Here is a 144,179-nt window from a genome sequence, read left to right as displayed (position 1 = left end):
GATTTCAAAATGGTTGCCAAGCTGTGGACAAATCTTTGAGTCTATGTCTACCTCACATGGTAGGAGGCTTTGACCTATGTTTTATCTATGAGTATGATCATCAGCAGACCATATAAACCACTGACAGTGGATTCAAATCTGATGAAGTTTATTGGTTGGCCTGGAGATATGGTCCTATTTTTGGAAGGTCTTTAAGAAAGACAGCATCTATTCTTTGTCAACATGACATGGTGTATATTGACATTACATGAAAATGGGAGAAGAAAAAGGAATTATTGTCACAAGAAGCATTTTTAAATAAGTATGCTAAATAATGAGCCTCCTGGACTAGGCGCTCTCATCTCCATTTGTCCTCTCAGAAGTTCTAGGACCATTCCTGGTCCAAAATTCTGTCCTCCTCATCTAACATGTCTCTTCTTCCCGTCTTCCTGGAATGTCTCTCTCTCGGTAGATATCCTGATACCTTCCCTCCCTCCCCAGCAGAGAAACAGGAAAAAGTACAAGGAAGAAGAAAAAAAAGAATCAAAGCCACACATATTGATTCCAGATGTTTGCTGTGCTTGCTGCACCCCCCTCTTTCCTTGCAATTTAATTAAATTCCCCCAGACAGCCAGGAGGAATTTTTTTTAATGATCAAATTTCCCTGGCTCCACTCCTAAAGTGCCCCCTCTCCCCGCCCTTCTGATAAATGGCCAACTACATTCTTCCTGAAATCACGGCAGCCAAAGACCAGGGAGGGCAGCTTTATCCCAGAATCCTCTTTTGTAACAAAGTTCTGGAGCCTGACAGCATCTTGTTCCCAGCAGACACCAATCCTTGTGCCATTAACTATTTCATTCCCATCTCCAAAAACAGGAGAAAATTTATAACTTCAAGGAACCATTGAAAACCGGTTCCTCTACATGTTTTTGGAGGTCACCATAAGATGACAAAGCCATGGTGTCGCCTTGGACGTCACTTCCTCAGGGTCTACGCTTTGAAGTTGCTTAGAGCTTGTTAAGTGCTCGATAGGCAGGACCTCCACTCACATGGATAAGTCATCAAAAATAACGAACAAGATCATTAGACGTTTGACACGTATAACAGCTACACGTTCCTAAATTGCCTAAGGTTCACTGAGGGGTCAAGAAACCCGGAATTTTCTATGGCAGATCGAAAACACCTGAATGAAAAAGTCTAGAACATGCTCATGGTGATTAACACTTTTGCTACTGAGAGTATGGTTGCCTTGAGGAATGGAGGGAATCCAACAAAATTGAGGTGTATGGGATGACCCATCAAGAAGATGCTTAATCCCAAATAGAAGTCCCTGAGTCATCATCTTCTGTCAAATTATAGCTTTCCAAAGAGGTAGCTGTCACACCTGGGCTTTTGTACCTGAAGGGGCCAAACACCACATAACACATGGTAGGTGGGGGGCCTGTTACAGATATTATATTGAGTTCCAGAAGCTTCAAGTTAAGGCCTTGAACTCTTCCTTACTTATATGTCTCCCCAGGAAGTATGAGTGGCCACCAATATGGCTGCCATCTCTAGCTCCTACAAGTTTTGTCTCACACCCCTGAAGGACAAAGTAAGACAGGAACTGATACTGAATAGGAAATTAAGGAAATAAAAACTACAGCTCCAAGCATCATCTTCCACATGTTTGCCATAAGTTAATTACAGTTCCTGAGCCAGGAGAAGCTTGCCTATCCCTCAGCTTTTGGAGGTCATTAACAATCTTTCCGATATTCACAGTCTCCCCCCTTCCGCACTCCAAATCTGGCGCCTTTACCCTCTCCACTTGTGGGTTTTAGAATTTCATCTTTGGCTTATAGTCTTTCGACAATTAATCATCAAGTTGTTATTTGCTGAGGCATGGGGGGAAGCAGCCTTGGTTCTTAGACCTGGCCGAAGCGTGCGGTGAAAAATGGCAGGATCTTTCAGCTGGGCTTTCTTAAAGAAGGGGGGGGGGGGGGGGATGCACTCGATTGCCCAGAAGTTGGCTTTGTCAGACATTCAGACATGTGACCAGCCCCCTGGGACCTTACACAGAAAAATCATATCACACCTAAAATTTTTAAGCAAAACTCAGACATTCCCTCTCTCTGCCATTTCCGCTGCTGTCTCCTCATTTCCATTTCATGGGATAGCGCTGGCTGCACAAGTCATCTCCGCCTCAGATTATATGAGGTTAAAGAGAATGGCTGGGGGAAAAAAGAAGAGCCCATCAAACTCCCTGTGAAGCTGTGCTGGAATTTTATAGGGAGGAAGAAGTGTGGCAGAATCCACAAAAAAAGAAGAAAAAAGGGGCAAAAACTTTCCAAATCGATTGCATTTTTTATGCAGATAAACCTCCCCAGATCTCTGTAGCTCATATACCAATAGGTGTAGAAAAAAACGGCATTAAACTGCGCTTATACCAGTTATAGCTGGAAAACATATGTTGCAAAAATATCCACACCCCTGGTGGGCACAAGGCATCAATAAACATGGGCCGAAAAAAAGTAGATGGAGGCACCTGCCAGAAAAATGTCAGGGGCTTAAACTGCCAGAAAGTGCTTCAGTAATAGTGCTGTACAGTGCACAGACACATCATACAACCAAAATGTTCATCCATATTAATGTGCAAACTAATTAGAATATCACGAAGACAATACTTAAAGCAGGACGAGCAGTGCGCCCTCCCCTGTATTAAAATCATTAGTGGGAAGTGCGCCCTCCCCCCCATTCCCAGTATTAAAATCATTGGTGGGCAGTGCACCCTCCCCTGTATTAAAATCATTGGTGGGCAGTGCGCCCTCCCCCCCATCATTGGTGGCAGCGGCAGTTCCGATCAGAGTCCCAGCAGTGTAATGTTGGGGCTCCGATCGGTTACCATGGCAGCCAGGACACTACTGAAGTCCTGTCTGCCATGGCCAGTTATTCTGCAGCAATATACTTACATGCTCTGTGGCCGCCCGACGCTCCTTCTTCTTGTAACTCACAGGTCTGTGCGGCGCATTGCTTATGCTTATAGCAATGCGCGAACAGACCTGTGACGAGTTACAAGAAGAAGGAGCGTCGGGCGGCCACAGAGCAGGTAAGTATATTGCTGCAGAATAACTGGCCATGGCAGACAGGACTTCAGTAGTGTCCTGGCTGCCATGGTAACCGATCGGAGCCCCAACATTACACTGCTGGGACTCTGATCGGAACTGCCGCTGCCACCAATGATGGGGGGAGGGGGAGGGCGCACTTCCCACCACTCGCCACAGTTCTGAGAAGGAGACGCGCCGCAGTGATGAGGAGCCTGAGCCAGTAGCGGTCCTCTTCACTGTAGTCTGGGGTGGGAAGCGTGAGGGGCGCGCCTAGTAGACGAGGACTCCTGCATGACACCGCGTCTACTCTAAACTTAAAGTGATACTGCGCCCGGCTGCTGGTGTGCTGGGCCTATTTTCAAGCAGGGGCAAATACCCAGGGATTTGTCGAGCCCTGACTTAAAGTGACTAAGGCAAAATGTGGGGGTTTGGCAGGGGCGGACTGGCCAGAGACCCTAGAGGGATTTTTCCCGATGGGCTGATGCTCATAGCGCCACCCAAGCCCTCCTCACTGCCATTGCCTGGGTACATGCAACAAGCCGGTCCCCAGGGGAGAACACGTGAGGTGCACGGTGGGCCGGAATGTACATACAGTTCATCGGTTACTCAGGTTAGCAGATGCCTCCCCGGGCCAGCAGTGCAGTGAAGGGGAGAACAGCACTGGATTCTCCAGGGCACACTCTATTACAGTGGACACCGGCCAGGTGGTGATCAAGGTGCCCTTGATGGTGATTGGGTTTCTGAGTGCTTGTGCAGCTGAGCCCCTGACTTAGGTTATGTTGTGACGCCAGCACCTTGGTGGTGCAAAATGATGAGAGTGGTTGTAGTATGGAGATAGAAGAATGAGGCAGAGTTTGAATACAACTAAGAACTTTACTGTAACCAGGATCTTGACAGCACTTTACATCCAGTTATAAAACAGTCTCCTATGAACATGCAGGTTGGGTGTGGCAAATCCCAGTAACAGGCTGTATATGTGGTTATGTCTCAGGCTACCGTAGGAAGTTGTGTACTCACTGATATTCAGTCCTGGCTCCAGTCTCAGTAAAGGTAGTTCAAGTTCTTGTCTTCTACACACAAGTGATGTAACAGATGTCCTATCTGTCCTTGAAGTAACGGTGAGGCTGCCGGAAGCCAATAAACCTTCACCTTATTAGAAAGGCGCCTAAAGCCTAGAATAATGGCTATTGTCCTTCCTTTGTCTTTCTACAATAAGCTTAGTAAAATCCACTTGACACTCCGGAAGAGTAGACGGTAGAATACAGACTTGACCTCTGCCTATTTTCCTGGCTTAACACTGAGACCATAAATTGGCTCCTCTGGGCCGTGGAGCCCAAGAGAGAGCTGAGAGGAGGTGGGTCCTCTCCTTCCCCCTTGCTCCTCACTCCATCTCCTCCAAACTCTAACTCCCCACTGCTCACTAGGCCTGAACGGCAGTATATGTGGTGCTACCCCCATCTAGTGGTGGAATGTGTGTAATGCACCTAACAGCCTGGTAACAGGAATTCTACATATAAAAGTACAAAAAAGCATGATACAACATGTATTATTTCAACTTTGCAGTACCCACGTACACGAGTGGGACGCTGCATACATACTACGGGGGGAACTATAGGAGTGGTTATTAGATTAAGTCTAGGCAGAATTCTGAAGGTTGGCTTAGTTCTGTGCCCCACATCTTAATTCCTGAGCCCCCTGATCCATATCTACATAAGAGACAACTGGAGGAAGAGGACAGAACGTGCCAGCTATTGATGGCCGCCACAGATTGACAGCTTGTGGGGAGGTATTTTGTGCTCGACTGTGGTATTTGATTCTGTGGGATGGTATTCTGTGCTGCACTGTGGTATTACTTGTATTGGCCCCATCTACTTGTGTTGCCCTGCATTTTGTCAATTTGGACCCACCTACAACATTGGGGCCACTTTAAGTTCCCAGCCCGCCCGTGGGGTTTGTAGTGCTCAGGCTGATGAGATGCAGGACTACCTGTCAATCAAAGTGCAGAGGATGCGGAAGTTTCAGAGAGAGAACAGAGTCTCTAGGTGTAATGGCAACACCCCCGTTGCTCCTAGAGGCTCATTTGCATATAATAAAACTTCATTTTTCTCAGCAATGCGGACACATATGAACATGGGAGCAACACAGATGCCTTCAGCTGCCAAGTGCACATGCAACAGGTCAGCCAGTGTCATAGGTACAAAACTGCTGACAGATGCCCTTTAAGTTCATATTTTCTCAATAGATTGATACATTGGGAGAATTTTCAATCGCCACGGCTAAAATCCATGCTTTGCTCCAGCCTGTCACCATATAGCGGTGTTATATACATCAGTATTGTGAAGTTTTCACGGTCTGCCACTATTAGGCTAAGTTCACACTTCATAAATTTGCTTATCATGCTTGGATTTCTGCTTCAGATCTGCACGAGGATGAGCCCCATACCATGGTTGTGCATGACAGTGGAGAGAAAGCTGCTGCTAGATACCTCTGAGAACAAAAGGATCAGACATGCTGACCTTTCTCTCCACCGACATCTGCCTTCAAGATGTCCCCATACGCATTAGATGGCTGACCTATCCTGCCAAAATTGGTGTGTTTGACTGACATACTTCTAATGTGTATAGCCAGCTTGTGGCACTGTATTTGAGCACAGTATGGCGCTATTACATTTGCAGCAACAGATTTGTTTGAGTAACAGTTAATGCAGTGATACCTGCTATGCGCGATAGCACAACTGGGCACGAAGCAGGAGGCTGCCATCCATCTTAGGCCTCATGCACACAACTTTATTCGTTTTGCGGTCCGGATACCAGCCGTGTGCAACGGGCGCCTCCCCCCAGGGCCCTGCCTATCGCGTCCCAGGTGTTGGAAATGCAGAGTGGTATAGTGCAGCCTAAAATGTCTCTTTATGTTTCACGGTGCTCCTACCTGGATACAGCTGGACCCCAGGCTTTGGCTCCAAAGCAATAAATAAGGGGAATAATTGAGGGATTTGAAAGAAAGATTGAGTCCAGACCTTGCATGTAGTTGAACAGCAGCTTTACTTTGCATAAACGTTCTCCAAAACGGTTTACAGACTTTGTCTTGGTCCCAGCAGGCTTTAGCATTAAAACTGGCAGGCAAACTCGAGTCTGCTCCATCTGTTTCTCTCTGGCTCTGCTGTACTGACAGGCTGACTGTATGACTTTGCTTCTTCTTGTATGCTGCACTTCTCTTTGTATGGTCTGTCTCTAGATTTAGGCCAGCGAACTTTCCTCCTGGCTCCTGAGGCTCTAAGCTTTGGCCTCCATGGCCAGCAGAGCTGAGGGTGCTCTGGCTAGCTTGGGCACGTCCAGCAGAGAACGTGCCATGCACACCTTCCCCAAACAGGGGATAAGCTGGAACTAACTAGAAACTGGGACCCCACCCTTCCTGCAGGAAGTGGGGAGTTAGAATGCAATGGGAAGCTCCATTCTACCTAAGTACAGCTCTGCCGTGTTTGCTGCCACCTCTTGGTGAACCAGGCATATTACATGTGAACATAACAGTTGCAAACATTAGAAATGCACAGTGTATGGGACCTGAACAAAATACATAAGATGACGTTTTGTTAGCCCAATAAAGACAGTAGCAGGGTGCAGAAGTGGTAATGCCACTCTGAGGCGTTACATGTGTGTGCCCCGCACTGCGCCATTATAGAAATGCCTATTCTTGTCTGCAATACATATGGAGCTGCGGAACGGACTTATATAAATATACATTCATAGGCTTCTTGATGCCCTATGTGTTATGTACCTTTATCTGGTGATACTATGTTATATTGCCATGAAATATAATCCTGTGCAAAATTGCTGCATATATTTTTCTTGTGTCTATTAAGTCTTGTTATTTGTACATGACCCTAACCGCGCTGCCGTACCGCGCCGCCGTAATGCACATCCACTTGCAAAGTAAAGCAGACGGGACAGTGAACTTTTGACTAGAGCAGTTACACGTCTGTAAATGTTTTCCTGAGTTCAGTAATTAGCCATACACCTAATTTCCGTCCCTCTGCTTCCTCGCGCTGCCCTGCTAATCATAATTTAGAGAGTGTTGTTAACACCTTACTGGTGTTGCTAGTAATGACCTATACAGCTTCACACAATCCCAGTGTATCAACACTTGCTCCAGGCGTCTACGTAATAGATCAGCGCAGCAAGTCTACCTTATTGATTACAGTTCCAGGACCGCAGGGGACTCATTGATCCCTGCTGCATACACAGATTATGAGCGTAGCCCTTCACTTTGATAAGGTGTCAATTTATTTCGGGCCCGCCTAAACAAAAGCTCAATTTTTTTTTCTTCTTAAAGGAGAAGTGAGAGGGAAGAATTAGGGTTTATTCACACGACGGCCATTTTCTGAACAAATGAAAGCCTGTGGGGCTGTGAGAAGCGGCTGTCCTAAAATAAGAAAAGCCCTATTTTGTGGGTTTTTTTTGGGGGGGGGGGGGTTTCATGGCCAAGACAGAACCCATTGAAATCAATGTGCTGGTGCTCTTTAATAGCTGTTTAGGCAGGACTGCACTCGTCTAATGGCCATTAAAAATGGGTACATTATGTAATTAAAGGGTCTTTCAGGGGTTAAAATAAAAAACTCACCTGATCCATTGTAAGTGAGGGAAAACTTGCTTTACACCTGGAGGCGCCAGGACCTGACACTCCCAGCGTCGTGATGTCACACGACGCCATAAATTCTAGGGGCACTATGCGAGGGCCATCATATATACTGGGGAACCATAGGGGGCCATTATATATACTGGGGAACCATAGGGGGCCATTGGATGTCCAGGGGGCACTCTGAGAGCACTGTAGGGGTTGGGTTAAAAACCTCCCCACAATTAACGACATCTGGTTTTAATGGCCATTTTTAACAGCCGTTAAAACAAATGCAAAATGGATGCAAAACGGCCATTAAAAGCAGATAGATGGCAAAAAAGTGGATGTACACACGGATGCAAAATGCCCATGACAAACTGACAGTGTATCCATTTTTAATGTTAAGTTATCGCTAGGATATGCCCCCGTTGTCTTATAGGTGCTGGTCCCACCGTTGGGACCTGCACATATATTGAGAAAGGAGCCCCAAAAGTGGTGGAGGGAGCACTGCGCATGCGCAGCCGCCCTATATTCCTTTTCTATGGGGCCACTGCAAATAGCCGAGTGCTGGCTCGGCTATTTCCATCAGGCCCATAGAAGTGAGTGGTGGCCAGTCATGCACAATGCGCTACCATTCACTTCTATGGGGAGAGTGCTTAGTGGTGGCCAGACCGGAGTCCTCCAACCACCATTTTGAGGTGCTCCGTTCCCGATACAGGTCCCAGTGGTCGGACCCACACCTATAAGACAATGGAGGCATATCCTAGAGATATACCCCCTTGTCTGAGATGAGACAACCCTTTTAAGATTGTCTTACGAAAACTAACATTTTGATGCCCCACTTTCACACTGCTGGAAAGCTACCTGAAGACCCACCGGCCCCAGTAACTATAATGGGGATGGGCGGAAAACCAGCCACAACCCTGAAAATATGCGCAGCAGCTTTTGTCCAGTCGATTCTCGGCGTACGGGTTGCAGCCAGATCTCCGTGGTCCTCATTATACTTAATGGGGACGGACAGCAACGCTGTAGCTTCCGGCAATGCCGGCACAGCCTTCCGGCGATGTCAGTCACTAGTCATACTGGTCTGTGACTGCTATTTGTACTGGTGGCACAACTAACAGACCAAAATGAGATTTACCATATTCTGGTAATCAGGAGCCAAAACATCAACCCTAAAATTAGTACATGGATAACCAATAAGGTCTCAGCTTCAGGCAGTGTCCAAAGTTCTACAATGCTCTTATGAGACATTAAACTTTTCTTCATTGCTCTTGTGGAACATGGACCTTCTTATCATTGCTCTGCTGGGACATTGCTCTTGTCTTCTTTTTTTCTTGTGGAACATTGTTCTTGTCTTGATTGCTCTTGTATGATGTTGGTCTTATCTTCATTGCTCTTATGGGACATTGTTCTTGTCCTTATTTCTCTTGTGGGACATTGTTCTTGTCTTGATTGCTCTTGCATTGTTACACCAGCCCTGGCTGCTCTTCTCACCTCTTCCGGCTGCCCAGACCCCCTCCCGCTGTCTCCTTCTTCCCGGCAGCCCTCCACGTGGGCTGGGGGCTACTTGCTAGCAAGGCCTCTCCTGCCTTGCTCATAAGGCGCATGTGCAGTCCCTATGGCTCTTCAAAGGCCATCATGCACACTCTAATCTTCACCAGCCAATGGCTGGCAACCCTGAAATACTTAAGGCAACTGTGGGAAAGTGTTTGAGCAATAGGTTCCCAGTTTGCTAGCTCATGCAAAGGTGTGACATATTTGTTTGTCTGCCCATGTACTGACTTCTGCTTGTCTCCTGGATATTGACCCTCCACTGCCTGATATGACCTGTGCCTGACCTCTGTATTGACCCTTCACTGCCTGCCCTGACTTCGGACTGTTTATTGGATTGCCTGTACTCTGTCTGCGCTAACCTTGGCCTGTCCCTGCCTATGATTTTGCCTGGCCGGTGTCTCTGCCCCTGTGGGTCTGCTGTCCATCACACAGAGACTACTCTAGGAAGTAGAAGCCTGGTGGTTCTTATGCAGCAATGTCCAAAAACCTGTATAAGAGTTTACGGGTGAAAACCAAGGGAATGCCCAGATAATGCCCTTGGGAGTAGCCCAACACCAAATCTGTTGGTTGACACAATGGTGCCACACCCACTGCAGTAACATGTATGATGTTGGTCTTATTTTCATTGCTGTTATGGGATGTGGCCTTGTCTTCATTGCTCTTGTGGGACATTGCCTTGTCTTTATTGCTCTTCAGGGACATTATTTTTGTCTTTGTTGCTCTTTTGCACAGACCCGAGGATGGGGACAATTATTGGGAATGAATGTTTGTACAAATTCTTATTCCCACGAATTGGCCAATGTAAATGTGCCTCCAATTGCCCAATAGAATTGACAGTGATCGAGAATGTCTAATCCTGATCATTGTTTGGTCTCATCTTCTTTGCTCTTGTGTGCCATTGGTCTTGTCTTCATTGCTTTTGTGGGAGAATATCTTGTCCATTGCTCTTGTGGGACATTGCCCTTTGTCTAAATTGCTCTTGTGGGGCATTAGCCTTGTCTCCACTGCTCTACAGGTACATTAGTCTCAGCTTTAATACTCTTGTAGGACATTATTCTTGTCTTTGCTCTTGTGAGACGTTGGACTTATCATTATTGTTCTTGTGGCCATTGGTCTTGTCTTTATTGCTGCTGTGAGATATTGGTCTTGTCTTCATTGCTGTTGTAGGACATTTGTGGTTATGCTACCTACATTTCAATCTGTCACAAATGAAATTTTTTGGAAAGTCACAGCTTTTTTATTTAGTGTGACTTATATAGAACTAAATAGGAAAAGAGGCAACAGTTATAGCGTATTGATATCAGTCGGCATATCATTTCATTATTTTGTTTTTTAGTGCCATTAATTGATTTTCACTATTGGCATCCATATTAGCAGTATTTCTTCAACCTGTCTTGACTTGTTTGTTTCTTCAGGCTTCTCATTGTCATGTTCATGGTTTCTTTGTTTGTCTTAACTGATCTTGGTCTATGTCATTATCATCTTCTTTAACTCTTCCATAGTTGTCTTCTCCAATGAGATGGATGTTCTAATAACATGTTCAAAATATACATCCTTCTACTCATTTGTCACCATGTAGAAGGTTTGGATTCATTTGATCAAAGATCCTTTTAATTTTTTCAAAGCCAAAGTATCCAAGGATAAAGCTGCAAATTAGGGACATTTGTAGACTTTATGGCCCCCATCCTGAAGGTTCAGGGTAAGGTCACTCCTCCTTTTGCCCTGAAGTTCCTTGTAGACACAGGATAACGTGATTATTAACAAACCTGATTTTCCTTCCTGTCCAATCAAGATGCAGTCAGATACAATCAAGCTTTCACCAGGTGACTGTTTTCAGGGCATATGTACCATCGTCTCAGGTCTAGAGGTTATGACAACCCGGCAAGCCACCTAAAATATGGATGTTTTTGTATAGAATATATAGCATTTGAGGTCTATGTAGCCTAAAATGCCCAAAAACAACTGGGAACGGGGGACAATAAGCTAGGTTAGTTGTAGCAAAGAGCTATAAGAAGGGTCAGGACAGGGGGTATAATGGTGGTACGGTGGGAAGAGGATACAAATGGTGACCACAAGTTGCACAAGACCACAAGAGAAACTGTGTTGGGTGAATTGGCAAGAAAATTAGATCCAGGGAAGGCAGTAGTGGGCAGATGGGGTTTATTAGGAAGGACATCTTGGACAGGTCATTACTTATGGCTTTGAAGAATGAGTTCCCAACCCAGCAACTTCTATGTGACATTTGTATGGGGTTCCTTTGGGTCCTCCACTTCCTTATTACACTTCATGAACACAGTGAGTTATCTTCCTAAGGAATTGACTCTTGCAATTGTACATTTGCTTGAAGTAGACTTTGAACCCTACTGGAGGAGAGAGTCTACACAGGGGTGTGTGCAAAACTGTGGAGTACGTCAGCCATACCTAAATAATGGCTAATAAAATTTTATTTTTGTTTCTTTTTCTTCTATAAACAGCTCCACCCTAGTTCATAGGCAGACTTTGGTATTGCAGATGAGCTCCAGTCAAGTAAATGAGCTGCGATACCAGACACAACCTAAGGACAAGAGTGGTGCCGTTTCGGGGGGGGGGGGGGGGGGCCCAATATTTTTCTTATACACCCCCTTTAAGTTGGCGGGAAAATGGGAACTTTGGTTGTAGAGTCAAATCCCAAGCACTAGAGCATATACTGTAAATACTGTCCATATAATGACCCTATGTTGTACGGATGTCCGCGTCCATTTGGATCTGTTAGCGCTGATCTAAAAACAGGTCTGGAAAGAGATGACCTTTGTACAAAAGGGGCTCAAGCCTGATAAGGGGCTGGCAGGGCAGATAAACAAATCACTGTTCTCAGAGAGATCACATTTCTGTACAGTCCATGATCGCCCCCTCAAGAGGATGCAGATGTCCGGGCTCTGTACCTTGCCATCACTCTCAATCTGACATGTCGCTGGATCAGATACAGAGAGCGTCCGATGTGTCTGAGATACGAGCGATCCTCAGGCGGATGGGTCTCTACAGCTCAATGGACCCAACAGGACGGAGAAACGACTGCAACTACTGGGCAAATGCACAAAATCTCGGAGCCTGCAAGATACATTTGGCTTCTCATCCGGCTGACAGGCTCCCCATGACTTTCCTGTTTTTGCGACCCCCGTCTATTCTGTTTTCTTTTGAAAACCCAGCGCCCCTCCACTTCCCCGCCTTCATTTTCTGGCTCAGCACCATTCGAGGGGTGGCGAGAACCGTCACATGCAGCAAGCGGAGAGATCTGGATCTGCCTGAGCTGCGTGCTCAGCATATGTCACAGGAAGAGAACTATTTTCGTCGTAAGTTCTTGAAAGAGAAGTGGAGCCTCTCTCCCTAGGGGAGGTGATAAGAATGCAGGAGGCCTAAGACACAAGCCTCCACTTCAAATGGTGGGGAAACTTCGCTGCGAAAGCACGTCTCATATGGGCCGCCTGATGGCAGACGGTGAATTATTGCTCATTAAAATGAAAGGGAGGCAGATTTCTTGCCGTTCAAGTGTTCTATGCCATGGAGACACGTTGCTCGGCAGATGGCCGCGCTAAACACGACCCAAGGGTATACATATATACTGCAGGGCGTTCATGGTAGGAATGTTATCTTACAACACAGACATACTGCAAGAGAATGTTACGTAAACTGCAATGGCTGCGTCTGGACTCCAGAAATGCGTTTCAAAAAAAAAAAAAAATGTAGTATCCATCACGTACAGTGCACATGGGCGCCTGCCACAACTCTCTGATGGTAGAGCTTTATGTTGGAAAAGAGGGGTGAGACTATAAGCGTTGCAGGGGATGCAGTAGCATCAAGGTCCTGAGGGGCCCCAAATGAGTAGAACAGCGCAATGAAAGATGCGGGAGGTGGGAAGCCCTGGTAAGGATTTTGTATTGAGTCCAGGAGCTTCAAGTTACGCGATTGTTGAAGAAGTCGAGATCTGCTGCACATCTTGGGCTTGACCACTGACCTTCAGAAAGGTTTCACCCTTCCTTGAAGGGGATATGCCATCATTGATGTAAAAAATTAAAATCAGACATATAGGGGATCATTTACTATCAGAAATATGCCTATATTAGGTGCATTTCTGGCACAGATTGTGGCACAAAGGTTATTTTCCCCATTCACACCAGGTCTAAAAAAGTGGGCATGACATGGGCGGGCAAGGCGGCGGCAGGACCCTCTCATTTGTCATTATCTACGCCTGTTTTAGGCATAGAAAATGGTCTAAATTTAAGTCAGCAAGGAAGCAGGCTTACATTTAGACTGGCGGTGGATACGCCGAAGTTATACATATCTTTGGCGAATCTACTGCCAACCCAGGGGCTTATTAACTCAATAGTGACCACGCACATTTTTTTTAAATCGCATTCCAAGAGCTATAACTTTTTTGTTTTTTCGTCAATGTACTTGTATGAGGTCTTTTTTTTTTTTTGCAGGACAAATTCTAGTTTTTATTGCACCATTTTAGGTACATAATGATTGATTAAAGCCAGCTGTTTAGCTAAACCCCCATGATTACGTCAGTAAAAAGGCGTATTAGTGGTCACTAACGGGTTAAGACCAGCGTCTAAATTGACGGTCTTAATGAATGACCCCCATAGTACATCACAATACCTTTCTAATAAATATACAACCAGCCCTGTACTTCACATGGATCCAGAGATCTCCACATTCATTGCTCCAATTGTTAGATGTATTTCATGTTGGCAGCTTAGGGAGCATATCCTTTCTCAGGGAACATGTCCTTTCTGCTGTAGCTTTTTCCCTGTAACTGCCACAGCTTCTAACAGAAGCTATGGCTGGTGACAATGGAAGATTTAGCCTACATTCACACAAAAAACGTAAGCCATCGCCAAATTGTAGTCCGCAATGCACGGGCATCAGCCGCGTGAATCCTGTATTGAGGCACGAACCCATTGACTTGAATTGAGTCCGCGATCCGCAATATATGGCAAAATATAGGACATTTCCTATCTTTTGCAGTGCGGAAGCATGGATCCAAAAGCCCATGGAAGTGTTTCGTAGTGCTTCCATGGGGTTCTGATCCGTGCCTCTGCTCCGCTCCGTATCATGCGGATTGCAGACCCATTCAAGTCAAAGAGTCCGCGATCCGCAATATACCGCAAAATATAGGACATGTCCTATCTTTTGCAGTGCGGAGGCACGGACCCAAAAGCCCATGGAAGTGTTTCGTAGGGCTTCCATGGGCTTCTGCTCCTCTCTGCTCCATATCATGCGGATTGCGGACCCATTCAAGTCAATAGGTCGGGCCACAATACGGGCACGGAGGGCTTGCATTCATGTGAATATAGCCTTAAACTGAGTGTGTGCGACCACCTCAGTGAGGTGGACGGAGAAATAAAGAAAAGAACGTCAGGCGGCGCTATATAGAAACATTTTATTGAATGATTATACTAAATGTTTAATTACATGAAATTACAAAAATATTCAGATCCAGGTGTTGGTTTGAAAAATGTAGAATATTTTTCATGGGACAACCCCTTTAAAAGGGGTTTTCCAGTACTTAGATACTGATGCCCAATCCTCAGGATAGGTCATCAATAAATATCAGATAAGTTAGGGTCACCCCCGTCACCCCCACCACTCAGCTATTTTGGGCAGCCGCAGTTTGCCCCTTTCTAAGACTATGGCCCTGATTTACGAAGACCAGCGTCTGCTACACCGGCCTTGACCGACCTTGCACTGCCGGCTTGTAGCCGGCGAAGATTTCAGTCCTCTTTTACGCCTATTTCTGGGGTAAATGATGATAAATGTGCCGGGGCCCATGCACTGCCCTCACCACACCTTTTCAGAAATGGGCAAGGGCAGCATAGAAACTTAATGCAGCTGCAATTAACACCCGTGAAACCTCTAAGTAACTTAAACATCTTTCTTAGAAAAAAAAAGTTCTTGGTGTGACCATAGACATTAGGTCATAGGTAGATTCCGCTAAAAATGGTTGAACCTGTCCACAGAGAATTTGTGCTTCAGTGAATACCATCTTAATATGGCATGCCACCGAAGTAGTGAGAAAAAAGCTCCATATACAGTATATCCAGAAATCAGGCCCAGAACAGGAAACTGCCATACCAGTGACAAGCTATCGGCTTTCATTTTGCAGAACCGAACAACATAAAGTCATAATATAACCATGTGCATGAGCCCATGGGCATAGCTACCAGGCTAGCATGTAAAGCAGCTGCTCTGGGTCCTGGCATCTAAGGGGGCACATTTATATTGGGATGTATGGTCTAGGTTGTGATGATGGTAGTGGGTGTGTAAAATTGAGTGTGGCCCCAACATAAGGGCCCATTTATATGGACTGATACACAAAACAATGACCATGAAGAAACCATTTGTTCCCAATTATGGCTTGCACGTTCAGCTGAATTTTTCATAAAGCAATCATCCCCATCATGGCGTGCATTATCCGTTTCCTCTGACATCACAGTGCGCATAATCCCTTTACTATGACATTGATAAATAATTCCTATTCCATAACGTCACTGAGTTGATTATCTATGTATTGTGACATCACTCCTTTCCTATGACATTATTGTGAACATTATCCCTTGACCATGACATCCCTGTACTGTGACATCACTGTGTTTTTTATCTCTGTACTGTGACATCACTGTGTTTTTTATCTCTGTACTGTGACATCACTGTGTTTATTATCCCTGTACTGTGACATCACTGTGTTTATTATCCCTGTACTGTGACATCACTGTGTGTATTATTTCTGTACTGTGACATCACTGTGTGTATTATCCCTGTACTGTGACATTACCGTGTTTATTATCCCTGTACTGTGACATCACTGTGTTTATTATCCCTGTACTGTGACATCACTGTGTGTATTATCCCTGTACTGTGACATCACTGTGTTTATTATCCCTGTACTGTGACATCACTGTGTGTATTATCCCTGTACTGTGACATCACTGTGTTTATTATCCCTGTACTGTGACATCACTGTGTCTATTATCCCTGTACTGTGACATCACTGTGTTTATTATCCCTGTACTGTGACATCACCGTGTGTATTATCTCTGTACTGTGACATCACTGTGTGTATTATCCCTGTACTGTGACATCACTGTGTTTATTATCCCTGTACTGTGACATCACTGTGTGTATTATCCCTGTACTGTGACATCACTGTGTTTATTATCCCTGTACTGTGACATCACTGTGTGTATTATCCCTGTACTGTGACATCACTGTGTTTATTATCCATGTACTGTGACATCACTGTGTGTATTATCCCTGTACTGTGACATCACTGTGTGTATTATCCCTGTACTGTGACATCACTGTGTTTATTATCCCTGTACTGTGACATCACTGTGTTTATTATCCCTGTACTGTGACATCACTGTGTTTATTATCCCTGTACTGTGACATCACTGTGTGTATTATCCCTGTACTGTGACATCACTGTATGTATTATCCCTGTACTGTGACATCACTGTGTTTATTATCCCTGTACTGTGACATCACTGTGTGTATTATCCCTGTACTGTGACATCACTGTGTGTATTATCCCTGTACTGTGACATCACTGTGTTTATTATCCCTGTACTGTGACATCACTGTGTGTATTATCCCTGTACTGTGACATCACTGTGTTTATTATCCCTGTACTGTGACATCACTGTGTGTATTATCCCTGTACTGTGACATCACTGTGTGTATTATCTCTGTACTGTGACATCACTGTGTTTATTATCCCTGTACTGTGACATCACTGTGTTTATTATCCCTGTACTGTGACATCACTGTGTGTATTATCCCTGTACTGTGACATCACTGTGTGTATTATCCCTGTACTGTGACATCACTGTGTTTATTATCACTGTACTGTGACATCACTATGTGTATTATCCCTGTACTGTGACATCACTGTGTGTATTATCCCTGTACTGTGACATCACTGTGTGTATTATCCCTGTACTGTGACATCGCTGTGTGTATTATCCCTGTACTATGACATCACTGCATGAGACATTGACCAACATTTGTAAAGCTTTTCTGTCGGGAACTCCATACTTAGGGATAGTTGTGTGACTGGGGCGACTCCCTGGAAGTCAGTGGCTGCCATATAGGTGCTCGACCCCCAACTTACACTAGGGTTTTTGTAAGAAGCCAATTTCCCTATTTTTGAAGCGTGGGAAGAAATCCACGCAAACTCAGGGGGAACATACAAACTCCCTGCAGCTGTTGTCCCTGGTTGGATTTGAACCCAGGACCCGCTGTAAGGCACCAGCGCCAACCACTGAATCACCAGCTAAGCGGTTCGCTGAGACCAAGGCTCATGACGAGACAGTAATGAGGCCACTCTGAGAGTGACAGGAAAAATAACCAAAATAAAACATGGGCAATCAATCCACAAATACATAGTAAATGGGGGTTATGAGAGACCGCCAATAGGTGGAGGACCCCCAACCCCGGCCCGGTGCTGTCTGCTTTCGCTGCGGTAGTAAATGAACAAGCAGAATTATCACCATAAAAGCAAGTTATTAGCATAGTAGATGCAACCACTAACACAGGAGGAATTATACTAAAAGACAAACACACGGCTTCCAAAATAACTTTCACTTGACTCCCAGGAGCCCCTCTTGGCATGTCCCATAGCAATGCTGCATTTAATTACCATAAATTGTAATCATGTGACTTTTTCCTTAAAATATATCGTTAATGCAGTGTAACCGCCGCAGGAAAAAAAAAATATGATTATTGGTAACATTATCGTGCGGCCGACCACAACAGCTGAGCGCTGACGCCCCCTACAGGTGATAGGATGGCATTAGTCTGCCCAAGGTGCCTTAGTACTAAGTGCGTCAAGTATGGCTTAAATGAAGCCTTTTATTAAAAGCAGCTTGGGTCTAAATGGAAGAGCATGCTCATAAAATGAAGAAGTAATGGCCTGGGAATCGGAGACGGCAGAGACCCCTGTTGTCTTATCTCTCATCTGCTTCAATTAAGCAATCAGGTAATGGGCCACTAGGACGAAAATATAGGCTCGCTCCTATAAAAGCCCTGCACTAAGTAATCACATGGAGGTAGGTGCCTGGTGAGCCCCGTGGCACCTCATGAGGGAACAGATCCGGAACATTTTTGCAAATAGATAGATAATGAGGTGGACAGAGATGAGATAGATAGAAGATAGATAGATAGATAGATAGATAGATAGACAGATATGAGATAGATAGATATGAGATAGATATAAGATAGATATGAGATAGATAGATATGAGATAGATAGATAGATAGATAGATAGATATGAGATAGATAGATATTTAGATTTCAGATAGATAATGAGGTAGATAAATGTGAAATAGATAGATGGATAGATATGAGATAGATACTGTACACATCTTTATGAGACATTCATACATACACTGCACTGCAGAGAAAAATAAAATATACAAATTTTCGACTCCTTTTTGAAAAGGAAAATTAAAGAGATTTAATTTCTGTATCTATCTAATCCATCCATGCGGCCTTTTTTTTATTTTTTATACAAAAATTCCAGCTGCTGCTGCCAATAGTTCTCAGATTAATGGGCCCATTCACACATCGGTGTGTGTTCTGCAGATCCACAAAACACGGACACCAGCAATGTGTGTTCCGCATTTTGCGGACAAGAATAGGGCATGTTCTATTTTTTTTCTCTCAGAAACGGAAATGCGGACCTGGAAGTGCAGGTCCGCATTTCCGGATCGGGGGCCGCGCATAGAAATGAATGGGTCCGCAATTCCGTTCCGCAAAATGTGGAACGGAATTGCGGATGTGTGAATGGAGCTGGACCTGTGATGTACACTACATTTTTGGAAGAAGCAAACTATTCTCTGGCTGTTATTCTATATAATTGTAGGGTACACCCAGCATGGACAACGCACGCCATGTCCTATATCCCACTTTTTTTCACCACCATACACTTGCCAGACTCCACAGCACTGTGACTCCCCCCCCCCCATCAGATATACATTTGTGAAGTAAACATATCTTATTCCATAAACACATTTTTGTCCAGGCGCTGGAGGCGTGTGCTGTATATATGTCAAATTTTATTTATTTTTATTATTTTTTTTGTATTTTTAACACTGTGGCTCCTTGCATTTTTTGGGTGACTGCTTTTAATTTTGTTTGCAAGCTATTATTACACGCTTTAACCTATAAATATTTTTTTAATAAATTCCCCATGTTTATTCACCCCCCCTCCTCCCGTCTCCCCTTATAATTCGGCACAGACTTATTCTACAGTTGTCAACCTGAACTTCACAGCATAAGAAATAAAACATCTGAGGGCTTGATCTTCACCCTTTTTGGCCAGCGCTAATCCAGCGTTGTCGCAGCGCGCACATCCTGCAGCGCACAACTAAATGAGCTATTATTTAATCATTTTAGTTAAACTTGTCATCTTGTCCTTTAAAAGGTTAATACAAAACACAAGGTGACGTAGGGTCACGCTTAGTTATGTGACCTATTTTGCTACACATACATTTTGCCCCCTGGGCAATAGCGTAAGCATGCCCACTCTGTGAAACGGGTTGATGTCTGTAATCTATTACCCGACGTGCAGCAGGCTGACTCCAAAGGAAATCTCTAGGCTGAGGACATGTAAACTTTTGAAACTTGAGGGGGGAAACGTCCACAAATTTAAAAATGTAGAAAATTTGACTGGATGCGACACGAATTGCTATAAATCCATCGTGATAGAGATTGGCTGAATCCGCATCAAAATGCTCAAAAGAGGCCACAACGCAACCTAAAATTATTCTTTAAAAATACCATTCAATTGAAAAAAATGAAATTTTTTATTTTAAGAAATAAAATATATAATAAGATTTTTAGCTCTTTAGCATTTTTAGGATTTATATACACATTATGTAAAAGTTATAATTTTTACATTAAAAAAACTTTTTTTTAAAAAGCTATAAATCTTAGATGTTATTATGCATTTAATTAAAAATTGCCTAATAATCAGATTTTTCAAAATTTCTTATCACAAGAATTTTCAATATATTACTTTTAGAATTAGTGACTTTTAAAAATACCTTTATTTGTGATAGTGCGGGTATAGGTATGTATATACCAACGAGTGTACTACAATTCAAAAGGATTATATATAAATTTCTTTTGATAGGGGAGTAGTGACCCCTAGACTGGACATTCACTGGTGACACAATACTGTCTATAGACTTGGCGGTTCGAGAAAGACGCCAAAAAAGGACAGAATCTGAGAAAGGGCAGACGCACGCTTACCCTATCAGCCCTACTATCTGCTCAGCCCAGGGTCACCCCCTGATGGTGGGGGTTCCCTGTCCCCGAACCTAAGACTATTAAATCCCTAGATTGACCCTAACCAGGGAAGAATATTAGATACAAAGAAACGGTTAAAAAGGACAATATACCGAAAGTGGAAGATGGTCCAAATATATGATATCGCCACCTGCTCTCTCAGAAAACCAATCACGAATATTGCAAATACAAAGAGAGTGGAGTAGGTGGTCCAGATTATGGGATAATCACCAATCCTCTCTAATAAACAATACGCACGTTTTTAATATGCACATCTTAATACACAGACCTCGACGCCTTTCACCTGAAACAAGGCAGGCTCATCAGGAGGTAGGTAGACATTTGGACATAGTCCGACCATGATACAGATGTGAACAATGATACCAAGGCGATAAAATAAATGGAGCAAAGTTATTATGCATTTAATTAAATCGATTTTCTATTGTTACCATTGGACAGGGCAGGGTGAAATTGGAATAATTTTATTTATTTTTTTACATTTTGCAGTTAATTATGGTCCTTTAGTTTGTGGCATAAAGGGACAAAACATGAAAAATATCCTGAAGTTTGAATAGGTGCAATAATAATAATAATAATAATAATTAGGGATGAGCGAATCGACTTCAGATGAAACATCCAAAGTTGATTCGCATAAAACTTTGTTCCAATACTGTACGGAGCAGGAGCTCCGTACAGTATTAGAATGTATTGGCTCCGATGAGCCGAAGTTATTGCTTTGCGAAGTCTCGCGAGACTTCGGGTAATAACTTAATAAATTAATTTGTACTGTAAAAAAATATTTCCCGAACTCGGGTTCGGTTCCAAGTGTTTTTTGCAGTGCAGCGCTTTACAATCAGGGGGTTGTTTTTTGCAGCGCTTTACAATCAGGGGGTTCATGTACAAAAAAAAATTTGACATTACATAGCAACAAACAAGTCAACAATTAAAACAAGAGCTTACGATCTTTTATTTGAAAAAATTGTAATAAGGGTCAGCTGCCATTCTGCCATCAATGTGGTCACATATACGCACCAGCCGTCCAAACGTTTTATGTTTAATTAATTATTCCACGTTTCCAACTTTAGGTTCTCAAGCTGGAATTTAGACAAAAAATACAAAGTTTATAAAAACAAACAAACAAGTAAAATATGTTTTATTTTAAGATCTTGCCTTTTAAATGGACATTCACCCCAAAATATCAGAAGATATCATGCAGCATTGGCATAAATCAATCCGACATTAGCTTGTATCATAGCAGACCAAATAATCTCTTTACTTTATTCTTTTGTTGTTTTTGTTAATATTATTATTTTCTAATTTTCTGCTTTTATTTTAATTCCTGTTCTAATCGGTTTAATGACAAATTAAGGAGATGGGTTTCTCAATGTACTTCTTATCAGAGATGCTTTATCTCCACCTTGTGACTGAAAAGATTACTGAACCTTTCAATAAATAAATACACAAAATATTATTTTTTTAAATTAATCTTTTGCTCTAGAATAGAGCAAAAGACTACAAAAAAATATTCTGATGGAATGGGCATGAATGAAAACCAAATGAGCGCATTTACCCTTGGAAGACATCATTCTTTAAGAAATAATTGATGTAATTCCGTCCGTATATCAGTTATTACGGGGTAAAGCGCGTTATTATGGCTGGGACGTGTCATCATCAATTCCTCCCAGAGCTGAGTTTTCTATGTAGATTTCAGATAAGTTACAACTATTATGTGGAGGTAACGTGTCAGCAGACCTCATGTATGTCTGGGAACCTTCATTTGGGCAGGTTAGGATTACCTGAAGGGTTCAGATTTCCAAGCAATCCCATTGTATACACCAGGAATAATTGGATATGAAGGATGCGTCACACGGCGGCGGAAACATCTCAAATGCAAAACCATGAAATAATGTACATATAGGAGCTGAAATGTCACATCTGTAACTGGACTCCACTTTTTGGGTGCTGCATTTTTTCTTCTTATAATAGACAGATAGATAGGTAGATAGATATAAGGTAGATAGATATGTATATAAGATAGATAGATAGATGTGAGATAGATAGATAGATATCCAAGAGGCAAAAAAGGAGCAGGAGGCAGCACAACTTTTTTGCTTCTTGGATAAGTACAGCCAATGGTCTTCAAAGGATTGCACCCACCTCTCTTTTTGACAGTGATGGTTTTGTTTTCTAGATAGATAGAGATAGATAGATAGATATGAGATAGATAGATAGATAGGAGATAGAGAGATAGATATGAGATAGAAAGATATGAGATAGATAGATAGATATGAGATAGATATGAGATAGATAGATATGAGATAGATATTAGATAGATAGATAAGAGATAGATAGATAGATATTAGATAGATAGATAGATAGATAGATAAGAGAAAGATAGATAGATTTTAGATAGATATGAGATAGATACAAAGATAGATAAATAATAGATAAGATAGATAGTAGATACATAGATAGATATGAGATAGATAGATAATAGATATATAGATAGATAGATAATAGATATATAGATAGATAGATAGATAATAGATAGTAGATAGATAGATAATAGATAGATAGATAATAGATAGATAGTAGATAGATAGATAGATAATAGATAGTAGATAGATAGATACATACATAGATAGATTTAGTTTGTGGCTGAGGTTCTCGGCAGACACTAGACAGCACAGAGGATTTGCCAGAGTTGATATAGTAGACATCTCTCAGTGAAGTTTTCCTGTGTCTGATCGGCCGGCAGCATGGTATACAGCAGGAGATGCTGAACAGACTGATATAACATGTTATGGGAAAAATGTAATGTAACTTGTATTTTGCTAATTTAAGTCACCCCTCATCTCTGCATAAGTGTGTATACAGAGGTAAGTGTCAATCACTGATTAGGACCGCCCACTGGACTCCTAACCCTAGAAATAGCAGTGATTTAAATAAAAAAACACAGGATCTTTCCCCACAAAACTAGATATCAATCTGCTCAGCTGCCCTTGCTCTATGACGGTTGCACTGCAGGTTCATGGTGACAGGTTCCCTTTAAGTTTGGTCGGAGTCATAACTGATGCATATATTATATGTCAGCTATGCTATAACGTCTCTTCCATAAAACACATACACGAAGTGTGTGACTAATGGAAAATGGACATTTCTGGATAGGGTGGGAATGCTTTATTTTGCATTATTCCCCCGTTTGGTTACCCTGACATTTTCTGCATATTCCTTGCAGATTGCGATCAGGAGGCGCTGACATGAAATGCGTTTGTGTTCCAGTCAATGTGTCTTCACATTCGTGGCCGGTTCCTCTCTGCAGGAGTATGAGATTTCCCCAGATTACTCACCCTCCATGACTCCAGTTATGTCACAATAAATAACCAGCTAGAAAACCTGACAGCTCCACACGACAAAGGAGTCCGAATGTTTAAAGTCACACTCCGGCCAAGACGGAACATCCACCCAACTCCATGAGCGCTTTACTTTAAGGCTGGAAACGCACACGCTGTTTTTGATGCAGTTTCTTCATACAAATCCAGATGTAGATGTAAACCCCGCCCACAAGTACAGACCACACCCCCATAATGAGCCAATGAGCCTCCATTGTAGAAATCCCTTTAACTGTGCCCCAATAAACATTACTGTCTCCAAATGCCGATATGACATCTCAGTGTTACCTGGCGTATGCTGGCGCCTCTTCTCTGTCTGGTTCAGTTCCTTCTCCAGTGAGTCGGGTGGTTGCGTCACCGCTGCGTGCAGTAATGGCGTCACCCCGCTGGGCTGTCTGAGCCGCCTGATTCATGGGTTGTGCCTGCATCACATTCTCTGGCTGCCTACTCTGCATCAACTCTGCTATTCAACACTGCTACTGTAATGACCCAGAGTGCCATTACCACTCCTTTTGGCACCTTGCTACAATTTCCTATGTGCTAATACCTGTCATCTAAAGTATTTTATATCACCTCCGAATAATGTGCATATTTATTCCATGTAACTGTTATGTTTCGTGTAATGTGCCTGGTTGACACAAGGTGGAGGCAACACTTGGCGGTGCTAGTTGCAGGGAATGGACTGGATTGTCCATTCTCTCTCTCACTCTAGAGGGATGAGAGGAGGAGTTTAGTTAGTGTTAGTTAGTTCTAGGGAGAGGTTGTGCTGCCCAGCAGAGCACTGTCTGCTCCGCTGGGCCTGCAGGCACTGCCTGCAAAAAGGCTTTACATGGCTGCATGTCCCCTCCTGAGCTTGCATTGCCTTAATCCAGGCATGTCCAAACTGCGGCCCTCCAGCTGTTACAAAACTACAACTCCCAGCATGCCCTAATAGCTGTAAGCTATCCAGGCATGCTGGGAGTTGTAGTTCTGCAACAGCTGCAGGGCCGCAGTTTGGACATGCCAATCAAAGCTAAAGCTCGAGGTACTCAGAACCAGGACAAGAAGCTCCTATTGCTAACATAGCTGAGCTGAGAGAGCTACACTAAGAATACAGCAGAGAAGAGTTTATTGCAGAGAAAGTATTTGCCTGCTGAAACCTATTGGAAACCAAGATAAAGTCTGGAAACTGTATGGATTACTGTTTATGCCAAGTAAAAGCAACTGTTCAAACGTTTACCAAGGCTCGACTCAACTTTGTTCGACACCATCTAAGTTCTTCATCCCCTTTTTGCACTGCTTTGGGCGACCACGTCTGGGATCCACTCGTATTCAGGTAGGAGCACGGTGACAAAGTGCTACACAACATCTCCAGGGATATTGTGGCCTATTTACCACCACTCTGGCCTTCCTACACTGGGTACCAACACTACCATCTAGAAAGGGGACTCCATGTTCCCGTTGCTTAACTGGCGTTACGTTGACTTGCTCTATAAGAGGGACATATTTTGTAGAAACCTCCTAAGGGGCAAGGGATCCCCCAGATTTCAGCTGTTGCACTACCTCACTCAGCTATTCCGCTCTCCAGTATGCTGTACTAAATTTGCTATACCATTCAGCTGTTCCATGCAATAATGGCTTCACATCCCAATTCTCTGGCTGCCTGCTCTGCATCAACTCTGTTGTTCAACACTACCACCTTACTCATCTATTCCAGTGTCCAGTAAACTGTACCACTCCACTACCTCACTCAGCTATTCTGGTCTCCATTACACTGTACTAAATTTGCCAAGCCACTCAGCCATTTCATTATTCAGTATACTGTATCAATTTCGTTATACCACTCAGCTATTCCAGTCTCCATTACACTGTACCACTCCGCTACTTCAATACGCTATACCAAGTTTGCTGCATCAGTCAGCTATTCTGATCTTCAGTATGATAAAGCAACTCTGCTACATCACTCAGCTATTCGAGTCTCCAGTACACTGTACCCAGCTCAGCTACACCAGCTCTGCTAGTCCTGTTCTGCTACACCAGCGCCACCTGAAGGCGTGGCTCAACATCTGGTCTTCCAAACGAGCTGCCCGGTACACCCACCTCACCAGGTGAGAATATAACACCTTGACAAAGGGGTCCCTTGGACCGAAACGTTTTGCTCTTAACGACACGGTTGCTGTTTCAGTTAACTGATCATTTCTTTGAAGAAGCGCACCTTGTGGATGTTCATTTTCTGAATCTAATTCTGAATTATTGGGGTTCAGCAACCCTTATCCCAAATAATCATGGCCAAGATAGACTAAAATGTGTCTATGTGCCCGCTGCTGCCACCACTAGGGGGAGCTAACTGCATACAGATGTATACAGCTGCACTGAAGACAGTGGAAGCAATATAGACACATATGGCGCTAGCTCCTCAGATGCAGCTGCAAGCATCCTTTGTAGAAGACGTGCCTGTTCCGCCAGGCGCCTGGAAAATCGGGTTTGCCATATTTTGAGAATGTCCCTCACAATCCAGGAGTGACAGCAACTAATATTTTAAAGGGAGTCTGCCAGCAGATTTGACCATGCTAAACTGCTGACAGCACTAGCCAGGGAGAGTAATACAATCATCCTTTTTGGAGTGCTTATTATCAGGAGTAGTGTGAATATCCACTTTTATTCTGCCAGATTCTGCTCATGCAAGTGCTCAGGGCGGGGCTCCGCTGTGAAGTGTTCTTAGCATTCAATTGTTTCATAGCCCCTCCCCTGTGAGTGACAGCTGTAGCATCCAACCAGGAGACCGCTATAGCGGTCACTCACAGGGGAGGGGCTATGAAGCAGCTCAGTGCAAAGAGTATGACTCAGTGATGCTCCACCTCCTGGGCACTTGCAGGAGCAGAATCTGGCTCAATTAAACTTCATACTCTCACTACCCCTGATGAGAAAAGCTCCACAGAGGTATGTTTGTCCTGCACTCCCCTAGCTAGTGCTATCAGCAGTTTACCATGGTCAAAACTGCTGACAGGTTTCCATTAAGCTATTATATTGAGAAAACTGCATAACTAACAATTCCCTAATATACTCTCACTATCCTGCTGTGGGCTATTTATAAATGAGGGCTTTGGGAGATGATGAAACCTGTAATAACGCCTGTCCCCCAGCTTTCCCAGGAATGGAAATATCTATTGGACAGAAAAAGGTTTAGTGGATTTTCAGGGTGATGGTCTCGTAACAGTCGGCTGCACCTCCTCACTCCCGTGACCAGATAGCAATCACAGCACGGTATCTTTATTGTGCAATTTGTAGGACAGATAACGGGCCGGGCGTCCATGTTGCTTTCATTAGCACCATCCTCCTCCCGGCATCTGCTGCCCAGAGGCTGGTCCTGCCAGATGGGAGTTATTACACTAAATACTGCATTAAACGCGGCCCTGTTGGTGGTGCCGTTTATTGGCGTCACCGGGGCGGGATTGGATTCCGGCCAATAGACAATTTTATTTTATTTTCGCTTCCATAAAGTTTCATAGGAGCAGAATATTTTTATTTGGAATAAGCAGCGCTATTAATATGTTTCTGTTTTCCTGTTCCCCGACCCCTTAACATTATAAGCAGGGTCCTTGTTTGGCCCGGTAGGCAGCGCCCCTCACCCGCACGCCGGCGGTGGTCGCTTTATGACGGGTATATTTATGAAAATGTAATTTAAAGTAAAGTTTCACCTCCAGAGCCACATAAACCTGCGTGTTAAAGGGGGGTGCCGAAAATATGGGAACCATACTGGTCTATTTTTAGGAATAGATGCCACCCTGAAACGGTGCCAGCGGATTGACCCCCGTACACAGTACTGGGATTCAGATTGCTGCCTTAGTCTTTTATCGAAATACCCTTACTAGGGTCTTATCCAGCCCCCCTGACACCTAGTACTTAGAGCAGACCCCTAACGTCACCAGAAGAATCTACCTCAAACTCCAGTGCCAGAAGGGTATCCCCATAAACACGGCCAGCAGATAACCCCCCGTAACCCATACTGAGGGAAGAGTATCATATAAATAATGGCAGCAATAAATAATACTGCCAACAGAACGCCAGATGATATAAAGGCAAAATACTGTCAGCCACTAGGGGGAGCTCACCGCATACATTTATATAGTCTCCATTAAAGAGGTTTTCCAGGAATCAGCAGGTCCACAAACCCACATTAAAGGGGTTGTGTCCCCTCACACATTGGTGAATGTGACATCCTGACCACGGTCCAGGCCAGAAACCTGGTAAAGGATATGGCGTCAGTGGAAGCAGGATTTTTGGAAAAGGAGCGTCATGTAAGGGCCGATCCACGTGGTGTGCTGTCCGCATCTTTTGCAGCCCCATTGAAATGAATGGGTCCACATACAAAATTGCAGAGCGGATGCAGACCCATTCATACGGACGTGAATGGACCCTAATAGAGAACGCACTGCGTATGCACGGCTGTAACGCCCTAGAGGTGCATTACCACTTCTGCAACCTGTTACTGTCTCCTATGGTTAACCACGTGTCATCCTATGTATTCATTTTCACATCCTGCAAAATGTGTATTTGCATTTCTGATTATGTAACTGTTTAAGTGTAATATGCCTGGTCCACCAGCAGGTGGCAGCATAAATGGCAGAGCTATTTTACCTAGAATGTAACCCTTCTTTCCATTCTAGCTCTTAGAGAGGGAGGGACTAGTTAGTGAGGAGTTTGTTGAGAGTACCCCCTGCTAGGGGAAGGAAGCAGGAGCCCATCCCTGCAGGACGAGCTCTGCCTGGGCCAGCTTGAGCACCTTTAGCTCAGCTGGATCTGGAGGCAGAAGCCTGCAGCCTCTGAAACCAGGAGTAAAGTGTTCCCTGGACAAAGCTAGAGGCAGACCAGATTACAAAGAGAAGCTGCAGCCTACAGAGTAGGCTGAGTTCTATAGCCAGCCTGTTAGCACAGCAGATCCAGAGAGAAACAGACGTAGCAGAGAGGAGTTTGCCTGCCACAGTTAATGCCAACACCTGCTGGAAACCAAGACGGAGTCTGTAAACTGTTTGGAGAAACGTTTATGCAAAGTAAAGCTGCTGTTCAACTTCATGACAAGGTCTGGTCTTTATTTCATCATCTCCTTCATCAACTATCCTTTTTCTGCATTGGAGCCAACGCCTGGGGTTCCAGCGTATCCAGGTAGGAGCACCGTGACACGTGCAACACCATTAAGGGACATTTAGACCACCCTACACCACTCTGGCATTCCTACACCTGGGTACCATCCACTACATCACTAAAAGGGACCCTGTGCCCTGATTGCTTCACTGCAACTGGCGTCACGACAAAACAAGCAATTCTCTTTCCCTCTTGAAGGGACCCCTGGCAATGACGTAACGCTGCACGGCCACCTCTCCATATACTTCTATGGGACTGCCGGGAATAGCTGAGCTAGGGCTTGGCTATTTTTGGAATTCCTATAGAAATGAATGGTGGACGTCTGCATATGCGCAGTGCGCTCTTCTACTCTTTGGGAGCTTTATTCTAGAGATAGGTGCAGGTCCTAGAGTTGGGACCTGCACCTATCTGACATAAGGGGCATATCCTAGCGATATGCCATCAATGTCTGAGGTGACACTGACCCTTTAATTACACACTAGGAGAAGTATATAATGACACGGTGGACGGGCTAGAATGATTCTGTCCCTGGCGCATGCGCAGACGAGGTGGATTCAGGAGTTTGCACATGTGCCAGTTCTGGTCCCATCCACAGTGGAAGTAACGTTCCTTCCATAGCCCAGGCTGGAGACCTGGTAAAGTATATGACGTCGGCGGAAGCTGGATTTTCAGAAGAGGAGGCCGCTCCACACAACTTCGAAATGGTAAGTATATTCCATATTTCCCCTACAGGGTGTATTAGGTGCAATTAAGGTGGCTTTGAGGGGCCGCTGGGACCCAGAAAACCCCTTTAAATTCAATGGGAGAAATATAAATACATATGTGGCTGTATCCCTGTAGGTGGCGCTCTGCTGGAACCTTTTGAAGGAGACTCTTCTGCACAGGAGTCTGGACCCTGGGAAAGTATGGAGTGACCCAGGGTGGGACTGGCCCACCAGAGGATCCTCCAGTGGGCCCAAGCTCTGGCAATAAGGGACCCCTCATAAAACAGGGCCCTTAAGGTCCTATATACTGTGGGGTTTGGCTCTGGTAGATAGGGTTTATTCACAATTGCACAAAACAGCAGTAACTTTACAGTCTTGGTGTTAATTCACACACAATGGAAAGTTCATATAACACAAGTCACCCTGCTGGCAGTTCTGCCTCCAGTAGTCCACAGCAGGCTTTAGTGGGCCTGTTTCCCCAGCGTGCGGCTCTCACCCCTTCAGCATGGCACAAAGCCTCAGATCCCCCCAAAAAAGAGACTCCTCTGCTGAGTCCAGCTGCCTATTTAAGGACAGCCAGGTGTTGCCAAAACCCTGACCGGCACTTAAACTCCGGTCCGGTATTTGACCTCACCTGGCTGGAAATCAGCCCAGCCGCACATGCTGGGAGGAAAATACCTGCCTTGCCAGACACAACCCCTCACTGTGTCACAATACTCAGAGGGTGGGCCCTCAGAATCATCAACTCTGGTGGGCCCAAGGGACTTCAGTCCGACCCTGGAGCGAACGACCTCATATATAATGAACATTAAAGGGGTTTCCAGTTTTTTTTTTTTTTATCTGGAAGAGAGCAGGGACTGTAAAATTAATGTACAGCACTACTCACCTTTTAAATGTCCCTCCTGAAACACCAAAAAGTCACCATTGCTCACTGATCCAGTGCCGTTCATGCACATGTTACCTCTGAGGTCAGTGATTGGCTGCAGTGCTCCTTGGTCACATGTGCATGAATGGCAGTGGATTGGCGAGTAATGATTCTTTTTTTTTTTTAACCCATTCTTCCCCATATATAATAAAAATGTAATCCCCCTGGACAACCCCTTTAAAAAGGACCTTTCACCGCTCCTGACATGTTTGTTTTAATAGCTTCATGCATTTCCCATGTAATAACAATTCTGGAGCATCTATTCTTATGTCTGCATGTTGTCCCATTCCTCTATTATTTCTACTAGAAGTTATGAATAAGTGCTAGCAGTCTGCAGTAAGGGTCCAGAGGGGCGGTAACCACGTGGGGGTGTGTCCCTGCACAGTCTGAAAATGGCAGCACTGATTGGATAGAGTGAGTCTGTGCAGGGACACGCCCCCAACTGGTTACCTCCCCTCTGTACCCTTACTGCAGGCTAATAGCAATTCATTCATAACGTCTAGTAGAAATAATAATAGAATGGCACAACATACAGACAGAAGAATAGCTGCTCCAGAATTGTTATTACATGGGGAATGCATGAAACTATTAAAACAAACGTCAGGAGCGGCGAAAGGTCCTCTTTAAGTACGTTTCGCTCTGAAGAGCGGGCACGGATTGGATTGGCTCCTGAGTCAGAACCGTAGGTCGGAGTCCTTTTTCGGAGTTTTCCTCTTGAGGCAATGAATTCAGCATGTTATGTAGTATGCTGAGCGCTGAACCTTTTTTTTTTAACTTGGTGCCAGTGGCGTACCTCTAATATAGGCAGACCACGCAGCTGCTATGGGGCCCGCGGGAGGAGGGGGCCCCTGATTATACTACCACAACAACAGCTGCTGCTTGAGTCCCTACCTGGGGCTCCAATGGGCCCTGCTTCCCCTGTGCTCAGGGCCCCTGTCTCCCTTACAAACTTTCAAAATCCGGCAGCCGGGGCAGGAATATACACAGACAGTCCCCACTGGAAGCTGAAGGCAGAGTTCTCTCTGAGCGCTGAACTAGCCAATCAGTATTAAAGGGGTATTCCCATCTTAGACAATGGGGGCATATGCGCCCATTGTCTGATAGATGCGGGTCTCACCGCTGGGACCCGCACCTATATCGAGAACGGAGCGGGGAGCGCTGTGGCTGGAGGACCCCAGATTTCCCTGGGGTCCGTCCACCACCAAGCGCTAATCCCCGCCTCTCCCATAGAAGTGAATAGGAGCGTGCCGCGCATGCGCGGCCCATGCCTCCCATTTATTTCTATGGGGCAGACGGCAATAGAAAAGAATGGATGCGCAGTGCGCTCTCCTTCACTTTCGGGGCTCCGTTCTCGATAATACATATAGCGCCAATACAGAGGGGCGCATTATATGTACTAAAGAGGGGGCCATTGTATATACTGTACAGGGGGCACTGCAGCGGGGCTTTATAAAATACGGGGGCCACTATAGGAGGCACTATAACTTACTAGCACTAGGGGCTTTAAAGGGGGGCACTGTATAGGGGGCTTTATTTCTACTAGGGGCCCTATGGGGCAATTATTAATATGAGGGGTATTATTATTAAGCACAATATGGGGGGCATTACTAATAACGGGGTTGCTTTTGGGGGTACTATTAATATTCGGGGCAGTATAAGAGCACTATGATTATGGGGGGACTATCTTTATGGCAGTATAATTTGTGCAGTATTTGGGGGCCTTGGGGAGCACAGGGGCCACAGTATTGGGGGTGGCAGCAGGAGGACAATGTTGGGGCACAAGAAGGGGAAGGATGATAGAAAATCGAGGAACCTGATATGTCGGTGTGCCGAATTCTGTAGACACAGCAAGAACCTGTATATATATATCTTACATAAATTGTACTTTATATTTGTGCGGGGAGGGAGGGGCCCAATACTGAGTTTTGCTATGGGGCCCCATGATTTCAATGTATGCCCCTGCTTGGTGCCTTATTTAGGGAACCAAGCTATTATCTATGGGTACAACCTTCTCAACAAAGCACAGATATTTCTTGGGTTCCTACTGTCTGATCTCCAGCCCCAAACCTCCCCGTTGCGCCCCTGTAATGCGCCTGTAGCTCCGCACTGCCCTCTGCTGGACGAGAAGGTGGTTTACAGCGATCCTCCAATACGTCCTTAGCTCCACACTGCCCTCTGCTGCAGGGGAGAGGGTGTTACAGCGCTCCTGTAATGCGTCTGTAGCTCCGCACTGCCCTCTGCTGGATGAGAGAGGGTTTTACAGCGATCCTGTAATGCGTCTGTAACTCCGCACTGCCCTCTGCTGGATGAGAGAGGGTTTTACAGCGCTCCTGTAAGGCATCCATAGCTCCGCACTGCCCCCTGCTGGACGAGAAGGCGGTTTTACAGCGATCATCCAATACGTCCTTAGCTCCACACTGCCCTCTGCTGCAGGGGAGAGGGTGTTACAGCGCTCCTGTAATGCGTCTGTAGCTCCGCACTGCCCCTGCTGGAAGAGAGAGGGTTTTACAGCGCTCCTGTAATGCGTCTGTAGCTCCGCACTGCCCTCTGCTGGATGAGAGAGGGTTTTACAGCGCTCCTGTAAGGCGTCCATAGCTCCGCACTGCCCCCTGCTGGACGGGAAGGCGGTTTTACAGCGATCATCCAATACGTCCTCAGCTCCACACTGCCCTCTGCTGCAGGGGAGAGGGTGTTACAGCGCTCCTGTAATGCGTCTGTAGCTCCGCACTGCCCTCTGCTGGATGAGAGAGGGTTTTACTGCGATCCTGTAATGCGTCTGTAGCTCCGCACTGCCCTCTGCTGGATGAAAGAGGGTTTTACAGCGCTCCTGTAATGCGTCTGTAGCTCCGCACTGCCCTCTGCTGGATGAGAGAGGGTTTTACAGCGCTCCTGTAATGCGTCTGTAACTCCGCACTGCCCTCTGCTGGATGAGAGAGGGTTTTTACAGCGCTCCTGTAAGGCATCCATAGCTCCGCACTGCCCCCTGCTGGACGAGAAGGCGGTTTTACAGCGATCATCCAATACGTCCTTAGCTACACACTGCCCTCTGCTGCAGGGGAGAGGGTTTTACAGCGATCCTGTAATGCGCCTGTAGCTCCGCACTGCCCTCTGCTGGACGAGAAGGCGGTTTTACAGCGATCATCCAATACGTCCTTAGCTCCACACTGCCCTCTGCTGCAGGGGAGAGGGTGTTACAGCGCTCCTGTAATGCGTCTGTAGCTCCGCACTGCCCCTGCTGGAAGGGAGAGGGTTTTACAGCGCTCCTGTAATGCGTCTGTAGCTCCGCACTGCCCTCTGCTGGATGAGAGAGGGTTTTACAGCGCTCCTGTAATGCGTTTGTAGCTCCGCACTGCCCTCTGCTGGATGAGAGAGGGTTTTACAGCGCTCCTGTAATGCGTCTGTAGCTCCGCACTGCCCTCTGCTGGATGAAAGAGGGTTTTACAGCGCTCCTGTAATGCGTCTGTAGCTCCGCACTGCCCCCTGCTGCAGGAGAGAGGGTTTTACAGATGCTCCTGTAATGCGTCAGTAGGTTCTGCACTGCCCCCTGCTGGAAGAGAGAGCGTTTTGCAACGCTCTAATCTGACGCGTATGTAGCGCTGCCCTCTGCTGGAGGACACGGTGTTTTACAGAACGGGTTGGTCTCTCCACTGCCATCTGGTGGGCACAGCTGATCATTGCAGCAGTCGAGCTGCTCCGCTCGTATAGAAGGCTCGACTACGCCCTCCATTCCGGGGACAGGTTTTGTCGTAACATCCGCTTCCGTTTTAGGATTCCAGGCGCAGAAGAGTGCTGCTGGTGAGAGTTGTAGTACTGTCTGGTTTGTTTGCTGCGTGTGTATATTCTGTATCTGCCTAGGCATCCTGTGTGCTTGAGAATGTATGGCTTTAGATGTAGCAGAGCTGAGTTGGTCTTTTTTTCCGCTGGGCACAGTCATTTTATTAAACACAGCAGCTCTGCTACATCTGTACTGTGTTATATTGTATGCTCTCATGCACTAGAGAATGGCTATAGATGTAGCAGAGCTGAGTTGGTCTTTTTTTCTGCTGGGCACAGTAATTTTATTAACCACGTCAGCTCTGCTACATCTGTACTGTTATATTGTGTGCTCTCATGCACTAGAGAATCGCTATAGATATAGGAGGGCTGAGTTGGTCTTTGCTTCTGCTGGGTCCGGAGAGTCAGTTTATTAACCACGTCAGCTCTGCTACATCTGTACTGTGTCCTTTTAATGTGTATTATTGCAGCGTGTGACTTTCGAGCCCTTGGTGGACTATAAGTCACAGCATTGCTTTGTCACTAGCTGTGAAAGCGTACTATTCTTCTGTTATGTATGGGGCGTTCTTTGCCTCCGTCTTGAGACGTTGATAAGAATGTTGCGCTGTATTGGTCCATTAAAACGTCGTCTTGGGTGTCAGCAGCAATGTCTGGTCGGTTGTCAGGAGCCTCTTCTGTGCGGCACTGACGCTGCTGGGTCCACGTGGCAGCCTGGGGTGGCTCAGTGGTCCCCCAGCCGCAGTAGTGTCTGTTGCCGGGCAACTGCTTGCCTAGAATTCCCATAAAATTTTAGTTACAGGGTCTAGTAGCTGCACTGACATGCTGGGAGTTGTAGTCTCACAGATCGTGGCAGAGCACATGGGGGGGCTCATACGGTAATGAATGTGTCGCCATACTATGGGGTGTATGCCGAAATACTTGGACCTGGGTCACCTTGTATCTTGTCCCGTCAGGTGGCGGCCGTTGATCTCCCAGCATGCCTTTCCTCCACGGCTTCCGGAGGATAATCTTTGAATACCAACCTCTGGTAGATGAGATCCTGGGAGCGGTGGGCATCCATGACCCGGAGCAGACGGAGGTGCCGCCGAGCACCGGCAGGTGAGAGGGTTTGGCTTTATGGTTTCAAGATCTCTGCTTGCTGAAACCCTCTGCAGCCTACGTCTTCGTTCACACCCACGTAGGAGAATCCTTGGCAGATTCTGTTAAAAATTCCGGACAAAATAGCGTCGGACCCTGGCGTCCGTCACGTGATGGATCCGGTCTTCCATATCACAGCTGAGGGTTTGTCACAGTTGTGTGCAGCCTGTGACAAGATTGGATCTGCAATGATACATTGTAACACATTATCAGGACACTTGAATACATTGTATCATGTAAACAAGAATGATCCTGTTCACTGACAGCAAGCAGAGATCTGGGGATACGTGTGACATGGGGTGGAGGGGACACGTATTTGCGGTGCACTTCACGCTTCCTGTTCTGTTTGCCCGCAGCTACCTGGCCGCTGACGGTGACAAGTTTCTTGCTTTGAATGAACTTCTGGAGAGACATTCGCAGTCGGCGTTCTACCGCGAGGGGATCAGTTACTCCCTCCTGAAGGTGGCAGAGCTGGGGCTGGTCGCGGCTGCCGAGATCCTCCTCCAGTACGGCGCCGACCTCAGCTTCGAGGGTAAATACTTTAACCCAGGCCTTTCTTCGATCTGTCTCTGGGAAAGCTGGGTGACGTGTAAGGAGGCTGCCACGGGGCACGGCACCCAGCTTTCCCAGGAGATCTATCGCCATTGTAACTACCTGAGTGATAGCCGGTGGGGGTCATCAATATGTGATCGGTGGGGGTAACTGCCGATCAGCTGTTTGAAGAGGCCACAGCGCTCCCTCCGTTTTCTTCCTAGACCAGTGATGTCACGTTCATCAGTCACATGATCAGATCAGTCCTATTCAAGTGAATGGTCCTGCGCTGCAATACCAAGCACAGCCACTATACCATGTATGGCGCTGTGCTTGGTATCCTGCGAGTAGGCTGCGGCACTCGGGGGTGTCGCCCCTCCCCTGTCCTGAGGATTATATTCCTGGAAAACCCCTTTAAGAGATGGCAGAAATTGTACATGGATCTTGGCTCTTATTTCTGCATTATTCCACTTTGCTGGATTCCATGGTTGATTATTTATATATATTTTTTTTGCCCAAATCTGCTGTGCGAGCGTACTCTTAAAGAGCACCCGTCGCCTCTCCTGACGTGTGTCTGTTTTACTGACTACTTGCATTCCCCCGTGTAATAAAAATTCTGGACCATCTATTCTTATGACTCTAGGATGTGACGTTCCTTTATTATTCCTGCTAGAAGTTAGGAATTATGCAGAGATACCCCCCCCCCCCCCCCCCCCCCAACTGGTAACACCCATCCGAGCCTTCAATGCAAACTGCTAGTAATTCCTTTGTAATTTCTAGCAGGAATAATAGAGGAACAGCACATCGTAGTCCTAAGAGTAGATGCTGCAGCATTGTTATTACAGGGGGGATGCAAGTAGTTACTAAGGCAGGGTTTATTCTAAAATGGAAAAAAAAAAAAAAACACCTTTCAAATGTCCATGTTGCTCTGATCCCTCCCTAGTGTTTTAAGTTCGGCATCTAAAGTTTGGGTTATCGAAGAATCGCGTTATGAATTCCGCTACCACGGACCATAACGGAATTTGGAATCCATAACGCGATTCTTCGATACGCCGAACTTAAAACACAAGTTCGCTCAACACTACTCCCTAGTTTTAAAAAGTATTGGAGAACCCCTTTAAGAACCCAGAAAACCTCCTTAAAGGGTTTGAACCATCCCTGTGTGTTGGGAGGCTCCGCCATCCTGATCGCAGGGCGTCCTAATACTTGGACCTTCAGCGATCGTCTCTAATCTGAGGCCAGTGCTCGGTTCTCCTGCAGCTCCCCCACAGGATAAATGAAGCATTACAGCCACGGATAGTGGGGTCCTCCACAGCGTCTTGTTGATGCACTCCACTCTAGATAATAAATGAGGGTCCCGAATGGTCGACCCACTTTCTATTAACTCAGATTTCTTAAAGTGACAGTACAGATTTTGACTCCAGTGAACCGGATGTTATGTCTTCCCAGATCCTGTGACGTACTACACGCCCCTTCACATCGCAGTCCTCCGGAACCAGCCCGACATGGTGGAGCTACTGGTTCAGAGTGGAGCGGATATTAACAAGAGGGACAGGGTGAGCTGCATCATCCCCTGTGCCATGTGCCCATTGGTATACTTGCCCGATATTAAAGGGGCACCCCCCCCCCCCCCCATGCTATACATCTATGACATAGCCACCGGATTCCAGGGCATTAATAATCCAGTGTAGATGTAATATCTCTGCTTGCTGTCTGTACCTCACTGTGAATGCTTTCTCTCAGATTCATGAGAGCAGTCCCCTGGACCTGGCCAGCGAGGAGCCTGAGCGGCTGCCGTGTTTGCAGCGACTTCTCGACCTCGGAGCGGATGTGAACGCAGCGGATAAAAACGGTCAGTGATGGGTAGAGGCGACGAGGCGCTCAGCTGGCAGAAGGGTCGGGTCTTCTCTTCATCAACGAACCTCGGCGTTTAGAATTTTAGGCGATTTTTCCTATTTGTGGACAATTCCTTTAAATCTGTCCATGTGTTTAATACTAGCACCTCCTTCTTGGCAGGTAAGACGGCTCTGCTACACGCACTGGCCAGCAGCGACGGAGTCCAGATCCACAACACTGAAAATATCCGGTTGCTTCTGGAAGGAGGTAAGTGACCCCCCCCCCAAAAAAAATTGCAAGGGTCAAGAGGGCGAATGCAACCAATTCACGGAACGAAGGCTGTGTCCTAGAATGACCGCTTTTGACACTTTTTGGGGGGGGATTTTTATAGCCATACATACGTTTCCATCTGCTTCACTTGCTGTCAGTGAATGGAAACCTTTATAGCTGCATCCAGAGGCTAAAAACCCCGACCTGATCATGTGCTGCTCACCGGGGAGCAGAGCTTGTTACATACATCAGGATCAGGGCAGGTCTTAAAGGGGTTGTCCGAGATTTTGATGTCCAAGTCCGCTTCCTTGCTTCGAGTCAAGGTAAGCACGCCCCCCCCCCCAACCTTCCCCTCTTTTGTTAGATTGACAGCCTGCAGTGTGGCCGGGATTGCATAAGTCTCGCGCGTGCGCGGTGAGCCCCTTGGTAAGGCGCGATCCTGTCTCCGGCTGCCGCTGTTAGCTGGGTTTCTTCAGCGGCGCATGCGCGAGACTTGTGCCATCCCGGCCGCGGTGCAGGCTAAAAGAGGGGACGGTTAGGGGGCGTACTTACCTAGACTCGAAGCAAGCAAGCCTCATTTGCATACCGCCTGCAGCGCGGCCGAGGTGGCACAAGTCTAGTACATGCGCCGCTGAAACCCAGCTAACAGCGGCAGCCAGAGACAGGATCGCGCCTTACCAAGGGGCTCACCGCGCATGCGCGAGACTTATGCAATCCCGGCCACACTGCGCCTCGGACATCTTACACAAGAACATCATCATTAGCGGCCGGATGTTAACGGCTTTAAGGTACTGCTGGCGGTTTATGATTTATGATTAGTGATGAGCGAACTTCTGTTTTAAGTTCGGCGTCTAAAGTTCGGCTTCCGGTTAGCGGAGAATCCCGATATGGTTCCCGATATGGATTCCGACTTCCGTTGTGGTCCGTGGTAGCGGAATCAATAATCGGCCATTATTGATTCCGCTACCACGGACCACAACGGAAGTCGGGATCCATATCGGGATTCTCCGCTAAACGGAAGCCGAACTTTAGACGCCGAACTTAAAACAGAAGTTCGCTCATCACTATTTATGATGACCGGTTCCCTTTAAAGCAGGGATGCCCAACCTACAGGCCCTCCAGCTGTTGCAAAACTACAACTCCCAGCATGCTTGGACAGCCTACAGCTATTAGAGCATGCTGGGAGTTGTGGTTTTGGAACAGCTGGAGGGCCGCAGCTTGGGCATCCCTGCTTTAAAGGCTAAAATGAGCCCCGTTTTATTTAGAGTTAGATGAGCTTTACTAAAACCGTATTTCCCTGCAATCTGTCAGGGCGGCCATTGACTTTCTTTCAGAAGTCTCCCTGCACCGTACTGTACGACTATTCTGAATGAAGAGGGGGGTCCTGCGTTCAGGACCCTTATCAACAAGTGTCTTTTGTGCTGGAGGACCCAACCAGTGTATGGAGCTCACTAGGAACTGTGCAATACTTCATTTCTCCAGCGGTGGCACTGCAGGGAAATTGAACACTTGCTGCCACCGCTGATCGCTACTGATCACTGGAAGTCAAAATGTGGTGCGGGGGTTGTGATCACAGTGCTGGTCCTGAGCTACAACTTACCTCCACTTTTCTCTCCTAGGTGCCGACGTAAAGGCCATGACCAAAGACTGCGACACCGTATTTTCAAGCATCATCTTCCTACTGGGAGAGATTGTTGGATCCGATAAAGAGGAGGCAAAGCTGATTAACCATTTCTGCTTCCGGGTCAGCCAGCTGCTGATGGCCCACGGCGCAGACCCCAGCGAGTGCCCGTCCCACGAGTCCCTCACTCACACGTGCCTCAAAAGCTTCAAGCTCCACTTTCCTCTCCTGCGTTTCCTTCTGGAATCGGGCGCCTCGTACAACTGCTCCCAGCACGGCCCCTCCTGCTGGTCCGGCTTTCACATAGTCTTTGACAGGCTGTGCACTTACCTGGGCAACTGCGAGGACTGCGACTCTGTGGACCTTCTGAACAAAGCCGAGGGCGTCCTGGAACTGATGGTCGCCCAGTCTCCGAGGGTCACCCTGCCCAGGAACTTTGACCTGAACACGTCGAGCTGCAGGGTCCACGCTGACCAAGTCAACGCCCTACACCAGTCCCTAAAACAGCTGGAGCAGTCGCCCCCTACCCTGAAGCATCTGTGCAGGGTCTACATCCGCCGGAGGCTCAGGCCTTGGCCCGTGGATGTCAAAGTGAAATCCTTGCCCCTTCCAGACCGCCTGAAACTCTACCTTCTTATCCACCCCGCTGCCTCCTATGAAGAGGACCCCTAGTGGTGGACCCCCGGGGAGGAGACTTTGTCCCGTGTCCTTTTGTTTCCACCTAAGAAATCGGGTGTCTGCAGAGCAGAGGTGCCCGCCGCCCTCCCATAGATGTATTCTCGTGCTTGTGATCTTGAAGGGTGTAGTAGTCAATGGCCGATCCATTTCATCAGGGTATGGAACCCCTTTAATTGGACCTGAATTTCTGCATGATCCTCTCCTCCGGACCTGACGAGGAGAACGCGGTAGTCTAATAAACGGAGATGTGGTTGTGTGGGACGACGAGGGGTGAATTTTCCAGTTTGTCCTCAGCAGCTCTACTGGTTCCCATGGGGAAACTTTAAAGAGGTTCTCTGCTCTACAGCGATCAATGACCGGTCATCCATATCGGATTGGTGGGAGTCACCGATCGGCTGTATGGATGGAAGCAGGAGGCTGTGTACACTGTGTAGTACCTGGCGCCAACCTACGGAAGCCTAGTTCCTATTCACTTGAAGGGGAGCTGAGCCGCAGTACCCCGACCGGGCCACTACGCGTTGTATGGCGCTGTCAACCTCCAGCTCCGGACGCTGTATAGCTTCTGATGCCGCAACAAACTGAAGCTGCTGATTGGTGGGGTCTGACGCCTGGCACCCCCACCAATCTGATATGGATGACCTATCCAGCTGTCATGACACTACAACTCCCAGCCTGCACTATTGGAGACCACGGCTCTCTGGGATTCATATGCAAAATGGTAACTAAAAAAAGAAACGGGTCTCTACGGCGCCACCTAGAGGCAGCCAAGCTATAAATCATAAGTTCTGCTGTCTTAAAGAATTTGGGGTTGGGTTACCAGCCGACTCTAATGCCTCATTCACACGTCAGTGTTCGGTCAGTGATTTTTCTCTAAACACAGAACAGGTGCAGATCTTTCCCTAATGTCTGTGGAGGCTCCAGTCCTGGATTTGGCTCACAATGACTGATGGAAATCACTGACCAAACACTGACGTGTGACTGAGGCTTAAGGCCTCATGCACACCTCTGTATGTATTTTGCAGTCTGAAAAATACGGATACCGCCCGTGAGCGTCCTGCAGGCCCCATTGTCAAAATGCCCTATTCTTTTCCGTTTTGCGGACAAGTCTAGGACACATATGAAATTGATATAGCACACAGTATGCTGTCTACGTTTTTTTTGACCCCATTGAAATGAATGTCTGCATTCAAGTTAGAGAACACCTGAGCATGTTGGGAGTTGTAGTTTCACAGCAGCTGGCGTGCTGAAGGTTGCTGATCCCTGCCCCAGATCATGGTAGCCCATGTTTAAAAGGGTTGTCTCGCCTCCAACACTTGTGGCCTATCTCTAGAACGGAGCGCATGCGCAGGCACCGTCCATTCATTTCTGTGGGAGCGCTGAAAATAGCTGAGCGGTGCACTCGTCTATTTTCGGAAGTCTCATAGAAATGAATGAAGCGCGCACTGTGCAAGAGCCGCCACCGCTCCGTTCACTTCTTTGGAACTGACCTGTAAAGGGAAGATGACGTGCCTGCTTCCTGGCGCCGGTTCTCCGCTCTTTCTCCTCTAGGCCCGGGCTGATCTCCGGGACGACATCGCTGCAGCAGAAACCGGATCCCTTTGTGTCATGTGACCATTTGTCATGACACAAGGAGCGTTGGTCTCCGTTGCGGCAATGTTGACCCGGATTTTTACAGCAAGGGAAGTAAGCTTCCTTTACACGCCCGGCCCCAATTCTTGCACAACCCCTTTATTGATTGATCAGACATTGACTTACAGGGTAGTGACCTATAGGGGGCACTGGAGAGTTTTCTGGATGGCGGCCACTTTGCATCGTCTCCATGGAAAAGATGTTGGGGAGAGTTCACATCTCCGCTTCATTTTCCGTTCTAATCCGTCAGAAAAATAGAAGAAAAAAAATAAATTCGGTTGTGCACTTGGCATCCATTATTTATTTATTTATTTTTAGAAAAAGTCCTGCATGCAGTACTTTATTTATTTTTTTGTTTTCTGTCTAAAAAACTGATGCCAAATGTGCAACAGGATGTTTTTTTTCCCCTGTTCTTCTGACGAATCAGAACGGAAAATGAAATGTGAACGCCGCCTAAGGCCTCCTGCACGCAAATGGTTTTTTTTGTTTTGTTCTGTTTACGTTCAGTTTTTGTGTTCCATATACGGAACCATTCATTTCAATGGATCCGCAAAAAAAAAAAAGGTACTTCGTATGCCTTCCGTTTCTGTTCAGACAATGTCCTGTTATTGCCCGCAAATCACGTTCTGTGGCTCCATTCAAGTCAATAGTTCCGCATCCGTTTTTGTGGAACTATTTATTGAAAATTTTATGCCAAACCCCAATTTTTTATTTACTTACTGTTTAAGGGTCCATTCAGACGTCCGTAGTGTTTTGCGGCCTGCAAAACACTGACGCTGCAAATCGCCGACACTTAGAGGATTCCTATTCTTGTCCACAGCTGTGGACAAGTATAGGACATGCTCTATTTTTTTTTTTTTTGCGGGGCCGCGGACCGGAAATGCGGATAGCACACTGTGTGCTGTCTGTATCTTTTCCGGCCCCCTTGAAAATGAATTGGTTCCGCATAATTGTAGAACGGATCCGGACCCATTCTACGGATGTCTAAATGGACCCTTAACATTATTGCATGCTTCTGTTTCCAGTCTGCAAAAAAACAGATCACAAACAAAAACCAAATGGAATGAAAGGGAAAAACGGATCAGTTTTAGGCTACTTTCACACTAGCGTTCGTCGGTCTGCTCGTGAGCTCCGTTTGAAGGAGCTCACGAGCGGACCCGAACGCCTCCGTCCAGCCCTGATGCAGTCTGAATGGAGCGGATCCGCTCAGACTGCATCAGTCTGGCGGCGTTCAGCCTCCGCTCCGCTTGCCTCCGCACGGCCAGGCGGACAGCTGAACGCTGCTTGCAGCGTTCGGGTGTCCGCCTGGCCGTGCGGATCCGTTCAGACTTACAATGTAAGTCAATGGGAACGGATCCGCTTGAAGATGTCACCATATGGCTCAATCTTCAAGCGGATCCGTCCCCCATTGACTTTACATTGAAAGTCTGAACAGATCCGCTCAAGCATCTTGCGCACTTAGAAATTTTTCTAAGTTATTAATGCAGACGGATCCGTACTGAACGGAGCCTCCGTCTGCATCAATATGATCGGATCCGTTCAGAACGGATCCGATCGAACGCTAGTGTGAAAGTAGCCTAAAACGGACCGCAAAACCATACGGTCGTGTGCAGGAGGCCTAAGGCGGCTGTCGGACAAACCTATGATCTGAACTCTGTGCCGCCGCTCACCTGATAAGACTTGTGATCCGGCTGGGATGTTGGGAGTTGTACCCCGATTATGTTTTTGTACACATTTATATGTCTGATTAGTCATTGAGAGGGTCTTGGTGGGAGCATAGATGCAGTTGCACCCCCTCCCCCATGGTGGATAGGTCACTCTCCTATATAACACATTGATCCAGGACTACAAAATGGATGGCCTGTCCACAGAAGGGTTGGTGTCTGGCTCTCGGCACCCTTGATTCTTGCACAGCGCCATACTTTTAGTAGTGGTTGTGCCTGGTATTACAGCTCAACCCCATTCAAGTGAACTGCACTACCCAGGACAGCCACTATACAATAGATGGCGCTGTTAAGGGGACAATCCCTTCAATCATCAAATCCGTGGGGATGCCAAGAGCTATACCCCCTACAAATCTGATATAGAGGGACTATTCACTTGTTGTTCTGGAGAACCCCTTTAAACATGTCTTTGTACGGTCTCTTGATAATAGACTTCAGGGTCATCTCTGTATGAAGGGGCCATGTATTCCCAAAATATGAGCAGATCCCCTCTGAGGAACACATGGTAGCCATAGCGCTGACAGGATGTAACCATGATGCCACCTAGTGGTGTATACTTAGAACTGCGCTCCTCTCCAGTGGAGGTAGGCTGGAGCGCTAGAAAAGTTAATTCGATTATGCAAAATCTCATGTTGTGTGCGTGGCTGCATCCTTACCATGAAGTGACCGCCTGCGTCGTTAGCTGATTGCGCGGGGGGCTTCACTTTGAGAAGGGACTATTGAGTCGGGACACCCCTTTATCAGCGCCCACAGGGACCGTCTCCCGACTTTCCAAGACTCCTGAACTGTAGATCTCAAAGTTATCCAGGTAAATAGGAGGGAAGGATAAAATGTTGCAGCGGAGCTGGGAAAGTTGAGGGACAACCAGTGTAAGGTAAGAACCCGAAGAAATAAATATGTAAAAAAAAAAAAAAACTTCTAAAAAGAAAATAATTTATTCAAACTATGTCTCCATCACTGGGACCAGATCCTCGGATAATCTAAGTATCTGAAGGCAATGTACAACCGCCACCTGAAGTACCACACGACGGCTCACCGCCTTTGGACATCTGCCGGTCCGTGTGACTTGGGGTCCAGTGATTGAAGATGGCAGCCTTTGTCACCACTTCCTATATTAAAGGGGGTGGTAGGTGAAAGCAGAGCTGGCTTCTTCTAGAATTGGCGCCACCGCTGTCCGTAGGCTGTGGCTGGTATTGCAGCTCAGCTGCATTTACTAGAACGCCACGGACGGGCTGGAAGAAAGCAGCCGTGTTTTTCTGATCCTGTCCCAACCCCCTTTTATTGGGTTGGCTGCCCCAACTTTTGTAATCACACAAAAACACGCATCTTCTTTTGGCAAACGCTAACGAGCCACCCCAAACACAAGCGTTCCTGCGAGAGAAATTCACAGATTAGTTTGCATGCTGCCAAGTGCAGTCGTTGTGCAATGGGACTACCGCAAAGGGTTAAAGAGCACTTCCCTCCCCCTCTATGTGGCCGCATTTATAGCTCCCATAGGGGTTGTCCTCCAGCTTTCCAAGACCCCCCCCCCCCCCCCCCCTCGACAGACAGTTGGCTGTGCTATAGGGCATCTGTCAGCAGTTTTGTACCTATGACACGTGCCCCCTTTACTTTGATGGACAGTGAAAACGTCATCAAGTCTGATCCTGTTAAAGTGCAGAGGACGTGGCCGTTGCAGAGAGAGCAGAGCCTCTAGGTGCAGCGGCAACGCCCCCGTTGCTCCTAGAAGCTCATTTGCATATATTAAAACTTCATTTTTCTCAGCAATGCGGGCACATATGAACATGGGACCAACACAGATGTCTTCAGCCGCCAAGGGCACGTGTAACAGGTCAGCCAGTGTCATAGGTACAAAACTGCTGACAGATGCCCTTTAAGCATCTATTTGGGAGAGCAGGACGTGGCACAGTCTAACAAGGCGGGAGTCTTGGAAAGCTGGGCGACATAAAGGAGGACATACTGGTTGTCACCCAGCTCTGTGGAAATAATCTAACATAGCACGCGGTATGTTCCTGCTAACGGCAAGTCTTGGCCCGTCCCGCTGCCCACCGTGCCGTAGTGTGAAAATTGTCATTTTATTTCATTTCAGTCTTGGCGAAATTTCTTGAGAGTTGGCAATGGCGGCCTCCGCTGCTGATGGGGCGAAGGCTGCTTTACTCCCAGCGCCCGTTACGCCCTCTGGGCGTACTGACAGAGCAGCATGCTAACCGGATCTGAGTTTTTGGCACAGCAGAACAGTGGACAGGTCGGCGGAGGGAGTTATCTCATGGCGACGGAGTAGACGTGGTAGATTTCCTCGGGAAAGTTCTCCTGCCTCTCCTGGGCCAGCACAGCGAGGCCGGCTTGTCTGATGAGGCGACATACCAGGTCCAAGTCCCTGCAGACGCTGCTGTCCACGTCGTCCATGACGACCCCTTCCTGGGCCATGTTGTCTTTGATGACGATTATGCCGCTGGGTCTCAGGCCGGCTTTACATCTCTTGAGGAAATCCACTAAGTGGCTGTCGGTCAAGTGTCCTGCCGCAGGAGAAAGTGACACGTTGAAATAAGTGACCGGTTGCTAGGGATGTGCTGTTTGACAAGACCATTGAAGGTAGTCTGGTTACTAGGGAGTTTATTCCTAGCAACCAGACTGTCAAAAAAAAAAAAACACCTCTGTTCAGTTCTGGTTAATTCCCCCTGGCAAAAAATAAATAAAAAATTGGGTAAGTGAATGACCTCACCTATAACCCACTGGATCCAGATGACATCATAGCGATTGGGCTCAGGGACAAAGTCTTGTAAGCCGCAGCAGTAGTATTCGCCGATCCTCTTCCCATCCTCCCCCAGGTAAGTCTTTGCTTTGCTTAAAAACTCGTCTGTGACGTCCACCATGTCTACGGTTTTGAAGAGCGGCAGCAGGAGGCGTTTGGTGATCCGCCCGATACCAGCTCCGCAGTCCAAAGCGCACGTGGTGGCAATGGCGGTATTATGGGGGCCGTCCTGTAAAACAGAAGAAAGGGAATCCTGAGATTAGATTTGCCTTTAGGGGGGAGAATGCTCTGCATGGGGCTGTAAGTGTAGGGTGGGTGGTCAGGAGTGCTGCTGCGCAGGGAAAAACTGAAAGCGCCACAGCAGTTAAAGGGGTTGTCCATTAATCAACCATATCCACAAGACAGTGTCTGATCTCTGCGGGTCCATCTTTTGGGACGCCCACCGATCCCAAAACCAGGGTTCCTGTGTGCCTTGTTTGAAAGGAGTGGTGGTTGTGCATGCGCAATGTCTCTCCCTTCTATGGGACTGTGCATGAGGGGAGGCAAGACCCCTGTTCTAGAGATGAGTGGCGGTCCCAGAGGTTGGACCCCCCAACGATCGATGAGACATCTCCTTTAAATGGTGTGGAAAATAGCACTTGGAGCACTGAGGCTGGGAGTCGGAATCCGACATAGAGGGACATTCGCCTGGTGATGACGCACTGACACCCTCTCGACTGTGTACAGCGCTGTAGTATAGGTCACCGCTATATACCAAGACTGTGTACAGCACTGTAGTATAGGTCACCGCTATATACCAAGACTGTGTACATGCATCACTAACAGGATCGCACATTCCTTTCCATCCCCCACTCGCTGCTAACATGAGACCCCACGAGTCCTCTTGTCCGTCCTCTCTGCCAGCGCTCGTCACATCTCATCCGGATTTCCCGGCTCCGCACACAGCGGAATTAACGCCTCTAATTATAGCACGGGCTGACAGGATTCATCAGGATCTCTAGGGATACTCACTCGCAGGAATCTCTGCAGGAACTTTTTGGAGCCATTGATATCGATACTAGATATATGACCGTACCCTCCCAGCATCCCATCCACCGTGGGGGGGATGTTCTTCCAGTATTTCTTCGCTTTACAGTAAAACTGGGATTCGTCTTCTACCAGGCCGGTCGACATGATGGAAATATCTAAAAAGATGGCAAATAATGACAGTTATTGATCATTTCTACCACAAAAATATAATAATAAAAGACATGAAAAACAGACAGACCAAATAAAATAGGAAAATAAACAAATAACAAAAAAAAAACTAAGTTCGGTTAAAAAAATGAATTTAAACATTCTACAAAAACATTAAAAAATGTAAATCAAAAAAAGAAAATAACAAACGTAAAACAAAAAATTTCTACAAAAGCGAAAAAAACACCTAAAAAAATTTAAATTAAAAAAGGAACTTAAAAAAAAAAAGGCATAAATAAAAACACAAAAATGAAATAAAAGAAATTACAATTCTAAAAAAATATATATTAAAATGTAAAAAAGGAACAAAACTGAAAAAACATACAAAATGATTAAAACAAAAATAAAATCAATGTGTAGAAAATCAATAAAAATTTTTATATTTTTTATACAAAAATTAAAGACGATATAAATTTACATCTTATTTAATTTAACTGTGTGAAATCAACAATTTTCCAGCGCCCTCTTCGAAGTCCTCAGCATATGGTTGTCCATCCCTCCCGCTGCCCTAGGTGACCCGCAGGCTCATATAGATAACTTTATCAGGACGTAGATTTCACTGCGCAGAGACGACAGCTCGTTATGGACGGGGTCGGCTTTGCCAGGGAACAGCACCTCTATTTTTAAAATTTGCCAGTTTAACCCTTTTGCTTCGGGCAGGTGGCAAAATCCCCGTCCTATAGAAAGTGGTCATCCCAAAAAAAAAATAAAAAAATCAACGCCCAAACACTGGAGTCTGGATCAACCATGACCGCATTGGGGGAGGGGGCGACTCTGAGGCCCCATCTGTTCCAAAGCCTAGTGGTCCTGAAAGCTCTCTAAAAATAGTGATCCCCTCGCAACGCAGCACGCGCACATACCGACCGTGCTACAGGTCCAAGAATAACAGCGGACATTTGCCAAAAACATAAAGCACACAAGGAAAGGATCTCTGGATACAAAAAAAGGCTCAACCTACAGAAAATTTTTTTTAAAAAAAAGATTGAGGAAATTGCTTAGATAACAATTCCACGATATTGAAATGAATGCTTCCTGGTGGCGCCAGGGTTATATTCGGCCCCTTCTACTTCCGCCATTTACAGTGACAGTGGGGAGAACAGGAATGAGATGTTTTTTCTGCGAGGATTTGGCCGCTGGAGGTGACGGTGCGGAGGAATGTCTGGCCGCTCCTCTTGGAGCCCTGCACAGGACGTGTCTACCACATCGCTATGAGGGTCCATGACGTTCCTCCGAGTCAGAACAAAGAAGGGTCAGGGACACGCGCCAAAGTTTAGATCGCCATCTTGTGTCCCCGCAAGCGTCTCCCAGTATTCTGGCGCTCCAGTAGTGGAGGCCAAGGGTTTTCAGATTTCTGCCGTGGTTCTGCTTAAGGAGCCCATTCAACGGGGCCAGTCTGCCGGCTTTCTGTGAGAATAAGGGGGTGTGGGACTGTACTGGTGCAGAAATAGTCGGGGGGTGACTGTACTGGTGCAGAAATAGTGTGTGAGGGGGGGGTGACTGTACTGGTGCAGAAATAGTGTGTGAGGGGGGGTGACTGTACTGGTGCAGAAATAGTGTGTGAGGGGGGGGGTGACTGTACTGGTGCAGAAATAGTCGGGGGGGGTGGGGGTGAGACTGTACTGGTGCAGAAATAGTCGGAGGGGGTGAGACTGTACTGGTGCAGAAATAGTCGGAGGGGGTGAGACTGTACTGGTGCAGAAATAGTCGGAGGGGGTGAGACTGTACTGGTGCAGAAATAGTCGGGGGGTGACTGTACTGGTGCAGAAATAGTGTGTGGGGGGGTGACTGTACTGGTGCAGAAATAGTCGGGGGGTGACTGTACTGGTGCAGAAATAGTGTGTGAGGGGGGGGGGGTGACTGTACTGGTGCAGAAATAGTGTGTGAGGGGGGGGTGACTGTACTGGTGCAGAAATAGTCGGGGGGGGGGGGGGGGGGGGGGTGAGACTGTACTGGTGCAGGTGCAGAAATAGTCGGGGGGGGTGAGACTGTACTGGTGCAGAAATAGTCGGGGGGGGGGGGACTGTACTGGTGCAGAAATAGTCGGGGGTGGACTGTACTGGTGCAGAAATAGTCGGGGGTGTGAGATTGTACTGGTGCAGAAATAGTCGGGGGGGGGGGGGGGTGTGACTGTACTGGTGCAGAAATAGTCGGGGGAGGGGACTGTACTGGTGCAGAAATAGTCGGGGGAGGGGACTGTACTGGTGCAGAAATAGTCGGGGTGTGTGACTGTACTGGTGCAGAAATAGTCGGGGGGGGGGGGTGTGACTGTACTGGTGCAGAAATAGTCGGGGGGGTGTGTGACTGTACTGGTGCAGAAATAGTCTGGGGTGTGTGTGACTGTACTGGTGCAGAAATAGTCGGGGGGGGTGTGTGACTGTACTGGTGCAGAAATAGTCGGGGGGGGGGGGGTGTGTGTGTGTGTGACTGTACTGGTGCAGAAATAGTCGGGGGGGGGTGTGACTGTACTGGTGCAGAAATAGTCGGGGAGAGGGTGTGACTGTACTGGTGCAGAAATAGTCGGGGGGGTGTGTGACTGTACTGGTGCAGAAATAGTCGGGGGGGAGGGTGTGACTGTACTGGTGCAGAAATAGTCGGGGGGGGGTGACTACTGGTGCAGAAATAGTCAGGGGGGTTGACTGTACTGGTTTATAAATAGTCGTGGGGGGTTGACTGTACTGGTTTATAAATAGTCGGGGGGGTTGACTGTACTGGTTTATAAATAGTCGGGGGGGTTGACTGTACTGGTTTATAAATAGTCGGGGGGGTTGACTGTACTGGTGCAGAAATAGTCAGGAAAATGTGACTGTACTGGTGCAGAAATAGTCGGGGGGGGGGGGGTTTGACTGTACTGTTCAGAAAGAGTCGGGGGGGGGGGGGGGTACTGTACTGGTGCAGAAATAGGGGGGTTGACTGTACTGGTTCAGAAATAGTGTACTGGTGCAGAAATAGTCAGGGGGGGGTTGACTGTACTGGTTTATAGTGGGGGGGGGTTTGACTGTACAGGTTCATAAATAGTCGGGGGGGTTGACTGTACTGGTTTATAAATAGTCGGGGGGGGGGTTGACTGTACAGGTTTATAAATAGTCAGGGAAATGTGACTGTACTGGTGCAGAAATAGTCAGGGGGGTTGACTGTACTGGTTTATAAATAGTCGGGGGGGTTGACTGTACTGGTGCAGAAATAGTCAGGGAAATGTGACTGTACTGGTGCAGAAATAGTCGGGGGGGGGGGGTTGACTGTACTGGTTTATAGTGGGGGGGGGGGTTTTGACTGTACAGGTTTATAAATAGTCGGGGGGGGCTGACTGTACTGGTGCAGAAATAGTCAGGGAAATGTGACTGTACTGGTGCAGAAATAGTCGGGGGGGGGGGGGGGGGTTTGACTGTACTGGTTCAGAAAGAGTTGGGGGGGGGTACTGTACTGGTGCAGAAATAGGGGGGTTGACTGTACTGGTTCAGAAATAGTGTACTGGTGCAGAAATAGTCAGGGGGGGGGGTTGACTGTACTGGTTTATAGTGGGGGGGGGGGTTTGACTGTACAGGTTCATAAATAGTCGGGGGGGTTGACTGTACTGGTTTATAAATAGTCAGGGAAATGTGACTGTACTGGTGCAGAAATAGTCAGGGGTTTTGACTGTACAGGTTTATAAATAGTCGGGGGGGTTGACTGTACTGGTGCAGAAAGAGTCAGGGAAATGTGACTCTACTGGTGCAGAAATAGTCAGGGGTGGGGTGGGGGGGGCTGACTGTACTGGTTCAGAAATAGTCGGGGGGGGGGGGGGGGGTGACTGAGGGGGGCAGATATACCAGTACCGGGGCAGGTACAATCAGGGGGCAGATATACCAGTACTGGGGCAGTGGAGCAGATGGCCAGCAGGGGGCAGATGTAGACACATCTGCCCCGATGCTGGTGTATCTGCCCCAGTGTTGGTATCTGAACCCCTGAATATACCTGCCCCGGTACTGGTATCTTTACTTATTTACCCTATGAGCGCCTCTCTCACCCTGTGGCCGTAACCTTACTATACCAGTACCGAGGCAGATACAATCAGGGGGCAGATACACCAGTACCGAGGCAGATACAATCAGGGGGCAGATACACCAGTACCGAGGCAGATACAATCAGGGGGCAGATACACCAGTACTGGGACAGGTATAATCAGGGGGCAGATACACCAGTACTGGAGCAGGTGTAATCAGAGGGCAGATACACCAGTACTGGAGCAGATATAATCAGGGGGCAGATACACCAGTACTGGAGCAGATACACCAGTACTGGAGCAGATACACCAGTACTGGAGCAGATACAATCAGGGGGCAGATACACCAGTACTGGAGCAGATACAATCAGGGGGCAGATACACCAGTACTGGAGCAGATACAATCAGGGGGCAGATACACCAGTACTGGAGCAGATACAATCAGGGGGCAGATACACCAGTACTGGAGCAGATACAATCAGGGGGCAGATACACCAGTACTGGAGCAGATACAATCAGGGGGCAGATACACCAGTACTGGAGCAGATACAATCAGGGGGCAGATACACCAGTACTGGAGCAGATACAATCAGGGGGCAGATACACCAGTACTGGAGCAGATACAATCAGGGGGCAGATACACCAGTACTGGAGCAGATACAATCAGGGGGCAGATACACCAGTACTGGAGCAGATACAATCAGGGGGCAGATACAATCAGAGGGCAGATACACCAGTACCGGGGCAGATACAATCAGGGGGCAGATACACCAGTAACGGGGCAGATATAATCAGGGGGCAGATACACCAGTACCGGAGCAGATACAATCAGAGGGCAGATACACCAGTACCGGAGCAGATACAATCAGAGGGCAGATACACCAGTACCGGGGCAGCTATAATCAGGGGGCAGATACACCAGTACCGGGGCAGCTATAATCAGGGGGCAGATACACCAGTACTGGGGCAGATGGCCAGCAGGGGGCAGATACACCAGTACTGGAGCAGGTATAATCAGGGGGCAGATACACCAGTACTGGAGCAGGTATAATCAGGGGGCAGATACACCAGTACTGGAGCAGATATAATCAGGGGGCAGATACACCAGTACTGGAGCAGGTATAATCAGGGGGCAGATACACCAGTACTGGAGCAGGTATAATCAGGGGGCAGATACACCAGTACTGGAGCAGATATAATCAGGGGGCAGATACACCAGTACTGGGGCAGATACACCAGTACTGGGGCAGATACACCAGTACTGGGGCAGATACACCAGTACTGGGGCAGATACAATCAGGGGGCAGATACACCAGTACTGGGGCAGATATAATCAGGGGGCAGATACACCAGTACCGGGGCAGATGGCCAGCAGGGGGCAGATGTGGACACATATCGGCTGTGGATCTTTATGACTGTGGTTCTGTGAGGACCTGGAAATGACGCTGCGCTGACTGTACAGACACAGATGCGGCTTCCTTCTGCCGCTACTTCCCCGTTCACATTACAGCCTGCCGGCAGCGGCTCCTCCCCGGCTCACCCGGCACACAAGCCCCGATACTCACGGACTCCCCCCGGGACACCTCCAGCCGGCGCTCAGGACCAGAGGGCGCATGTGGAGAACAGGGTCGTGTCCAGAACGGAGTTGCTCCTGGCAGGCGTGACGTCACGGGAAGGGGCGGGGCCTGCCAGGATCAGGAAGCGGCGGCAGTGCACGTGCCTCCCCCTCAGAAAGTCGCATGTGCCCCAGAATGGTGCCAATAAAAACAGAAGCCACCCTGCAAAATAAGCAAGACTTCATCAAGTAGAATGGAGTTGCCGGTGTCAGGAGCTTTTCACTTCTATACAGTTTAAAGGGGTATTCCAACATCTCCAGGGCTCCTACAGCCTAACCAACCGGTGGCGAGCAAAGTGTCGCCAACCAATCAGTATAAGAGTATCCCTAAACTGACCGACCAATCATCGGCGCGCTTTTGCTTGATTGACATCTCTGCCAACAAAATGGCGCATAAATCACGTACAGCTGATGTGTCACAGACCTGGGGGGTCCTCGGCGGTGTCCTGATACGTTATAGTGGTATTACAGGGCAGTAGTCACCCAGTTATGGATGTTTAGGACCCCCATCGGCCCTAATCCCATGATTGCGTCCGGTCGTTCTTGGTACCGGCCATTTCCTCATCGCGATATAAAGTTGTACCGGCCTGAGCAAAAGCGTGATGAGCGAGCTAAAGATGGCGGCAAGGAGCCACGAGGGAGCACCTAAACCCTCATCAAATTCTTAACCATGGGGGGGGGGGGGGGCAAACGTGTTTATAAAAGGTGAAGTGACTGCCACCCATTGAGTTGTCGTGACGGCGGCGCTACTCATGCATGGCGCGCGTATTTGCACCCACAGGTTTATGGTAGGAATACTCCACCATGGAGGGGGCAGGCTGTTAACAGGACCCAGGCAGTCACAAAGTCTGGACCCCTGGCAGCGGAGGGGGCGCTGGGCACCACTGTTTCCTTTGTGATCACCTGCAGAAAGTGGGTAGAGCCGCCATGTCTGATTGTCTCGTGTGGGGACAGTACACAGACAAAACTCATTGATTCACTTGCTGTATTGAGGAATTGCCTTCTGAGCAATTACCTAATATCATGGTAGAATCAGAATCGCTCGCTGGGTAAGAGAACTGGGCAAACTCCTTGCTTCTGAGCCGCAAGCACTGACGGCAGAATCTGCCCAGCACAGGCGCAGGAATTGTCATTTAGGCGATTGCCCTCTAGTATATGTGCACTGATCACCATCCCACAGTTTAGCCCCAGGTCCTATAGGCTCAGATGTGCAGGGTACCTTCCCCATACCAGGCCATTGTCCAAGAGCTGCAACCATGACAGCAGTGTAAAACAATCACACCCCATAACTGACTGAATCACACCCACGGGCAGGGAGTGCACCTGAGCTGATGAGGTAAAGCTGGACAGTAACAAACAGGACACGGACAGAGTAATAGGTGGACGCAGAAAATGCAAACCCCCACGATGATCTATTTGCTGCTGCCGTCACTTAAAGGGGACACCTTATCCCGGTATGTATGCAAGCGGCCGCCTTATTTAATAGCATTGTCTGCAGTGCAAAGACAAAATGTGGAATCAGCCCATATCATTGCTATATGACCGCTGACCATGCATGTCTACACCACCAGGATGGCGCTCTCGAGCCCGCTGGCATGGTTTACATACTGTAGCCACAAACATCACAGATGGTATAGATGTGCATGAATGGCTGAACTGTTCAAAAGGGACTGTCCCACCATTTAATATCCTATCTATATACATAGGGAGAAGGGACTAAATAGTCAGCTGTCAGAGGGGGAAGGAGACTGATTCTGTCCAACAGCACCAAAATTGTTTCCTAATTCAGAGGCTTATCCAAATGAGGACAGCAGCATTGTGGTGGCACAACGGCATGTTAATACTACAGATACGTGAACCCTTCATTTTTATACCATCTGTAGATCCTACATATCATTGGCTGCTAGGTATGAAGCTTATTCTGGCATGTGCACTTGGGTGTTCCCAAGAGTTTCAAGCTACGCCTGTGCATTTTACTATTATTATTATTATTATTACATTTGTATTGTAAGACTGTTGAAAGGGGTTGTCCCACCATTTAATATCCTATCTATATACATAGGGAGAAGGGACTAGATAGTCAGCTGCCAGAGGGAGCAGGAGACTGATTCTGTCCAACAGCACCAAAATTGTTTGCTAATTCAAGGTCCAAAATCAACGTCATGAGCTGCCCTGCTTCAATGGTATGTACTGAGGAGTTATGTATGAATGTATTTATGAAGACTACCACCCCCGGTCCATAAAAACTACAGTTCAGTTGAGGACTTATTGTTGGCCGCTCTTGGCAATTACGCATAGCTGTGAGGTCTCTCCACAATTCATATTCTTTGTAGATGCCCCATTTTAAAGTGACAGGTGCACTTTAATGGCCAGGAATCTTGTTCTGCATGGTTCTAAATTGGTATCTCACAAGGATGCAGTAGCTCATTAAAAGGTTGGCACTAGGAGAACAGTGTTTAGGAAAGCCTCACAGGAGCGGATGTACTAGTCAATAATTGTTGCCTGTAGGTAGAAAGACAATCATACAAATAAGACTTTTCCTTTCTCCCGAAGGTAAAGTGTTGTGGTACCATGCAGCGAGAAGATTGTGAACTAGGTTAGGAAGAAGCATCGAGAAAGAGATGTTGATGGATGTTACTAGCAATACCAACAAACCGTTAGATGGGTTTTATAATGAGCTCCGTCGAAAATATCCAGACGCCTTTACCCATGCTATTGACCTTGGCAGAAGGAATAAATCACTACAGAAATTACCACGTCTGGAGAAGACACCATCTCCGGTCCTTGGAATTCCACCAAACTCTCCAAATGTGGCCTCATGGTCACCAGATAGTTTCCTTTCCAAGGTGAAATATCAGAAAACAACACATAACGAGCAAAGGAAAGAGGTAGAAAAACCTCAACAAAGTGGCAATGCTGTTATAATCAAGAATCAAGCCATACCTATGCCAACCTGGACCCGGAAAGATTACCTTGAAGCTCAAAATGGGGCTTCATTCCAGCTTCCAACTCTGCGCACTCAAATTGAGCAAAACAAAGTTGAGCTAAAAAACAGGCTTAATCCACCCAAAAAGACGACGACCAACCAAAGGTCAACACTCCAGCCAAGCAACAGTGTTCAAGCTAATCCTTCCAGTGATTACACCACCACAAAGACCTCAAGAGATTATACCACTAATGAGTACACCAATGATTACACCACCACCCAGACCACCAGAGATTACACTACCACAAAGACCTCCAGAGACTCCAGCACCAATGAGTACACCAATGATTACACCACCACTCAGACCACCAGAGATTACACTACCACAAAGACCTCAAGAGATTATACCACCAGTGATTACACCACCACTCAGGCCACCAGAGATTACACTACCACAAAGACCTCCAGAGACTCCAGCACCAATGAGTACACTAATGATTATGCCTCCAAAAAGAGCTCCAGTGATGACACAACTAATAAGTACACCAATGATTATACTGCCCCAAAGCCTACCAATAATTACACAACCACAAAGCCCATCAAGGATTACATCACCACACAGACCACCAGAGATTACACCAAAACAAACACCTCCACAGATTATATTACCACAAAATCCACCAGTGATTATACCACCAAACAGACTACCAATGATTATACCACCAAACAGACCACCAGAGATTACAACACCACAAAGACCACCATGGATTACCCGACCACACAGACCATCAGAAATTACAACACAAAGACCACCAAGGATTACCCAACCACACAGGCCATCAAAGATTACAACACCACAAATGATTACATTGTTAAAAAGACCACCAATGATTATACCACCATAATGTCCACCAAGGATTACACCATAACTAGAGACAGCTTTCCAGCTTCTGGAGTAAAATCAGATCCTTTAGGAACCATCATGAAAGAACTATTGCCCAACAAGCCAAGTCGAATAATGAAAGACATGCCTAAATCCAGCAATAGGTTGTCCAATAATGGTAACTGCTTATATCATTTTATCGATGTCCATTTGTATGATCTGATCTAACTGGTTAAGTTATGTCAGCTTTGTGATTTTTGAATCTTTTTACCTCTTGAATCACTAAACCATAAGTAAATGGTCAGGCATTGAGTTAAAGGATAGCCAAGGAGCCACTTAGGATCACCTTATTACTTGGCAAAATAAGGGTAGAGAGGCAGTTTTCTTCCTTGTGTAGGAGAGCTATTTTGCATACTATTCCCAGTACTAAGGAGAATTATATTAAAGCATGGACCTCACAAGTGTCACAGACCTCATGTTCTCCTCCTTTTTCCAGGTGGCTGTGTTTCAGACAGTGACTCTGGAGTCTCTGTGTGCTCGCCCATGAAAGTATTCAGGTAAATTATAATATGAAATATTACAATATCTGTAGACATATGTGCAAACTAGAGCTCAAGAAAAGGGTAGAAGATGGTCATCACTCATAATACCATATGAAGTGTGAGTTATCATATTGTAGAGTAGGTTGCAAAGAAGACCTTGTGAAAGTGGGTTGGTCCACAACATTGAATTTTCTTATTCTATTCATGAATGTTATATTTTCCACCTTGTTTGCCCTACAAATATGACAAGGTCTATTCTAGATTTCTGAATAAGCTTTGGATCCTGGGCATGCTTCTGCTAGACAGACAAGCCAACACATATATGGTCAATCACTGGCGGACCATCCACTAGTTTGCAAAACTGCTAGAAGCTCACCTAGAGGTGGAAGATCATTGCTGGATTCATTATTCAATGCCGTAAACGTGAAGATCATTAAAAGCACACGGCTATATAGGTGGTTGCCTTCCAACCACAGATATGGATTATATAGGATCTGTCTGATCATTTCCAGTTATTGAGCTTGATGCTCATATTGTGAGGTCTGTATTGTATTGTGGCCAAATGCAACCAAGATTTAGATATACATTACAGCTTTGACCAATAGCAAAGTCTTGAAGCTGTTGGAGCCCAGAATAAGGTCTTTGAAGGCCACATCCAGCCAATAGGTCATAATTGTTTGTAGTTCTCAGAGGAAGAAGTCTTCCTTTCTTAAGAATTTACACCCAACCAGCAGACAAGTTTGTAAAATCTCTTCCAGATGGCATGGGGTTCCTCCATTGTTCTATAAAATGTGTCCCTTATTGTTCTCTCTCTGCTTAGCAATGCAATTTCCCCTGCGGAGGAATTTTCCACATATGGTGGACATGCTTTTTTATACTGTAGTAATATACTGGAGTGAAATGGAACATTGGAGAAATAAAATAGGCGCCATTGGTTTTCCCTGACTCAAATACTAATAAAAGCAGATACTATCTGTGGCCAAAAACAATCATCCCTGGATCAACACGGTTGATTCATGCTGCCAGTCAGAAGACTTGTCACAATAAGGTCTCTGTTTCCATAACTGAACCATGCAGATGAAGGAGCCACATTCAGAGCATCTCAACAATACTCTTGCATGCTGGGCCCTCATTGGCACACTGTACTGTTATATGAATTGGCCTGTTAAATAAATTGGGGTCCTCTGAGTGCATCGAAGGAGAAGATATCACCTATGTATGTGTTCTGTGGTACAAGTGGTAGACAGAGATATGTTCTACCAACACATATGTTCTACCAACATGTATGGCAGTGCCAACACGACAGAGGTTATTCCAACTTTGGATTTGTTAGGTAGATGGACATAGTTGATGATTGTTGGCTTGGTTGGTGCTTGTAGCCATTTTGCTGCCTTTGGCTAAAAGTGAAATGTGGAGAGGTCCACGTTATAGCAAAAGTCATGAGGCTGGCATCTCATAGAAGCATTGAGCAGAGAAGTGTATTGTAGAGTTTAGTGAGTGGTAGATAGATAAAAGGAACGCGGCACTCACCGGGATCTGATGAAATATCAAAACTTTATTGCTTCTTCATAGCAAAAGGTATGCAGGCTGGGGGAGCGGAATGGCCCTGTGGTGTGGATCGGGGGTAGTGACTCCCGATGGAGTAAGGGGGACAGGTGATTCATCGTCTTGCAGTGCCGCTGATTCCTTTACTTCCCTCTCCTCACCGTCTATTGTAGAGTTTAGTTGTCTACCTGAAGGCTTTAATGGTGTGTATCCAGTCTTACGTGTCTTCACTTCTCTTACCTTTATCTAACCTTCTGCCTCGCACTTCAGGGGACCATTTAATGGGAGCCTGCCCAGCTGACACGTTCTCTTTGTAGAGCTTGTCTAGTTATGCAAGTTTCTACTTTGTGTTTCAAATTCCCACCATGTTAGAGATCTCTGTTTGCTGCCAATGACTACACAACAGCACAAATCTGTCCTCTATTCCAGACCAGAGTAGTAGCTATGGTTTCCTTCATCCAGGCCCTAGCCCTGTATCTAAATACCCTAGCCATGGTAAAGCAGCTTGTTGCCCCCCCCCCCAACTCACTTATATGCCCCCAGCTACACAACATCCTTCCTACACTCATACATTGTAACAAACCTATTGTGTGGACACGACTAGATCAGTCTTATTCAACGACAGCAAGCAGATATCTTGAAAAAGTATATTACAAACCTTCCAGCATTCATTGATTAAAGGGCTAGTCCCACTTTGAGTTGACCCCGCCCCCCTCCCCAGTAATCAGCTACTATTACAGAGGGTCTCTGAAGTCTAATGGGTGGCTATATAATAAATGATGGTGCCATGTGTGCCAGAACGAGAACCATCCTGTCCAGCCTTGACCAATAGATGGAGGTCTAAATGTCCCTTTTGACTTATTGTGCGTTAAAAGAGAAGTTTTATCACAGACATTGCTATCGGTGGTGGAACAGATGTAACCCACCTTAGAGTTTCCAGGTGGCCGAATGGTCACCCCTTATATTCACTTAAAAAATGCTGAGAAAAGCCGCCAGGAGATGATGTGGCCTGGCTCTTTTTGCAGTAGTCCTATTATCTACTTAGACATCGCCTTTAATATAGGGCCACATTTGTAGATTCTGTGAGTAGACTGTGGGTCTCTTCTTCCTACGCCATGGCTGTACGTCACCTCCAGAGCTCCATCACAAGTCAAAGTCTTTACGTTCCCCCTTGTCTACATTTCGTGCACATCCTGCAAATCTGCATAATACTTGAGAACCAGAGCAAGACGAATAGTACGATGTGGAAGGAGGGTTGGCTCTAATGTACGGCCGTATTCAGGAAATGCTCGACGTGCATTAAAAATGTGCTGACTGGCGGGATGTCTCTACCGCTCACAAATGACACTAAATGTCTCGTTCGGTGCCATAATATTTGCGCCACGTTATTAAATTTTTTTTAATTTAGACGCCATCGATGCAATTATCTCATGATGAATGTCTACACTGGAGTGGAAATGTAGGAGGACGTTTCATATGTGAGAGTGGTGATTATTCATGGCCTGAAAATATGGAAGAAACTACAGCCTATGAGCTTTGCATTAGAGAAAGTTGTAGCACGTTATAATATGGGGGGGTGGCGGTTTAACTGCTTTTTGGGAGCCACCGTATTGGCTTGCTCCAGATTGGACCCTCTTCTTCTTCCACACTCTCTTTAGATGAGGTTAGATGGGCCAAAATAATCTGGTGGACCATGGTCCTAACCCAATAATGGAGTCCCCATGGGGCAATCCCATCAATTGCTTCAGGGGTTATCACATTTTTGGATCTTCATTGACAGTATGGAAATAATGGCAAATAATAAAAACACCATGGAGGTGATTGATCATGAGGTGCATTTTTAAAATGACGGTTTCACTTGAGTCTTCATTTCTGTAATTTTTGCCAAATTTATTAAATATCGCATATTGGTAGATATGTATCAAAACGAGTGTTAAGCAAAACTGGTTTAGTTGCAATCCAAATTTCATTTTTCAGAGCTCCTTTGAAAAATGAAAGGTGGAAAGGTGTTATGGGCAACTAAGCCAGTTTTCCTTTACACCAATTTTGATAAATGTCCCCCAGTGTTTGATAAATTTGATGATACTTCAGTTTTTATGCCACATTCAGAGCTGCGAACAGGATCGGATTGACAGGCCAGGTGGTCAGGGCCTACTTTCAGCCTGAAATAGTGGAGTCTAGTGGTAGACCCGCCTCCAAGTGACATCACTGCTCCAGGTGCAGTGACATCGTTAGCATATCATTCTTCTCTTGTAACCCTACGAGTGCATAATAGACCCTATGATATACATAAAGAAAATGTAAGGCCAAATCTCTGGGAAAAAGGGGAGACTTCCTGGACTTCCAGAAGAGTTGGCAGGTGCTGGCAAAGCCTACAGGCATCTCCCAGAGAACATCCCTAGTTGTGTGTGATGCTGGGACTGACGTCATCAGATGCAAACAAACACTGAGGGGTGAAGCTGGGGCAGTAAAGGGGTGGGACACACAAGGAAATGATGTGTGACTGATGGGTTGTCTCAGTAAAGGGAGTCGGGGTACTCCCTAAAAAGGGGGTGGCATTGTGAAAGGGGGATGTGGCTTATATCCAGGTGAAAATTCCTTTGTGTGACCATACCTTAAAGAAAATATTACAGTTTTACACTGGTGCATTAGTGAAGGTGCAATGTCATGACTTGGTGCCATGAGTAACATATTTCTTTATCTCATTTTTGAAAGGCCAAAAATTAGGAGTCCACAAGCACCTCCAGCTTCACGTGACATTATAAAGAAATTCTCTGCTAAACCCAAAAGAACGTCTGAGCCACTGAAGGCCGACCACTCCTTAGTGCAAGAGGATATGTAAGTTCCTCTAGGAAAAGTAATTGACTACAATTTCTTGATATACTTTCTAGATCAATTCTTCATGGTCTTCATAGTCCCGACTTTACCTAATTTTCTGAGATAGTGTTAAAAAATGTAGGCTGTCCTGGGCAAAAATGGGTGGGGCTCCTGCCTGTAAGTGGTCATTTCAGACAAATTTGGGGTGGTTCCTTGGAGTTGGGGCTTAGATGCACCAATTTTTCTAGCAAGAATTATAGTAAGTATGTTCTCTTGCCTGTCTAGTGATTGAACGTGGCCCCAGAGTCTTGTTAGTCTACCCCGGTATAACACATGCTTCCTGTCATCATATTAACAATGTTAAACATAGCTTATTTGACAGAACACAGATTGTCCAGCTAGAAGACATCCCAGTGACAAGAAACTTAAAGAGCTCGATCAACTTCAATGACAAGATACCACAAGGGGCACCAAGGACTCGAGTGCGCTTTGAGGATGAATCAGAAGAAGATGCAGAGTTTCGATACCGGGAAATACGTCTTCTAGACAGAACACCGACAACTAAAATGGTCACAAATATCTCACCCGGTCCTCAGATAAAGTATATGGAAAAAAATGCTAAGCCTGAAACTACTGAGAGATCTGCTTCACCATCCAAGGAAGGGGAAAAGGCAAAAAGCCCAGATCAGCAGACCACAACCCTTCCACATCGACGTCAACCATTTCCACCAAATATAGCCAAGAAGGTCTTAATTGATATCCCAAGGGGTGGTCTTCCCAGCAGGCGCGTGCCTCAAATACGGGTGTCCACTGTCATGAAGGACATTGCTAACCAACAGTCTTCTCCTCGAAATGTGACTTCTCTTGAAGGAATCACAATGAGCTTCAAGAACACCAATGAATGGGGGGCGCAAAGTCAAAGTGTTAGAGCAAACAAAGAGCATGAAAGTGGCCACCATAGTCTGTCATCTCTGGAAACCCTAGAGAGTGGCACCACAGAAGGTAATCTACAGGGGCAGCCTTTGTTAGTATTATTTAAGCTCTGTATGGTGGTCCTACCATTTGAAAGTATTATTTGTCCAATGTATGTTATTTGGTCACTGATTGGTATAGTTGTTGGGTATTGTATGGAGGCACTTCATATGATGGGTACCAGAAGAAGGCACGTTTTGTTTGCTTGGGGTACGTGTGCGGTGCTGCAGCTCGGGAGGAGTGGACCAGAGGATGGGAGTGCTAGTGGCTCTGGCTGCAACAGTTACACTGACAAGCAAATGGGTAGCAATGTTTAGAACTTTTGACTTTCAGGCTCCATATTTCACCATCCACTACAGCTTCGAACGTGAGACTCCCATCATTTTATAGACAATCATCTTGTCTATCTCATACACAAATTGGACTTGCAACTATTTAGCATATGATTAGTTATGCAGATTCATGTCATGTAACTGCATTGTTACTGTTTTACTCCTGGTGGTGGAACAATCTTTTTTTTCTTGTATACTACAAATACAACCTGTTCTCACATTCCCTAATAGCTCAGTGTGTTATTAGGTTGATTCCCAAGCGAAAGGTCACTGGTTCTAATCCAGGAGCAGCCATGAAGAAGATTTCCAAAGAAAAGAGAAACAGCATCATCTATAGCGGTATCTTGGCCAGAAAAGTTGCCAAATTTTACAGTTGGAAGAATATGAAATTAAGTCCATCCATCCATTCCAAAGCCAAGAGGTGGACGTCCAGGCAAAATAACTGAGTCAATATGTCGGCTTATCAGAAGGTCTATCAGTTCTAGTGCGACAAACACGGCAGTGGAGGCGGCTCATGTGCTTTGTAATAGTGAGATCACAGGCGTCTATACAAGCACAGTGCGGTGCACATTACAAAAGGTGGAAAGGTGGACCAAAAAAAGGTGAAGAATAAGAAGCGTCTGCTTGAGTTTGCAAAAAAGTACAAACAGTGGACAATGAAAGATTGGAAATGGGTTATTTGGAGCGATGAGACAAAAGTCAATAGACTGGGCTCTGATAAGTGCAAATGAGTCTGGAAGAAACAAGGGAAATGGGGACTTACGTATTGAGAAATGAAGGTGGAGGAAGCCTGATGATATGGGGTTGTTTCACAGCGTTGGATACTTGACCAGGATCGATGGTAGTATCAATGCTGAGCTATATGTGAGTATCCTACAAGATGAGTTACTTGGTACACTTAGAGGGGTATAAAAAGGACGACATAGTGTTCCAGTAGGACAACGACCCTGAAGCATTGGTGAAGATTGATGAAGAAATGGTTCAATGACAATGAAGTAGATTGGCCCCACAGTCCCCAGACCTCAATCCAATCAAACACTTGTGGGTAGAGTTGAAGAAAAAGCTGTATTTGTACTCAAGTGAGTCCACCAGTATGCACCAACATTGGGAACGTGTAGAAGAGACCTGGGAACAGATTTCGGTCAAGACATGCTTGAATCTGATCGAGAGAATGCTCAGAAGAAGTTAGACAATGTTGAAAGCCAATGGTGGATTTACAAAATATAAAAAAAATTGAAATTTTAGGAGCAAAACATTAACAATGCAGTTACATTAAAAGAATCTGCATAACTAATCATATGCTAAATAGTTGCAAGTCCAATTTTTGTATGAGATAGCCAAGATGATTGTCTATAAAATGATGGTAGTCTCACGTTAGAAGCTATAGTGGATGGTGAGATATGGAGCCTGCAAGTCAAAGGTTAAAAACATTGTTACCCTTTTGCTTGTCAGTGTATTCAAAAAAATCACAGTGGTAGCCCTCACACCGATGCTGCCAGGGCAGTGATAGGAGGGTGCACCCTTTCTTCTCTTAGGGCACACCCTTATGTTGAGGCTCCTGCCTGATGGTAGTTCTGGTGGCCTTTGATGGTATGGGTTTGGTAAGAGTGCAAGGCAGGAGATGCAGGTGCTGTGGCCGGCAAATGGTACTGTAGTCAGTAACCAAGCCAGTTGTAGAATTTAAACAAGTCTCTCTTAACTAAGGTGCAGAATGGGAGTTGTAGTACATCCAACAGTATCAAAACACAGTTCCAAACAATTCACAGTGCAAATCTTCCCTGATAGCAATGTATAAATATGAGCAATAATGTACTCCATCCCTCTGTCCTTCTCTCTCTGCACAATCTAAGGCTTGCAATAATGTTCTTGCCCGTAATTCCCAGGCTGAGGGGTACAGGAGTAAGATAGTGATGGCCAGGACCGTGTCCAAATGTGAAGGGTGTTTAGCAATGTCCCTCTCACTGCAGTAGTCTATCAGCCTTAGGGCTCGTTCACACGACCGTGCCGTTTTTTTGGGGATCCACAAAAAACGGACGCCGCCCATGTGCCTTCCGCAATTTGCGGAACAGACCAGGAGGCCCATTATAGAGATGCGAAGAATAGGACATGACTCATAATTTTTGCGGGGCCTCGGAACGGAGCAACGGATGCGAACAGCACACAGAGAGCCGTCCGCATCTTTTGCGGACCCATTGAAATGAATGGTTCCGTATATGGACCGTATGTAGAACGCATAAAACGGCCTGTATACAGAACGCAAAATACGTTTGTGCGAACAAGCCCTTAAACAGGGAATACCTTACTGACTGACTCCAATGCTTGGCCATGCAGATACGGGACCTTCTAGTTCTTCCTTTTCTCTCCCTGGAGTACTCTAAAGAGATGGCTTTCTTGGTGCAAATATCTCAGAGATAGTGATTCTCTGGGACTCAGGCCTAGTTTCTCCAATGAGTGAACACATGTAGCGCCTCTTACTTTCTCAGCTAACACTAGACTCAAAGCAACTGAACTATGGATTGGCTTACGTCCATCACCTAGCCTCCTACAAGGGCAGAGTCAGGATTGTTAACCCTGACTTATCCATATAAAACTATATGGCACAATACAATACATTAGAATATTACATAGAAACAAAAAAAATAATTATGCAAGTACCCTATTCTGCATTAGTGCGCATGTTATATACCTCATGTCTTATGTTGCCTTTATTGGTGTTACCTAGTCCATTCCCCAGTAGTGGTCATCTTGCATTCTTGCCGACCTCATGAAAGATATATGTAGACTTTACAACAGGTAGACTACTTGGTCTACGTGGAATAACGGAAACAACATTTCCACCTTTTTTCGCATAGCGTCTTCTGAATTTACAATAATGAAAATGGAATGGGGAGCATCAGATTCCTCTCTCGGCAGTGGAACTCAGTCAAGATCATCATCTCAGAACCGTGACCTCAATGTGGACCGTCCGTCACAGAATAAAGGTAAGCAATGATGGAGATGGTGTCAACCAACATACACTGCCTGTGCAAAAACAAAGTCGCCACCTGGATTTAACTAAGCAAATAGTTATGAGCCTCCTATTGGATAATTACTGCATGGGCGATTATCTTTCAGCAACAAGTTATCTAACCCCAACAGGTGCAATGAGTTGCTTCTCATTTCTTAAACAACAATGTCGAAAGACACATCTCGTGGTCGTGGAAAAGATGTTCGTCTGTTTGAGAAGGGTCAAATCATTGGCATGCATCAAGCAGAGAAAACATCTAAGGAGATTGCAGAAACTACTAAAATTGGGTTAAGAACTGTCCAACGCATTATTGAAAACTGGAAGGATAGTGGGACCCATCGTATTCGAGGAAGAAATGTGGCGGGAAAAAATCCTGAATGATGGTGATCAGCGATCACTTAAACGTTTGGTGAAATCAAATTGAAGAAAACCCACAGTAGAACTCAGGGCTATGTTCAATAGTGAAAGTAAGAGCATTTCCACACACACAATGCGAAGGGAACTCAAGGGATTGGGACTGAACAGCTGTGTAGCCGTAAGAAAACCACTAATCAGTGAGGAAAACCAGAAAAAAAAGGCTTCAATTTGCTCGGGAGCATAAAGATTGGACTCTGGAGCAATGGAAGAAGGTCATGTGGTCTGATGAGTCAAGATTTACCCTGTTCCAGAGTGATGGGCGCATCAGGGTAAGAAGAGAGGCAGATGAAGTGATGCCCCCATCATGCCTAGTGCCTACTGTACCAGCCTGTGGGGGCAGTGCTATGATCTGGGGTTGCTGCAGTTGGTCAGGTCTAGGTTCAGCAACAGTATGTGTTCCAAGAATGAGGTCAGCCTACTACCTGAACATACTGAGTGACCAGGTTATTCCATCAATGGATTTTTTTCTTCCCTGATGCCATGGGCATATTCCAAGATGAAAGAGTGGTTCAGGGAGCACGAGACATCATTGTCACACATGGATTGGCCACCACAGAGTCCAGACATTAACCCCATTGAGGATCTTTGGGATGTGCTGGAGAAGGCTTTGCGCAGCGGTCAGACTCTACCATCATCAATGCAAGATCTTGGTGAACAATGAATGCAACACTGGATGGAAATAAATCTTGTGACATTGCAGAAGCTTCTCGAAACAATGCCACAGCGAATGCGTGCCGTAATCAAAGCTAAAGGCGGTCCAACTAAATATTAGAGTGTGTGACCTTTTTTTTTTTGGTGGCGACTTTTTTTTTGGACAGGCAATGTATTTTGTAAGGAATGCTGTTGAGTTTTCTTATTTTACATGTCACTATCCATATTCTTTCTTCAACCGCCTTATGAATACGACTGCGCTTGTGTTTCTTAAGGTCCAGAGATGTCCTTCTACAGTAAAGTTAGAAGAAGTCTTCGGTTGAAGAAGAAGCTACATTCTGAAGCCACAAGTGGCAGCTGCCATTCAGATAACATCCTAAAGAGTTGCAAGGATCTAGAAGCAGACCAGAGCTCTTCTACATCTCTACAGCTTGATGGGTGAGACCATTCATCGTAGGCCTAGAACATTGGCCAGCAGGACCAACCTTATTAAACCAGGCATACTGCTTGGTAAGGTTGATCGTGCTGCTGTTTTATATAATTTGGTTGTGTTGTTCCGGTAAAAAATTAACATGATGATAATATATTAATATTAAAGGCCCAACGTTTTATAAATTAAAATACATTCATTTACCTTATATATACTCATTTGGGGCAAAAAAATGTAACATTTTTCAGTTGGTCTTTTAAAAAAATATTCAGCCATTTTTAAGAAACGGGTTAAAAATCAGTTTGTTGCAGACTATCGCTTCTCAATCGTTTCAGCTGCCGGCTCATGTGAAGCCTTATCTCTGATCTCCTGACCTCATTGAAGTCTATACTTATCAGTTTGGTAAGAGGTTACCTATAATGAGTGTTCAGGAGATCAGAGGCTTCACATGAGAGTGAGAAGTGATACTCTGCAAACAGACTCTCATAAACACTCATTATAGGTAACCTCTTATCAAACTGATAAGTATAGGCTTAAATGAGGTCAGGAGATCAGAGATAAGGCTTCACATGAGCCGGCAGCTGAAACAATTGAGAAGCGATACTCTGCAAACAGACTGATTTTTAACCCCTTTTTCTCAAAAGCAGTTGAACATTTTTAATGAAGACCAATTTAAAAAAAAAAATGGTTTTTAGCCCCATCTGAGTAATTTAAATTATAAAAAAAAATTCCCAAAGGAATCCATAGCCTTTAAAGGGATTTTATTATACAGGTTCCCAGCACCTGATGCAAAATCTGCAACCAGACCCCCAATGATTCCTCTCATGTGGCATTGGATCCAGAGCATGGATATGACTGCATGGTCTGCACGCCCTAATTTTTCTCCTACAAGCTCCTAGCACACACCATGAAGATGAAGGACGTTCTCTGCAGAGATCTGCAGTGTGTATTCCATGACCTCACAGAGGAGACATATTTGAGGCTTTAAGAGACTTTAGAAATGAGATTATCTGAAGTTAACTAAATTCTTCTTTAGCGCCAGAGAGGGCTAATAAGCTCAGTATGAAGGGTTTAATCAGCTCCCGCAGAAAACACGTACATTGTGTCGGTGGCATTCTGTGTCATTTTCCGCAGTGGAATATATCCCCATAATATGATTCATGATACTGAGGGATTTGGCTGATCCTCGTACTGTTTCCACACATAAATTCAGCATCACAGATTAATCTCGTGTCTCCTGTTTCCTGTGCAGAGGTGGCCATGGAAAATCGAGTCCTCACAGTGCCGCAGTTTGCAGACTACCCAACCAGGCTGCAGCAGATGACGGTATTCCCATCCGTGTAGGCATGAATAGGACGAAGAAGGACGTTATGGGGGACCTAGAGACCCAGGGCCCAGTGAGAATCCATCCAGTAAAGGTGACATTGTGTAGTGAATGTTGAATGTAGGCAACGAATTACTAAAACTACCCACATGTTTCATGTCCGGAGGGATCTGGAACGGATTACTAAAACACCCACGCGTTTCATGCCCAGTGGGATCTGCCAATCACTGCAACAGGCTATACGAGTCTTACTGTGGCTATACACGTTAGAATAACCTCAGGCAAACCTGACAATTTCGGTGAAACTGAGCGACCACCTGATTGTGACTCTTCCCCATTGGCAGAGAAGGATCAGGCAGTCGGACTTTAATATGCCCGATCTTTTACTTCTCAAGGAAGGTGTTTGGCAGCTAATGTGACCATACAGCTTCCATAGCTCCATAGCTGTGGTGTTCTCAGCTCGACCAAGAATGCATGTGTTCTCAGTAGGGAGAGGAGAATAAGCTGCTACCAGACACATCTGGTGGTGGCTTATGTTCTGTAAGAGCAAAAGAAGAATTGGGCGCATTGAAATTCAACCTGCCCAATCCTTCTTTTTCACAGAGGTAGAATATACCCAATCCTTCTTTTTCCCAACGGTCCAACATGCCTAATCCTTCTTTTTCACAACGGTCCAGCATGCCCAATCCTTCTTTTTCACAACGGTCCAGCATGCCTAATCCTTCTTTTTCACAACGGTCCAGCATGCCCAATCCTTCTTTTTCACAACGGTCCAGCATGCCCAATCCTTCTTTTTCACAACGGTCCAACCTGCCCAATCCTTCTTTTTCCCAACGGTCCAACCTGCCCAATCCTTCTTTTTCCCAACGGTCCAACATGCCCAATCCTTCTTTTTCACAATGGTCCCAATATGCTGAATGCTTCTTTTTCACAATGGTCCAATATGCCCAATCCTTCTTTTTCAACAAGGTCCACATGCCCAATGCTTCTTTTTCAACAAGGTCCACATGCCCAATGCTTCTTTTTCACAACGGTCCAACATGCCCAATCCTTCTTTTTCACAACGGTCCAGCATGCCCAATCCTTCTTTTTCCCAACCATTAGGAGAGAGTTGGGAAACTATCCATACACATTAGACAGTTGGCAGCCAACTATCATTTAATGTGCCTATTGAGAACACATGCATGCCTGGCCAAGCTTGCATGTCTATGAGGGGTCAGGAGGAATATCCAAAGGGTGGTTCTGAAGTTTATAGCCAGCTTAACCATCTCGATTAGCAGAAAGAGCTTGGTAGCAATTATCAGAATGGAGCCCCCTGCAGAACGGTCTAGTACTTGTTACCCACCCCAACCCTTGTAGGAGAGAATGGTGGCATCCTTCCCTGGTCAGTTGCCCATAACTTGTTTGATAAGCGCTACAGTACGAAGGGGGGCAGATTCATAAACTTGGACTGGGTACGACTATAGGGTTTTCCCTGGGGATGCTGCAGGCCTGATCTGGACCGCCCTATTGTACATGCTTGCTCTCCTCTTCCTAACACGCGCATTGCGGAGATATTGGTGTCCAGAGGATCAGAGGAGAACAGCTTGCTTACAGTGATGCTGGTGGTACCGAATGGTAGACGTCCATAAAAATGGTGATGACACAGATGCAGATATGGTTGTTTCAACCTTGGAACAAGGTCTTCTTCAGGAACAGGCTATATCGGTATCGGAGGCACCACCATTTTTATGGACATCTACCCTTGGGTGCCACCAACATCACTGTAAGAAAGCTGTTCTCGTCTGATCCTCGGATCATCCATATTCCTGATCGGGCCTGATCGGTGAAGCTAGGAGAACCCCAACGACCTACAGCACAGCTGCCAGTAGGTGTACCCATACACGGCCTCCAATCCTCCAGCCAAGCAGTCATTGATGTTGTTTCCCTCTTCCTCTGTATTTCATCTCCTTTTTGCATAAAATGCACATTGGAAATTATCTATAATTCTGCTATCTGCCATTAGGGTGGTTTTAGCTGCGGCCATATTTTTATTGGTAGTTTTACCTGATCATGAACATGTCAGCTCTCCTGAAATGTCTGTTTTAGCAAATACATGTTCTCCATAAAGTAAGAATTTTTGAGCATATTAAAATATATGAATAAATTGATCACGGGGAGGGGGGGGTGACTTTACCCCTCCCATTTTTAATATGGTGTATCCTTCCTTTACTCTGATCATTACTGACAATGTCAGGCCTTGAGGAGTCACAACCCATAGACCAGGGAAAAGGAAGCACCCAGTTGTAAATTTATGCATACATTTCCAAGAGGAATAACAGAGGAACATCAATTAATCTTTAAAAAAAGGTATGAAAAACCTGAACTTAAGTGTGGTTGAATTTTTGCAATTCAGGTGCCATATTCGCCCATGAGAATGGTGCAGTCATTACTGAAGAAGGGACGGGCCAAGGATTATGTGGTCCGTGTGCCCTCTCCACCACCGCAGGAAGCCAGGTAATTGACTTCACCTAATAATAATTGAATGAGGTGCCGAATTATGTGAAATTATCGCCCACTTGCCCAGCCCCCAGTGCTTTCAACTGCTTTGTGGACCCATGTGCTGAGGATCATTGCTGAGGAGAAGATATAGCAATGCAAGGGATTAAAAACATGGCTGCGTTCTTCCAGAAACAGCGCCACCCTTGTCCATAGACTGTGTCTGGTATTGCAGCTCAATCACATTCACCAAACTGGGACTGACCTGCAATACTAGACACAGCCTATGGACAAAAGCGGCACTGTTACTGGATAAAACATATTTTAGTGCTCTTGTAAATGCAACACTTCATTATCTTCAGGCCTCCAACTTCCAATGTGCGCTCCAGTGGATACAGAAGAGAGCAGATCCCCGGCCTAGCATCCGGAAGAGTGCTGGCCACACAATCTGACTCCAGCCGCCTGGTGGAACTTGAACGTCCAAAAACGGGGTTCAGTGGGTTGTATTTGACTAAGAAGAACCAAAATGGTTACTCAGGTGAGTGGACACTCACGTCTTTTTCCTCATCCCCGGTCACGCAGCCATATCTAGGCCATATCAATAGAGACCCCTGAAGTGAAGCTCATTAGTGGGCTGATAATTAATGTACAATCAGCACAAGGCATAAAATGACCGCCAGTGTCCTGCCCCATGTTCACCACTGTGACTGGAACATTGTGAGGATCTATATCACCATCCACATCACTGTCTACATCCTATCTGGTTTGAGTAGTGGTAGATATGTATTGACATTGATGTGTATTTCCATCCATACAACATCCCTGTGGTAACACTGCTCGAATTCTATCGTCTTAGAGATCTTTGTTCCCCATGGCCTTAACAACCAAAAACCAGACCAACCAAGCAGCTTCAACCAAGCTCCAAACCATCCAAACTCAGAACCTCTTGCTGTCCCTACTCTGAAAGTGGGAGCCTTTGGAAAACTGTCTCTATAGTGCCACCCATCGACCTATCCTGAGGATTAAACACTCTGACAACCTCCTTGCAAGATGATCAAGGATAACCCCAAACCAGGTGTCTCCACATGAGTGCTATTTTCCTTATTGTTTGACTTGTATTTTCAGTCACTCAAGGCCTGTTAAGGGCCACAGGTTGACTTATAGGGTAGCTACTCCCACTAGGTGGCAATTGTTCCTTCTTGCCTGGAGAAGAGCTACTTTGCATACATTTTTTCCCAGACAGCATTGCCTATGAGACTTCCTCCAACAACTTGGTGGTCTCCATAAGGAGAAACATCTCCCCAGAATCAGAGGGATCTCCTGACCTGGTTCCATACAGTCATTTACAACATTCCGGCTGCAAAGTTGCCCCAGGCCTACAAATTTTTGAGGAAACATCTGTTCTTACCCAAGAGGAGCTTAATGTAGGGGGCAATCAATGCAATCCATTATTCTTGGCCTGTACTAGTGACTGCACATACCTTCAACACCACAAGGGTTACCCAATGTTACCCCACTTTCGACATATTTGCAGATAGAATTTCTGTACAAGACACAAATGTTGGCTCTCCTTGTGGCTATAGTGACTGGATTTGTCAGATGTTACCTGCATGAATCGTTCAGTCCAGTCATCATCATTGACATGAAAGCAGTGTGTACATTGGAATATACCATTATGGGGAATAAAAGAGATTCATTTTAATACAATGGGAACAGCCATACCCATTGCAACGAAATGTCCAAATTGCCCAAATTCATTTCCTTTTTTACCACATTTTTTATTGTTGCTCATTCTCGTGTATGCATCAGGTGCAAATGGATGTGATTGAAAGGGGTGTGTACAGATGTCTAACATATGGCGATGTCTGCCGGCGCCATATTCTTTTGCATTGCGCCCAACTTTGACCCATGACACACACATCAGGTGGGACAGGACAGCCAATTGAGACGTTTCAGCACATGGACACCCCCCCCCCCCAACCCTATAACAGAACCCGATTTGGCAGCCATTTTACATTCTGTGTTTTGTCAGTGTAGGGAGAGGTTGCTTTGTGGAGCAGGGACAGACTGTTAAGGACACCAAACGCTAGCTAATAGGGTCACAAAAGTCCTTTTAAGGACTGGTATAGGTGTGCTATCGATAGGTGTGATATACTGAGGGGTGTGATATACTTATAATATACTTTCTATTATGGAAAGTATAATATAGTGCATTTGTATTGTGCAGCAGTTCTGCTGCGATACCGCAGCTATATGGCGGGACATACGCTATTGGAGTAACTAATTGCAACTGGTGTGATATACCTGTTGTCCCCAAAAAACTAATAGAGGCAGGGGTGTGATATACCAATAATATACTTTCTAACATAGAAAGTATATAGTGCATTTGTATTGTGCAGCAGTTGTGTGCAGTTCTGCTGCGATACCGCAGGTATATAGAGGGACAAGCGCTATTGGAACAACTATTTGCAACGGGTGTGATATACCTGTTGCCCCCCCCAAAAAACTGATTGAGTGGTGCAATATGCCTGCTTCAACAAAATAATGATTAAGGGGTTTGATATACCTGCTTCCACAAAATACTGATTAAAGGGGTGTGATATACCTGCTTCCACAAAATACTGATTGAGGGGTGCGATATACCTGCTTCCACAAAATACTGATTGAGGGGTGCGATATACCTGCTTCCACCAAATATTGATTATGGGGTTCTATATACCAGCTTCCACAAAATACAGATTGAGGGTTGCGATATACCTGCTTCTACAAAATACTGATTAAGGTTTTCTTATATACCTGCTTTCACAAAATACTGATTAAGGGGATTAATATACATGCTTCCACCAAATATTGATTGAGGCCTGCGATACACCTGCTTCCACAAAATACTGATTAAGGGGTTTGATATACCTGCTTCCACAAAATACTGATTGAGGGGTATGATATACCTGCTTCCACTAAATATTGATTAAGGGATTCCATATACCTGCTTTCACTAAATACAGATTGAACGGTGCGATATACTTGCTTCCGCAAAATACTGATTAAGGGGATTGATATACCTGCTTCCACAAAATACTGATTAAGTGGATTGATATACCTGCTTCCACAAAATACAGATTAAGGGGTGCGATATGCCTGCTTCCACCAAATATTGATTAGGGAGTTCTATATACCTGCTTCCTCAAAATACTGATTGAGGGGTGCAATATACCTGCTTCGACCAAATACTGATTAAGGGGTTTGATATACCTGCATTCACCAAATACTGATTGAGGGGTGCGATATACCTGCTTCCACAAAACACTGATTAAGGGGTTCTATATACCTGCTTCCACCAAATACTGATTGAGGCCTGCGAGATACCTGCTTCCACAAAATACTGATTAAGGGGATTGATATACCTGCTTCCACCAAATACTGATTGAGGCCTGCGATACACCTGCTTCCACAAAATACTGATTAAGGGGTTCTATATGCCTGCTTCTACCAAATACTTATTGAGGCCTGCGAGATACTTGCTTCCACAAAATACTGCTTAAGGGGATTATTATACCTGCTTCCACAAAATACTGTTTGAGGGGTGTGATATACCTGCTTTCACCAAATATTGATTAAGGGGTTCTATATACCTGCTTCCACAAAATACAGATTGAGAGGTGTGATATACCTGTTTCCACCAAATATTGATTGAGGCCTGCAATATACCTGCTTCCACAAATACTGCTCTTCTCTAGGGACTTTGGCACAGGGTCATTTTGAAAATGACAGGCAGAGGAAGAATCAGGCCGTTCTGCAGGGGTGGTAGGGGTCGGGCAGGTGCACCAGGCTGGAGCCTAAGTGAGAAGTTAGAGAAGGTGCATGCGATTACGTCAAAGGACGCACCAGAGTTGGTTGAGAGGCTCACTCAGCCTGCTTCTGCACCCTCCTCATCCTCTGTATCTGCACCCTCGTCACTCTCTGCTGTGTGCACCCCCAAAGACACCACCACCATAGACCCGCCACTCGAGTCAGAGGAATTATTTTTATCATCCATTCCCAGACCTTACAGATGCGCAGCCATTCTTGGCATCGGATGAGGAAGAGGAGGTAGCAACGGCCGCCACCCAGCGGTCTGACGACAGTACCTGAGATCAGCCCAAAGAGGGTGGTCCCCGCTGTTGCTGCCTACTCCGAGATCTCTAATGTCAGTGGTGGTGAAGGTGACGATGATGATGTGTAGATGGACGTCACATGGGTGCCCACAAGAGAGGAAGAGGAGGGGAGTTCAGAGGGAGAGACGGAGTAGCAGATAGGGAGGAGAAGCAGGCAGAACTCGCAGTGCACATGAGGCAAAAAGCAGACTGCAAATGTATCTGGAGCGAGCCATCCTACCATGCACAGTCACATCTTGCGCTCCCAGGACGCCGGCACATGACTCCGCAGTGTGGGCTTTTTTTAACGTGTCAGCTGCTGACAATAGTGTTGCCATCTGCAGCCTGTGCTGTCAACGCATAAGTCGCGGTAAGCTCAACACTCACCTAGGGACGACCGCCTTAAGAAGGCACCTGGCCTCCCATCACCTGAGCCCAGTGGGAGCAACACCGTCAGAACCCACAAAGCCACACTCCCGGCGCTCCACGTCCTGCCTCTTCTCCTCTCTCCTTCCATTTGTCCTCCACTCCACCTTCCACTGTGCCGTCGTCTGTTTATCTGTCAGAAGGCAGGCTTCCGTGGCCCAAATGTTTGAGCGTAAAAAGTTGATGACGCCGGATAACCCTCTTGCCCAACGGCTGACCGCTGGCTTGTTGGAACTGCTAGCCTGCCAACTACTGCCATATAAATTGGTGGACTCAGAGGCCTTTAGAAAATTTGTGGCCATTGGCACACCGCAATGGAAGGTCCCCAGAAGGAAATATTTCTCCCAGAAGGGCATCCCAGAGCTATATGACCACATTCAGAGGCAAGTGAATGTATCTCTGGCACACAGTGTCGGTGCCAAGATACATCTGACCACAGACACGTGGTCTAGCAAACACGCCAGGGAAGGTACATAAGTTTTACTGCCCACTGGGTGAACCTTCTGAGGAAGGCAAGCATGTAACCAGTGGCACCTGTGTGGATTTGGTGTTACCGCCACGGATTGCATGCAGGCCTGCCTCTTCTTCTCCTCCTCCTACTCCATCTCCTCCTCGGCTGACTCCTCCTTTTCCACTGCTACTGCCTGTTCCGCTGCACCCCCCAAGCTCCCCAGAACCTATTCGATGTGCCAGGTGAGACATTGCCATGCATGTGCTGCGGCTGTTGTGCCTGGAAGCCAAGAGCCACACCGGTCCTGCACTGCTTTCAGCTCTGCAGGTCACAGGCCGATCAGTGGCTAACCCCGCTAAATTTGACAGTTGGTAAAGTGGTGTGCGACAACGGTGCTAATCTGCTGAGCGCGCTGAAACAGGGCAAAATGACACACGTTCCGTGCATGGCACACGTCCTGAACTTAGTCGTGCAGCGATTCGTTGTCAAATACCCGGGTCCAGGACGTCTTGCAGGCAGGCCAGGAGAATCTCTGGCAATTTTAGAAGATCTTAGACGCCATGGCTTGCCTTGCTGACGTTCAGCGGCGACACCACCTGCCCGTCAGATGTCTGATTTGTGACAGCCCGACGCGCTGGAACTCCACCTTGTAGATGCTTGATAGGCTGCTCCAGCAGCAACGTGCCATTAACAACTACCTGTATGAACTCTGCGGCAGGACAGGTTCTGGGGAGCTTGGTTGCTTTTCACCGCGCCAGTGGCTGCTCATGCGCGACGCATGCAGACTTCTGCGGCCATTTGATGAGATCACCAAACTGGTCAGTCGCAGCCAAGGCACCATCAGTGACATCGTACCTTACACCTTCTTTCTGGAGCGTGCATTGCGTTGTGTCATTGATCAAGCCGTTGAGGAGCAGAAAGATGAGGAAGTCGCAATGCTGGACGAATTCCCAGGGGGGGCTACTCCAAGACAAGTAAGCAGGAGTCTGAAGAGGAGGAGGAGGAGAATGGTGGCTGGAGGGAGGAGGAGGAGCAAGAAGAGCAGGGGGGACTTTAAACTTTTCGGGGATCCCTGGTGTCCGTGGCTAAGGGGGAGGAGACCGAGGACGACATTCTCCTGGGCGATGACCATGAGCAAGAGCGCTCCACCGCGTCCAGTTTAGTGCAAATGGGAAATTCATGCTCCAGTGTTGGAAGAGGGACCCCCGTATAAAAAGCAAAAAGGTCAAGGACCAGTACTGGGTGGCAACGTACTTAAACCCCAGGTACAAACACAAAATGGCGGACATGTTACCAGAATCACAGAGGGCTGGCAGAATGCAGCATTTCCAGGCCTTGCTGCGAGAGATGCTGCATTCTGCTGTTGCGGGCGCTGGCAGAGGAATTTCCACCCACAGCGAAACAGGTGCGGGTAACAATCCTACCGCACCTGCAAGAAGAGGGCGGTTTGAAGATGTGTTGTTCATTTCGGATATGAGATCATTCTTGCAGCCAACCCATTGACAGCCGCCCTCCGGATCCAGCCTCAGGGAACACCTAGACCGACAGGTGTCCGACTACATCGGGTTAACGGCCGATGTGGACGCTCTGAGAAGGAGGAGCCCCTGGACTACCTGGTGGGCAGGCTTGACCTGTGGCCAGAGCTGGCACAATTTGCCATGGAACTCTTGGCTTGCCCCTTGTCGAATGTCCTCTCCGAAAGGACGTTCAGCGCAGCAGGGGGGAATCGTGACCGATAAGCGCACTCGCCTAGCTCACGACAGTGTGGACTACCTCACATTTCTAAAAATGAATGAGGCATGGATCTTGGAGGAATTCAACACCTGTCACGACCACGTGTAATTGAATTTCCTCATGCCAGCCCACACATATCCGCCACCACCCAGAACAAAGTATGGTACTTGTCTTATGTATGTACAGCAGCATAAAAGGCCTTTTCTGTCAGGTGAATGCCTAATTTTTGGGGCCTTTACTCCAGTGGCCTAAAATAAAAAAATTCTAGGCTCCAGCAGGGCACATTTTTGAGAGTTTCCTTTTAAGACGCATAAAAAAGGCCCCCTGATTAAAATGCATAATTTTTGTGGGAATTTTTGCCATTGATCCCCCTCAGGTATGTCACTGTCCATGTTGTGGGACTATTTGTGCACTTCTAGTAAGTATTTGGTGGCTGCAAATATGACCTGAAGGTTTTTCAGGTTCGCCTGCCATTAAAGTCAATGGTGTCCGCCACGAACGCGCGGTACGCAAATATTTGATCGCGAACACGCGTTTGCGAATAGTCCCGGCTGATCGTCCATCACTAATTGGCATGGTTAGGGCATAAACGTCGATTTTGGGACAACTCCTTCAAAGGGTTCCCTTGGTGATAAGATGATCACATTGTGTCTGATTTGTCAGGGAATCCAGCAGCAAGTGCTCCATTGCCCTGCAGCACCACAACAGGGTGAATTTAGTATTACATGGTGGCCATTGAAATCTGTGTATAGTAGGGACAGATGTGCTTTGTAACTACTCCCTCCTCAAGGTAACATAGGGGGATCCTAAATTAAGTGTATTCTCTTTATTAACTCTGAATTTCCTACCCCAGATAATCCCTTTAATGGTATCTCACTATGGGCTGTCCTGATTCATTGCTTGACCAACTGGCTGAATTTGGGGCAACTGGTTATTGTTAAATGGTAGTCTATTATTACGGGCCATACCAGAGCCCCCCACTATTGCTTCATTGGAGTGTAGTGGTCATTTATAAGTTTGATAGTAACTGGGGTGGGCATTTAATGTGCAAGAACCCTAAAAACTGGGCAATTCTATAGAGTTTTTAAGGCTGTTGTGGTTCTTCAAAGCTCCAGAACCTGTTGGTCTCCATTGAGTTCATCTGTTGACTAGGCCACATTGACTTTCTTCCATCGTGACATGAACTCACATTCCCTCGCCATCTGATGGTGTTTGTGTTGGTGTAGTGCTGATCTGGGGCAAAATCCACGGCAGATTTTCTGCACCAAAATACATCAGGTTTGGTTGTAACTTGAAGGGGTTGTCCAAGTTTCAGTTTTTTAATTTTCTCCCCACCCAGTGATACCTGTGGAGAATTCCATAGTCACCTGCTCCCTGCCGCTCCCTAGGCTCTCCTGGTCTACTGGTCCTTATCTGTCAACTTCTGCACGGGTAGGGCCACGTGTGCCAATAACTGGCCTCAACGTTGACGTGCCACCAAGTGGCACTAAACCCAGCTGTGATGTTGGGTCATCAGCTGCAGCCATGCTCGTGGAGGTTGACAGAGGGGGATCGGAAGACTAATCAAGGGAGCCAGGGATCAATAAAGGAGCAGCAGGGAGCAGGTAAGTATGGTTTTCACCACTGTCACCACTGGCTCAGGGGCAAAATATTTTTTTTAAAAAGAGGATGGACAACCCCTTTAATATTTTCATGTTATAGGCCATCTGAACAAATTCCTGGCTTTTCAAGGAAATTCAGGAAAGAGTTCAAAAGGGGCCTGGATGTATTTCTGGAGTGTAATAATTGTGACGAAACCAACCTCGCCACAGTGTTTTGGAGGGGGCTGTTTGCCAGCCTCCTGCCCCAGGATTACGGCCCTTTAAGATACTTTTACTAACTTTAAAGGAGAAGACAGACCGGCCGCACAGCTTAAATCTGTCTTTGGAATTGTATTTTATGTTATTATGCGTTCGGTTAAATTGTATGTTATGTGAGGGTACCCAGATAGCTAATATTATTGTATTCGTGTATTCTGAGTGCCATTCACCTAATGATATGCACTCAGACTTGAGCTATCTGGGGATATGTTAAATGTCTGTGTTTGCTGTAGGGGTGTGACATTGTGTGTTTGGGTGGTGATTCCTGTCCTGTTGTCTCCACATGTGTATTGGCGATTTCCCTTTGTCCTGAGAGATAATTGGATCTCCTAGCACCCCGACCGGGTACCTCCGTCGATAGATGCTCCTAGTGCTTTCCGAGGACTCTAAGCACTCCACTTGACACCGTACGCACTGCAGACCCCACGAACCGCCGAAGCTTGGTTGAGGTCTCACCGTCTCCTACCCACCCTGGACCTACGACAAGGCTCCAGGCTCCAGTGGGTGAACCTCTCCTAAATCCCGAGAGCAGGGACAGCTCTTACAAGAGCTAGTAGTTATGCCAGGGGAGTATAGCAAATCTTCAGCGTATAGCAATCCCCCACTTTTGATCAGTTATCCAAACACCAGTCTCAACATGATGAAGGATAAAACAGGAACTCTTTATTGAGGGCTACCCGCCCGTATTTATGCAGGTCCCCATCTGGTGGACACGCCCCCTAGGGGACCAGAAGGAAGACTGTGACACAGGACAGATATGCAGCAATTCAGGATACACAGACACAACACATCCCCACAATGCATCATGGTTTCCTCCTCTCTGCCCTGGCGACACCCGAGGAGCAATCTAATTATCTCTCAGGACAAAGGGAAATCGCCAATACACATGTGGAGACAACAGGACAGGAATCACCACCCAAACACACAATGTCACACCCCCACAGCAAACACAGACATTTAACATATCCCCAGATAGCTCAAGTCTGAGTGCATATCATTAGGTCAATGGCACTCAGAATACACTAATACAATAATATTAGCTATCTGGGTGCCCTCACATAACATACAATTTAACCGAACGCATAATAACATAAAATACAATTCCAAAGACAGATTTAAGCTGTGCGGCCGGTCTGTCTTCTCCTTTAAAGTTAGTAAAAGTATCTTAAAGGGCCGTAATCCTGGGGCAGGAGGCTGGCAAACAGCCCCCTCCAAAACACTGTGGCGAGGTTGGTTTTCGTCACAATAATATTACAGGCTATAGCTACTAGAGAGGGGTCGGTGATCCAGGGAGTTATTCTGATGCCTGATTAGAGTCGGGAAGGAGTTTTTTATTCCCCTAAAGTGGGGAAAATTGGCTTCTACCTCACAGTTTTTTTTGGCCTGAACTGGATGGGCAAATGTCTTTTTTCAGCCTTATAAAACTATGTTACTATGTTACAATTTCAAAATCAGTGGAAAAACCCAAAAGTCCTTTAGAAAATGTTTTCTTTTTCTTTTTCATCTGTGACACCTCCCATGCCCTTTTTTTTTATAAAATATAGGTTTTATGACAGTGAACTCAATACCGGAGAGGGCGGTGTGCTTACATATCAGACCGATGAGGTGGGGTTCTTTACGTAAAACAGTGAGGCCCTGTACTAATTTCCTGGGGGACCGTAATGGGTGTCAACGCAGCATGCTAATTATCAGCACTACTATTACTACACATAGCAAAGGTCACATTTCACTAGGACTAAAGAACTTGGAGCAATGAGAACAGCAAGAACCCTGATATACAAGAGTATACATATAAAAAATCTTCTCCGAGAGCCCACATGGGGTGGGTGTGGGGTCCGTTATTGTACCTCAGTGCATTACCACTTTGTGCTATTATCCACCACTGTCTTTTTACATTGATTTATTCAATTGATAAAATGAACAAAGAAGCATCTGTAGACCTCTTCTAATCGGAATACTCAACGGTTATAAGTTATCTTTGCCCTCTGTACTGGTACTAGCCCCGTCCTGCCATTGATCCTATTACTCCCAGTTTGCATCACTTGTTATTTCAGTTTTTTCTTTTTTTCTTAAGATGCATCGGCTTTTAAAGCAATGGATGCAAACAACACACATCCACTACCAACGGAGGCCACTTGGTGGCGCTGTTGTATTTCCTATTTTCCTGTGCAAGTCTTTTGGCCAGAACAACTCTTTCTCGCTTCCCTATGAGCGCAGTACTTCACGTCTTGCTGGACCTATAGAACAGTCATTAAATCATTGGACCTTTATATTAATGCAGTAAATTACACCGGTTCTATATTATCCGATGTTAAGGAAGACTTCAGATCGTCTTAATGAGATGATAATATTCATATCTTGCACAGGGCTACGAATAGTCATTTCTATAGGGTATGTTTCGTCTAAATGGGCAGTCGTGGCCCATTCGTTGCGTACAAAGTCCTGTTTGGGCCTAGAGATCCGCATGGCCATGGGCCAGCCATAGATGACGTATACAATGGCTGTGTCACTAGCAGCAAGTGCCACGGAGGGGTATCAGCACCAGTCCTAAAAGTCTGCATACTGGGGATATAGTGGCTTCTGCTTTAAAGGGGCATTCAGGTTTCTGATTAATGCGGTGTAGTTTCTTAGTGTACTTGCCTTTATATGAGCCCATTGGGCATTCACAGATATTATAGGGTTAATAGGGAACGGTAAATTGGCTTAGCCCCACATCCGGGTGTAGAGGCGGGGAACTGATACCTTTTACATGAACACTTGATCCTATGGGATATTTATCCCTGCAGCATACTGTATGTTAAGTATTGTACGGCAGTACGATTATGCCACTGTATGGTAGTATTATATGCAGGACTGTACAGCAGTATTATTATGGCATTGTATAGTAACATTATTTTAAGTATCGCATGACAGTATTATTATGGCACTGTATGGCAGTATTATTTTAAGTATTGTACAGCAGTATTATTATGACACTATATGGCAGCATTAAGTATTATATGTCACTATGATTATGGCACTGTATCACAGTATTATTTTAGGTATTACATTGCGGTATTATTTTATTTATTTTACGGCAGTATTATTATAGCAGTATTACTTTAAGTATTGTACAACAGTATTATTATGGCACTGTATGGGAGTATTATTTTAAGTATTGTACAGCAGTATTATTATGACACTATATGGCAGCATTAAGTATTACATGTCACTATGATAATGACACTGTATGGCAGCATTAAGTATTATATGTCACTATGATAATGACACTGTATGGCAGCATTATGTATTATATGTCACTATGATTATGGCACTGTATCACAGTATTATTTTAGGTATTACATTGCGGTATTATTTTATTTATTTTACGGCAGTATTATTATAGCAGTATTACTTTAAGTATTGTACAACAGTATTATTATGGCACTGTATGGGAGTATTATTTTAAGTATTGTACAGCAGTATTATTATGACACTATGGCAGCATTAAGTATTATATGTCACTATGATTATGACACTGTATGGCAGCATTATGTATTATATGTCACTATGATTATGGCACTGTATCACAGTATTATTTTAGGTATTACATTGCGGTATTATTTTACGGCAGTATTACTTTAAGTATTGTACAACAGTATTATTTTGGCACTGTATGGGAGTATTATTTTAAATATCGTACAGCATTGTTATAATGGCACTGTATGGTAATATTTATTTTAATTACTTGTACAGCGCCAACATAATTAACAGCACTTTACAGACATTATCATTGATTTCTGTGCCCAAATCTAAGTATGCCCTTTGGCGTGAGTGATTATACTGGAGTACGGGGATAAGACCCAGCAAACACGAGGAGAACATATTTTGAGTATTCTACAGAAGTGTTGGACGTACTATTATTATGGCATTGTACGGCAGTATAATTTTAGGTATTGCATGGCAGTGTTAATTATGGTACTGTATGGCAGTATTATTTTAAATATTGTACAGCAGTATTTTTGTGGCTATTTTAAGTGCTGTATGGCAGTATTATTATGGCATTGTATTATTTGGAAACCTTACAGCATTATTGTAAGGTTACACCATTATTACGGTATTATTTGCATTGCATTGTTATGCGGGCAATGCATGGTGGTATTATTTAGGTGCGACACTAATATGTGGGACTGAATAGTACTGTTCCATTGGCACTAGGAGAAGCAGTATCTATGGACACTATGGGCGGCATCATTATATAAGGGCAATGGCAGGAATTATCATATTGGCACTATAAATCTAAAAAACATAAAGATATAGCCAGACAGACAGGGAAGCCTCAATGGTCTCTTCTTCTTTGCCCGAGCACAACTTTGAAGATTCACTTCACCAGCATTTGGTCGGCGTCGTGTTTCCTTAGAATAAGACAATGGAGGTTTAGCGGTTCAATTGTTCTACAGATATCTGGTTCAGACTCCATTGTCTTATATATGGGTCCGTAATAGCAAAGAGCGGAGATGGGAATAAAAGGTAACAGTTATTCTTTTCAGTGCAAATACATAATAAATGTCTCTATTAATCTCTGCATAGAAAAATGGTTGGAAAAAAAAAAAAGTGTGGCGTCGTTTTTGCTTTTGTCTTCTTATGGATCAACATAGCCGACGGTCGGGTATATTGTGGTGTGTGATGAGATAATAGTGAACTGAAGAATATCTGTCATATGAGGATAAACTCCTGTGGGCTCTTAAAACAAGGGGGTTTAGTATACCGCACTAGCGTCCAGCTGAAAATGACTTTTGGGTAGGGCACCGCACTAGCGTCCAGCTATTAAAAGGATATTTGCGTGGATCACTGGGGTCTATCTCAAAAATGACATTTGGGTGGAGGATTGCACTTGGGTCCAGCTAAAATAAGACATTTGGGTGGAGCATTCACTGGGGTCCTGCTAAAAAGGACATTTGGGTGGAGTATGGCAATGGGTTCCAGCTGAAAGGGACATTTGAATTGAACACTACACTGGGTTCCAGCCGAAAAGGACGTTTAGATGGAGCATTGCACTGGGGTCCAGGTGAAAGGATATTTGGATGGAGCATTGCACTGGGATCCAGCTGAACAGCGTATATTTGGAGTGGAGCATTGCACTGGGGTCCAGCTGAAAAGGACCTTTAAATGGAGCATTGCACTGAGGTCCAGCTGAAAAGGACCTTTAAATGGAGCATTGCACTGGAGTCCGGCTGAAAAGGACCTTTAAATGGAGCATTGCACTGAGGTCCAGCTGAAAAGGACCTTTAAATGGAGCATTGCACTGGAGTCCGGCTGAAAAGGACCTTTAAATGGAGCATTGCACTAGAATACAGCTGAAAAAGACATTTGGGTGGAGAATTGCACTGGGATCCACCTGAAAAGAAAATTTGGGTGGACATTGCATGGCAATCCAGCTGAAAAAGGCATTTGAGTGGAGAATTGCAATGGGTCCAGCTGAGAAGGACATTCATGTAGAGTATTGCACTGGGGTCCAGCTAAAAAAGGACATTTGGGTGGAGCATAATGATTATAAAGTCCAGCACCACAGCAAATCATAAAATTGCAGTCTCTATTGATTGAGGAGCACACGGCAGTAAAAAACGCGCCGCTTTTCTGGCTACCCTAGCCCTTTTTCATAGCATACTAGTGTAGCCGAAATGCGTAACTTGTTTTTAATGCTGTGTGCTCTTCTTCAGTCAATAAAGATTCTGCTTTTATATAATTTACTGCGTTGCTGGACTTTATAATGGTTTGCTGTAGAGTTTAAACTCCCTGGGACACGCATGCTCGAAGGTGAGCTGGTGGAGGGTGAAGACCAGTTTGTGTACTGGTGCAGTTCCAGGGGGTGTGCACTGTACGTTGGACAATTTTAAAGTATCTAACTATATCACACAACCCAGAAAAATCTAAGTAAAGTTTCATTCCATGTCTACTTCATGAGACACTAGTTACACCAGGGGACCATTACTGGTGAGGCTACTCTGTGGTCCAAAAACTGAGATTGCTTCCAAAAATACCCTGGAATGTTAATATATTCCAAATGCCGAGCGTTGGAGCCTCAACTCCGAACCAGCAGGGAGGAAGATTATGTTAAGACGCCCGGCCAAGTTTCACTAGAGAATGGTGTCTATGGAGGAACATACAAGGTTGGGAGCCTCACGATAGAGTGAAAACCCAAGTCAAGTCTGGTGAAATCATTAGGATCAGGCCTCATGCACACGGCCATTGTTTTGGTCCACATCCGAGCCGCAGTTTTGGCGGCTCGGGTGCGGACCCATTCACTTCAATGGGGCCGCAAAAGATGCAGACAGCACTCCGTGGGCTGTCCGCATCCGTTGCTCCATTCCGTGGTGCGCAAAAAAAAATATAACCTGTCCTATTCTTGTCCGCGTTTTGCAGACAAGAATAGGCAGTTATATTAATGGCTGTCCGTGCCGTTCTGCAAATTGCGGAACGCACACGGACGCCATCCGTGTTTTGCATGAGGCCTCACAGGAATGTTTTTTGCATTCCGTATACGGGCTGTTTTTTGCGTCCCGTATTCGGAACCATTAATTTCAATGGTACTTGTACTCCGTATGCATTACGTTTCCGTATTTCTGTTTTTCCATTCCGTTGAAAGATAGAACATGTCCTATTACTGCCCGCAAATCACGTTCCGTGGCTCCATTCAAGTCAATGGGTCCGCAAAAAAAAACTGAACACATACGGAATGTACTCCGTATGTCTTCCGTATTCGTTCTGTTTTTGCAGAACCAAAATGTTATGCCCAGCCCAATTTTTTCTATGTAATTACTGTATATGCCATACGGAAAAACGGAATGGAAAAACGGAACGGAATCGGAAACAATGCTGAAAAAATAAACTGGAAAAACGGATCCAGGAAAAACGGCTCGCAAAACACTAAAAAAGACATATGGTCGTGTGAGGCTACATGCACATGACCGTATGTGTTTTGCAGTCCGCAAATTGCGGATTCGCCCAAAAAAATGGATGACATCCGTTTGCGGATCCATTGTAACAATGCCTAAAACGGACAAGAATAAGACATGTTCTATTTTATTTTTTTGCAGGGCTATGGAACGGACATACTGATGCGGACAGCACATGGTGTGCTGTCAGCATTTTTTTCGGACCCATTGAAATGAATAGGTACGCATCCTATCCGCAAAAAAACCCGGAACTGACACGGAAACAAACAACGTTTGTGTGCATGTAGCCTAATGCAGAGATCAGCGGTTCTGCTGCCGCTTTTCTCCCACCAAGGCAACTCCACTACAAAGTCTACTAAAGCAGATCTTCCAAAAAGTGTTATATACGTTATGTATAGACCATACGGGATAGATTCTTAAAGGGGTTGCTCACTTTAGACCCTTTTTGTTAGAATGGTCCTCCAGTTTATCTCGGGAGGTCCCAGCTGTGGAACCGCCAAGTCTGATCACAAAGTTTTTCACTTCTGGGAGCTCCAGAGATAAACTGTGACCTGTAGAGGAACATAGCAGAGAGCGTTCAATGTCTCTGCAGCGCCATCACAAGGAAAAGTGATGCATTACACGGCTTCCAAGTGAAAGTAATGGGCTGTCCATGTAATGTTCATATGCTGGGTCCTCCAGAGAAATAGAGACCCTCTTTGTTTCTACTTCTCACTATAGATAAGGGCCCCAAACCCCATAATAGGATGTGAAAATTAGTTTTGTAAACCAGAAGACCCCTTAATGTTAATTTGGGAAAAACTACAAGCCATGATATATTGGTTGTGTAATGGATCCTTCATCCATGTAGGCTGCTGTGGACATGGGATATCCATGCAAAGCTGAACATAACTGTATGGCCAACAGCTATCTCTCCCGATCCCTCCATTCACAGGCTCGGCTATGTATGCGTGTGTATGTCTACAAATATATCACCAGGGACGTTGAGACTCTGTTTTCTGGGGCAGTTTACTGAACACAAATTGATACAGTTTCCATAGAACTTATTGATATTTCTGTCTTTAGTTAGCTCCCTCTAGTGGTGGCTGCAGGCAGCTAGAACTATTTAATTTCACGCTATGTCTTTGAAGAAGGGGATTTGGAACCCTGGATTAAAGAAATTAATCTAAGGTCTCTTTCATACGGGCGAGATTTCCACGTGGGTGCAATGCGTGAGGTGAACGCGTTGCACCCGCACTGAATCCGGACCCATTCATTTCTATGGGGCTGTGCACACGAGCGGTGATTTTCACGCATCACTTATGCGTTGCGTGAAAATTGCAGCATGCTCTATATTGTGCGTTTTTCACGCAAAGCAGGCCCCATAGAAGTGAATGGGGCTGCGTGAAAATCGCAAGCATCCGCAAGCAAGTGCGGATACGGTGCGATTTTCACGCATGGTTGCTAGGAGACGATCGCGATGGAGACCCGATTATTATTATTATTTTCCCTTATAACATGGTTATAAGGGAAAATAATAGCATTCTTAATACAGAATGCTTAGTAAAATAGTGATGGAGGGGTTAAAAAAATAAAATATAAATTAAACTCACCTTAATCCACTGGTTCGCGCAGCCCGGCTTCTCTTCTGCCTTCATCTGTGAGGAAAAGGACCTGTGGTGACGTCACTACGCTTATCACATGATCCATCACCATGGTGATGGATCATGTGACGGACCATGTGATGAGCGCAGTGACGTCACCACAGGTCCTTTTCCTCAAAGAAGAAGAAAGAAGAGAAGCCGGGCTGCGCGAACAAATGGATTAAGGTGAGTTAAATTATTATTTATTTATTTTTTAACCCCTCCAGCGCTATTGTACTATGGATTCTGTATTCAGAATGCTATTATTTTCCCTTATGACCATGTTATAAGGAAAAATAATACAATCTACACAACACCGATCCCAAACCTGAACTTCTGTGAAGAAGTCCGGGTTCGGGTCTGGGTACCAAAGATGCAGATTTTTCTCACGCTTTGCACTCGCGGGAAAAAATTTCACATTTTCCCGCAACACACCCGCATCTGTTCCCGCATGTCACCCGCAACGCCCGTGTGAACCCAGCCTAAGGCTACGTTATGAGAATTAAGAGCACAGAATTTTGAGCCATGGGCTATCACTTTAAGGTTCTCTGGAAATCATAATCCCCCTGGTGTCTTCTCGCGGAGACGGAACTTATCCTAGTGACGTCAGCTGAGAGCCATTGTCTGTGAGTCATGAAGTGACTCATGGGAACATTTATCACCAGTGACTGCGCCGTAAAGGAACCTTTAACTGCTCTTCATATTAGGGTTTGGAAAGACATACAGATCTGTGAAGCTCCTGCAAATAGCAAAGGTTACATCAGGATTGTGTCACACCGTCCATTGTGCATTGAAAGGGACACCTCACCTAATACAATCTGTTGTTGGATGAAATCTATTGCTCCCTGTTGTCAGCCGGATGGCAGGAAGTTAAAGGGGTTTTCCCATCTGGGACATTTATGGCATATCGCTAAGATATGGCATACATTTCAGATACTGTAGGTGCATGTCCCACCTCTGGGACCCACTCCTGTCTCTAGAACGGGGCCCTGAAGTGAAGGGAGAGCAAGCCGTGCATGCTCGACCATTCTCCATCCAACACTATGGGACTTCCGAAAATAGCCAAAATGATGGAAACCTTTTTGTGATGGATCTGCGTCATTTCTACCATTGTAAATGAATGCCATGACGCTAGAGTGTCAATAGCTTCCTCAAATGGCTCACAACTCAGCACTGTGCTGACATAGGCATCTCTATTCCCCATGAATGGGGAAATGTCTGGTTTGGAAGACCCATTTTTAATGACTCTGTTCCGCAAATATCTTGGCAAAAGACAACTTTTCCCATTTTTTTATACAAAGTTGGCATTTGACCAAGATAATTTTCTCACCCAGCATGGGTATATGTAAAATGACACCCCAAAACACATTCCCCAACTTCTCCTGAGTATGGCGATACCAGATGTGTCACACTTTTTTGCAGCCAAGGTGGGCAAAGGGGCACATATTCCAAAGTGCACCTTTCGGATTTCGCCGGCCATTTTTTACACATTTTGATTGCAAAGTTCTTCTCACACATTTGGGCCCCTTAATTGCCAGGGCAGTATAACTACGCCACAAGTGACCCCATTTTGGAAAGAAGACACCCCAAGGTATTCCGTGAGGGGCATGGCGAGTTCCTAGAATTTTTTATTTTTTGTCGCAAGTTAGTGGAATATGAGACTTTGTAAGGAAAAAAGAAAAAAAAAGAAAAATCATCATTTTCCGCTAACTTGTGACAAAAAAAGAAAAAATTCTAGGAACTCGCCGTGCCCCTCACGGAATACCTTGGGGTGTCTTCTTTCCAAAATGGGGTCACTTGTGGCGTAGTTATACTGCCCTGGCAATTTAGGGGCCCAAATGTGTAAGAAGTACTTTGCAATCAAAATGTGTAAAAAATGGCCTGTGAAATCCGAAAGGTGCTCTTTGGAATGTGTGCCCCTTTGCCCACCTTGGCTGCAAAAAAGTGTCACACATCTGGTATCGCCGTACTCAGGAGAAGTTGGGGAATGTGTTTTGGGGTGTCATTTTTCATATAACCATGCTGAGTGAGAGAAATATCTTGGCAAAAGATAACTTTTCCCATTTTTTTATACAAAGTTGGCATTTGACCAAGATATTTTTCTCACCCAGCATGGGTATATGTAAAATGACACCCCAAAACACATTCCCCAACTTCTCCTGAGTACGGCGATACCAGATGTGTGACACTTTTTTGCAACCTAGATGCGCAAAGGGGCCCAAATTCCTTTTAGGAGGGCATTTTTAGACATTTGGATCCCAGACTTCTTCTCACACTTTCGGGCCCCTAAAAAGCCAGGGCAGTATAAATACCCCACAAGTGACCCCACTTTGGAAAGAAGACACCCAAGGTATTCAATGAGGGGCATGGTGAGTTCATAGAAATTTTATTTTTTTTGCATAAGTTAGCGGAAATTTTTTTATTTTTATTTTTTCTCACAAAGTCTCACTTTCCGCTAACTTAGGACAAAAATTTCAATCTTTCATGGACTCAATATGCCCCTCATCGAATACCTTGGGGTGTCTTCTTTCCGAAATGGGGTCACATGTGGGGTATTTATACTGCCCTGGCTTTTTAGGGGCCCTAAAGCGTGAGAAGAAGTCTGGAATATAAATGTCTAAAAATGTTTACGCATTTGGATTCCGTGAGGGGTATGGTGCGTCCATGCGAGATTTTATTTTTTGACACAAGTTAGTGGAATATGAGACTTTGTAAGAAAAAACAAACAAAAACAAACAAAAAATTTCCGCTAACTTGGGCCAAAAAAATGTCTGAATGGAGCCTTACAGGGGGGGGGGGGGTGATCAATGACAGGGGGGTGATCAATGACAGGGGGGTGATCACCAATATAGACTCCCGGATCACCCCCCTGTCATTGATCACCCCCCTGGTAAGGCTCCATTCAGACGTCCGTATGATTTTTACGGATCCATGGATCACCCCCCTGTCACTGATCACCCCCCCTGTAAGGCTCCATTCAGACGTCCGTATGATTTTTACGGATCCATGGATACATGGATCGGATCCGCAAAACACATGCGGACGTCTGAATGGAGCCTTACAGGGGGGTGATCAATGACAGGGGGGTGATCAATGACAGGGGGTGATCAGGGAGTGTATATGCGTGATCACCCGCCTGTCATTGATCACCCCCCTGTAAGGCTCCATTCAGACGTCCGCATGTGTTTTGCGGATCCGATCCATGTATCCGTGGATCCGTAAAAATCATACGGACGTCTGAACGGAGCCTGACAGGGGGGTGATCAATGACAGGGCGGTGATCAATGACAGGGGGGTGATCAGGGAGTTTATATGGGGTGATCATGGGTGATCAGGGGTTCATAAAGGGTTAATAAGTGACGGGGGGGGGGGGGTGTAGTGTAGTGTAGTGTTTGGTGCGACTTTACTGACCTACCTGTGTCCTCTGGTGGTCGATCCTAACAAAAGGGACCACCAGAGGACCAGGTAGCAGGTATATTAGACGCTGTTATCAAAACAGCGTCTAATATACCTGTTAGGGGTTAAAAAAATCAGATCTCCATTCAGACGTCCGTATGATTTTTACGGATCCATGGATACATGGATCGGATCCGCAAAACACATGCGGACGTCTGAATGGAGCCTTACAGGGGGGTGATCAATGACAGGGGGGTGATCAATGACAGGGGGTGATCAGGGAGTGTATATGCGTGATCACCCGCCTGTCATTGATCACCCCCCTGTAAGGCTCCATTCAGACGTCCGCATGTGTTTTGCGGATCCGATCCATGTATCCGTGGATCCGTAAAAATCATACGGACGTCTGAACGGAGCCTGACAGGGGGGTGATCAATGACAGGGCGGTGATCAATGACAGGGGGGTGATCAGGGAGTTTATATGGGGTGATCATGGGTGATCAGGGGTTCATAAAGGGTTAATAAGTGACGGGGGGGGGGGGGGGTGTAGTGTAGTGTAGTGTTTGGTGCGACTTTACTGACCTACCTGTGTCCTCTGGTGGTCGATCCTAACAAAAGGGACCACCAGAGGACCAGGTAGCAGGTATATTAGACGCTGTTATCAAAACAGCGTCTAATATACCTGTTAGGGGTTAAAAAAATCAGATCTCCAGCCTGCCAGCGAGCGATCGCCGCTGGCAGGCTGGAGATCCACTCGCTTACCTTCCGTTCCTGTGAGCGCGCCTGTGTGCGCGCGTTCACAGGAAATCTCGGCAAATTCACAGGAAATTCCGGCAAATGTTCAGGATTTTTGGCCGGAGAGAAAACTGCAGCATGCTGTGGTATTTTCTCCGGCCAAAAAAACGTAAGAGGGACTGAACTGATGCATCCTGAACGGATTACTCTCCATTCAGAATGCATTAGGATAAAACTGATCAGTTTTTTCCGGTATTGAGCTCCTGTGACGGCTGAACTCTATGCCGGAAAAGAAAAACACTAGTTAGAAAGTGCCCTTAGTTCTGCATTCAGAGCTGGTTATAATGGCGAGCGAGACAAAATGCAGAGCCACTTTCCGGGAACCGTGCATTTCCATATCTAATGGCTGGACAGCTGCCAGCAGGCTTTTAGAAGGCTTCATGGGAAAAGGATCCTGTACATCTCTTCCATGCGCTATGATCACTGCCGTAGTCGGCTGAGCTGGTCTAGAATTGGAATGCAGATGAGCAGAGACTTCGGAAATTAAGCCTCACCTCTGTCAGGAGACCAAATCACAGCTTGGCTCAAATACCTTCATCGTCCAGGATCCGCACCGAGAAACGCATCACATCAAGGACATGTAGAATACATTAGACCGTCTCCTGTTCCATAATAATGTCCACCTAAAGAGATCTTAAAATTCTGACCTCAATGACAGGTGTGCCTGGTTCCCCGTTCCTGGCAGTTGCTTATGACACAAGTGGCTATTCCACCACCAAATTCGTATCATCAGTGGGAGTCCCATTGGTTGAAAATATGTTTATAGTGGAAAGTCCATTCAAATAAATTTTTAATGACCCCAGAGCTTGGGTTTTGCACCCTTTCCCCATGTGGGGAAAAGAAAGATCTCCCGTCTGGACACCACAAAATGACCCATAGAAAGGTATAAAATAACACCCGGTATTCTCATAAGTATTATAACATTATAATGCAAATGATATATACCAGGGATGGCCAACCTGAGGCTCTCCAGCTGTTGCAAAACTACAGCTCCCATCATGCCCGGACAGTCTACAGCTATCAGCCTACAGCAGGGCATGGTGGGAGTTGTAGTTTTACAACAGCTGGAGAGCCGCAGGTTGGCCATGCCTGATATATACAGTAAAATTCTCTTACAGGGGTTGTGACAAAATTTTAACTTGTCCCCTAGAGACAGAGTAAGGAATAAGCAACTGATCCTTGGGGGACTGGCCACCGAGAGTGCTGCACTTGGCTTTTCTCAGGTTGCACTATAGAGATACACAGTTGAGTCACATTGTTATGACCAGCAGCATATCCAGAGTAACCACCGTGTGCAGCTAGACGGGCTGGAAGTGACTCAATAAGGTCCTAGAAGGCTTCATCTGTAGAGTGAACACAATGATTGAAGTGGTCTCACAGATGATCAATTGGGTTCAAGTCTAGGGAATTAGGGGGCCAGGCTAGTACTTGGAAGTCTTGGTTATGCTCTTCCAACCAATGTGGGACATTTCTAGCCGTGTGACATGTTGCTGGACAATCCAATGTGCCCCATGGAAGACAGTCAGCGTGTATGGGTGTACATGATCTGCAAGAATGGATTCATACCCAAATCGGTTGGGAGCAATGGTTGCAGGGTATTTGTTCCCTGATGTTTCTCGCTTGATACCCCAACGTCCATTCGTCTGAAGAGCGTGACTCATCAGAGAAAACAACCCTCTGCCAGCAGAGGTCCAATTCCGATACTGCTGCAAAAACTGAAGACTTTTCTGCCTTTGCAACTTGGTTACCAGAGGTGCAGAGACCATCCGTTTGCTCCGGACCCCTATATGCAGTAGGATTCGCTGAACTGTTATTTTAAACACACGTCTGGTGGTCCCCTTGTTCATTTTGGAAGTGAGCTGCTCCCCTGTAGTATGGTCCACCATCGCATACCTTCATAGCCGACGTTCACCTCTCACATCAATGGCACGTGGTGCTCAGCAGTTTCCATGTCACTTATTGACAATGGTGCCGTTTGTCCACTCACCATACACTTTCTGATGATCGTGTTCCAGGTTTATAGGAATGCCAAGTGGTGTGGTGCCTCTGTGTGTGTCACTGGTGCTCCTACCTGGATACCAGTGCCTGGCTCTGAAGCAATAAAAAGGATGAGTAATGGTGGAGATGGAGAATAAGTCGAGTCCAGACTTTTATAAAGTTTAACAGCTTTACTTGCATCAACTTGTATCCAGACAATATTCAGACTTTCTCTTGGTTCCAGCAGGCTTTGGAATAAACTGGCAGGCATACTTGAGTACTCTGCTTTCTCTCTCTCTCTGCTGTGCTAAACTTGGCTCTATTCTGGCAGCTGGACTTCAGGACTGTTCTCTGTCTCTGATTGGGGTGTCTTTGGCTGTTGACCCCCTCGTGGCACTCTGTAGGTAAATCTGCAAGGAGTCATGGTGCTCTAGGAGCTGCTTTCCTCTGGAGAGACTCCTACTGCCTCCCCTAGCTGCTACATCATGGCATATCTTTTCAGCTCCACTGTCTAGACTAGACTGGAATAAACTAGAACTGCAACCCTTCCCTGTGGTATGAAACAGGACTGGCCCACTTCTGCCCAAAAGGGGGAGAATGGAATGGTAAGTTCCATTCTATCCAAGGATCTCTCTCTGTCTACACACCGCCATCTGCTGGGCAACCAGGAACATTACATGAACATAACAGTTTCAGAGCAATATTAGTAATGCACAATGTAATAGGACCTGCAATAAATGCAAGGATGACATTATTGTTAGCAATAGCAGGGTGAAGAAATGGTAATACCACTCTGGGGTATTACATTTCACCACAACAGCGCGAGAACAGTTCACACTGCGCAGGTTCAGAAATACTGCCCGAAAGCCAAAAATCACCTTTTTTGCAGCTCTGATCAAACGCCCCTTATACCCATGACAGCAACCAGGGATATATGTGCAGACAGCCTATCACACCCCTTATGTACTCACCGAGCCAGCTCACAGCATCTTATATACCCACGAGCCAGCTCACCGCACCTTATATACCCACCGAGCCAGCTCACCGCACCTTATATACCCACCGAGCCAGCTCACCACACCTTATATACCCACCAAGCCAGCTCACCACACCTTATATACCCACCAAGCCAGCTCACCACACCTTATATACCCACCGAGCCAGCTCACCACACCTTATATACCCACCAAGCCAGCTCACCACACCTTATATACCCACCAAGCCAGCTCACCACACCTTATATACCCACCGAGCCAGCTCACCACACCTTATATACCCACCGAGCCAGCTCACCACACCTTATATACCCACCGAGCCAGCTCACCACAAGTGATGTCCTTCATGAGCTACATGCTGCCGGCGTCAAAAGTAGGAGGTGGTCAGAACAACGTGACTCGACTGTGTATATGGAGCAACAGTGCGCATGCTTGACATCTGCTACATATGTACGACAGTGGTTGCTTTTTCTGACATTTTTACTCGCCTCCACTTGCTTTCAGCCCAGTAAATACTCCCCACACTCACCAAGCGACTTCAAAAAAGATGTCCGCTGGCAATCAGGGGGTGATTCATCAGTCCTTGTAAGAGGGACCCCGAGCACCTGCCCTTGTGGCACTTGCCTCCGAATTTTTCTAGTTTTTCACCACTGTGTCCAACAAAGCGCTGGGAGAGGTTTAGTTGGGGTAAATAATCATCTGATAATAAATCAAAATAGAATGAATAATAACAAAAATGTGGGATAATCTAGTAAGAGACCATTCTTAATCAGTGCATCAATAGGGGGATGCAGAGAACGCTGGCAGTGATACATCAGAAAAGGTTACAGTAATAACAGAGAGATGAGGATTTTACTGTGACCTTTTCCTCCTAATTAATCTTTGGATGTAAGTGTAATTAATGACGTTGATGAATGGTTTACTTTTTACATTTTTTTTCACTGAAATAATCACAACTGGTTGAAAGCGGCAAGTTGGGCCTGTAGGGAATTGCAACATGATCATAGTAATAAAGACCTTTTATTCATATATTTTCAAGAGGAATAACAGAGGTTCAACAGAACACAGTGCTCCAGAATGGCTATTTTATAGTGGTGCATCAATACTAAAACAGACTTGTTAGGAGAGGGGAAATACAGAATGGCCTATAATGCTGATAGATACATATAGAACTGAAAAACACTTGGGAAAATTATCATCAGACCTGACGTTGGAGTACCCTAAAGGAAAAAAGAGATTATTGCTGGCCTACTTACAATAAAACGCGGCTTGATACCAGAAACTCCAAGAATATGAACATTTTTTCATGCTTCCCAAGATACCAAAAACCTGGAAATCTAGGTAGATCGATAATCTCTTATGTGTGCATGCCCACCAAGAAGATTTCCGGATGGGTGGAAGGTGTCCTTAAACTCCTGGTGAGAGATACGGCCGCATGTCTTCAGGATACGACTTAATAAACTGTCTGCAATAGGTCCCCTACCAGAGGGAACCATCCTGGCCACCATGGACGTGGAATCTTTATAGTCCAATATTCTACACCAAGATGGATTTAACAGTCAGGCAGTTTTTATGAAAAATAAAGAAATTGGCACCAAATCTGTGATGTCCTACTTGGGGGTGTCCGTGTCGGTGAAACTGGTCAAAAGTAGTGTTGAGCGATGTGAGCCTCAGATCACAGATCCGAAGTCGCTTCGGTCAAAACTTTGTTTGAATGCTGTACGGAGATCTGTCTCCGTACAACATTCAAATGTATGGGCTCTGACGAGGTGAAATTCCTCATCTCCGATATCTCGTGAATTCGGTGAATAACTTCAGACTTCTATTTAAAAACTTTAAAACTTGATTCCGAAGTCGACTTCGGTACCGAGGTACCAGCCAGTACCAAAGCCGAATTCGGATTCAAGTTTTTAAATGGTTTTCAAGTAGTAGAAACGATGGCCCAAGTTATTTAACGAAGTCTCACGCGACTTCTGAGATAACGGATTTCACCTCGTCAGAGGCCATACATTTGAATGCTGTATGGAGACGGATCTCCATACAGCATTCAAACAAAGTTTTGACCGAAGCCACTTCCGTTCTATGATCCGAAGCTCGTATCGCTCAACACTAGTCAAAAACTTAGAAGAAGAATGAACTCTTATCACCACAAAATAGTGCAGGAGCCCAAGAGGAGCTGGAGTGTAGGATGGGAGTGATAGTAGCTCTAGCTGTAGCAGTCAATCACATTGACTTTCCTCACTCCATTGCTCACTAGGGCCATGCAGTGAAAGGAGGGCACACCCTTTCTTCCCTCGGAGCACACCCTGGTTTCTGGGGCTCCTGACTGATGGTAGTTTGGGGTACCCGTGATGTTGTGTTTGGGTGGGTGCAAGGCAGGCCGTGTGGAGTGCAAAGGCCAGTGTATGGTGCAGGAGTGAGTAACCAGGCCAGAGGTAGCAGAATAAACATCTCTCTTTACTGAAGTGCAAAATTGGAGTTGTAGTACATCCAACAATAACAAATCACAGGTCCGACTGTACAAAGAGCAATTCTTCCCAGAGAACGGTGTATGGATTGAGGCAAGAATGGAGGTTATGGTCCTCTTCCCTCTCTATCTTTCTCAAGTCTCTTCCAGTAGAATCTATGGCAGGCAATAATACTCTTTCTATGATAGCTTTAATGTCCTCTGAGGGATACAGGGTTTTAGAGATATGACTGGCGTGAAGGGTGTCTTAACAGTGTCCCTCACTGCAGTAAAGTCTTAACAGCTTTTGGTAGCAGGTTATCTTACTGACTCCAATGCTCAGCCATGCCGATTGCAAGTTCTCTCCTTTGTCTTTATCCTTCTCTCCTTCTGTAAATCATGCAGAGATTTGTGAGTCTCTGCAGCTTTCTGGGTCTAAGAAGAGGCAGTACAAGGCACGGCTTTCTCTCTCTCTCTATCTGAACTCCAGTCTAGGTTAGGGGTGTGCCCAAATATGTCTATTTTTTTTTTTCTATTTTTAAAATTTAAAAAAAAAAACGGATTTGGGGGGAATTTTTTTTTTTATGTGAAACTTTTTTTTAAAAAAACACTTTTTTTTTATTTTTTTATTTTTTATTTTACACTTTGTGTCACCCATAAGTTCATACAAGACCTCTGGGGGACATTTAACTTCATTTTTTATTTATTTTTTAACTATTGATTTCTACTGTAACTGGGGCTGACATAGTAGCCCCAGTTACAGGGGAATTACACCCCCTAGAGAGGCTGTACAACAGTATACAGCAGTATACAACGCTGTACAGCCTCAGTGCTGGGCTGATCGCGGAAAACCCGTCAGCTCCTGCATTTCCCCGGCCATGGCGGTCACATGATCACCGGGCCGGGACAGGACAGGAAGCAGCATAGCGCTTCCTGATCTGTATACACAGCGCTCGTTGAAGCGATCTAGAAGGCAGGGACATACAGGAACGGTCCCTGCCTTCTCTCTGGGGTGTCCTGCTGTCACTGACAGTGGGCCCCCCACTCGGCAGCTGGATGATTAGCGCGCAGATTCCAATATCTGAAAGGACGTTCCAGAACATCCATTCAGTAATAAACCGACCGCCCAAGGAAGCCCAATGGGCGGTCAGGAAGTGGTTAAAGAGACCAGTCCTGTGTGGAGACTTACTGGAAGTACTCCATGGTATGGAGACTTATTGACAATGCTCCATGGGAAAAGAATATGCAAAGAGGTATCTTCAAAGAAAGAGAACCATAGGTGGCTCGGGCAAGATGGTCCTCTTTCCTGGGAGATACCTCTTTGCATATACTGTTGTGTATAAATATGTGAATCTTCAGATACTGTGTTATAACATGCCTGATGAAGAAACCAGAGTAGTCTCGAAAGCTAGCAATGTTTTTTGTCATCTTTTTAGCCATTATCCACTAAGTAATCTCATTTTTGTTTCCTCTATAGACCCATAGTTTTACAGATCGATACAGTGTGGGCCTTAGATACATACAGTGTGGATCTATAGACTTACAGATACATATGGTGTGGACCCACAGTATAGACTTAGATACATTCAGTATTTATCTATAGACTTACAGATACATATGGTGTGGACCCACAGTATAGACTTAGATACATTCAGTATTTATCTATAGACTTACAGATAGACATACTGTAGTATGGACCCATAGACTGACAAGCATATACAGAATGGACCTACAGACTTAGAAATAATAGGGAACCATACTTGCAAATAGATACAGTATGGACATATAGACTTACATATAGATAGAGTGTGGGCCCATAGACGTAGATACATACAGTATAGACCTATAGACATATACACAGTTTGGACCCATAGACTGACAAAGCCTATATAGAATTGACCTATAGACTTAGAAACAATATGGACCCATGCTTACAAATAAATACAGTAAGGGCATATGGACTTACTGATAGATACAATATGGACATATAGATTTACATATAGAGAGTCCATAGACTTAGGCCTCATGCACACGACCGTTTGTTTCCGCCTCCGTTCCGCCGATTTTAGCGTTTCTGATGCGGACCCATTCATTTCTATGGAGCCGTTGAAAATGCGGATAGTCCACCGTTTGTTAGCCGCGTCCGTGGTTCCAGTCCGTCAAAAAAATATAACCTGTCCTATTCTTGTCCGCGAAAAACATATACCGGTACATACAGTATTGGTCCATAGGCTTACATATAGATACAGTATGGACCTATAGACTTAATGATAGCTACATTGTGGGTCTATAGATGTAGATAGATACAGTATGGGCCTATACTTACATTTAGATAAATCACGGGTCCATAGGCTTACATATATAGTCGGTACAGTATAGGCCCATAGACTTGCATATAAATATAATATGGACCTGTGGACTTACTAATAGATACAGTATGGGCCCCTAGACTTACAGTTAGATATAGGATGGGCCTATAGACTTGAAACCAATATGGACCCATAGTTACATTTAGATACAGTACAGGTCCACCATATAGACTTACATATAGATACAGTATGGACTTACTGATAGATACAGTATGGGTCTCTAGAAGTAGATAGATACAGTATGGGCCTATAGACCTAGAAATAATATGGACCAATTCTTACATTTAGATACAGTATTGGTCCATATGCTTACATATACAGTAGGTACAGTATGTGCCTATAGCCTTAAAAACCATATGTATCCATAGTTAGATTTAGATACAATATGGTTCCATAGGTTTACAGACACAGTAGGTACAGTATGGGCCTATAGACTTAAACATAGATTAGCAAGGGACCATATACTTACAAGTAGATACAGTTTAGGTCTACAGACATGCAGACAGATACAGTAAGGGTCCATATACTTACTGATCAGTACAATACCGTATACACTTACAAAAATATATAGATTAGGCCTATATAACAAAAATATGAAGTGTAGGCCCATAAACTTACAGTACAGTGGATTACAGTAATAAAGTTCTATCCTTCAAAAATGAAGCATCATGGGAAGTGTAGTTCTGTCGGATTTGTGGCTTCCTTGCTTCAGGACACAGTCGCCCCGTTGTGTTAACAACGGTTCATTCTTTGACCCGTCATAGCACTTTTACAAAATGTCTTTCTTTTCCCTTGAACAATGCCTTAGCTGTGCCCGTGACTCCTCCATATGCACTTAAAGCATAAAATGGGTTATAAGCTAAAGCTTAAGAAGCAGGTAATGCTTAGACAAGTTAGGACAGCTCTTTCATGTGTGGTGGCCAGTGATCCCTGGCTTTCTGAGGCATTGCTTCAGTTCATCAAGGCCCCTGGGAATGCTTTGCAAGTCAAAGAGTTCCAGGATGAAAGGAGATTTGCAGGAACTTGCAGCTTTTCTTCAGCCCAACACAGCTCCTTTCAACAGCCAGGTTTCAGTTTTGATGTCAGGTATAGAACCCGCTCTGTCTACTCCGTCAGATTTGATGTGACAAACATGAAAAGACAAGGAAGCTTTTTAGAGGGAGCCATAAACAAAATAAGCACGCCATTCGGTAACGGAGGAACAGGAGGCTTACATTAAAAGCATCATTTATGTCTTAGAATAGGAGAGTAGATGTTCTCCTACATCCCTGGATGCAAGGATAAGGTCAAGAGAGAAGGAAGAGGAGCAACTTGATGGATCATTTACATATGGAATAATCAAGGCGTGAAGAACATCGAGGCTTCACACAAAGCAGTTTATGGAAACTTGTAAAAGATAATTTCTGACATGGGAACACATTGATGGAGCCTTGAGCTGGTATCTTCAGTTTTCAGAACAAAAGGTGACCAAGGCCCTTCAGCTCTGGTCACACCTATGAAATTAACTGGGGATGGGCACAATGTTAAGGATTTGGTTATGGTAGTCCAAGAGTGTGTTGGGTTTGAAATTACACTAAGGTTGGGAACATAAATGGAATTCCCCTTTAAATGATCGCGTTCATGGACAAAGATGACTTTTTGCCTTATCAGTTGCCCACTCTTCTACCTTTAGAGGCATCAATAGATACTAGATGTTCTACTTGGGCTCTTGAACATCATCTCTTGACCACCTCTTTCTCACATAGCCTGATCTGCATGGTTCTCCCACTCACACAGCCTGCCCCCAATGGTCCTCCCTCTCACACAGCCTGATCTCCATGGTCCTCCCTCTCACACAGCCTGCTCCCCATGGTCCTCCCTCTCACACAGCCTGCTCCCCATGGTCCTCCCTCTCACACAGCCTGCTCCCCATGGTCCTCCCTCTCACACAGCCTGATCTCCATGGTACTCCCTCTCACACAGCCTGATCTCCATGGTCCTCCCTCTCACACAGCCTGCTCCTCATGGTTCCTCCCTCTCACACAGCCTGCTCCCCATGGTCCTCCCTCTCACACAGCCTGATCTCCATGGTCCTCCCTCTCGCACAGCCTGATCTCCATGGTCCTCCCTCTCACACAACCTGATCTCCCATGGTCCTCCCTCTCACACAGCCTGATCTCCCATGGTCCTCCCTCTCACACAGCCTGCTCCCCATAGGTCCTCCCTCTCACACAGCCTGCTCCCCATGGTCTTCCCTCTCACACAGCCTGATCTCCATGGTCCTCCCTCTCACACAGCCTGATCCTCCATGGTCCTCCCTCTCACACAGCCTGATCTCCCATGGTCCTCCCTCTCACACAGCCTGATCTCCATGGTCCTCCCTCTCACACAGCCTGATCTCCATGGTCCTCCCTCTCACACAACCTGATCTCCATGGTCCTCCCTCTCACACAGCCTGATCTCCATGGTCCCCCCTGTCACACAGCCTGCTCCCATGGTTCTCCCTCTCACGCAGCCTGCTTCCCATGACTCCCTCTTTTACATAGATTGTTCCCCATGCCCCTTTCTCAGACTGCTCCCCATGAACTACTTTTCCACACAGTCTGCTTTCCATGCCGTTTCTCTCATACAGACTTCTCCCCATTCCTACTGTCTTACAAAGACTGCTCTCCTATGCTCCCCATGCCTCCTCCCACAGACTGCATCCTATGGTCTCCCCTTTTTAATACTGCTACCTATGGTTTATCCCCATACTCATCTCATGGCGACCACCTCAGTTACAACAAATGCTCACTCTCATTCTAATGACCTCCTCCAGCTTCTTTAAAATCTACTGTCCTCCTTCTTGGTCCATTACAGTTTCACTTTTGCTATGAATTGCACAAAACTGCAGCAAAACGCCACAATTTTGCTGCAATACACATAGAAAAGCATTATTTGTACAAAATTATTGCAAAACCATTGATAATTGACTGCAATCTAAATGGTTCTATGTAAAATGGATCAAAATCATGGCTTTTTAGCAGAGGCGGCCTAGAAGATGGTGTGACTAGCCCATTGGGAATCTCTCCAGTAGGGCAGTCAGTCTGGGCCAGTTAGAAGGAGAAAAAAATACCATGCACTTCGGTCCTTGGTGGCAATGCCAAACACCTTAATAGGGGGGTCCCATTTAATCTTTGCTATTTGCCCCCTCTTTTTTATGCACCTGCTGTGGCTTGATACATACTGCAAGAAGACTCCCACATCACTGGATTGAAAACTTTACGTCTGATCTCCAATATAGAATCTCATTGGCAGGTGCAGCAGCCAGCAGGCATCTTCTTTCTTCTTCTTATACCATCGGTGGTGTTGCTGCTTGTGGATTTTAATCAAGCTGTAATGGAAAGCATCTCTCAGCCATTCATTGACTTTTCAGTGGTGAGGTGGGGGGCTTGTGCTTGTATACAGCAGCCAACCTGAAGAAGCCCAGCTGCAGTGTAACAAAAGATGAGCGCAAAGCAGCAGTCTGAGCCTCGGATGAGACAGAAGATGGATTTCAAACTCTCAACCAACCATCATACCATAGCTCTGCCATGAGAGAGGAGACCTAAAACTAGCATTGTTTAGAATAAATAGAGGAGGGGCATTGCTACATAGTTACTTTGGCAAACGTGTGGTGGAAGATCTGTTATAATAATAGTCAACCAGTGGATCTTAGCAATATCCAACCATTAGACGTTCTACTATTTTCCAAATCTACCCTATCGTCCCCTTCTCCCTCAGCCCATTACTGTCTAACCTACTGACCTTGTCTACGACATCTGATTGTCCATTCCTAATGCTAACCCTTTCTTTCACCTCCTGTCAGGGTTGTACGTGGTTCAGCTGAGCGGAGCCTTCACCTCATCATTTCCACAGGGAATCTTAGAAGTAGGAGATGAAATCTTGGAGATAAATAGGCGACAAGCAAAGGACCTACGTTTGGATGAAATCTATACGCTCCTGGAAGAAAGCAGCTGTGTCCTCCTCAGAGTGTCCCGGAACATCTCCTCATCTTCATAGGGTCTAGTTCTTCAGATAACGTCATGTCTGCTCCATTACATATTTTACACACATTGAAAATGAAAAAAACAAAACGTATAAATTATATAAAATATATGTATATACCATTATAACCAGAGCCACAGTGCCCCCATCACATCCATAGCCTTACATCGCATTGCTCTCCACATAGTGCCCTATACACCGTGTCCCATCACACCATAGTGCCAGCATCATAGCACAGTCCCCCATCCCACCATAGTGCCAGCATCATAGCACAGTGCCCATCACACCATAGTGCCAGCATCATAGCACAGTGCCCCATCACACCATAGTGCCAGCATCATAGCACAGTGCCCCATCACACCATAGTGCCAGCATCATAGCACAGTGCCCCATCACACCATAGTGTCAGCATCATAGCACAGTGCCCCATCACACCATAGTGCCAGCATCATAGCACAGTGCCCCATCACACCATAGTGTCAGCATCATAGCACAGTGCCCCATCACACCATAGTGCCAGCATCATAGCATAGTGCCCCATCACACCATAGTGCCAGCATCATAGCATAGTGCCCCATCCCACTATAGTGCCAGCATCATAGCATAGTGCCCCATCACACCATAGTGCCAGCATCATAGCATAGTGCCCCATCACACCATAGTGCCAGCATCATAGCATAGTGCCCCATCCCACCATAGTGTCAGCATCATAGCACAGTGCCCCATCCCACCATAGTGTCAGCATCATAGCACAGTGCCCCATCACACCATAGTGCCAGCATCATAGCATAGTGCCCCATCACACCATAGTGCCAGCATCATAGCACAGTGCCCCATCCCACTATAGTGCCAGCATCATAGCACAGTGCCCCATCACACCATAGTGCCAGCATCATAGCACAGTGCCCCATCCCACTATAGTGCCAGCATCATAGCACAGTGCCCCATCACACCATAGTGTCAGCATCATAGCCCAGTGTCCCATCCCACCATAGTGCCAGCATCATAGCATAGTGCCCCATCACACCATAGTGCCAGCATCATAGCACAGTGCCCCATCCCACTATAGTGCCAGCATCATAGCACAGTGCCCCATCACACCATAGTGCCAGCATCATAGCACAGTGCCCCATCCCACTATAGTGCCAGCATCATAGCACAGTGCCCCATCACACCATAGTGTCAGCATCATAGCCCAGTGTCCCATCCCACCATAGTGCCAGCATCATAGTACAGTGCCCCATCCCACCATAGTGCCAGCATCATAGCACAGTGCCCCATCACACCATAGTGCCAGCATCATGGCACAGTGCGCCATCACACCATAGTGCCAGCGTCATAGCACAGTGCCCCATCACACCATAGTGGCAGCATCATACACAGTGCCCTATCACACATTAGTGCCAGCATCATAGCACAGTGCCCCATCACACCATAGTGCCAGCATCATAGCACAGTGCCCCATCCCACCATAGTGCCAGCATCATAGCACAGTGCCCCATCCCACCATAGTGCCAGCATCATAGCACAGTGCCCCATCCCACCATAGTGCCAGCATCATAGCACAGTGCCACATCCCACCATAGTGCCAGCATCATAGCACAGTGCCCCATCCCACCATAGTGCCAGCATCATAGCACAGTGCCCCATTACACCATAGTGCCAGCATCATAGCACAATGCCCCATCACTGCCATAGTGTCCTATCACAGCTGCCATGCCCCAAGCCACATGGCCTCCATTACAACTAGACTGCAACACACACACACACACACATACTTGCCCTCTCCATACGTTTGAGCTGCTAACTGAGCACCCAGCTGGTGGCCACCTACATGTCACTTACCAGAGATCAGTACAGGGAGCGGGTCATTTGACTGGTAGAAAAGTGACAGTTAACCCTCTTGTTCAAGTTATGACAATTAATTTTTTTGGTAAATTGCAATTTCCACCATTTTTGGTGGCCTAATAGTGAAAAAGTTTGTTTTGGGATATTTAGCCAGTAAGTTGCACTTTTTATGTATCATTATGAGATACATATATATATGTGTGTGTGTTTTATTTATATTACAGCAATTTGCAAAATATTAAATAAATATATGTACAGGTTATTACAATATATTTTATCACGTTATGTTAATTATTGTACTGGCAACATATATCTGATATTAAAAAGATATATTACACAAATTGTGTGTTCTTTTATTTGACTTTTCATAAATTTTTAATATAATTTTATGTATATTTTTTCTATATTTAATTATATTATATATTTTTTTTTTTTTTACGTATAAGAGGTTGTCTCGTGAAGGGATCAGGCTAGTTACAGCCAGCCATACAGTTCACCTGCAGAAACAACAGTCTATCTTCTGACATGTCATAGGGAGGCGTCAGAAGCAGGCTATGATAGTCATCTTCCTTCATCCACTCAACTTTACTCTCTCTAGAGCAGAGGAATAGTTATAGGGGGTACAGAGGTAACAGCCATACCTGGGCCCTGGTGCCTGACAGTGTGACATAACCAGAAGGCCAATATATTGCACATCCCAAGGCTGCAAATTAGTTGCCGGAGTAAAAGCTCTAATAAGTGACATGACTGCCTTCAACTATATAGATCTGTCATAGGAATTCACACATCGTAATGATCATAGGCCTAACGTTTCCAGGCTAGTGTAGAGAAGTGTGTGTCTTGAATGAAAATTAAGTCCGCATAGGAATCAAGAGACAGTTTAGTGAAAGATGTAGAAAATGTGTGCAAAAGAGAAAAAAAAGGGGTTTATCCTGTAGGAAGTCAACCGATCAAATTACAAGTATCGTTTCATGAATTTGATGGGCCAATGATTGCTGCCCATTAATAGTGAGCGACTGTACATTTTCGGCCACTTCTCTTCTACTGGTCAAGCCATAGGTTTGGGACCTAAAGTATAACATGCCTAATGGGCTGAAAACGAAAAATAACGTACAACTAAAATAGAGGTTGTACTTACACGCTGCTCACTATGTGACACAGAGTCTCATTATAGGGACAGAAATCGGCAGATCTTAAGACTTTTTTTAGTTCAGCATTGCATTTCTTTTTTTCTGCCGAACTCAGGTACCTGCTTGGACGACATACCAAAAAGAGCAACATTAGTCATTCTAACATTCTGACAGATCCTCATCATAGTCCTCATCTGTATGACCCTGCAACAGGGGATGGCACGCCACCAGGAAAACAAATACCAAGTCACACATGAGAATAAATAATAAATAAAAAAATGGATTAAAATTATTTACGAGATAGCCAGCAACTCCTCAAGATCGTGGGACATTTTGATGGTATAGGTGTCACCGCCAGTTCTATGAGAAGGTCTGGCAGACGTTCTTCTCTACCTCTGGCATGACGTTCTTTGTTTTAGTTTCACTTTGTCATCTCCTTTCCTTCTCCCAGCTGTGACCTATTTACACTAATTGTCTCCCTTTATATTCCCTCCCATACTGCCTCACTTTGCGGTTTATACTACTTCCTGGGTGAGGTGTTCTCTGCTGGAGGCTGCGGCTGCGGATTCCTCAGATAAGTATTTTTCCTTTATTTGTGTTTCTTTGCTGGCTTGATTCTAGGTGACCCTGACTCTGTCCGTATTAAGTGCAGGGAGCTGGTGGTCGTGTCCCCTCACTATTATAGGGTTTTCAGGTGTCACACAGACCAAAAGTTTGGACACACCTTCTCATTCAAAAAGTTTTCTTTATTTTCATGACTATGAAAATTGTAGATTCACACTGAAGGCATCAAAACTATGAATTAACACATGTGGAGTTATATACATAACAAAAAAGTGTGAAACAACTGAAAATATGTCATATTATAGGTTCTTCAAAGTAGCCACCTTTTGCTTTGATTACTGCTTTGCACACTCCTGGCATTCTCTTGATGAGCTTCAAGAGGTAGTCACCTGAAATGGTTTTTACTTCACAGGTGTGCCCTGTCAGGTTTAATAAGTGGGATTTCTTGCCTTATAAATGGGGTTGGGACCATCAGTTGCGTTGTGGAGAAGTCAGGTGGATACACAGCTGATAGTCCTACTGAATAGACTGTTAGAATTTGTATTATGGCAAGAAAAAACAAGCTAAGTAAAGAAAAACGAGTGGCCATCATTACTTTAAGAAATGAAGATCAGTCAGTCCGAAAAATTGGGAAAACTTTGAAACTGTCCCCAAATGCAGTCACAAAAACCATCAAGCGCTACAAAGAAACTGGCTCACATGCGGACCGCCCCAGGAAAGGAAGACCAAGAGTCACCTCTGCTGCGGAGGATAAGTTCATCCGAGTCACCAGCCTCAGAAATCGCAGGTTAACAGCAGCTCAGATTAGAGACCAGGTCAATGCCACACAGAGTTCTAGCAGCAGACACATCTCTAGAACAACTGTTAAGAGGAGACTGTGTGAATCAGGCCTTCATGGTAGAATATCTGCTAGGAAACCACTGCTAAGGACAGGCAACAAGCAGAAGAGACTTGTTTGGGCTAAAGAACACAAGGAATGGACATTAGACCAGTGGAAATCTGTGCTTTCGTCTGATGAGTCCAAATTTGAGATCTTTGGTTCCAACCACCGTGTCTTTGTGCGACGCAGAAAAGGTGAACGGATGGACTCTACATGCCTGGTTCCCACCGTGAAGCATGGAGGAGGAGGTGTGATGGCGTGGGGGTGCTTTGCTGGTGACACTGTTGGGGATTTATTCAAAATTGAAGGCATACTGAACCAGCATGGCTACCACAGCATCTTGCAGCGGCATGCTATTCCATCCGGTTTGCGTTTAGTTGGACCATCATTTATTTTTCAACAGGACAATGACCCAAACACACCTCCAGGCTGTGTAAGGGCTATTTGACCATGAAGGAGAGTGATGGGGTGCTGCGCCAGATAACCTGGCCTCCACAGTCACCGGACCTGAACCCAATCGAGATGGTTTGGGGTGAGCTGGACCGCAGAGTGAAGGCAAAAGGGCCAACAAGTGCTAAGCATCTCTGGGAACTCCTTCAAGACTGTTAGAAGATCATTTCAGGTGACTACCTCTTGAAGCTCATCAAGAGAATGCCAAGAGTGTGCAAAGCAGTAATCAAAGCAAAAGGTGGCTACTTTGAAGAACCCATATGCTGCTTAGTTTGGGATCAAGCCAGTCGGATGTTTATTTATAAGTTCCAGCTTTCTGCAACACCATCCGTGACATTAGGTGAGGATACTCTTTTGTGTACATAAGACTTTAGTATAGAATTACAGCTACTAACGAGAGAAAAAATTGCACATGTCACAGTGTAATTTTATTATTAGTAGTAGTAATTAAAAAAATATTTTTTTTTTCTTTGATGTACATATATATTTGTATATATATATATATATATATATATATATATATATATATTTTATCACTTTACTGGTACAGCAATGGGGGCAAATATCACCCCAGTTTTACCAATTTATACATAGAATGCATTATATAATAATAACCACTGTTACTACATAAAGGGGTATTGATGACTGTTTTACCTTGGATGTCCTAAATCATACGACTCTACCTGCCAACAGATGCCAGGTAGATCTTAATGGGAATGTGTCATTATAAAATGACCTATTATTTAAATCATTCTTTTATGTGAAACATATCTTGGTGATGTTATTGTCAATTTTCCACGTCAATATCTGTAGCTAAAAAAAAACTAAAATCCTGCAGTATTAGCTCCGACCGCTAAGTCTAATAACATCCGCCACTTTTTGATCTGTACAGATCACTTTACTGCAGTCATCTGCTTATCATTATAGGCAGGATTAGAATGACAGATATCACCTCTGTAAAGATTACACTGGATCCACCATTCACAATAGGTAACATCACAGCTTTATCCACTCCCTCCTGACCTCTGCACAGGTCGCATGCCTAGAAAACTCTCTCATAAAAGTCAAAATAGGCCCCCTCCTGTCTGTTGTGTTTATGGTCTATTTGGCTTCCATAAAGCATATCTGTAAATGCTATGAAGAACAGCCCAGGTAATATGGCCACCCCCTATAATCATGTTCAGGAAAAAGAATAAAATAAGGTGAAATCAGAAAATAAAAACATTCAAAAAAAAATGTGTCGCTATCTGGTTTTAGCTGCAGAAATTTTTTGTGACACATTCCCTTTGAAGCGTTCCTGGGTCAACTCTTTCTTATTTTTAGCAGGGATGGGGCTTGTCTCCATGAATTGTGGTCCAGTGGCTGAAATGTGTGTTGCGACGGCGGCTGCTGTTTTGTTTACAGGGGTTATCCCATGTTTAATTCAAAAAATTCACTTTCTAACAAAGCCAGAACCAGCCCTGTACCTCACATGGCAATACTATATAGATTCAAAAATAAAGTTCAAAACAAAAACAAAAAGGCACAAGTCTTTAAATCCCAAGTCAATGTTACACTCGGAGCGCCGCAGGTTCGTCGTGAGGTGGGTATAGTTCACACACAGTCCATATAAAGTAGTAAAACCGCGCTGCTCCAGCAGTGAAAAAGTACACCTTTCAGACACACAGAAAGTTCATCTGATATGGTTGAATCCTACAAAGTGACTTCCACAAGAATCGGTGCTCTTAATCCCTATAATATTAAAGGAGACGGCCCGACATAGTGAAGTCCCGCAAGTCCTTCATCTTATAAAATCATTCATTACACTCACAAATCCATAAAATCTCAGTCATATAAAATAAGTGGCACTCCTCTCGCCGATTGCCCAGGAGGCAGTTGAAAGATGAAACTGAGCATGTGCGTCCATAAAGATGAAACTGAGCATGTGCGTCCATCTCAGGAAGTAGAAACGAGAAGTAAGAATAAAACAAACAGCGGGTGGCGCTATACAGATACATTTTATTGAAAAACTCGGTGGCTATGCTAAATGTTTAATAACATTAAATTACAAAAGTATTCAGATCTAATGATGAGCGGCAGGGGCTATATTCGAATTCGCGATATTTCACAAATATTCGCGAATTCGAGATTATTTTATTGAATGCGATAAATCGGCAATCTAAAAATCGCAAAATGCGAATTCATAAAGTGAAATACAGGGTCACTTTGGCTACATTTTTCAAGCTGGTATAAGTTTCCTGAGACTGGAGAAAATGGTCGGCACGGCAGAACATTAGAAAAGCTTTATATGCAGATCGAGTCAATATATTCGCGATTGCGCTAATCGGCAGTGATTAGAATATTTTCTCGCACTACGTGCAACTTGACATTTTATCAGGTCTGACTACAGATTACCGATTGGCCCATTGCTTCCTTATCATTGGCCCACAAGCAAGAAGCAGAGAGGAATATTTGATATAACGAATATATAGCACTATATTCTAAACATTTGCAAATTCTCGAAGTGGCGATATTCGCGATAGAAATTCAGTATTCGAATATTCGTGCTCAACACTATTCAGATCTAGGTGCTGGTTTGAAAACGGTAGAATATTTTTCATGGGACAACCCCTTTGAGTGGTCCAGCATTCCCAGATGCATGGACCTGCTGTCCTCTCCCTTCCTTCCAGCAGGTCCGGCTGCCGAATTTGCCCTGCCCCTCCACACAGGCTGCGGCCTGCCTCTTGCTGGCAAGATCTCTCTTCCTCTGCAAGTAGGCTGTGCACGCTCCCTTCAGCTCGGAGAGGGCCAGGATGCGTGCACCCTAATCCACATCAGCCAATGGTCACCTTGGGGTATGGGCACTGTGCCTGAGCAATAAGTTGTCTAGCTTCCCTACAAAGGTGCCCCATAGTTCTGTCTGTTGCCTGTTTACCAACTTCTGCTGGTTTTTCTGATCTGACCCTACGCTGCCCGACCTGACCTCTGCCTGATCTCCATACAAACCCTGATCTGCCTGCCTTGACCTTGGACTGTTTATTGCATTGCACATACTCTGCCTGCCCTGACCTTGGCCTGTCCCTGACTACGATTTTGCCTGATCCCTCTGTGCTCTGCATCGGTGTCTCTTGACCTCCATGGGTCAGCTTTCAATCAAACAGAGACTACTCCAGGAGGTAGCAGCCTGGTAGTTTCCCTGGAGCGAAGTTCAGATCCTTGTATAGGGGTTAAAGTGTGAAAACCAGGGAACTGCCAGGATAACGTCAAGTCAAGTCTGTTCCACTGACACAGTGGTAACAATGTGATAACCAGTAGATACTAAAAGCAAAAGTGTAGCTAGGGTAGGGCTACCGGGCTATGTGCCTCGAGTGCTGAGTGTCTGAAGGGGTGCCAACAAGACACTTTGCCCTGGCCGGGGTATTCAAATACTGGGATGAGGCAATGGACGAAGCTGTGTAGTTCTGGCATGATATCCATGATATTTGGCGCTACTCTGAAAAAGCTGATAGGGTGTGGGATGTCAGACCCCCACCGGTCTGATACCAATGGCCCATCGTGAGGATAGGCCACAATATTGAACCCCTGGAATATCACTTTTAAGTCTACTATGAATCAAAGACGACAACCACAAAGTTATTAACCAATTGAAAGGGAATCCACCCCATTCCTTCGGTCCTACAAAGGGTGTAAAGGTATGTAGGCCACCAGGAGCATAGCTAGTGATGGGCTGGTGTTGTATCCTCGCTTTGGCCAGGGTATTTGGACACAGGGTTAGGGCGGCAGACAGAAACTTTGGCCTGGGTAAGGGACTCCGGTAGCCCGTAGCGGGGGTGATCTATTAGCAGGCAGACACTACAGAGTTAACGTAGTCCCGGAGCAGGCTGTTTATGGCTGGCTCCTCATGTGATGCTGGCTTGCATGTGATCTGTTCCTCAGAATGATGTCTAAGCCACTTCCTGCTATGACTTACGGGGAAGTCACATGCCTCTGCTTGCTGTACAAGCTGCTCTGGGAACATTGCACATTTCCTCCCTGGCTCGGCTGTTCTTTATATATCATCACAGGGACGATGTGTTGCAAACTCTAGCAGCAGCCTGTGTGGCCCTGAAGTGTAATCCCTGAGCAGATTGCTTAAATAACAATCCCTTTGCGCAATCTGATAATACCGCAGAGTCGTCGGGGAGGGGATGTCATTCCTAACCGTCAGCAGATGGCAGATTTGGGAATTGGCATGTTGGATTCTAACATCCTATGGGATATAATATACATTCCTGTTGGTGAATTCAGGGGGTTTAAGACCTGCTGCAGACACGTCCCAAACTTTCAGGTACCGATCACTTCCGGGTGGAGAGAACTAGGAAAGGGAGAGTCTTCTCACACCATTATTGCCTGCCAGGAGGAACTGCGAGAGGGAGAATAGGTAGCGTCTTCTCACACCATTATTGACTGCCAGGGAGAACTAAGAGAGGGAGATTAGGTAGAGTCTTCTCACACCATTATTGACTGCCAGGAGGAACTGCGAGAGGGAGAATAGGCGGAGTCTTCTCACACTATTATTGACTGCCAGGAAGAACTGAGAGAGGGAGATTTAGGTGGAGTCTTCTCACACCATTATTGCCTGCCAGGAATAACAGAGAGGGAGAATAGGTGGAGTCTTCTCACACTATTATTGACTGCCAGGAGGAACTGCGAGAGGGAGAATAGGTGGAGTCTTCTCACACTATTATTGACTGCCAGGAAGAACTGCGAGAGGGAGAATAGGCAGAGTCTTCTCACACTATTGTTGACTGCCAGGGAGAACTAAGAGGGGGTGAATAGGCAGAGTCTTCTCACACTATTATTGACTGCCAGGAAGAACTGCGAGAGAGAGAATAGGTGGAGTCTTCTCACACTATTGTTGACTGCCAGGAAGAACTAAGAGAGGGTGAATAGGCAGAGTCTTCTCACACTATTGTTGACTGCCAGGAGGAACTGCGAGAGGGAGAATAGGTGGAGTCTTCTCACACTATTGTTGACTGCCAGGAAGAACTAAGAGAGGGTGAATAGGCAGAGTCTTCTCACACCATTATTGACTGCCAGGAGGAACTGCGAGAGGGAGATTAGGCAGAGTCTTCTCACACTATTGTTGACTGCCAGGGAGAACTGAGAGAGGGTGAATAGGCAGAGTTTTCTCACACCATTATTGACTGCCAGGAAGAACTGCGAGAGGGAGAATAGGTGGAGTCTTCTCACACTATTGTTGACTGCCAGGAAGAACTAAGAGAGGGAGAATAGGCAGAGTCCTCTCACACTATTATTGACTGCCAGGAGGAACTGACAGAGGAAGAATTGGACGGAGTCTTCTATTCATATAATTGACTGCCAGGAGGAATCAGAATAGGGAAAGTAGGTGGAATCTTCTCTCATTATTGCCTGCCAGGGAGAACTGAGAGAGGAAAAATAGGCAGAGTCTTCTCACACCATTATTGACTGCCAGGGAGAACTGAGAGAGAGAGAGGAAGTAAAGTCTTCTCCCAATATTACTGACTGACAGGGAGAGGAGGGGGTTGTGTCCCATGGGAGACTTTGTGACACAAAAGCACCACCACTGGAGCTGATATGTCTGACAAAAATGAACTTTCTCCCTCATGGCCAAGATGGTCTTCCAAGGACGTGTTGAAAATCTGTCCATACCCACGCAAATGTTGCTCATAGCGACCAATCACAGCGCAGCTTCCATTCCATGTTCTGCTTTTGAAAAATGTGAGCTGCTCTGTGATTGGCTGCTATGAGCAGCACAGACAGTTTCCATAAATCTAGTGACTCCTCTCAGAATAGACCGTCCTATGGAGCATTTATAGAGACCGCTCACCAGACTCCATTAGTATAATCAGATCTGAATGTCTGTGGGGTTTGCCAGGAATGTAATAAAACTTGTATATTACAATCGCTTTAGTTGCGCTGCGGTTGCATAAATCATTTTTCCGTATGACATTTTTGTGACATTTCATGAGGATAAATAACAGGTAGATTATGGGAGAATAACGGCAAATCAGGGGGAATGGAATTACAGTATTTAATTTACTCAGTCAGGATACGTATAAAGGAAATCTGCAAACACAGGGTGGAAAGCGGGTGTAGGTAACTTAAAGGGGACCTCTAAACCCTTCTGCTTTAGGAACTACTCGCATCCTCATGTAATAACATCTATTCTTATGACTATGTTGTGCCCTTCCTTGATTATTCCCGCTAGAAATTATGAATGAATTACTGGCAGTCTGCAAAGAAAGTCCAGATCGGTGTTACAAGTTGGGGCGTGTCCCTGCACAGTCTGACACTATCCAATCAGTGCTGCCAGTGTCAGACTGTGCAGGGACACACTCCCAACTGGTAACACCCATCTGGACCGTCATTGCAGACTGCTGGCAATTCATTCAAAACTTCTAGCAGGAATAATAAAGGAATGGCATAACAATAGATGCTCCTTAACTGTTATTGCAGGGGCGCTGTGGAGGATGGGAGTAGTTTGCTCCCTACATTGATGGGAAGAACGCTCCTTTCTTCCCTTTGGGGCACACCCTTGTTTTGGATTTCTCCTGCGTGGTGTTGTTTGGAATGCCCTTCGTGTTGACGGTTTCTGTGAGGTGCAAGGCAGGGTCCCTTAGCAGCTGAAGATGTCGGTGCAGTGTAGCGGTGTAGGAAATAGAATGGTCCTTTACTGAAGAATCAAGTTCAGGCGCATTAGTCACAGTTCTCAGCATGCGTAGCGGGCGGCCCCCCAGGGCGATCGAGCCCCAGTATTTAGGATGCTGAGTAGTATGTCGTGGCCCTAATAGTTTTGTGTCACGGTGCTCCTACCTGGATACTGTTGCTTCCTGGGGTTAGGCTCCGTAGCAACAAAGGAGTTGTAGTTGGTGGAGTGAGTAGAGTCCAGACTTGGTGAAGTTTGACGTTTTTACTTGAATAAACTTAGAATAAACGTGTGTGACCCAAACAATAATTGATCTTTCTCTTGGCTCCAGCAGGCCAAGGGTAAACTGGCAGGTGAACTTGAATATTTAGCTTTTTTCTATTTTTGCTGTGCTTATCTCTGAATTCTGTCTGGTTACTGGACTTTCTAGAGGTTCTGGTACCATTGATTGGCGTGCCCTTGCCGTTGATCCCCTCGTAATACTCAGTCTATGAACTGCAAGAAGTCAGGGTGCTTTACAAGCTGCTTCCCCTGGAAGATTCCTGCTACAATCTCGCCCCGTCACTGCATCATGTTTCTTCACACTGCACTTCTCTAGCTGACCTTCGCATAAGCATCCAAAAATAGGGGGTGCAACACTACTCACTTTGTCAATGCAACCACAGGGTGGAGACCAACGTCAAACTAAGTTCTGCACTTTTTTTTAAAAAGTTGCCATACTCCGCTACTATGACTACAGGTTTCCTCGGCGGGATGCAGTAGGATGGGCATATACAGATTCTGCCTTTTAAGCTTGCCCAGGGCCGGAAGCCATTCACTTTATGGGCAATGTCTGTTATGGAGTCTATAAACTTCTCTTTTATTTAACCAGTTTATCTCCACAGAGCTTCTACACGCACCTCCTCTCAACACTGGAATGCTTTTTAATGTCTACCTTCTCCGCTTTTTTTCAGGGATATGTTCTGCTGCCTCAGCACACTACACTGTCTAAACCTATACTGTCTCTACACTGAAAAGGTCTATACCAAAACTAAGTTCCTCCTCCCTCTAGGTAGAATTGGAACAGCCAGTGGCTGGTGGCTACAGCCTGGGAACTGTTGTCTGCTTTTACACATATAATGCATAATTACATGATAAGGCACATAGTTAACCCTTTTTGCAGCATAAATACAGCAAATGCATACAATAAAAATTAGCAGTACTCTAGCAGTACTCAAATACATCAATACTCTACTTAAGTGATAACATGAAGGAATTGTATAACTAACACTCCCCTAATATAATGATAGTATCACGCTAGGGGCACTGAACAGCATCCTACATGAACTTAGGATGGGACCTAAAGATATCATATGTTGTTTATATACTACTGTTTTCAGGGCTCCAAATCAATATTTTCTCAACCCATGGACCCCTATAGCTGGCCACCAGACCTTCATCTTCTCTCCAACAAAGTTCACATAAACCTTAGTCAGATACCAAGCTGCAACTAGCATCATGTTTCTCTCACTTTGGGTACGACTGGAGAAGAAGCTTCACATGCTTCACAATCAGGATCAGATAAGTCAAGCAGATCAGTTGGAAAGTTCGAGTGACGCTATATACAAAGGCAAGCAGCATTCCTGGACCTCTGAAACTGACCCTCAATGACCCCTGAATCTCTACTGTTGTACTCTGATATATGTGATGTCTCACTTTAAAAATATTTACCATATTCCCTGCAATTTATGGCATAAATAAGACAAATACCTGACCGTATGTCAGGCCGCACATGGCGTATATTTATCACCGTGTTTGCCAGTAAGTAAACTGTTTAGTCAGGATGTGTTGCTCAGAATTGTCCCTGAGAGGTGTTTAGAGAAGATCAACCATGGAAGACTTTTATCAATGCTGGTGCCCTTAACCACCAATCAGATTCCTGCTCTCATTTTTCTACGGCCCTTGAGAGCTGGTTCTAATAGCAGCATCTGCACTTTTCAAGTCTTCCCCAATAATGTATCCTGCTAGGACTCAGGAGCATCTGTTTCTTCACCAGAGATTGCTACTGGTCCAGAGATTGGGCCATCACAACCTTTACCTGCAGGGTAGGCAAATTAATTCTTACATCTGGGCCCATAAGATGATCCTCAGGCCAACTCTGAACAACCCCGACTGGACTCCAAGGTCAGTTCCAAATTGGGTTGTCTTCTGCTGGACCAATGAGATCCATTATTGTATCCTGGATCCACCTCTAGTAGGCCAGTACAACACTGAACTACTCTCAACTGGGCTCCAAAGTCAGCTCCAAATTGGGTTGTCTTCTGCTGGACCATTAAGGTCCATTATTGTATCTTGGATGCACCTCTGGTACTCTAGTAGGCCAGTACAACACTGAATTACTGCCAACTGGGCTCAAAAGTCAGCTCCAAATGAGACTGTCCTTCTGCTAGTCCATTACTATCTTCTGGGTCAGCTCTGGTACTCTCATAGACCAGTCCAATGCTAAATAACCCCAAATGGGCTCCAAAGTCAGCTCCAAATGGAGTTGTCTTCTGTTGGGCCAGTGAGGTCCATTATTGTATCCTGGATCCACCTCTACTACTCTAGTATGCCAGTACAACACTGAACTACTCTCAACTGGGCTCCAAAGTCAGCTCCAAATTGGGTTGTCTTCTGCTGGACCATTAAGGTCCATTATTGTATCTTGGATGCACCTCTGGTACTCTAGTAGGCCAGTACAACACTGAATTACTGCCAACTGGGCTCAAAAGTCAGCTCCAAATGAGACTGTCCTTCTGCTAGTCCATTACTATCTCCTGGATCAGCTCTGGTACTCTCATAGGCCAGTCCAATGCTAAACTTCCCCAAATAGACTCCAGAGTCATCTCCAAATGGGGTTGTCTTCTGCTGGACCAATGAGGTCCATTATTGTATCCTGGATCTACCTCTACTACTCTAGTATGCCAGTCGAACACTTAAACTACTCCCAACTGGGCTCAAGAGTCAGCCCAAATTGGTCTTCTGGGCCAGTGAGGTTCATTACTATATCCTGGATCACAACTGGAACTCTCCTAGGCCAGTCCAATGCTAAACTCCCCCAACTGGGCTCCAAAGACAGCTCTAAATGGGATTGTCGTCTGCTGGACCATTGGGGTGCAGTCCAACTCTGGTTCCAGTGCACCAGACACCATATTTGCCACAATGTGAATGATATCTATGGGGCAAATAATACACATCATATGAATGTCACTGACAGCTAGTCAATATTGGGCAGATCGGTCACAAAATTGCCATTGTCCATGGCCAGCTGTATTAGAGAATGCTCCTATTGTCATATTGCACATTCAGAGAGTAAAGCCTGTGCCTTCTGGCAGCTGCAGAGAATGGAAATTGCTGTCAGCATGCAGAGTCTGTGTCCTCTCGCCTGCACTGACCTCTCTGACACTGGCGATCAGGACAGGAATAGGAAGCTAAATCATCTTGCAAGAGGCTTAATGGAAGAGGACACAAAGCTGCTGCAGAGCCGGGGCCGTGCTGGAGCTGACACTTACAGGATCAATACACCTGAAATATAGGTTGCTTTACAACAGCTACCAGCAAACTCTCTATATATAGTTATAAGGCCAGCTGTGGGCCCATCAGAGTATTATCAGTGGACTCAAGCAATTATAACAGTCTATCAGGCTCCATGGGCAGAACCACCAGGGTAGCAGGCATAGTGGCTTCTATATGGGCCGCATATTGTCTATTACTTTTCCATAGTTTTGTGTTATTTGTGATATCACTGTGACATCCGTGTTCAATATATCTGCATGGTGACATCATTCTATTTTTCACCCTGTGCTGTGATGTCACTTACATGGTGAGATTCTCTTTGTGTGTGTTATGTGTGTGCTATGATATTATTCCATATTTGTGTACTGTGACATCACTATGTGCATTATCTCTGTACTGTGACATCACTATGTGCATTATCTCTGTACTGTGACATCACTATGTGCATTATCTCTGTACTGTGACATCACTATGTGCATTATCTCTGTACTGTGACATCACTATGCGCATTATCTCTGTACTGTGACATCACTAGGTGCATTATCTCTGTACTGTGACATCACTGTGTGCATTATCCCTGTACTGTGACATCACTAGGTGCATTATGTCTGTACTGTGACATCACTAGGTGCATTATGTCTGTACTGTGACATCACTATGTGCATTATCTCTGTACTGTGACATCACTATGTGCATTATCTCTGTACTGTGACATCACTATGTGCATTATCTCTGTACTGTAACATCACTATATGCATTATCTCTGTACTGTAACATCACTATGTGCATTATCTCTGTACTGTGACATCACTATATGCATTATCTCTGTACTGTGACATCACTATGTGCATTATCTCTGTACTGCGACATCACTTTATGTGTAAGCCCTGTCCTATAACTTCACTGCGTCACTAGAGTGATGTTGCTATGTGCATTTTCCCACTCCTGTGACATGACTGTGAGCATTAGCCAACTATTGTGGCATCACTGCAGGGGCGGATTGGCCATAGATCTTGCACTGTGGTATTTGGCTCTGTTGGGGGGTATAATGTGCCACAATATGGTATTGCTGGCCCTGCCTTCCATTAATTTGAACCCAACTACAACATGGGGCCACTTTACGTTCCCAGTCTGCCCCTGCATCACTGTGTGCTTTATCCCACTATTATGATATCACCGTGCGCCAGGGGCTGATTGGGAACTTAAAGTGGCCCTGGAAAAAAAAAAAAGAAGAAAAATGGCCCCATGTTGTGGGTGCGTTCAAACCGACAGAAGACAGGCCAAAACAAGTAGGCGGGGACAACCTTAGTAGGCGGGGCCTGCAATACTGTAGTGCAGCGCAGAATACCGCCCCAGCAGAAACAAGTACCACAGGACAGCACAAAATACTGCCACCCTCACCACAGTATTCAACTGTATCACCGTCATGAGGACAGTAATACAGTTGAGTTCAGGAAGGCACCTGCGGCCGTTGAGCATCAGATCATTGTTTACCTGGCCTGTGGCCATCAAGAGGGCTTGAGCGTCCCCCTGGGCATCAGCCCACCGGGAAATTTCCCTGTAGGGTCTATGGCCAATCCGTCCCTGCTGTGTGCATTATCTTACTATTAAGTCATCACTATGTGCATTATTATTATTATTTTTGCTATTGTGACATCACTTTGTGCATGTCTTTACTATTGTGACATCACTGTTTGCATTATCCCACTATTCTGACATCACTGTTTGCATTATTCTACTATTGTGACATCACTGTGTGCATTATCCCACTATTCTGACATCACTGTTTGCATTATTCTACTATTGTGACATCACTGTGTGCATTTTCCCACTATTGTAACATTACTGCATATGATATTACGATATACAATATGCATTAGAGAGAAAAAAATAAGATAATTCATGTTCTGAACTTTCCGCTGATATTGGTCAAGGTGGAGGGAGCTCTAATCTCAAATTTTAGTTTGGGGGGCGCTGTGGTTACTTGTTACTCCCCTGAAAACCTTAATTAAAAGAAATATGAAAAATATCAGAAGTGCTTTTTTCACCTTTGTGGGCCTTCAAGATAAATGGCAGGCGTTGGTCCTTATAGGCATATGTCAGTGGGGAAATTGGGTGGCCATAGGTATAACAACAACCATTAAAGGGGATGTCTGGCTTGGGTCACTCCACCTAGTACCCAGAATGGAGAGCTGATGCAAAATGGGCGCTTACCAAGCACAGCGCCATACATGGTATAGTGGTTGTGCTTGGTACTGCAGCTCAGCCCCATTCACTTGAATGGGACTGAGTTGTAACTAGGCCATGTGACCGATGAACATGACGTCACACGTCCTAGGAAGAGGCCTCGGCGCTCACTGCCTCTTCTATCAGCTGATATCCTGACCTACCCATATTGATTCCTGGATAACCCCTTTAATAGAGTGGGGTCCTCCATTCAGGACCCACATCTAGAAGCTACGAAAAACATCTCTCTGTGGGAGAACCTGTCACTTCCATACATTACAAAGACAGCCCATTGATTTTTATTGAACACTGTGTAATACTTCATTTCTCCTGCGGGAGTGCTATAGGAAAATCGAACCCTTTGATTCTGGATTCTCCTGCAGATTACTGCTGATTGCTGAGGATCTAAGTGGCAGGAGACCTTGTTTTGCACTTAGCACTTCAGCCCCTTTAAATGAGTATATTACTGGACCGTTATTAAAGCCATGCGCGGCATCCCTTTCAGCTGATAAAATATTCAGTGTACTTTAGCGGGCGAATAATCTAAGATTCTGTTATTTTTACAGCTCCAGTCTTCAAAAACGTCGACAGCGGTGGCCTCGGTCAGCATGCCAAAAACCCAACTGTAAAATATTCCAGCGCTTTAATTATTCTGCCTCCTCTAGAATTACGAGGCGCCGAGGAGTGAAGCGCCTCTATCTGGACATTGTGCACAAATGGGGGGTCGGGGGGATTTATTTGCATTTGCACATTATGCAGAAAAGCTCCAGAAAGCTGCCGGCTCGGGCTCGCTCCCTCAGTCACATTGAGAGCCAGCTTGGGTTTTCTAGGTCAGAAGCAAAAGTCTTTTCTCCGCTTCCATTGTTTCCTAAGCTGCAGGCGGCTGAAATGCGATTGTAAGTGCTGCAGGCTGACGATGACAGACCCGGCCCCGCTTACAAAGAAAAGACAGCCACAGGGGAAGCTGGGCAGCTTGCGCAGCAACGTCTGTCTCCTGATTCTCTTCAGCTTATGTCAACAGAGCTTTATTCTGAAAAGGAAAAAAAATATCCAATTTTAAAGTTACAATCAGTCCCCTTTTTACGAAAAACGGATGTATATTTCCTATTTTAACATTCACCATATAGGTTCTCGTTATTTGTGATGGAAATTTCCCATTGACAAGTCTGTAAAGATGGATGGTTATACTCAGACGAGCAGCACCACATATAGAGGCGGCCTATCCAGTCAGATTACTTTTGCTTCTTCCATTGCCGACCAGGGATTGAGTGTCAGGTAGTAAAGCTGCAGAACCTCATAATAGGCATCTCAGCTGCTGCAGAACCTCATAATATGCATCTCAGCTGCTGCAGAACCTCATAATAAAAACCTCAGCTGCTCCAGGACTTAATATACTCCTCAACCACTGCAGAACATCATAATATACACCTCAGCTGCTGCAGAACCTCATAATACATACCTTAGCTGCTACAGAACCTCATAATAGATACCTTACCTGCAGAACATCATAATATACACCTCAGCTGCTGCAGAACATCCTAATGCAAACTTCAGCTGCTACAGAACATCTTATGCACACCTGAGAAGCTGTTGAACATCATAATACCAAACTCAGCTGCTCCAGAATCTCATAATACACACCTCAGCTACTGCAGAACCTCATAATACACACCTCAGCTGCTGCAGAACCTCCTAATACACACCTCAGCTGCTGCAGAACCTCCTAATACACACCTCAGCTGCTGTAGAACATCATAATACACACCTCAGCTACTGCAGAACCTCATAATACACACCTCAGCTGCTGCAGAACCTCATAATACACACCTCAGCTGCTGCAGAACCTCATAATACACACCTCAGCTGCTGCAGAACCTCATAATACACAGCTCAGCTACTGCAGAACCTCATAATACACAGCTCAGCTACTGCAGAACCTCATAATACACACCTCAGCTGCTGCAGAACCTCATAATACACACCTCAGCTGTGGCAGAACATCATAATACACAGCTCAGCTGCTTCAGAACAACATAATACACACCTCAGCTGCTGCAGATCATAATACACACCTCAGCTGCTGCAGAACATCATAATACACACCTCAGCTGCTTAAGAACCTCCTAATACACACCTCAGCTGCTGCAGAACATCATAATACACACCTCAGCTGCTGAAGAACCTCCTAATACACACCTCAGCTGCTGCAGAACATCATAATACACACCTCAGCTGTGGCAGAACCTCATAATACACACCTCAGCTGCTGCAGAACCTCATAATACACACCTCAGCTGCTGCAGAACCTCATAATACACACCCCAGCTGTGGCAGAACATCATAATAATACACACCTCAGCTGCTGCAGAACCTCATAATGCACACCTCAGCTGCTGCAGAACTTCATAACGCGTACCTCAATGCATTATTCCCTGTGCGTTAGGGAAACAAAAATAATATATTTTTCATGTTTTGAACTTTTTGCTGATATTGGTCAAGGTGGAGTGACCACACACTCAGTTTTCTGATGCAGTTCTGGAAGCCAAAATCAGTAGTGGATCATAAAAGGAGAGAATTTTTTAAGGACAGATATGACTACTCCTCTTTTTTAACTTCACTCATGCAGAAACCTGACCGTGTGGCTGTACCCTAACAGACATGAAACTTTGATCCTTCATATCCCACCACAACATAACCTTATGGTCCATTTACACAGGCCAATGATTGGGCAGAACATCACACTTTTGAACACTTTGTTATAGTGTATAATAAACCTTTCTCTTTACTCAAGTGCCAGATGAGAGTTGTAGTACATCCAATTATAACAAAATACAGTTCCAACTGCAATTTTCTTGCAGATATGGGTTGTATGTATTTAGGCAAGGGTGGACATTAGGGCCCTTTTTGTACAGTATCTTGCTAAAGTCTCTTTCAGTGGAGTCCATAACAGGCAATAGTACTCTGGCAATGGTGGCTGTTATATCCACTGTGGGATACAGGGTCTTTTAAGGCACGTCTGCCCAGGAAGTGTAAAGGATGTCTTAATGTTGTCTCCCACTGCAGCAAAGTCTGAATGGCTGTAGTAGCAGATTACCTTGCTGACTCCTATACCTGGCCATGCAGATTCTAAATTCTCCTCTTTCTCTCTTTTTTTCCTTTGTCTTTCTAGAGATCTTGCACAGATCTGTTAGTCTCTGTAGCTTTCTGGGCCTGAGAAGAGGAAGCACATGGACTTTGCTTCCTTCCTCTCCAAAATCTCCCTAGAACAAACTCCAAGTGAGGGGTCAAGCCAGGCACCACCTAGCCTCCTACAAGGGCTGAGCCAGGATTGTTAATCCAAGCTGTGCCATCTATACACAGCTATACTGGGCACACATTACATAACATGACAATACAGAACATTACAACAAATTTCGAAATACTGCTTTGGGTTACTGCGCATCCAACAATAACAAGGCACTGTTCCAAGGCATACAACAGCGCAATCCTTCTCCAATATCAGCGTTTGGACAGCAGCAATAATGGAGGATGTATCACCTCTCTCTGTCTCTCTCTAAAGTCTCTCTTAGGTTCTTGTTAAATGCTTCTGGAATTTTCTGGGCTGAGGGGTAATTTGACATAGGCTGTCCAAAGTGTGGAAGGGTGCGAATGCCATGCACATGCACAGTACCTTGCTGACTCACTCTATGGCTTTGTAGATTCTGGACCTTCTAATCTTCCTTCTCTCTCTGGAACACTGTGCTTTAGCTCTGGAAGTCTCACAGATGGTGGTTCTCTGTGACTTGAGGCCTAGCTCAGGGAAACTTGCTCACACACATCTATCCTCTTCCTCTGTTTTGACTTAACTACCTTGTGGGGGCAGACCCAGGGTCCATCTCCCCAGCAACCCAAACTCTAAATGCAGATTTAACCCTTAACTGTTCATACAGTGTCATTAGGTACACAAATACAGTAAATCACAACACTTAACTTGGCAATACAGCATTACATCAATTTACCATTTGCAGTGACCCTGTTCTGTGGTACTGCACTTACTGATTATCCTGTCTGGTTGTTCTTCTCCACACGGCTTTGATTTTCTTACATTGCACTGATGAGGGTCAACAAGCCTGGAACAGATGTGTGCAACAAATGCTCCTTAATTTACAATCTACTACCCATTCTGGATACACAGGTGGTAAAACAGCGAGAAAGGAATAAATTATTTCCTATAATTTCCACCTGGTAGCTGGAAACATCTGGTTGTTATGAAGGAAAGATCTTTATGACAGTCGGATGTCAAAACTAAAAAGGAGGGAAGAGTCAGGATGACACATGGTCTTCCCCTTCACCCTACAGGTTCTGTATCAGAAATGAAACCATAATTTATAATGCCACCAGTAACAGACAGCAGGCTGATCGTCTGTCATCTATGGGACTTCCAAAGTCTGATAGTGGGGGAAACAAGGTAGGACTTTATCCTTTCTGATCCTTTGTGTCCCTCAGACATTAGTAATGTTGAATGTATTGGACACGCCATCCACCATGAGTAAATAAAATCTAATGGACCCCAATGCGAAATATCTACCAGGGCTACCGACATACCAAGTGCCATTTATAATACAGAATGATCCATGTGTGATTGCCACCTGAAAAATTTCATGGGATTAAGCTGAAATTGACAAAGTATAAACTACTAGTGGTGCTTGGTCAATGATTACGCAACCAGGGTGGTGTATCCTTTATTTTGGGTTCTTCAGCAGTGTATATGTGGAGATAGGGTCACATTAATACTGGGCAGCATCTCCCCTTGCAGGTTGCCACTCTGGCATGGTAACAGTAATACAGATGCTGGATGTCCTCCTATGGTATGTCATTCCAAGATCTTTAACCTGGGACCCGTAGTTCACCCAAAGTGGTTGTTGGCTGTGTTGCATGGAAGATCCGTTGCCCTATTCAGTCCCAGATACAATATTCTCGATGGGAGAGAGATGGAACTGGCCAGGGGAGCTGCTGGATACCCTGAAAGGCATGTTGTGTAGCACATACAGTGTATGGGATGGACACATTATCCTGTTGGAACTCCACATCTCCTGAGTCAAAAAAGGCAGTATTACTAGTTCTATGTTGTCCTGGATATACAAAAAGCTGTTCAATGTTCCCTCCACAAATACCAGATGGGAAAGACCATGGTAACTGATGGTGCCCAACACCATGACACCCGGTCCTGCGTGTCTCTGCACTATGCATGATGGCTGCAGGACTGGTTCCATGATGTCCTGGACATACTGAAGATTGGTCAATGTTATTCCATGAATACCAGATGGGAACGACCATGGTATATCATATGATGGCGCCTTGTGTTGGTCCTGCGTGTCTCTGCACTATGCATGATGCCAGTGGGACTGGTTCTACAATGTACTGGAAATGCTGAACTTTGGTCCTTGTTCCTCCACAAATACCAGATGGGAATGACCATGGTAACTGATGGCACCAAACACCATGACACCTAGTGTCAGTCCTGTGTGTCTCCATACTATGCATATTGGCAGTGGGACTGGTTCCATGATGTCCTGGACATACTAAAGGATGGTCAATGTTCCTCCATGAATACCAGATGGGAACAGCCATGGTAGGCTAATGGCGCCCCACACAATGATCCTGTGTGTCTCCATACTATGCATATTGGCAGTAGGACTGGTTCTATGATGTTCTGAACAGACTGAAGGATGGTCAATGTTCCTCCACCAATATCCAGATGGGAACAGCCATGGTAGCTAATGGCGCCCCACACAATGACACCTGGTGTGGGTCCTGTGTGTCTCCATACTATGCATGATGGCAGTAGGCGCTCTTCAGCCTCCAGTAAACTCTGATGTGGCCATCAATAGGAAACAATAAAGTTCTGTGATGAAAGAAGGTTCTGCCTTGGTACCGTGAGTTCAGTGTTCTTTTTCATTTTCCACTTGTGTACATGGTAGGTGGGGGGCCCTGAGCAGATTTAGCATTGGAGCCCCTGAAGTTTCAGATTTTTCTGCTAATGCTATAACTATACTATCAATCTATACAGGGGTGGAATGATGCAAAGAAATCGAATCGGCCATCATTTCCCGTGTACTTGCTAAATCCCTTCCTTGCCCAGGCTGCAGTCAAGGGTTACAGGCCGAGAGATTCTCCGGGATAGACAGGCTTATTAAGCATGCTTTAATGCTCCCTAGGCAGTGCTATTTCATAGCAGCAAGCAGGGAGAGCAAACAGCTTCTCGGCTGGCTGGGGCAGGCTTGATAAAATTGTGCTGATTCTGGGCTCTGCCACTCTGCTGACAAGACTCCTGCTTATTGTTAGGGGAGGAGTGATGCGTCTCCGGTCGTCTTGAAGCTTTTTTCCAAGCGCATACACGGTGCTTCTCATTCAAAGCCCCCAATCCATAATCTCGACAAACGTCTCTTCCCTGCATTGATTTCCATTTCAGCCAGTGCAGGGCCCTGAACAATAACGAGTCGGCCGTGAAAAGGGGAATGGGAAGGATAGAGGCGAGCAGCCTTCAAGGTGTTACGGATACACAAGATATAGAGCCGTGTCAATGGAGGCAGCCGTGATGAGGAGGTGACCCAAGATTTATCGCAATGTATTTTTTCCATCTGGGTGACCTCCCGGAGAAGTTCAGAGAATGTCGAGATGCTCGGCTGCGGCTGGATGTCACCTGCGCTCCCTGCTGAGGTGCAAGCGCCAGCAATATGCTGATCCATGTCCTCATAAATGCCTTTCTGCCTTCTCTCCAAAGAGCTATAGTAGATGTGCCGAATACGATGGGGGGGGTTGTATCTGCTCTTACGTGATGAGACAGAAAAGGCAAAAGAATAATTGAATGCCAAATCAACCTTGATGTTATAAAAGGTTAGTCGTGTATAACGGGACTGCCTAGTCGTCTTATTCCAGTGGTCTCATCCAGGAGCCTATCTTTAGGGGGTGTTGTAGAACCAGTCATAGAGGAGCTAGAGGGGACACATAGACCCCTATTGAACATAAGAAGATACCACTATTATTAATTGTACCTGGTAAGTTGCCTGGGAGCATCTCATTAATTTAAAGGGGTTTTGATCAGTGAGGGTCCGACACCTGTTTGAGTAGGCTCGCAGTGGCGCCACGGCCTTCTCTCTGCTCACTGTACTTTGTATAGTGGCCGTGCCTGGTATCACGCTCAGCCTCATTCACTTCAATGGGGCTGATCTGCGCCAAGGCCACGTGATCGATGAACGTGATGTCACATGGCCTATGGAAAGCTGTGAGAAGGCTGCGGTGCTACTGCGAGCACCGGTGCCTTCTCAAACAGATGACCTGCGGGGGTCCCGAGTGTCGGACCAGTTTGGTGAAATATATGCAGTACCCCAGAACAGGGCACTTGCTAACTGTACCCGTTATATATGATGCAATGTTACATAATGCTATTTTATATGTTCATACCTTGTAATGTACCCAGCATAGCTTCTGTATGGATGAGATGGGGTTAACTACCTTGAATCAGCCCCTACAGAAACTGGATCTGCCCCTAGCTCAGGCTAGTAGATCTAGAGGAGGAAGTGAGAGGAAGCTCCATGTACTCTACTCCTAACAGGGCCAGACCCAAGTTCCGGAGAATCGCCTTCTCTGAGAATGATCTACTTATAGGGGTTCTCCCATGATTAATGTAAAAATTAAAATCAGAGATAGAGCACATGACAGTCTCTTTCTAATAAAGCTAGTAACCAGCCCCGGACCTCACATGGATCCAGAGATCTCCCCATTCATTGCTCCAATTGCTCTGCTAGATTTATATCAAGCTGGCTCAGAGGTTGAAGGATGGAACTGAGCATGTGTGTCCAGCTCAGCGAGGTGGACAGAGAAATAAGAATACATTACAAACAGTAGGTGGCGCTATACAGATACATTTTATTGAATAACTCATTGGCTGTACTAAATTTTTAATTACATGCAAATAAAAAAGTAATCAGATCCAGTTTCTGGTTTGAAAACTGCTGAATGTTTCTCGTGGGACAACCAAGTCAGTCAGTAAGGTATTTTTCTGTTTAAGGCTAATAGACTTTACTGCTGTGAGAGGGACATTGCTGATACACCCTTCACACTTGGACACGACCTGGCGCACCGTATCTTTAACCCTGTACCCCTCAGCTGGAAACAGCAGCCGTCATTGCAAGAATAATATTGCCAGCCTTAGATTTTGCAGAAAGAGACTCTGGGAATATAGAGAGGAAAGAGTACTATGCTTCCCATCCTTGCTCAAATTCATACATTGCTATCTGGGAAGATTTGCAGTATGAAGTGTTGGAAGCTTAATTTCTACATCTAGCCTGGTTACTGACTCCAGCACCATTTACCGGCTATTGCACCCGACATGTCCTGCCTTGCACCCGCACCAAACCACAACAACAAGGGCACCACAACTACCATCAGGCAGGAGCCTCAACATGAAGGTGTACCCCGAGGGAAGAAAGGCTGTGCCCTCCTAACTTGCAGTGGCCACTGTGATTGACTGTTACTGCCAGAGCCACTACCACTCCCATCCTCCACTCTTTCAGGGCTTGCGGCATATATTACCAAGCGTATTGTGACTCTTTAAAACTCGGAACTTGTATGGAGTCATCGTTTGGTTGATGATTTGGACTGTTCATATTCATAACCATAGAAGGCCACATACAGGCAATTCTGAGGGTGTTCCCCTTTAACAGAAGATTTTACTTGTCTTCTCTTTTCCTTCTTATTATATAAGTGTACATGCTCAATTTTTCAAGAACAGTCAATGCTGAATGGCAAGTGGACAAGAACATATGAGGGAGCGTCAGTGGATTTTCATCTCACTATCACTGTTGCCCAAAGCAGCCTATCACAGCACAGCTTTCATTTTTCTAGAGCAGTTGATGAAATGGAAGCTGGACTCTGATTGGTTGGGAAATCTTAATCTAAAATGACCTAAATTATAGGCTGTAATTTGAAGTTTTGACCTTAAAGGGGTTGTGTCATCATGGACAATGGGGGCATATCGCTAGGATATGCCCCTATTGTCTTATAGGTGGAGCCCTGCAAGTGAAGGAAGGTGGACTGCGCATGCGCAGCCGCCCTCCATTCATTTTCTATGGGGCCGGCGAAAATAGCTCTGCTATTTCCGTCGGCCCCATAGAAATAAATGGGAGAGGGGGCCGCCCATGCGCGGAACGCTCCCATTCACTTCTATGGGGAGCCGGCTTGGTGGTGGCCAGACTGGAGTTCTCCAGTCACCACCTTGCGGGGCTCCGTTCTCGATATAGGTGCTAGGATATGCCCCCATTATCTATGATGAGACAACCCCTTTAATCCTATAGGCATCTTGGTCTAAAGCGAAGCTTCTTCTCTGTATGAATATTAAATGGTTTTTACAGGACCCAGCTGGCTATCCTGCCTGTAGAAGAAAGTCTGTCCCCAAATTGCATGGATTGGCCTTTCAGGACCCCAGTCATGTGATGTCCTCTTCTGAAAATCCTGATTCCGCTGACATCATGCCCTTGGGCTATGGACGGGACATCACTTGGACGTCCACTATTCCTCTTCCTGGCACACACCCAAACTTTTAAATCCACCTTCATCTGACAAAGGAATAGTTTTGGCCCCATCCACAGCGGAAGTGATGTCCTGTCCAATGCCTAGGCCAGAAACCTGGTAAAGCATATGACATGACCAGAAGCAGGATTTTCGGAAGAGGAGTGTCAATTTTGGAAAGGTGCTTTCTCCTACAGGATTGTAAGCAAGGTGGGTTTGTGGGGCCCATCCAGTCTTGAAAAACATCTTTAATATCAAGTAGTATTACAAAAACATAGGCGAAGATTTATCAAACTGGTGTAAAGTAGAAGTGGCTTAGTTGCCCATAGCAACCAATCAGATTCCACCTTTCATTTTCCAAAGGAGCTGTGAAAAATGAAAGGTGGAATCTGATTGGTTGCTATGGGCAACTAGGCCAGTTCTACTTTACACTAGTTTGATAAATGACCCCCATAGTTCCCCCCCAAAAAACACTACCTCTCTCCACAGGTTGTGTGTGGTACTGCAGCTCATGCCCCTTCATGTCAATGTGGCGCTGTTTCTGGATGAAAACATCCATGCTATTCCAATACTATTACCAAGTTAAGCATACCTGGTGTATTACATTGTGTTTTTGTGGTTTATTATTAATATTATATTACACCCATCACATCGCTTTCTTTCTTTCCTCCAGTTTCTCCTTTGGACACCATTTTACGCATAGGTTCTTATTACATGAAAAGCAGAATAATCTATATTATATTAAACACTAGTTGCATTTATAATACTGCAGGCTTCAGAGCTGAAATCTCTCGGGACTCGCTTGCACTGGTGGTTTGTGTTCTGGGCTCTTTATTAGTATTTTAAAGGGGTATTTTCATCTGAGACATTGATGACATATCACTAGGATATACCATCGATGTCAGATAGGTGCGGGTCCTCATCCACTACACAATGGACGGAGCTGTATAGTTGTGGCGGTGACTTCCGGCGCTGGGACTACTCAAAAACAGCTTATCGGTGGGGTTGTAGAGTGTCATATCCCAACCAATTAGATATTAATGGGCTATCCTAAAGATAGGCCATCAATAGTGAAATCATGTACAACCCCTTGAAGGCATTGAATTATTGCCATGTATTATGCCCGTTAACATAATGCCAGAGTCAGGGCGTAATAGGAGTATTAAGATGGCAGACCTAGGGACAAATGTTAGATCACTGCTGTGGGCAGCTGGTGGGGTGACGGATAGAGACCCTTGTGTAAACCACTTAGGTGACAGCCTCTGTGGGCTCTGCATCCTGAGGGCTACAGAGTCGAGAAGGAATATTTCCCCCGAGGATGAGGAAAATGGGCTTTACCGCATAAAGGATGGGGGAAAGGGGGTCATTTTGGATGAACCGTGGTGGGATAATAGGTGGAACTGGATGGACATATGTCTTCTTGCAGCCTTACAAACTAGGGCTGAGGCAAGCATTTATAGGCTGTGTTCACATGTAGAAGCCGCTATAATAGTGATCAGCTGAGGGGGTGGGTCCTGACATGGAGATTTAAAGACCACCAGAGAGAAAAATCATCCAAATTGCACTCCCCTAGGCAATAGAAGTTAAAGGGGGTATTTCCATCCCATTGCTAGGATATTTCATCACTTTATGATTGGGGGTTCCCAGAGGTTGGACCTGCATCTGTCTTTAAAATTAATGGGCCACAGCACTGGCTGGGATGCCAATGTGCAGGCAAAAATGTCAACGGGTCTGCCATGCTGAATCAGTGCTGCAGCCCTTCATTTTTAAAGGTCAACCCCCCACCAATTATTTTATTCATGCTGATCGCTCCTATAGTGGCTGCTTCATGTAAACACAGCCTATAAATACCAAGTTTCCAGTCAATGCTCGATAAAGCCGGCAATGCTTTCCCCCCCTGTATATCATAACTGACAGCATCATGATCCGCTGTGCTGCTGGTCTGATGCTGTATTACCCATAGACTCTAATGAGATATGATCCCTGTGTACATCAAGAATAATGGGGCGGCGTCAGACACAGAGACACTTTATTGTGTCCGTACTGGGAAGCCAAAGGCGTACCCCCATGCATCTTCCCCAGTCCACTTTCTGCCATACGGGGTGTGAATAGATTGGTATACATCAGGAAGATGTCTCATTCGCCACCTAATGGTCTTTATGTGAAATTTGAAATCCTAAAAATATCCCAAAATTTTTTCATATTTTGTTACATTACAGCTTTAAGTTCATGTGATGGATCAGAACACAATAGTCTAAGTTGGTGAAGGGAAATGAGAAAAATATGTAAATAAAACTATTGTTTAGAAATAGAAAACAGACAATTGGCGTGTGCGTATGTATTCACCCCCTTTGTTAGGAAGCCCATAAAAAGCTCTGGTGCAACCAATTACCTTCAGAAGTCACATAATTAATGAAATGATGTCCACCTGTGTGCAATCTAAGTGTCACATGATCTGTCATTACATATACGCACCTTTTTTGAAAGGCCCCAGAGGCTGCAACACCTAAGCAAGAGGCATCACTGACCAAACAAACAAGTAAGGGACAATGTTACTGAAAAGTACAAGTCAGGGTTGTACCATCAAATCTATAATAACCATTGCACAACAGCAAACCTACCAAGAGACGGCCGCCCACCAAAAACTTACGGACCGGGCAAGGAGGGCATTAATCAGAGAGGCAGCACAGAGACCTAAGGTAACCCTGGAGGAGCTGCAGAGACTGGAGTATCTGTACATAGGGTGACAATAAGCCGTACGCTCCATAGAGTTGGGCTTTATGGCAGAGTGTCCAGAAGAAAGCCATTACTTTCAGCTAAAAAGAAAAAGGCACGTTGTGAGTTTGCAAGAAGACATGTGGGAGACTCCCAAAATGTATGGAGGAAGGTGATCCGGTCTGAGGAGACTAAAATTGAACTTTTCGGCCATCAAAGAAAACGCTATGTCTGGCGCAAACCCAACACATCACATCACCCAAAGAACACCATCCCCACGGTGAGACATGGTGAGGGCAGCATCATACTGGGGGGGACTGGGAAACTGGTCAGAGCTGAGGGAAAGATGGATGGTGCTAAATACAGAGATATTCTTGAGCAGAACCTGCACCACTCTGTGTGTGATCTGAGGCCAGGACGGAGGTTCACCTTCCAGCAGGACAATGACCCCAAACACACGGCTAAAGCAACACTTGACTGGTTTAAGGGAAACATGTAAATGTGTTGGATTGGCCGAGTCACAGCCCAGATCTCAATCCAATAGAAAATCTGTGGTCAGACTTGAAGATTGCTGTTCACAAGCGCAAACATCCAACCTGAAGGAGCCGGAGCAGTTCTGCAAGGAGGAATGGGCAAAATCCCAGTGGTAAGATGTGGCGAGCTCATAGAGACTTATCAAAAGCGACTTGGAGCTGTGATTGCCGCAAAAGGGGCTCTACAGAGTATTGACTTTAGGGGGGTGAGTAGTTATGCACATTGACCTTTTTCTGTTATTTTGTCCTATTTGTTGTTTGCTTCACAATAGAAAAAACACAAACATCTTCAAAGTTGTGGACGTGTTCTGTAAATTACATGATGCAAATCCTCAAACAATCCATGTTCATTCCAGGTTGTGAGGCAACAAAATACGAAAAACAGTGCAAGGGGGGTGAATAATTTTGCAAAGGCACTGTATAAAGGGGTTGTCCTGGATTAGAAAAACATAGCTGCTTTCTTCCAAAAAGAGCACCATCCCTGTCCAGAAAGCAGACTTGTTTTCTAATCCTGAACAATCCCTTTAAGCCCTATTTCAAGGTCCAAACATTAAAATGAAAGGGTTTCCAGATTGGATACTCAGGTAATTACTTTATGCAGAGGGGTTAAAGGCTATGTACACTTTTGGGGGCGATTTTTTTTTTTATGATTGCATTTTTGTCATTTTGGGCTGAAAATATATTTTTTCAGTTGGTCTTTATTAAAAAATATTAAGCCTTTCTGTCAAGGGCTACTGTTTTTCTAGCTGTATGAATCCTACTTTCACTTAGTGCTGGACATCTAATAAATCTTATCTCTAAATTACTAAAAGGTCATAAACACTTATTTAAGCCACAGTCTTATCAGTAAGATGAGAACTGAGCTATAATGAGTGTTTATAAGGTCAGAGAGCAGAGATAAGGAGCCGTCAGATGAGCTGCCTGACGGAACAGAGTGAAAATTCAGATCCTGCTACTAGATCAACTAAAGCTGCACAAAGACAGTAGTTCAAAATTTTTAATAAAGACCAAATGAAAAAATTATTTTCAGGTCAAAATGAGTGCAATGCAATAATAATAAGCAATAATTATAATAATAATAATTTAAAAAAATGCCCCCTAAAGGTGTACATAGCATTTAATAATCGAAATCTGACTTTGGCGTACCTTATTACCATAATTAGTTTGATCCTCCTGAAGGGCATATTTACACGATGCAAGAATTTTTCTGATGCGTATTTCCGCCATATAAGCATGCGTTAAGGATATGGTCACACGTGGTGGGTACCAGCTGCAGTTCTGCTGCAGTAAAATTCGTAACATGGGATCTATGGATCTGCTGCATTGCAAAAATCCACAACATCCGCAAATGCAATATTGTCACCTTTTGCTGCCCCATTTAAGTGAATGGATCCGCATCTGACCCGCAAAAAAATGCCGATCGGATGCGGACAAATGATACGATCGTGTGCATGAGCCCTTAAAGGGGTTGTGCACGTTTGGGGGGTATTGGCAACCTCTCCATCCTGCTTCCCGAAGCTGGCTCCCGGCTCCTGCACTCTCCAGCCTCCGCTGCTCTGCTTGGGTCCCTGGATATAAACTTCCAGTTTGACAACGCTGCAGCCAATGGCTGGCTGCAGTGGTGACCTGCTCTCCTAGCCCAAGGAGACGGGAGCCAGCGTTGGGAAGCCCTAGGAGGGCCAAACACACGCAACAACTTTAAAGGGGTTGTCGAAGATTTTGATATTGATGGCTTGTCCTCAAGATAGGCCATCAATATCTGATTGGCGGGTGTCCTACACCCTGCACCCCTCACTGATCAGCTGTTTTCTTTTAGCTCTGGTGCTGGAAGTCGGCACCAGGACCTGCACAGCTCCGTTCATTGTGTAGTGGACAGAGCTGGAAACTGCAGCTGCTGCTCTCATTCACTTCAATGGGACGGACGGAGCCGGCAGCAGCTGATCGGTGGGGGTGCCCGATCCTGAGGATAGGCCATCAGTATCAAAATCCTGAACAATCCCTTTTAAAGGACACTCACAATATGTGTACATTACGTGCCCTGTGTCCTATCCATCACAAGCTTAGGGTGTGACAACACGACTCGAGTCAGAAGGCACAAAGGAGGGAGAGCGGCCTTTTCGCTGTGCCCCAGGAGGGGTATGTCCATTGATTGAACGCAGGTCGGTGTGGAGCCGGTGTGAGCCTCATTCCCCGTTGCTGGCTTACAATTATTGGAAAAGCACTCGTGCTGCTGCACTGAAATTAGTTATTGATCCCTTGTCCGGGTGATGAGCCTGAGCTCCTCCACTCCGCTCCCTCACATCTACTGACAGCCCTGACTCCTACGCCAGCCCTCATAGCTGAAGACAAATAGGACAGGCCTGGCTTAACCCCTTCACCCCCTCCTATTCCTCACTGCGCCCTTGCCTAAAAGAAACTGGGAAGATTCCACTTCATATAGCAACGGGGGAGTCTCCGTTCATTGCCCTACTGACAAAAATTCGTCGGTCTACTATTTTTCAGTATTGTGTTCTTCCCTGGAGGCCATACTCTAGAGGAGAAGATTTCCGAAATGACAAAGATAAGGTGCAACGCGAGCTCTCTGGACACGCACAATGCGCCTGTTGTGCGTGAGACCCTAGGCTGGAACTAAGCGGGGCCGAATTATTTTACAGTTGTGATTTGGCTGCAAAAAATACAACCAGACGGCAGACCGGTCGCAAGCAAGTCACAATCGCCCTCGTTTGACATCGTACGTCAGGTGTGATCTGAGTGCAAAAATCTAGCAGGTTCAGATTTTTGGTCATGGTCACATACCAGAAGGTGACTCCATTGGCCATGATTAGACGCGATGTAGCAGTCTAGCCATAGCTTACAGGGGTTGTCCAGGATTTTGATATCGATGGCCTATCCTCGGGTCCGAATCCCTACACCCCGGCCAATCAGCTATAGCCTGGTGGGGTTATGCCCATTGTATAGTGGATGGAGAGGGGGTTCACTTCAATGAGAGCCGCGCTGCAGTAATCAGCTCCGTCTGCTACACAATGGACGGAGCTGTGCACTTCCTACAGCGGAGCTACAAGGTAACAGCTGATCGGTGCGGGTGCAGGGTGTTGGACCCCCGTCAGTCTTATACTGATAGACCATCAATATCAAAACCCTGGAGAACCCCTTTAGGCTGCATTCACACGTCCGTGGAACACGGACCGTGAGATACCGGACTGGCATTGGTTGCTATGACGCACTAAGCAGGTTGCCAGTCCGTGTTCCACGGACGTGTGAATGCAGCCTTAAGGGTTCACTCAGACAAGCCGTGTAAAACCTTTCCATGTTCTGTGCTCCAGAAATTGTCAATTTTCCATCCGTGCTTTGTCGCCGACTGCATTGCATTTGTTAATTTTTCCATCATTATGGCATCAGAATGACCACTCCTAGCATCCATCTGTGAAAATGTGAGGCACACAGATGGTGGCATGGGGTTCCGTTTTTCTTATAGCCATTGACGTGAATGGGCGAGTCTAGTGTGAAAATCAGTTATTGTGAGCTTGTGGGTTCTTTTCTGCTACTGCTGCCTTGCTTTGGATATACACCACGCTGTACGCCCTGGGTACAAACTGCAGGGGGCATTGGCTATACACATGACATTGGAATCAGTCTTAGGCCTTATTCGCACAACCGTATCAGTTTTGCTGCTTTCAATGGATCCGCGGTCCACATTTTGTGGACATAGTCTATCTTTTTGTAGAAGGGACATACAGATGTGGAAAACATGCGGATGATCAGTGTGCTTTCCGCATCAGTATGTCCGTTCTGCAAAAAGACTTGTCCGCAAAATGCTGACCCATTGAATTCAAATGCAAGATGGACTACATCTGTGTTTTGCGGATCTGCAGTTTGCGGACCACAAAACACTTATGGTTGTTACAGTATGCTGGAGCATGGTTCAGCCATGTCTTCAGCCTTGGATGAATTACTTGGCGAAATCCAGGCAGAAGCCATGGTGATAGCAGAAGACTGACTGCGCAATAAAGTGGCAGAAATCCTTGAAGATGAAGGAAAAGCAACTGATAATCAAGATCCCTTGACACCTGAGGCTGGGTCTACACGACGGCATTTTGTCGCACCAATGTCGCGCAACAATTTTTATAATGATAGTCTATGGTGTCGCACTGCGATATGCGACATGCTGCGACTGCGACGCGACAGTCGCAGAAAAATCAATTTCCAGTGCGACACCATAGACTATCATTATAAAAATTGTCGCGCAACATTGGTGTGACAAAATGTCGTGCGACACATGTTGCAGTGTAGTTGTGCCCTATGTGTTGGGCGACTTATTGTCGCGCGACACATGTCGTCGTGTAGACGTAGCCTAAGAAGGTTAGGTCTCATAAACACAGGTGCTCATCTCTGGTGGCCAGAACACAGCACCGATTAAGGAGTCCTGACAGGAGCAGTAAATGGGCGGCGCCTGGCATCACAGGTGCTATTACAGCGACCCCCTGAGGAACCAAGGTAGAGGATAGGAGTGGTAGTGACCCAGATGAAGTGTTGTGTCACGGTGTACTCCCTCAGTCCATTGCTCCCTGGGAATCGGTGCTGTGGAAATGTAGTACTGGAGAATGAGTCCAGAGTTAAGGTTTTTTTTGTAAGTGCAACATAGAACTTGGAATACATACAGTAGCAGGTGGCTTTAGTGCAATTCTTCTCTGGCACCAATAAGGATATGGAGGTAGGTTGGTTGGTGATAATTTAGCACTTAGGTGATACTAGCCTAGAAGTTGGTGATGGGTGGCTTGGCTGTATTCCCTCACTTCACAGCAGTGTCTCTAGATGCAGAAGTAGCAGGTCACTCTGCTGTCGGGACTCAAGGCTTTACTTGAGGATAATTTTGAATGATTCTCGCAGGAGCATTGCAGTCTGCTTCCTCTCCTTTCTGTCTCTAGACAGGAACTCCCCCTTCTGGCAGGAACAGGGTGGTAAACTTTTTTCCTGCCAACCTTTGCCATTCCTTGCTCATAGTAATGGCCAGGAAAAAAACAGTAAAACATTACATAAAAATAAACAATTTTATAGTACCGCTGGGGTACTACACACTCCATGGGTGAAAGCCAGGCCGTCCTTGAGCTATGCTTGTGGTCCCTTGTGCTAGTCTTGTATAAAATGTCCACGGCTCCTGTTCTCACTGACCCCTTCACTTCCATTTCTGTGAAGAGACCAGGTTAAAGACAATGCCTAAGCTAACAGTTCTGACTACCAGGGGAACATATTGCTAGCACGCAAGGGGGGGCCAGTCCATGATGGTGCCAAAGAGGGGTGCTAGCTCCCTTTCCTAAAGATAAAACAATCCCCAGCTGTGGGGTTCTTGTGCGCCAGAGTCCCAGTTATTCACAGTTGGGTGGTAGAGTACCTGGGTCTATGTGGCTCTTCTCCAGAGTCCAAGAAACACAGTAGCCAAGCTCACCTTTGCTCAGGTGCGTTTGAGTCCTGCAGGTGTAGGTAATGAGCTTGTAACGTTGCAGAAAACAGAATCCCTCACTTACGGCTGTTTAGCAAAGAGTCCCAGAAGCACAGGTGAGGGGCACAAGGAGCTCAGGTACATATGAGTATCTTTCTTGGGTACTTCTCCTTTTAAGAACATTGCAACTCTTCCTCTTGGCAAGATAGACCTAGGAATCTAGAGAAAGGAAGGGAAAGGGGCACAACAGACGCAACTGGGAACACAGAAGGGTGGCAAAAATAAAGGACTCAATAACAAAAAGACACAGGGGCTAGTGCCATGTATCTCACCCTCCTGAATCTTGTCGAGCTCCTACATCTTCCAGCTTGGCAGGGAACCTCAGATCAGGGAATGGAATTCTTCCTCCTCTTCCCCAAGGTCTTCTCCCAGGATGGTAGTGCAGGCTATGAAATGAGCAGAAATGGCGGCTAGGGCCTGCGCTTGAAGTCTCTCCGGCTCCAATCGGGCAGCAAGCAGGCCTCAGGATGCAGCCAGGCCTGTTATTCCTGATGGAACCGCTGTTGCCCCTCCAATGGCAGCTTTCACGGCAACATGGGGGTCTGCGACAGCCCAGAGTTGATTGTAACCACTACTGGCTTTAGTAGTGCCAGTAGCCTATATGTAAGAGAAATCTTTGAGCATATACTTGGAAATTGATTGGTTCCTACGGCATTGGAAAGATGGATGCCAGTTGGGTTTCCCGCATTCAAAGGTCATCATTCATTGATTGGGACTTCATATTCTAACTTTGCACTATGTTAGACCTACAGTTACCTATAACTCACATCTGGTCTGGCCCCCTGATATACTAGTTGTGCCAGCCATGGGGAAGATCTTGGTGCCATATCGATAAAGGATCGGATTAAACACATAAGTTTTGATATGTGAAGGTTGAATTCTCATATTTCAGGATCAGTTGTTGTATGGTCAGAGATTTTGAACAGACATAAATGGCCACAAGGAAAGACCAAGAAAGGACTTGACTGTGTCCGCGTCGAGGTGAACAAAGCTTGCTCAAAATTTCTTTCAAGTAATGGTGTAAGTACTATGGTACTGTTATTTTGTGCTTATGGTACTTTTATTTAGACGCTGTTTATTTAGGCTGTATTACTTTCTATTTCCTGCTTTCGAAAAACAAAATGGAGGTGGGGCTCCATATGTTTCCCAAAGGCCTCTACCTATTTTGATCGATTACAGTTTAAACATCTTTTCCTTTACTGAACACAACTCTAAATCCAGGGGCAAACAACGCATACTGGTTACTGGTACCGGTCCGTATGATAATGGTTTCAACATTCAGATGAGACACAAACTCTTGGTTGTTTCAGTACACGCAATGGTGCAATTTCTTAATGTTGCAAAATATCCAAATGCATAAAACAATGGACACAGGTCCCTGTTCATCTCACAAAGACCATACCCAGACTATGTTACTTCACACAGTCTCACAACACAACCTCAATGTCCACGATGCATTTAGCACCAATCTCTCAATAGTTCAGTACACCCAAGTGTCTCCTCCAGGAAATCTTACCATGAAACATTCAGGCCACTTCTCAAGTTTATGCCACAAATTCACTCATACCTAGGTCCTGGCTCTCTAATGCTCCCTCTACAACACCCTACCCACTGTCTTCTCCATTGTAGCTGGTTTTTTAGCTCACATGGACAGAGATCTCCCTCTGTCCCCAACAGGACCTAACTACAACCTCTGCCAAGTTTCAGCACAGTACTGCTCACCTCATTGCTAGTTCCCCAACCGAGCTGACTATTCCCACAGCCCAAGAAGACCCCTCAGAATTAAGCACTAGGGCTAACAATACACTTCAGCTGATGTAGATAATTCCCAAAAATTCTGAAAAAGCAAAACCATCCCTTACGTCGGAGACAACAGTGTTCATGAAATATGGTCAGTGTTTTGTCCGCATTTCTTGGAGCAACCATGGTTTGTCTGACACAAAACCCCTGCATTATAGTGATTAATGCCATGACCATGGGTTTACTATTCCGTACTGATGCAGTAAGCACAGAACAATAGACCTACGTCCATCACAAGCGCCATGTTTCGTGGACCATTTGAAACTGGCCTTATTATTGTGAGTTGCGAGGAAAACTAGATGTTGCTCTGGCTGTAGGGAATAGACCTACAACTAGAAATCCTAAACATCTACTACAATACAGGGGAAAATGAAGAGTAAGGGTCTACAGCCAGGCATAGGAAGGTCAGAGGAGGTGGTAGCCAAACACAAGACAGAGGTATCAAACAATGCTGCACAGGAGCGTGTATGGACAGATATATATATGGACAATGGAAGGTCAGATCCCAGCTCAGGAAGGACAAAAACAGGAATTAGGATAGGCATGAGAGACTGGATATCCTCATCAACTGAATCTGAAAATGAGGCATCGAAACCTAGGCACAAAAGATGGAGCCGTGGATTAGGAATTAGAAGATTTCTGCTAGCCTATAGAGGCAAGACAACCGTAGGGATGTTTTAGCCTATAGACTAGATTTGCTAAGAGAGACAAGTCTTCAGTTGTGATTTGGTGGACACAGGTGGAAATTTCTCTACATGATCTTGGGTTACCTATCTGCCGAAAGAAAGGGGCTGAGCAGCAGCCTTACACAAGCCACGTGTATGGAAAAACATTAATGGTGGAGACTCTTTGTTCTGCTAGAGAGGGTCTTAGGAGTCTGACCCCACCAATCAGTGTTGAGTCCCTATAAACGAACGCCAATTGACTTATATCATTGATCGGTGCTGGTTATGGCCCGACATCAGGTCTTGTAAAAGGACCCTAAGGATTGAATTGAATGGGCCCTCTGCTTGCTATACATATTACTGGATCCCACACAGTCCTGGTCAGAGGTGACACTGTATCTGGTAAAACCTCAGGGCCCCTTGGTGCTTCAACTCACCTATTGGTGGCATGTTATGCCATATTGCCATTCATTAATATAAGCACAGAGGGATTTTAATTTACTTCTGATCTAGGCTGAAAAGTGATAGGAAAAGGGAGAAAAAATTCCTGTGCGCTCTACAGGCGGTGGGCTTCAAATGTTTTTTAATTGTTAGTTTGTTATATGTAAGTTGTAATAAAGTATTCAAAAAAAATTGCTGTAGAAAAATGGATTTTGGGAAATCAGGCTGATGATGGTCTCTATGGAAATGTTAGGGTGTGTTCACAGGTTTTTCTGGGTGTTTTTGGCAAAAAATTATTTATTTATTTTCACCCTTTGTGGGTCAAATATTTTTTCCTTGTTGCCTGCCATTTTTTTTCTCATTTTGAAGCTTCAAAAAATGCACGTGCATTAGCGTTATTTCATGTTATTTATCAGTGTTTTTTTCCCCCAGAAAGAATGCCAGCCATGCAAAAAGCGCCACTATAAACACCAGGGAAAAATACCTAAAAAACGCTTAAAAAAAAAAAAAAAAAGACACTGCTCAAGTCAGGCGCTTTTTTTTGTGGCGCAATAAAACACCAGGACTACGACTGTGTGTGAAGGAGCCCTGATGGACGGCCATATTGGTTTCAAAATGTAAAAAAAAAAAAAAAGGCAACTCAAAGACCTGGTGGTGATTTTGGGGGATTTCAGGGAACTCTTTAAATACTGTTTTCTTCAAGTTAGAAAACAAAGCTATTGAGTCAGCGGAGCCACAACTGC

The 144,179-nt window shown here is 45.5% G+C and overlaps 3 protein-coding genes across 3 annotated transcripts; 2 read left to right on the top strand and 1 right to left on the bottom strand.

Moving 5' to 3' along the window:
• The first annotated feature begins 34,452 nt into the window (after window positions 1-34,452).
• Window positions 34,453-42,502, top strand: ASB6 (ankyrin repeat and SOCS box containing 6). Its single transcript, XM_044306158.1, has 7 exons — window positions 34,453-34,501; window positions 35,434-35,578; window positions 35,974-36,149; window positions 37,598-37,704; window positions 37,892-38,000; window positions 38,165-38,251; window positions 39,874-42,502. The coding sequence occupies exons 2-7, from the start codon at window positions 35,457-35,459 to the stop codon at window positions 40,545-40,547; spliced, it is 1,275 nt and encodes a 424-aa protein (XP_044162093.1). The 5' UTR covers window positions 34,453-34,501; window positions 35,434-35,456; the 3' UTR covers window positions 40,548-42,502.
• A 3,460-nt stretch (window positions 42,503-45,962) lies between these two features.
• NTMT1 (N-terminal Xaa-Pro-Lys N-methyltransferase 1) lies at window positions 45,963-53,556 on the bottom strand. Its single transcript, XM_044268554.1, has 4 exons — window positions 53,439-53,556; window positions 47,670-47,842; window positions 46,629-46,887; window positions 45,963-46,422 (listed from the first exon to the last, which is right to left on the bottom strand). Exons 2-4 carry the CDS (start codon window positions 47,829-47,831, stop codon window positions 46,166-46,168), a joined length of 678 nt encoding a protein of 225 aa, XP_044124489.1. The 5' UTR covers window positions 47,832-47,842; window positions 53,439-53,556; the 3' UTR covers window positions 45,963-46,165.
• A 2,877-nt stretch (window positions 53,557-56,433) lies between these two features.
• LOC122919848 (flocculation protein FLO11-like) lies at window positions 56,434-106,987 on the top strand. Its single transcript, XM_044269036.1, has 10 exons — window positions 56,434-57,475; window positions 57,794-57,854; window positions 62,100-62,222; window positions 62,584-63,203; window positions 66,358-66,486; window positions 67,856-68,018; window positions 69,263-69,428; window positions 71,730-71,830; window positions 72,175-72,350; window positions 104,777-106,987. Exons 1-10 carry the CDS (start codon window positions 56,434-56,436, stop codon window positions 104,968-104,970), a joined length of 2,775 nt encoding a protein of 924 aa, XP_044124971.1. The 3' UTR covers window positions 104,971-106,987.
• Window positions 106,988-144,179: the final 37,192 nt, after the last annotated feature.

The sequence above is a fragment of the Bufo gargarizans genome, chromosome 9 (assembly GCF_014858855.1).
Source record: "Bufo gargarizans isolate SCDJY-AF-19 chromosome 9, ASM1485885v1, whole genome shotgun sequence".
Taxonomy (NCBI): Eukaryota; Metazoa; Chordata; class Amphibia; order Anura; family Bufonidae; genus Bufo; species Bufo gargarizans.
Note: the sequence above shows the minus strand (reverse complement) of the source record. Positions and strands in the feature narration are given on the sequence as shown.

Excerpts from the sequence above, each read along its gene's own strand:
- ASB6 (XM_044306158.1), top strand. The coding sequence starts at position 35,457 with ATGCCTTTCCTCCACGGCTTCCGGAGGATAATCTTTGAATACCAACCT. Across the intron at positions 36,150-37,597 it reads CGCCGACCTCAGCTTCGAGG|ATCCTGTGACGTACTACACG; the intron begins GTAAATACTTTA and ends ATGTCTTCCCAG. Across the intron at positions 37,705-37,891 it reads ATATTAACAAGAGGGACAGG|ATTCATGAGAGCAGTCCCCT; the intron begins GTGAGCTGCATC and ends GCTTTCTCTCAG.
- NTMT1 (XM_044268554.1), bottom strand. The coding sequence starts at position 47,831 with ATGTCGACCGGCCTGGTAGAAGACGAATCCCAGTTTTACTGTAAAGCG. Across the intron at positions 46,888-47,669 it reads TCCTGCAGAGATTCCTGCGA|GACGGCCCCCATAATACCGC; the intron begins GTGAGTATCCCT and ends TCTGTTTTACAG. Across the intron at positions 46,423-46,628 it reads CTGGATCCAGTGGGTTATAG|GACACTTGACCGACAGCCAC; the intron begins GTGAGGTCATTC and ends CTCCTGCGGCAG.
- LOC122919848 (XM_044269036.1), top strand. The coding sequence starts at position 56,434 with ATGCCAACCTGGACCCGGAAAGATTACCTTGAAGCTCAAAATGGGGCT. Across the intron at positions 57,476-57,793 it reads CAATAGGTTGTCCAATAATG|GTGGCTGTGTTTCAGACAGT; the intron begins GTAACTGCTTAT and ends TCCTTTTTCCAG. Across the intron at positions 63,204-66,357 it reads AGAGAGTGGCACCACAGAAG|CGTCTTCTGAATTTACAATA; the intron begins GTAATCTACAGG and ends TTTTTCGCATAG.